This window comes from Plecotus auritus (assembly GCF_963455305.1).
Source record: "Plecotus auritus genome assembly, chromosome: 2".
In the NCBI taxonomy this organism is placed as follows: domain Eukaryota; kingdom Metazoa; phylum Chordata; class Mammalia; order Chiroptera; family Vespertilionidae; genus Plecotus; species Plecotus auritus.
Genome location: NC_137771.1, coordinates 159139971 through 159284149, shown reverse-complemented (window position 1 = coordinate 159284149; position 144179 = coordinate 159139971). Strand labels below are relative to the sequence as shown.

Below are 144179 nucleotides of genomic sequence, written 5' to 3'. Positions count from 1 at the left end.
TATGACTTTTAATTTTGAAAAGTCTTTGTATAGATAAAAGAAGAGCTGTGTATACCACCAGCTTTGTTTGAAGCATGCTTTTCTGTATTCTGTAGGGCTTTTAAAATTATAATCATTTTTAAATGTCATTATAAATTTGTCTGTTTTTCATAATATGCAAAAATAAAAAAAAGAAAGGCAGAATTCATGACCCACCCAACTGCTTGAAGGCCTGGGTTATTCAGCTATTTGAGCAATTGGCACAGTGTGATTTTTGTACATGTTTCTTAACACAATTGTACAATTGTATGTAGGAAACCTTTAAAAACATTAGCTTCTATACATGGTTTTGGCATTGCCAATTATTGTTGTTTGTTACTTCTAAATCTGAGTACTGCAGGAATGAAACAGGGCCTGAGAAGACCTGGTTCTTGTTTAGATTCTGCCTCAAGGAAGCTGTAGGAACTTAGGTAGGAGGCAGGAGGGAGGCTGCTTCATGGGCCTGAGACTGTGGTAGTTGCACAGGGCCCCATGCTCTGGAGGCCCATGCTTGGTTTAATGCTCTGCTGCAGCTGTCTTGAAATTTTTAATAATTTGTGGAAAAGGGGCCTTGTAAATTATGTAGCTGGTCCTGGAGAGAATAGACATTAGTTGAGTGTCTACTCTTTACCTGCTACTTAATTTGACTCCTTAGAACCCTTGTTTTAAAGAGTAAAATTTCTTTATTTTTAAAATTGGAGGATTGGCCCTGGCTTGTGTGGCTCAGTTGGTTGGAACTCGTCCTGTGCACCAATGGGTGGTGGGTTCAGGGCCCTATAGGAAGCAGCCAATTGAGGTTTCTCTCTCACATAGATGTTTCTCTCTTTCTTTCTCTTTCTCTCTCTCTCTTCCTACCTCTCTCTAAAAATCAATTTTTAAATAAGAGGATTAGACTTCATATTCTTTAAGGTCACACACTTGCAAGTCTAAAATTCTCTAATTCTAGGTCATGTAAAATGTTCTTGTGAAGGCAATATTGTTGTACCAATTATTTCTTCTTTTTCAAGATTCATCTTAATTGTTATGTTTTCCTGGAAATCTTCCTTCCGTTATCAGTCTCAGTAACATTTCTTCTGTGTCTACACGTCCCCTTTGCATAACAAGAGTTTTTTTTGTGTGTGTGAACTGTGTATAGAGTAAAACTGGGTTCTGTTTCTCCTTCTGCTCCCTAAAATCAGGTACTTTATAACTTACAAAATGCTATTTTATTTTAGCAGAAACTTTAAACCACACTATTTTAACAGATTTCTGTGAGGAAACTGGCAAGTGCTTCTTAAAATAAGTAAGTAGGATTAAAGAGTTTATTAGCAGAAACAAAAATTCAGATTTGTCAGTGCTTGATGTTATTAAAGATGGGACAATCTAAGGCAAATGCATAGCCCACAACAGAGTCACTGGGATATAGAACTGAAAACATACAATGAGAGAAGGAGTTAGGACATTTTCCCAAGTAACTTCAATTTAAAAGCACTATCCTATCTAATAAAGAGGGAATATGCAAATTGACCATCACACCATCACAAAGATAGCAGTGCCCGTAGCCACAAGATGGCGGTGCCCAGTCCCCTCAGTCCCGCTGGAGTCCCACAGTCCTTTCAGCCCAGCCGGGGGGGCGGCAGGTGCACGGTGCGGCCGGACCCGCCCTCAGCCCCCCAGCTGCCCAGGGCTGGCCTGAGGAGCAGGCAAACCTTGGATGTTGGCTGCCCAGCTGACACCCAAGGCACAGGCAAGCCTCGGATGGCGGCTACCCAGCTGATGCCTGAGGTGCAGGAAGCCTTGAATGTGGCTACCCAGCCGCCTAGGGCCGCCCGAGGCTCAGGTAACCAGGGCCGGCTGAGGCTTGCGCTGCCAGCAGTGGCAGCAGCAGAGGTGTGATGGGGGCATCGCCTTTCCCTGATTGCTGGGTCACCTCCCACCCCTGAGGGCTCCCGGACTGTGAGAGGGGGCAGGCCGGGCTGAGGGACCTGCCCCTCCAGTGCATGAATTTTCATGCATCGGGCCTCTAGTAGCTTTAAAATGATGTATGTATAACAGTATAGAAATCTAAATAAACAAAAAGCAATATCTATTCATGTTGAAAAAATAATCAAAAGGTACAGAAGGGTATAAAATTAAAAATTAAAAGTTCTCTTCACCCTAAACCACACTTTTATTTCCCAAAGATATTCCCCAATAAGAGTTTCTTGAGTGTCCTTCTGGAAATGCTTTATGAATAGTATATTTATAGTCTTGTTTTTGTAAAAATAGGATTCTATTTAGACATAGTTGGTTCTTTGCCTTTTAGTTTAGTAATATTTCTTAGAACTTCTCCCATGTTGGCACCTATACATCCTTTTTATTCTTTTTCAGGAATGTATGTTCTTCTACCACCCAGCTTGAACATTGTTAATTATGTCAACCCTTTCTGAGGAACATTGATGCTATTTTCCATTTGGAAATTATAAAAAAACACAGTGAAGATCTCCACATAGGACTATATCCATAGGATAAATTCACAGCAACGGAACTGCTTGAAGTCTCTGTGATTTATATGAAGGAAAGAACGAATTCAGTACTTAACTTAATGACATAGAGACAACTTCAAATATATTTGTTTATTCTTGTTCTCCAACTGCTTTTAGAAAGATTTTACATTTGGTATGACATTATTTTTCAAAGTAATTACTGGCTCCCAAAAATAGTTTCTAAACAATCAGTCTATACTTTAAAAGACCAACTAAAACTTTCTGCTTCACCAATGTGAACACTTGGAGTAGGATTAATTTTCATTTTTAATAATTTTTTGCAGAGATAAAATCAGAGACTGATATTACTTACATTTATGCTAGAGGCCTATTGCACAAATTTATGCACCAGTGGGGTCCCTTGGCCTGGCCTGCGGGATCGGGCCGAAACTGGCTCTCCGACTCCACTCTAGCTCACCTTTCTGACCCTCATGAGGTCCAGTAAACTCTCCTTTGCATAAAAGTAATTGAGTAAAAGTTTTTTTTTAAAAATATATTTTATTGATTTTTTACAGGGAGGAAGGGAGAGGGATAGAGAGTTAGAAACATCGATGAGGGACAAACATCGATCAGCTGCCTCCTGCACACTCCCTACTGGGTATGTGCCCGCAACCAAGGTACATGCCCTTGACCGGAATCGAACCTGGGACCCTTGAGTCCGCAGGCCAACGCTCTATCCACTGAGCCAAACCAGTTAGGGCTGAGTAAAAGTTTTATAATTGATTTGTATTGGGAACAAAAAATGTCAGATCATAGAATTGTTCAGATATATAATATTTTAAATATAATATAATACGATATTTTAAATAAATGTTTAATTAAGTTTATTGCATAGTTGTGGTCCAGGTAATTTTCACCTACTCTAACTTAGGAAGCAATACAAAAAGTAAATGCAAACAAACCTAGAGCATGTGAAGATTTTCCTGCAAAGAATGATTTGATTTTTAAATGTTTTTAGACCTCACTCCCTTGGTTTCTTCATCTTGATAGTAACAATTAACGTAAAAAAATCCTTTAAAAATCAGAATGCTCTCAGACTTAGAATGTTCCTTTCTTCTTCTCCTCCTCCTCCTCCTCCTCCTCCTCCTCCTCCTCCTTCTTCTTCTTCTTCTTTTTAAATAGAAACATTGAGAGCCAATTATTTGGACCATGCTTTTAAAAGGTCACCTTGCTACCTTGTTTTCCATTCCTCTCTAATTCTGTAATCAGAGTTGAATGGCCTTGGGCAAATCACTTTATCTTGTGGAGCCTTGGTTCTGTCCTATATAAAGCTAAAAGGACCTTGAATGTCCATTTCAGTGCTAAAATGGTATGACTCCTAGGTTATGGTGGGAGTAGAAAGGTGTTACAGGTGTTGCAAAGGAGACATGATAAAAGAGGAAAGATTATGGGATGTGCCTCAGGAGGTTGATTCTTCTTCAAATTCATTAAATAACAAATATCTCTCAGTTTATGCTTACTAGTAGAAGTAAATATCTATTTATTCTTGACATATATTCCTAGTATTTCAGCTTATAAACATATTTGCCAGATTTAAAGAGGTCTCCCAACCATCCAAAAATGCCACATATCAAATGGATATAAAAAGGCACAGATGTAGCAAATATAGAACCAAGAGATTTTTGCCTTTGTCTCAAGATAGACTGTCTCATGGAATCTTTACACATGGATTGAATTGTTTTCAAGTATGGCAGTCAACAATAATATGAAACAGAAATGCTGTGGCAATGGCTGGGCCTCTAGTTACCCAGTGTCTGAGCAGAGAATTAGGAAGGAGTAGGGCTATTCAATAATCCACAATGACTACTGTGCATGTGTGTGCTTGTATGTGTATAAGTATTTGCCTCAATAAAACTTAACCCGTTCAAGTTTCCATATCTTTCTATTTATTCATTAATTTCTGGAGTGTCTGCTATTTGTTAGGCACTAGCGATATGTGGTCAGTAGGGAAAACAGATATTGAATAAATAATCATACCAACACATAGATAACAATGAATTGTGACAATGCTAAGAAGGACAATAAAGGGTATAATGAGAAACAAAAACAGGGTAACATTTAGATTATAGAATCAATAAATGACAACTTTGAGGAGGAAGCAGCTAAGGCATGACGCATGAGCAGGAGGTAGTCAGGAAAGATTTTAGGCAGAGAAATAGACTAAGCTTGACAAAGTGAAAAGCTAGGGAGAGTTTAAAAACAAACAAGCAAACAAACAAAACTGGTTGTGCCAGCACCTGGAGAAGAGCAGGAGAGTATAATGCTGGGAGGCTGGAGGCCTTGTGGATCTTGATAAATTTGAATACCTGATTTTTCTTAATGTTTTGAACCTTACTGGGTAGGGATGTAACCCCATCAGATTTGTGTATTCAAAATCTTCCACTGGCTGCTCTGTGGATAATCCATTAGAAGTGAGCAATTGTGGATTTGGGGAGATTTGTTTAGATTTGCTATATTATAATAGTTCACATGAGGATAGTGGTAGATTGAATTAAGTGACAGCAAAGGACCTGGAGAGAAATGGATAGATTTTTAATATATTTTGAGGGCAAAATCACTAGTACTATGTCTTAACATCTCTGGAATGTTAAAAAAGATATTAGTTTATTTTGTCTACTACTTTAGAAGACTCTGGAAAGGTGGAAAGGTATTTTTCCATTTCCCTTCAAGAAAACAGGTCTTGTGAAAGCAGGGCACAGTGAGGCACACTGAAGGATCATCCCAGACAAGATGGGGAGGAGCTCCAAGGGTGGAGGAGGCAATGTGGGTGGGAAAGAGAGTGGGATTTCCCAAGACTTAAAGATGTGTGAGGGTCGGGGAGCTAGTCTTATTTATACGCCTGCCTGATATTCATGGCACCTTAAACAAAAAGCAGACATTAGTTGTTACTGTTCATGATGACAGTGATAGGTAGCAGGCAGTTTTTAGAATAGCATTGGCAAATAAATTTTGAGAAACTGTTACTGAAAAGAAGACTGTGGCTGGGGTAAACATGGAAACAGCTGGAGAGCATGTGGTTCTCCTCACATCTGGGAGCTATGGAAAGCAATGGTAATAGAGGCATTCCATATGGCTCCACCCTCGACCAAATGCTACATAGCCTATGCTTCATATCCATCTTCCAAAACGGGCAGATCTTCAGCAAAGATGAGAATGGCCTTGTCATTCATGAATCGGGGACAGAGGTTCCTGTTTCATTTTGAATATCATGGCCCAGGTAAATCCAATCCAGTCACTTTACAGAATAATTTAGGGTGTAAGGGAAATAGGAACTCATAAATTGTTCAATCTTTCTTGAAGTCAGATCTGGTGATATCTATAAATATCCTTAAAGTGTGCATTTCCTCCCCTCTCCTCATAGGAAATGAATTAATCATAGCTTTGATTCATTACATACACATGGTCTTCTTTATTTTATTTTATTTTATTTTTTTACTTGCTTGCTTATTTATCTGTAGTAAATCCTTAGAATATCACATTCACCATCTAAAACAAGCAAATGCTCAGATCTTGGTGATAACCGACATCTAACCATAAATGTCTCTGAATTTCATCCTTCTTATTCCCTCCTATCTAAGGTAACCTGACTCTCATATTTATGACCCCATGCTTTCTATTTAATATAGATTTTTGTAGCATTAGTATTTCTAAAAAATTATTTTTGTTTTTGTATACGTATACACACATAGATGTGGCTGTGTGTTTTCATCTTTATGGACTTGTGTTTTTATTTAATAATATATTTTGCTTTAAATTTTATGGACATATATTTTTATTTAATAATATATTACTAAGATACCCATAGTGTTGCATGTTACTCTGATTCACTTATTTTGACTCCTGAATCATATTACATTTTATACATATTTATTCCCTCTTCTTTTCATAGGCACTTGGGCTGTGTTCAGTTTTGCTGGCTTAACCCAAACATCCCAATAGAGTCTGACACCAGGTGTCAGAGGCTGTAGATCCACAGCATCACTTATACATTACTGGGGGAGTTTGGGTTGGTGCAACAACTTTGGAAAACTGTTTTCCATGATCTCTTCAAAGAGAGTATCCATCTACCCTCTGACTAGGATGACAATTCATGTTCTAAACCAAGACATGTCTGAGAATGAAAATTAGCACTAATAGAGTGAGTTCCTGGGTCAGTAGGGATTACTGGAACTGACTTGGGAAAAATAAGTCATATGGTCATATATCCAAAACTCAGGAAGTCCACTCCCAGGAGACTGTTGTATCTGCTCAAAAGGAATCCTGTATAGGAATGTTCAGAGCAACCATCTTTACGTGATCATCTAGGAATTTATTGTAAGGAAATTACACTAGACTAGGGGCCCGGTGCACGAAATTCATGCACGGGGGGAGGAGGTTCCCTCAGCCCAGCATGCACCCTCTCCAATCGGACATCCCTCTTGCAATCTGGGCCTGCTGGCTTCTAACTGCTCACCTGCCTGACTGCCTGATTGTCCCTAACTGCCCTCCCCTGCCAGCTGATCTTACCCCCAATGGCCCTCCCCTGCTGGCCTGATCTCACCCCCAATTGCCCTCCCCTGCCAGCCTGATCCCTTCTAACTGCCTCTGCCTCAGCCCCACCACCATGGCTTTGTCTGGAAGGAAGTCGGATGTCTGGAAGATGGCCAGATGACCCAGTCTAATTAGCATATTACCCTTTGGTAGTATAGATAGATTATATAGGATAGGATTGCTTAAATGCAGGGTGGGGGAGCATTTTTCAGCAGGAGGAAATGTTCTTGGCAGACAAAAACACATAATCCCTATGTCTGGTGACTGATAGCCAGCCATATGCACTATACTACCAAACCAGTCATGAAAAAATTGAACCGCTTTCTTACACCTTACACCAAACAGCTGTTGCCCTTAAAACCCCTCCTCAGCCCCCACCTTAGGTTCTGCCTTTGCAGTTCACCCAGATTAGGTTCTGATTGGTCGGTTTCTATGCTAGTCAGCATCAAAAGCTCCGCCTCCTAGGCAGCCATTGGCTCCTGGCACTTCATCCAGATTTGGTTCTGATTAGTTGGTTTCTATGCCAGTCAGCATCTCCGGCCTATCTCTGGGGCTGATCAGTAGCCCCCAGAGGAGGCCCAGAGAGAAACAGAGGCACAGCTGCTGGCGAAGCCAGGAGAGAAAGAGAGGCAAGGACTGATCAACAGCTGCCACAGAGGCTGGGAATAAGACCCTGCCTCTTTTCTGCAGGCCTCTCCCTGGGCCTGATCTGCAGCCCCCTCAACAGTCAGTGCTGGGTCGCTGCATGGGTACCAGCTGCAGCCCAGCACTGACTTCGGTGTTTGGTTGAGCCTTGGTCTTTAGGGACCCTGGCTCTTTATATATATAGATAAGTAAACATTTATTTACTGTTATTCATCAAAGTATTTTTATAATACTGAAAAATCTGGAAAGTATCTAAATATCGACAATTCAGGCTTGGTTAAATGGTGGTGGCATATTCATAAATGGCTCATTAGGCAGTCAGTTAAGATGCTATTACAGAGGAATCTTTGTGGGAAATGTTCATAATATGCTGAGGAAAAAGCAAATTACAAATCAGTATGCTCATCATGACACTGTTTTAAAAATCAATATTCACATTAAAAAGAGACTAGAAGGATGCATTTTACAGCATTAGCAGAAAATGGTGGATTTCTGAGAAACATTTACTTTTTAATTTGCTTCCCTATATTATTATCTTCCCTATGATAATTTTGCATTTTTTACAAGTAAAAAGAAGCAAACCAAATGAAAAACAAATGCTATTTATTATGCAGTTTGGCTAGAAGCTGTTGTCCCCGTAATATGTCATTTTATGACCAGAGTGCCTGGATAGCAGCTTTCCTATACTATGCTCAACTTACCAAACAAAATGTCCACTGCATTCATGAAAGATTATCTACCTTGTCAAAACACCATGTAGGTGGCCACAAACATTAGTTAGTTCACTGTCATAGTCTGGCTTCTTAATTGCAGTCACTTAGTAACCTATTGAGAGAGTCCTAATGCCTTAAGTGCTGTGAAGAGAGTGTGAAGAGACTACTAATTATAGGATTGGAAACTTCTGGAAGGTAAATACTAAACTTTGGGACTTTGGAGCTTGGTTTCCTATCAGAGGAGAGACATTTACCTGAGGAGTTTGAGTAAATCTGCTTTAGTGGGCAAAAAGGAGGCATTTGGAGCCTTGGAGTCAAAGGGCAACAGAATGAGTACCCATATTCCTACAACAGCAGGAGTCTCTCTCCCGGCCAGTCTTTGAATGGAGAATGGCCTTTATTTCTCATAAGGAAAGCTGAATATTTGAGGCGATATCGTGAGGTCATCAGAATCATGAAAACCAAGGGTATGACTTATTCTGAGTAGGAACAAACATTTTTAGGAGGGGAGGCTTTCACCTACTGGTTGCTGATTGAGCTGAAACACCTCTGAGATGATGGTAAGATCCAGGGCAGTTTGAAGCCTCCTGACCTCCCACCCCATTAAGCGCCTCAAACTCATAGAAACAGTATAAGCAGTTATTCCAGTGATGGAACTCGATTCCAAAGTTCTGAGGTGGCCTTGGACAGACTCAGATTAATCAGATCATGTACTTCACAATATGGTCACTGCTTCCAAGATTTATTTATTTAATTTTTTAAAAATATATTTTTATTAATTTCAGAGAGGAAGGAAGAGGGAGAGAAACATCAATTATGAGAGAGACTCACTGATTGGCTGCCTCCTGCATGCACCCCCCGCACTGGGCATCAAGCCCACAACCCGGCATATGCCCTTGACCGGAATCGAACCTGGAATCGAACCTGGGACCCTTTAGTTTGCTGGTCGACACTCTATCCATTGAGCCAAACCAGGTAGGGCTCAAGATTCTTTAGGAACTTGGTTTTGCATTGTTCAGTTGGCTGAAAGATAAGGATCAACAAAAAATGCTCAAGGCACATAGTGTGGCCAATCTTGGCACAGTTAGTAATCATTACCACTATATTAATCACTGTTTATTGATTTATTGATCCATTACCTATAGAGTCAGACACTATACAAACTAAAAACCATATCTTAGAAAAGTTAAATTTTCCAAGTCCAGAAACCTAGTAAAGAAACTTGAACTCAGGACCATCTGAGCGCAAAGCTATACTTTCATGCACTATAGTATCTGGCTTCCCCCAGGTGTATGACAGAGCATTTGATTCTTTCTCTTTTTTAAATGAAGAATATAATTATATGTACTTATAGCAAAACTCTTTTGTTCTTATAGCCTCTAATATAATCCAGACAGGAAGATATATGATAAATGTATAGCCAAATATGAATGGTGTTTCCTTAATTATTGGTTGACAAAATAACTACTTAGTTCCCATGGAAAGTATATTATTACCCCTTCTAAGAAAAGTTCTACTAAGAAGTTCTATTGAAGACAAGAATCTTTTTTCAAAGGAACTCCTAATCTGATGCTAGGAGTCTGATAGAACCTTGAACTACATGCATAATTTGTTGCTTAGCAGAACCCTCTTTGGGTGTGAGGAGCATTACTTTGTCCAGCGCATTGTTCCAAAACCTGCCGTGATGATTGGGAAGAATAAAGCTCAGTTTGAAAGAGTTATGAAGGGATTTGATGTGTGAGCCGTGCTGTTCCTTTCTTACCAATTTGACTCCAACAAGGGAAAGAACCTAATGTAGTTCTCGTAATGACACTTCTCTGCCCACAGTCTCATAAGGCTTTCCCTCTGCCAACAAGAGAAGGAGGTATTTCTTTTTTTTTTTTTTTAAATATATTTTATTGATATTTTACAGAGAGGAAGGAAGAGGGATAGAGAGCTAGAAACATCGATGAGAGAGAAACATCGATCAGCTGCCTCCTGCACACCCCCCACTGGGGATGTGCCCGCAACCAAGGTACGTGCCCCTGACCGGAATCGAACCCGGGACCCTTCAGTCCGCAGGCCGACGCTCCATCCACTGAGCCAAACCGGTTTCGGCAGGTATTTCTTTATTGAGCAACTTCTATGTGTCTGCTGGGGGCTTTCTCACACATTACCAATTTAATCTTTAAAGCATCTCTTTATGGTAGGTTTATCCATTCCAATTTCCCCACCTCATCACAGTCTTTTTTCAAAGAGAAAGAATGAAAGGTACATAGATTGGAGAAGCAGACACAAGAAGAGTCAAGGAAATGTTTTAGAGGGGCTTTTTCATTTAGGGAGTTTGAAGTTATGACATTTAACATAATATTGGCATATCCATTCCCTTCCTGGACTTTTCTACCTTTAGAAGAAGAAGGTCTTGACATTAAATAGCAGGACCAATGCCCATGAATTCCAGGTTTTACTTCTGACCTGCACTGAGTCCATCACTATGTCCATATTAGTTTCTGTCAGAGGAGGGTGACCATGCCCATCTACCCACTGGCATTAATAAGACACAAAGTAACGCCTATCTGAATTACCACTTTGAAATGACCTTAAAAGGAAAAAAGCATAGTAATTCTTTTCACCTGCTAGTTCCTTTGTCTGAGTTCCTTTCTCTTGTTCTTTAACCATATTTAGGGCTGAAATATCCCTTCAATTCTCTTCCTATAATCTTGTGACCTTCTCAGGTCAGAATGCATAAAGTAATCCTACTGATTAAAGTGAGAAGTCTATTTGTGACCCAGAGTCTTGGCCTTTCATGTTCCCATTTCCCATTCATGTTCCTATTCTAGTCTTTGCCAGAATGAATGATTCTTTACCACCTATTTCTAATATATTTACTGGAAAAATATTGCTTTATTCTCAAAGGTTTATTTTAGGGGGCCTACAAAGTCTATGTTTGTTTAAAGACTAGAAAAAAAGTATTTAGTGCATCTTCAACTTGTTTTTATTTTAGAGAAATATGCAATAGGGTTGGATCCACCCTAGAATAGCCTGGGTGGGCTTCCAGCAGCTCTACCCTAGGGTGTTCCTTTCTTTTTGGCTGTGGCTGTGGAATGTCTCCTTTTTCTCCCATGGGGGCCTATGTCTTCTTTGACATGAGGTGGACCAGAAGGGAAATGGCAGGGTCAGAAGCAGAGCCCCAGAGATCAAGAGAGAGAAAGCTCAGTGTCAGCATGGACCACCAGTCATGGCTTTGGAAATGGATAGAAGCAAATTGAGCACTGCAATTCCAGCTTGAAAGGGCTCTAATCTGTAGCAGGAGTTTGGCCACAGTCATATATCAGAAAAAGTCAGGGAAAAAGTCTGTAGATGACACAATGGAGAGAGCCCTCACTTCCAGCCTTTGAAACCCAAGTGCAAAAAAAAAAATCCTAAGAGGAAGAAGGATCTTTCACTTATGAGGACCATTTGATTTTAAATTAACTCCTCTCTAAAGAAATTCTGATAGCACAGCACACTATAGAGAATTCAATGAATACCCCAAAATGGTGAATTATTGAGCTGCTTAAATAGAGAACACATTCATCTTGAGTAACTTGAAGTCATGAGGATAATAATTATAAGCTGGATGTTCTCAGGTTCTGTAGGGAGCACCTAAAGGCCAAGTAGCTCACCTCCACTAGACATCGTAAATGCACCTCCACCAAATACCCCTCCCCCCCCACACAGAAGAACCAGGATATTCCTGGGGAATGGGAGAAACAGCTGTAGTCAGAAGTATGACACCCTGATGGATGGTGTCCTCGTCTTTCCCGTGCCTATTCACATCAGGTCATTGGTTCCACCTACTGTTGGTGCTATTTAGTTACACCATACTTCAGAGGTCAGTGTTCTCTATTTATCATTTCTTCTGGCTTCAGGGGAACTCCTAATGACATTTATTTCCAAATGTTTATTTATTTCATTTCTGAGAGAACTCTCTAGGGAGACCCTTAGTAGATATAGAGGCCTGGCTTGGCTTGGGAAGTTCTTTGAGATGGGAAAGAATTTGTCAAGTATCAGTTAACTATCTTCTATGGCAGTGGTTCTCAAAGTTTGGTACCAATACCAGCAACAGCATCACCTGGGAACTTGCTAGAAAGACAAATAATGCAATAAAGACAAATAATGCTTAGGTACCACCCCAGACCTACATGAAACAGAAACTCTGAGGTGTGGGCCAGCACTCCATGTTTTAACAGGCCCTCCAGGTGATTCTGAGACCATTAATCTAGGACATACTTTTCTCTCTTGGGCTGCTGCATACCTGGGGATGTGTTTTTATTGAAATCTAATAGTGGGAGAAACAATTACATGTGGCAATGTTCTGCTCTGTCAGCTAATGTATTTTATTTTCCTCTGTTCTTGATAAGGTACTGCCAGGTTATTCCTAATGAAATAAAAGCTAGAGTTTCATAATGTGAGAATCTGAGGGCTTAGTGCTATACAAAGTATAATGTGAGAAACCTGCCCCAATAGTTTACAGGCTGTAAGAGGCAGATCATATAACTAACACTGCAAAGGCCAACTTTATATATTAGATGAATCACCTCCCAGCCATCACTTGGATCAGGACGCCATTACAATCACACACTAAAACATAGTCATTTGTCAATCATCTAGATGTGTCATTGGACCCTTCCCTAAAACAAAATGTGCCTTTATTGAGCAGGTTACTAAAGCATGAGAAGGCTGTCTCCCCTAGTTTCATTTACACCATATACTAGGAAATCTTAGATGAGCCAGAACCATGGAAAATGTACACAGAAGATAATTGTCAAGAGGGATTTGTGAAGGTTATTTGTGGTTTGCTTGATTGAGACTCCAGGGATGTCTTTAATCTTAAACAGGCAGTTGTGACTGAGTCTCTGACTTGAGCCTTGGGGGCTCTACTCAGTATTTGTCTTTATATAACTATTGGTTAACCCTGGTGAAGTGGGTATGGTGGGCTAGTCTCCTCTATTTAGAAACATGTGCAAGATGTAGGGCTGCAAGAGTCTTTAGGTATCATCTGACCTACTGTTTAGAGACTTGAGACTCGGATAGAAGATGCATGTCTCTGAACCTAAAGCAGAGACAACTATGTTATTTTACTAGGCTGTTGTCAATGCAATTATCATGTTAGTTTACTAGGCTGTCTCACTACTAAACTGTGAGATCTTTGAGAGTGCAGACTTCATTTTCATCACCTTAGAATCTCTGGGACCTAGCATAGTGCCTGGTACAAAACAGGTTCTTAAATTTTTAACCTCTGGCTTGGCTTCTAGAGGCTTCAATAAGATAAAGCATTGAAATGATCAGGGTTTATAGACAAACATTAATGCAACATTAATGCAAACCTGCTTATGTAGTTTATTCCACCTATTTATTAAACATAAAACAATAGTATCTTAGACTTTGGTGGTACCCTTAGGTTATTTATAATAATAATATTTTAGTTCACTTCTCTCATTTTAGAATAACAAATTATAGCCTGGGCAAGATAAGTGATTTCCCTAAGGTTCTACTGCTTATTACTGGGTGGTAGGGCCTGGGCTAATGTACTAAGGCCTTAAGTTAGTGCTCCTGCCTGATGCCCTGTCTTATCCTCTTAACTGAAGCCATTTTTCTCAGACCTAAATTTTTAGAAGGTCTATTAATTAGGTCTTTTTCTTCAGGCAGGTCGTACATAGTCCTGAATCATAAAATCTCAGACTTTGGAAGGGGCCTTAGGGATCATTGGTCCAACAGTCCAACCCAGACAAGGATCTCCTGTACAGACTTCCAGACAGAAGGGCATTTTGTCTTTGTTTGAGCTCCTCCAGTAACGGGATTTGTCAATATCTTATTTTTAAACAGTTCTAGTTGACACAAAATTCTTTCCTTTATTTAAATGAAAGAAGCACTACTACACATTTTAATGTACCAAATGTTGACATCTAGAACTACACAGAATGAATATAGTTCTTCATCATGGCGGTTGTTCCTAAATCTAAATATAATTTTCATCATCAACATTAATCTCTTCTCCAAGCAAAACATTCTTTGGATTGTTCTTCAAAAGATAGGATTTTCAGAACCACCACCATTCTGGTTGTCCTTGTTGGACTAGCCTTTATCTTGCCAATATCCCAATTTAGAGGTAAACACAAAACCAAATATTTTAGATGTGGTCTAGTGAATAAAGAATGCAATAGAATTTACTTCCTTTTTCACGGGTCCTAGATTTTTGTTAAGGAAGTTTAAAATTGCATTAATGTTTGTCTGCTCACAGCTGCTTCTTGTATTTTAGGTCAGCTAAACACTCTAGGTCTTTCTTTGAGGGGGAAGAAAAGATTCTTATTATATTCAATATTCATAAGTAAATACATAAATTCCAGGTAAATTAAAATGTATATGTAAAAAAATGAGTACTAGGAGAAATATTATATTTTATTTGGAGATTTGAGAAGATACTCTAAGTATGACATCCAAAAATATGTCACAAAGGAAAGATTGATATAATTTGTTAATTGAAATTTAGAATTTCAGTATGGAAAAAATAATAACATTAGAATTATAAATTTTAAAAATAGAAAACTGAGAAACATGTTTGCAAAATATGTGAAGTTTAATCGCTCTTGTAAATTAACTAAAATAGACCAAAAGAAAAGCCATAAATATTTGAGTGACAAAGAAATAAAATGGCCCACAAAGATGTAATGAAATGTTCAAAAAAACTAGACACCAAAGCTGCTGGCAAAAATAGATTGGTAAGAATGAATATAGTTAATATACGGTGTAGAAAAGTATCTGGCAAAACAGGATTTCTCACACACAACTGATGGGATTATACATATATTTCTATTCCTTGCTTTAGGATAATTTGGAAATATATTTAGAAAGCTCAAGAAAGCAATAATATTTCTTTCTACAATACCACTTTTCTAAATTTATCCTAAGTAAAATATTAAAGATGTGTGCAAAAATTGTCATCATGGCATTAATTATAATAGGAACAATAAAGTCCCAACAATAGAGAATTGGTAGGTTGCATTTATTACTAACTAGAGGCCTGATGCATGACAATCCTGTAAGAGTAGGCCTTCGAAACCACAGTGGCTGCCTCGATCCCACAGCTGCAGTCCCTGCTTCATCTGGTAGGCCATCTGGAAAGACATCTGGTCTAATTAGCATATTATGCTTTTATTATTATAGATTATTATAGGTGATTAACTATTATTATTGTGAATTTATAAAATTGATATAAAATATATTTACTTCACAATATAATGAAGTGAACCATATGTACAAAAGATAGTGGTGACATTTTAATAATTTATGTGTACATGATACACACGTACTAAAAATCTGGGAATTAACACTACACAAACACATTTCTTATCCCTATGTTCAGAAATACTAATTTTACCATTCAAAGTAGGTGAAGTTTTTCTGAAGTAACAAATAATCCACAAATCTCAGTGATTTACTATAACAAAAGATTAGTTCTTGCTTCTGTTACATACCAAGGCAGGCTGCAAGAGAGGGGGCCTCTCCTCACACCCATTCAGAGACACAGACAAATGGTGGCTACAGAAGCTTCCATCATCACTGAGGCAGGAATAAAGGATGGGACAACTTGCACACACTGCATGACACTTCTTTTATTTTGTTGTTAAGAAAAATCACAAGGCCATGTCTCACTTGAAAGGGAGTAAGAAAGTGCAAACATATAATGAGCTTGGAAAGAAAACTGCTATTTCTGTAGACAGTCCTAGTGATGACCTCATTGACAGTTTTATTTTTCTCCTATTTGTTTGTTTGTATTTTCTGCTTTTTCTAAATCAACATATGGAATACTTGATTAATAAAAATTACTGTTAAGATGTGTCCTTAATAATAAACTGGTGGAATGTTGGCTTATATTCATTATCTGTTAAAATATTTCTCAATCCTGATCTTGATTTTATTAAGCTTATTTTTCCTCCTTGTTTGGTGCTTATTGGAAGTTTTGAAAAACATCATCTAAATCATTACCATGATAGCAGGTAGGGTGAACACTACCACATGTAGAGACATTAGTCCTTCCAAAGGACATTGATCCACTAAACAATTCCCTTTAATATGTTTGTTTAAATGACTCAAAATCCATATCCACTGTTTTTATATTGAGCTGTTTGCCATCTGGTTCTTAATAATATTACAACAAACTTTGTCAAGATGCTTACTGAAATCAAGATTGGATTCCTTTTTGGTATTTATCTGATATACTGTTTTAAGTTTGACAAAACTTGATTTTAACAAAGCTTCTTTGGGATGAAAGCAAGATATTCTGACCCAACTGCCCACAAATTGGCTATTTAATGCTTAATTCTAGAATCTTGCTAAGGGTCAACAGCGAATTTATTAATCTTGAAATCAGAAGGTACCTTTATGTCTTGGGAGTGCAGGTACATTTATAGTTACACATGTTTCTCTCAAAGATGCTCCTCTCTCTGGAAGTTCCCTCATTGATCTGGATAATCTGAGCCTGGAGACTTGAATTCACTTAAAAGGAGATATTTTGTCTCATCTCCTAACCTTGCTCATGCTTCAGTTTATTTCTAGCAATGCTTGTTCTTGTTTATTCATTTAAAGAACTTATCACTACTAAGAAAAACAGATGTAAATTCCAAAGGAAAGTGGATATTTTAGATGTAACTGCCTGTTGAGGCACCCATTTCTGAGAGAAGTATTCTAAGCAAAGGTAATCAAGTATTCTAAACAAAGGTAATACTATTACCCAATAGAGGGTTTGCACAGACTCATTGGAGGGCTCCTGGAACCTCCTTCTGAACAGCAAAGATTTTCTCATGACCTTGAGGCTGAAGCCACAGATCTCAGAACTCCTGCAAGCACAGTTTCTAGAAATAAAAATGTAAAGTAAGGCTTTTCAAAATGTTGACGCACAGAGAGGTTTGGAATTTTAGAAAGTGCTGCCTTGGAATAGCCACTGGGGACAGAGGAAGGGAAAACAGATGGGGACTAAGAAGAGAAACAAAATAAAACTGGAAGTAAGACAAAATAATATGTGACATAAGGTTAGTATGTAAAGACTAATTCGAACTGTATAATAATATGCAAAAATATATAGATAACCCTAAAAAGTAGACACTATGTATAGAAATATTAAAAATTCTCTTCTTTCTGCATAGGCTGAGAACAAAAACAAAGCTCTACATAGCACCTCCTATGTGCTAAGCACTTGCTCAAAATAGGGCAGAAAGTAGAGAGTGTCATTGTCTTTACAGGATTTACCATTGGTCAGAAAGATAGACGGTCTCTAAGCAGTAACAGAAGAATGGTAAATAGTCTCCTGGGATCACTACTTACTGCTAAGAAAGCTCTAGCAGGAGTTCACTTAATTTAAAGAGAAGTAGGGATGGTCAGGACAGGCTGTCTGCCATAAATGATGTGTACACCGAAATAAAAAAGATAAGCAAGAATTTGCGACAGTGAAGAGGAGGGTTGAGAGCATTCCAGACTAAAGAATAATAAGAATAATAGGAACAGGGGGAGAAACCAAGATGGCGGTATAGGTAAACACTTAAACTGCTGCCTCGCACAACAATTTCAAAACTACAACTGAAAGACAAAACGGACATCATCCAGAACCACAGGAAGGCTGGCTGAGTGGAAATTCTACAACTAGAAGGAAAGAGAAAAGCACACTAAGACTCAGAGGAGCTGCAGAAGGCAGAGGTAGGGAGACGTGAGCGTGGAGAGGACTGGCGGCTGAGTGCGTGGCTGGCTTTCTCAAGCAGGAGGGAGACGGAAGCTCCCGACTGCGCTGAACTCCAGTTCCGGACGAGACTCTGGGAACGCAGACTCATTCTGGGAGAAACTGGACTGTCTGGCAGCAGGTGAAACTCGAGGGTGGCTTTCTCTCAGAGGTGCTTGTAGCGATTACCGAGGGACACTGAGACCCAGGGGCCTCATAGGGCAAGGCTGATGGGAAGCCAAGGCTGTCTGCTCCGCCTGAGACTCCACCCCATCCAAGCTGAGCACAGAGGCTTTTGCAATTTTGCAAGTCTTGTCTCATAAGGGAGTCTCCAACGCAGAAGTTCTCCCAACATAGACACAGCTGATCCTCACAGCCAATTGGCCTGGAGGTCAATTCCTCCCAGTGATACCAACAACAATCAAGACTTAACTACAACAAGACTGTGCACACAGCCCACAAAGGGGTGCACCAAGAGTGTCCACCTCAGGTAACTGGGGAGGCTGAGTCACTGGGCCCTATAGGACACCTAACACACAAAGCTACTCTACCAACTCAGGGAAGCAATGAAAATGCAGAGACAAAGAAACAGATCACAAATGAAAGAAATGGAGGAAAGCAAACAACTGGATATAGAGTTCAAAACCACGGTTATAAGGTTTTTCAAGAATTTCCTAGAAAAGGCCAATAAATTTAGCGAGATCCTCGAGGATATGAAAAAGGACCAACTAGAAATTAAGCGTACACTGACTGAAATAAAAAATATTATACAGAGACCTAACAGCAGACTAGAGGACTGCAAGAATCAAGTCAAAGATTTGAAATACAAAGAAGCAAAAAACACTCAACTGGAAAAGCAAAAAGACAAAAGAATCCAAAAATTTGAAGATAGTGTAAGGAACCTCTGGGACAACCTCAAGCATACCAACATCAGAATTATGGGGGTGCCAGAAGAAGAGAGAGAGCAAGATACTGAAAACCTATTTGAAGAAATAATGACCGAAACCTTCCCCCACCTGGTGAAAGAAATAGACTTACAAGTCCAGGAAGCACACAGAACCCTAAACAAAAGGAATCCAAAGAGGACCACCAAGACACATCATAATTAAAATGCCAAGAGAAAAGACAAAGAGAGAATATTAAAAGCAGCAAGAGGAAAACAGTTAATTACCTACAAGGGAGAACCCATCAAATTGTCAGTTGATTTCTCAACAGAAACTATGCAGGCCAGACGGGAGTGGCAAGAAATATTCAAAGTGATGAATAGCAAGAACCTACAACCAAAATTACTCTACCCAGCAAAGCTATCATTCAGAATTGAATTGCAGATAAAGAGCTTCACAGATAAGAAAAAGCTAAAGGAGTTCATCAACACCAAACCAGTATTATATGAAATGCTGAAAGGTATTCTTTAAGAAGAGGAGGAAGAAGAAAAAGGTAAAGATAAAAATTATGAACAACAAATACATATCTATCAACAAGTGAATCTAAAAATCAAGTGAATAAAAAATCTGATGAACAGAATAAACTGGTGAATATAATAGAATCAGGGGCATAGAAAAGAGGTGTGGGGGGGCGGGAAGAGACTGGATAAAAATCGTACACCTATGGATGAGGACAGTGGGGGGGGGTAAGGGCAGAGGGTGGGGTGAGAACAGGGTGGAGGGGAGCTATGGGGGGAAAAAAGAGGAACAATTATAATAATCTGAACAATAAAGATTTATTAAATTAAAAAAAAGAAATAAAACTAAAAAAAAAGAATAATAGGAACAAAAATTTAAAGTCAATGAACTATAAAAGCTTAAACTGGAGCTCAAAGAGTGTCAACATTTCTGGGAGTTTGCCAGGCTCAGAGAAGCTCTCTTTTTTCCCATTCTCACTTTACATTTTTCAAGTGGTGAACATGAACTATGAGACAAGTTCAAGGTTTAACCTAGTTGTTGGGAAATTAATGTCCTTCCCAAGACTGACTATTTAACTTGGGATAGGAGTTCCATATTTACCTAAGGTCATTTTCAGTAGAAATCTGAACATTTTCTTTGAATGCAAGGGCAGTTATTGCCTATCATTACATTCTATTATTGTCATTTGTATTCAAATAGTGACAGTTGGTTTTATAGTTTTTCTCTCTCCTTCATATCCTCTCACCATATCTTGACTCTCATCTTTGGATCCTGTCCCATTCCTGAGATACTATATGAGTAAACAGAGTTTTTGCCTGAGGGGTATTGAGCTAAGTCATTCTTTCCTTGCTTGATAAATTCAAAATAGGCAGGTTGACTGGGTACTTTGGTGCTAGAAGCAATGCTGCTTCTGTCTACAGCTGCCACCTCATACTCCAAATACCAAGGACTGTATTTCATTTTCACCAAGGGGAATATGTGAACCTCTTGAGAAAAATTTGCATAGTTCTCTGGATTCTTTTCTAGATTAAAAAACCCACCACTTTTGTGCTTAAGAATTTGAGAGTTGAGAGTGTGGGAGTAAAGAATGCATCTGCATAGCAGAAGGCTGAAGAAAATTCTCGCTTTAAAATTGAACCATATTTGGATAACTAATGATCATTTCTGCCATCCATTTGAGCCCAATCTTTTTATGAATGCACACAAAGGAGACATTCAATTATTATTTGATAAAAATACTTAGAAAGTAGAAGCAAAGGATTCTAGAAGAATGGGCTCTTGGGATGAGGTCATTGTTATTGGGGAGATCCTGATAAGTCCCCTAAACTAAGCTCAGTACTGAAGCACAACTTGAGTATTCCAAACTGTCCTGGAAACCTTGTCTTAGGAGGGCCCTTGATACAGAATTTTTTACTAAAATAGGAGAAAATAGAAAAAAATACAGAAGGATGATAGCATGTGGGCTAGAGCTGTGGGAAAGGAGTTTTTGCAAATGTCAAATATGTTTGAGTATGAGAAAATCAGGTGGAAAGAGGAAAAAATTTTAAAGATGTGATCTTCATTGTCAATAAATCTCGTTTTATAGTTCTTCGGAAGTAAAGAAGTTATATTAGGAAATATTTTTATAAATTAAACTTTTTTTAAATTGTGATATTACTCTGTCACTGGGCCACAAGGATGTCAACTTAAACTATAAAAACTGAAAAATGACTTCAGGGAAAATTCCATACAGTATGATGGTGACAGAGATAATGCCAGTGGAAATATTCTAAGTAACTACACAAATATAAAGGATGATGGCCATTTATTCATTGATCAAATACTTACTCAGCATCCACTATGTGTATAATAGCTCTGCTTGGCCCAGGGGGAAACCCCAAGATTCAGTATGCTGTAAGCAACAGACAATCTACTTGTGAAGACACACAGATAACTCTTAGTAAACGATCAGTATACCCACATGTAAAAACAACTCTCAACATCCGTTTTAGATTTTGTCTCTACTTCTAATGCCATTGCTATAATTGGGTCCACTCCCTGGCCATCAAAGCTACAAGCCTGCCAAGGCCCATCATGATTTTACCTGAAGGATCTCTATGAGATGGGAGTTTCAGCCTGAGTCAGAACTATAAACGTGCTTTCCCCTAGCATGACACTCTTTAATATGATTCATAGATGTTATACTTTTTAATAATGTGTAGTAGGAAGTTAACATTTGAGAACTCACTGCAACAAATATCTGACTTATAAATAAACTTTTGGCACACGTTTTGTAAACTAGACCCATGTCAATGTCCTTGATTCATGGTTCCACCTATAAAATCTACAGAAGGCATTGGGTGATAAGTAGCAAAATGTGGGGCCACATAACCCAATCCTTCATAACCACAGCTAATTTTGGGCTACTGTCAGAGACTTACATAGCTAAGGCAAAAAGAGGATCTGGGTCAGAGCCCTTTAAAAAATATAGGTTTTGGGAATTGGAAAGGTTGTAGATCAGTAATCAGTGAAAACTGAAGTGGAAATGTCATATATACAGTATAACAGTGATTCTCAAAGTGTGGTCTCCAAATGAGCAGTATCAGCACCACCTAGAAACTTGATACTACTCGCCCAGACCTACTACATTTAGAAACTCTGGGAGTAGGGATTAGCAATGTGAATTTTACAAGCCTTCCAGGTAATTCTGATGCTGCTAAAGTTTGAGAACCAGTCTTGTAAGAGTAGACAGAAAGACTGCATCAGTGGCCTAATGGACAATTTGAAAGCTAAAGTGCATCACTAAGGAACTCTGTATGAGCAAAAGAAAATTATAGGTGGAGAGAATGGCTCAGAAGACAGAAAAGAACTGGAGAGAAAACATGATCTTCGTAGATCCCTCAGTTCCAGTTTTTTCCCTGATATGTCTACACAACACTGCCATGTCTTCTTTATGGAGTCAGAATGGATCTTAGTTTTCTTAGGCCCAAATTCGCCTGTCTTCTACTCTAGGGAATAAATAGAGATGCTTGGTACAAGGTACTGTGAGGCCATAGATATTGCAATGATAGCTGAATTACATTTCACATGAGAGCATGAGTTGTCTTCTAATTTCACTGAAACAGTAGACAAGTGCAGTGTTCTAGGAAGGTCAGTTTCAGCCCTGAATCTGGGCTGGACACAACATATTTTCTGTGCTCTTTAATATAGCCCAGTGAGGTGGATCTCCAGTAGATCTGTATTATTTTACTAGAGCTCCCAAGAGCTCCCATAACAAAGTAGCATGAAGTGGGTGGCTTAAACAACAGAAATTTATTCTCTCATAGTTCATAGTATATAGCTAAGGCAAAAAGAGGATCTGGGTCAGAGCCCTTTAAGAATATAGATTTTGGGAATCTGGAAGCTATAAGTATGAAATCAAGGTATTGGAAAAGTTGGTTCCTTCTTAGGGCTGTGAGGGAAGGATCTGTTCCATCTCCCTTGGCTTGCAGGTGGCTATCTTCACATCCATGTGGTGTTTTCTCTGTAGGCATGTCTGTGTTTAAATCTCCCCATTCTGTGAGGATGTCAGTCATATTGACCTCATTTTAACTTGGTTACCTTTGTTAAAATCCTACCTTAAAATAAGGTCACATTCAGAAGTACCGTGCGTTAGGACTTCAACATATGAATTTGGGGTGGGGGAAGGACATAATTCAACCTGTAACAGTATACCTATTTTCAAAATGAGAAGTTATATGACTCCCTCAGGAAGCAGAATGGTTGTGTAATGGCATGCAAGCCCAGAGCTCTCCACAGGATTCTGCTGACTCTTAAGCTTATAAAAAATATTTTTCTAGGTCTTGTCAAGTGGTCTGGTTTGCCAGAAGCCAGTCCATTTACCAGGACAAAAGGAGGGCAATGCTATAGAAGAACATGCAACATCAATATTGGAATAAAACACATTTCACATCTGAAACTAGTTGAAGGATTTAACACCCATGATATATTTGCCTGGTACAATAGTGCCATATATGTGTTTGGAGGGGGATCAGATGAATTCAGCTGATGTGATAGGACTGCTAATTCTTTTCTATTGTGTGAAACAGATGGCATCAAACAACAAGTTGAGAATATGATGCATAAGAGGGTTACGACAAGTCAGCATCCTTTTGAAGGAAAAAATGTGGCACAAAATTGAAGTAAATCACATAAAGATGAACAGAGAATGAAAGAACTGTTTCTACTACTCTGGAACCAAAGTGCCTTTGACCTTTGTGTTCTTCTAAATATTCACATTTGAAAGAGGACGGGTCTGATTTATGATACCATACTAAATGTCCCTTTGTTAGAAAACAAGAGAAAAGAAATACCATAAATTCTGAGCCTAAATTTTAGAACTGGGTATTAATTTCAAATTATATTTTGTATGTTTTATAAATAAATAAATAAATAAATAAGGAAAGGAAGAAAAGAAAGAAAGAAAGAAAGGAGAAAGGAAGGAAAGAGAAAGAAAAAAAACCATAAATCCTTATTTAGGAAATCTTAATAGTTCAAGTTTAATAATTAATTCCTTATTACTGTTGTATAGTGGAGATATTGTTCACTCACAAGAACCACTATCTTTGGAGAGAATTCATTTTCTCAGAACTTCCTGTGGCAAATGATACTGCCTTCCCATCAAAGCCCTTCTGTTTGGCTTCCTGTATCATTGCATGTGACTGCCTCTTGGCTTACCTTCCTGTCTTCTCTCTCTCTCTCTTTTTTTTTTATGCTGTTTGGTGGCTTTTCTTCTTTTGGCTCCTGAACTGCACGCAGTTTCCAAATTTTTGTAAGTTGACCATAAGCTCTTTAAGGCTAGAATCTACCTACTATTTGCTTAGCAATATACTTGAATATCTTCAGCCTAAGAATCTTTGGACAGAATGTATTTCTATGCTCTCTACCTGAGAAAGATTAGAATGGAGCAAGCATAGCAATTACCATTGGCTCCAGGGCCAATTGTCAAATCTCAAGGAAATGCATATTATTAAATTTCCCATGACTAAGGGAAGGGGAGGGGGTGTTATAGGCAACATCAAAGGTGAACTGTGAATACTTTATACTCTTATGCTGGCCTAAATTCTTGAGTTCTACATCCAGGTGTATAAATCATTATTAGTCCCTTCCTTCATATTTTCCAGTTTTCTAAGATAGGGTACAGTTGTTGATTCAGTATTTTGGCAGGGAAAGATTTACCCTCAAGAAGCTGGACTTTCCAGGATGCTTATGGGACATCCCAAAAGAATTAATTTGAAGGATGAGGCATAATTATAGGAATGTGGCCTCAGATAGTAAATTAATATTTGGTTTATAAAATAGATATCAAAGCCCATAAATCATAAATACTTTGGAAATATAAGAGTAGAAAGAGACTTTCCATAAGTTGAAATGTTTCCCTATGTACTATACCCGTGGTCGGCAAACTGCGGCTCGCGAGCCACATGCAGCTCTTTGGCCCCTTGAGTGTGGCTCTTCCACAAAATACCACAGCCTGGGAGAGTCTATTGAAGAAGTGGCATTAGAAGAAGTTTAAGTTTAAAAAATTTGGCTCTCAAAAGAAATTTCAATCGTTGTACTGTTGATATTTGGCTCTGTTGACTAATGAGTTTGCCGACCACTGTACTATACTAAAGAAAGGTTTTACTAGTCCTAATTAATTGACAAAGAGGGACTTAAAATTCAGAAAAGTTTATGTAATAAATGGGATTATTGCCCAGATACATATATACTCCAATTATATAGGTCATTCCCCAGTCCACATTTAAATAAGGTCTGTTCTTCAGAGGGAAGACTGGGGAGGGTGGGTGGGGAGAGATCAACCAATGAACTTGTATGCATATACTAGTATGCATAACCCATGGACACAGACAATGGAGTGGTGAGGGCCTGTAAGGGGGGAGAGGAGGCAGGAGGACGGCAGCAGGCTGGAAGAGGTTAATGGGGAGAAAAGGAGGACCTATGTAATACTTTCAACAATAAAGATAAAAAAATAAAAACAAAAAAGTCACAACAATAGAAATTTTAAAACAAAATAAATAAGATCTGGTCTTCACGAGTGTCTCCTCAAATAGCAGCTATCACTGTTTCTCTTTTTAGTTTTTCATAAGCATCGGCTCAGAAGCTTGCTCTTACACTATTTGTATCTCCTGCCTTTGACATTGCTCTAAGGGAGCTTAATATCTCTGAAAAAAAGCAAAATAGGTTGCAAAGCTTGCACTAACAGCTCTGAGACTTCTTCAGGGCTAATTTCATAGCGAAGCAATGAGGCATATTTAAACCCCTTATTTGAGAAATGAGTGCCCATTTCCATTAAGTCAATGAAAATTCCGGGATCTCATTAATTTAACAAAATATAAACGAGTTCCTAAACCCATTTACATAAATGTAATTGTAGAAAAATATAAGAACTTTGCTTATTTGTTCACTAGAGGAAAACATTTCAAATAATAATTCTTTAGGTCAAATTTCAAGCCAAAATTTCATTATTGACAGTTCTATAATGATTTTTTTTGTCATTCTACTCTTATTTTTATTTAACCTTCAAAAGAAACTGTAATCCATGAACATAAATTGAATGACACTTAAAAATGTATAAGTAGGAGATGGTGTGGAATTGCTGCCACAAATCTGTATTTGCCACTATTGTAAGAGCTTCCAAGCCCCCTTTTTAACACATTTTCTGCTTTTGGAGTGCTTTGGGCTACATCAAATTCAGCACCCATACTCTGCATCTTAACCCACTGGCCTTTCGAAACTATCATCTACATGCCCTTCCACGTTATGTTCTTCCCTGGTTACTCAACTTTTTAATCTATGAGGGAAAATCATCTTGGCTGAATAGATTAGAACTGGATTCTTGAGGTTTGTTTTCTAAGGGTGTGGACACACCATGCATCTGGCAAAGTGATAAGCCAAGTCATCTCCCTTTGCTCTGTCTACTCTTCTGTTTCATTTATGAGTGACGATGATGATAATACTAATAATAGTTTTGGGGAGTGTTAACAGTGTTATATGTGATATAAATTTTAGTTTGGTTCCCCTATTTCTGCCACTCATTCCCTACAGCATGTTTCTCATTTCAGATGCAGGCAGCCGCCAATGCATCAAGAGGATTCTCACATTTCATGGCCATTGTGTTTGGTTTCTCAGCAGCACAGAGGGATGCTGCACTGAGGAGTGAACCACACCCGAGCTGTGGAGTTGATAAAAGAGCTGGATAATAAAAATATTTCTCTTTGGGCTAGGTTTGGCAAAGCCCTCTGTGTAAATTAAAAACACCATGAAGTTTGGACCTAGTAAACTGACATTGTTCTTTGAAATAAAAAGAAGTTAACATGACAAAGAATGTGCCAGAGTTAGGAGATACACGACTGAAATGATTTCAAGTCAGCTCTATTGCAGCTTTTTTAAAAAAGAGAAAAACAGAAAAACCAAACAAAACATGAAAAGCACCCCAAGCCCAGGCGCAGTGCCCTTTCCCAGGGCCCTGCATATCTTCTCCCATTTCTGGTGCTGGCACCTCTTCAGTCAGCACATCTTAAACCAGAGGGGCCAAGCCACTCGGCACTCCTGTCCCTAGCATTTTTCTGTCTGATCACCATCTATTTCCTGGAGACAGAGTGTTCATAGGCACCAGGATTTATGACCAAATTTGTTTGTTTCTTTCTGACTTCATTAATTTTCTAAACCACTAAAACATCACTGAAAGGTCGCTGGTCAAAGGGCAAGTTCCTAGACCGGTAGCCTAAGAGCAAGTTCCAAGAAATAGGGGCTGTGAAATGTCGCCCGCAGCAGGTCACCCGGAGGCTTCTCATGGCCTCTCACAGACCTAACCTGAGGCAGGGAGGGCAGTCAACAAGGAAGCAGCCTAGTGACCACGGATGGACGACTGGATACAGAAGATGTGATATGTAGCTCATACATACATACACACACACTGAGATATTACTCAGCCATATAAATGAAATCCTGCCACTTGAGACAACATGGATGGGCCCGGCAGACGTCCTCAAACTACGGCCCGCGGGCCACATGCGGCCTGCCGAGGACATTTATCCGGCCCGCCGGGTGCCGCTGCCTGTCCTGCTTAGCAGCCGACTCGTCCCGGGCCCGCAGTGCACATAGGAATTTGTTCATAGTTTTTTTGTTTAAACTATGGTCCGGCCCTCCAACAGTCTGAGGGACAGTGAACTGGCCCCCCATTTAAAAAGTTTGAGGACTGTATTATGCTAAGTGAAACAACTCAGATAAAAGACAGACAAATACTGTATGATTTCGTTTATATGTGGGATCTAAAAAAATAATAATAAATGAACAAACAAAACAAAACAGAGAGAAACCTACAGATCCAAAGAACAAAACGATGATTGTCAGATGGAGGGGGAAGCGAGGTGAAAAAAGTACAACTCCCAGCCCTGGCTGGTGTGCTCAGTGATTAGAGTGCCAGCCCACACACTGAAGGGTTTGATTCAAGGGTATGTACTTGGGTTGCGGGGTGCAGGTTCCATCCATGTGCGCGAGGCCACCAATTGCTGTGTCTCTTTCACATTGATGTTTCTCTCTCTCTCTTTCCCTCCCTTCCTTCCTTCCTTCCACTCTCTCTAAAAATCAATGGATCCCTAACCAGTTTGGGTCAGTGGATAGAGCACTGGCCCACGGACTGAAGGGTCACAGGTTCCATTCTGGTCAAGGGCATATACCTTGGTTGCAGGCATGATCCCCTGGTAGGGGGTGTGCAGGAGGCAGCTGTTCAGTGTTTCTCTCTCATTGGTGTTTCTAATTCTCTATCTCTCTCCCTTCTTCTCTGTAAAAAATCCAATAAAAATGTATTTAAAAAATAAATAAAAATAAATGGAAAAAATATCCTAGGTTGAGAACTAACAACAACAACAAAAAAGTACAACTTCCAGTTATAAAATTAGTTACCAGAATGTAATGCAATGATACTGTAATAACTATGTATGGTGACAGATGGTTACTACATTTATCATGGTTATCATTTTGTAAGGTATATAAATGTCTAATCACTATGTTGTACACCTGAAATTAACATAATGTATGTCAACTATAATTAAAGAAAAACAACAACAACAACAACAAAAACAATGAAGGTGCTCTCCCAGGTCTTGGCTTTCTCTTCTCTGTGGAGCCTGTAGGTCCAGTGCACATGGAGCAGTAATATACACAGGGCTGAAACCTCATGACGCCACTGATAAGTGTTCCTAGACTTTGGCTAAATGGAGAGGTCACTTTAGTACTTAATATACTATCAACTAAAGAGCATTTGCAACTTTCTCTCTAATTAGGCCAGTTTGCCTCCTTCCTGTTCCCTGCAGTCAACACAGCTTTTACAATGAGGAGCGAGAACAAGTTTCTAATTCAAAAGATGGTGTGGCAGCATTTGTGATGAAACTCTACTGTTTGGGGGATGTTAGAATAAAGGTAAAGTTCCAACCAGTGTCGTAATTGCAACCTGTGTCTTAATAAGTCTCAATAGTTAATAAGAACAAGCATAAACCCTTGGCTAAGTTCCTGCTGAGTAAAGCAACTATGTTTATTTAACCAGCAACTTTATTAAGCAGGATTCTGCCAGGAATAAGATTTACTAAGACATAATGATATAAGCCATTGTCTCTGCCTGCAACAGAAATTCAGGCCATTGGATCACAATAATCCAATGGCACGGGTGACGTGAAGTTCTAGAGAGATCACAAAAAGGTAGAAAATGAATTTCTATGTCATCAAGGGACCCCCAGTACATGTTGGAATCCATTTCACATAACCCTTGGTTGTCCTACATACATCTGGGTCATGCAGAGACTCTCAGATCTTCATGTGCATTGAAGACATCTGGGAAACTTGATAAAAATGGGACTCCTGAGTCCCCATTCCAAGAATTTCTGATGATATTGGTTGGAGCAGAGCCTGTGAAACATTGTTAATTTTTTTTGAACAAGCTTTCTCAGGTAATTCTGCTAAAAGTGGTTCTCAGACTACACTTGGAGTAACTCTGTCAGAGCATTGAATTTCCTGCTTGTCTCCTTCAAATTCAATCCTAGGAGCAAAAGAGTAGCTACTATCTACTTAGTGGTGTTGTGTGTTTCTATGCTTATACCCAGGAAAGCTATGTGGGAATCAGAGTGTTTTATTTGCATGTGAGTGGGAGTGGATAGAGGAGGGGTTCTCATCTCTCTGTGGAAAAAATCCCAGCTGCATTCCTCAGCTACCTCAGCCTTCTTCAGGCGTGCAGGCCTGCAGGGCCTCTGAAGAAAGCTTGCAGGGAGGTGTTTTCTTTATGAAATCTTGTCTTTCCCTGAGGCCTGGGGACATGCAAGGCAAACAGATAAGCTCTGGGGGATGTTCTCCTGTGGTTACTTTTACCTATGAATTTGAACCAACAAAAATCCTAAGGAAAATAAAAATTTGAGTTTACACTTGGCTGTGTCCCTGACACAAACTGCTTCATAGGAAGCATGTCATTCCCTGTGTCTACCAAGAACAAGATGGATCTAGGCATTTCTGAGTCCAGAGATTCGACAGTGGACAGAACTTATAAAAAGCCTCCCCATCTTTGGGGTGAACCCACAGTCACGGAAACCTGTTGCCTTAGTCATTATATGCTCCACCCTTTCATGGGTTTGCTCTTCTTCATCTTTTCTTCCTTCTTCTTATTCCTTCCTGTTCCGTGTTGTTGATATTTTTAAATCTTTCTCTTACTATAAGAAGTATAAAAATAATGTATTAAAAAACCTAGAAATATAAAATTAAGTCCTTAGAACATACAAATTGTAAAATTTTTCTAATATTGTTTTGGAAAATATTTTTCTCTGAACAGGGTATCCTTTTCAATAATAACAATAATAGATTTTGAACCATTATAACTATACAAGTGGCCTGGTGCACAAAATTTGTGCACAGGGGGCGTTCCTTCAGCCCAGTCAGCACCCTCTTCAATTGGACATCCCTCTCACAATCTGGGACTGCTGGCTCCTAATCGCTCACCTGCCTGCCTGCCTGATCGCTCCTAACTGCCTCTGCCTGCCTGCCTGATCGCCCCTAACCCCTCTGCCTGCATGCCTGATCGCCCCTAACTGCCTCTGCCTGCCTGCCTGCCTGATTGCCCCTAACTGCCCTCCTCTGCAGGCCTGATCTTGCATCCAACTGCTCTCCCCTGCTGGCCTGATCTTGCCCCCAACGGCCCTCCCCTGCTGGCCTGATCTCGCCCCCAATGGCCCTCCCCTGCTGGCCTGATTGTCCCTAACTGCCTCTGCCTGCCTGATCACCCCTAACTGCCCTCCCTGTCAGCCTGATCTTGCCCCCAACTGCCCTCCCCTGTCAGCCAATTTGGTTCTAATTGGTTGGTTTCTATGCCAGTCAGTGTCAAGAGCTCCACCTCCTAGGCAGCCATTGGATCCTCACAGTTCACCCAGATTTGGTTCTGATTGGTCGTTTTCTATGCCAGTCAGTGTCCCCGGGCCTATCTCTGGGCCTGATCAGAGAGGTGGGGCTGATCAGCATCCCCACGGAGGTCTGGAGAGAAACAGAGGCACGATTGCTGGCAAAGCCCCAAGAGAAAGAGAGAGGCAATGGCTGATCAACAGCTGCCACAGAGGCTGAAGATCAGACCCTGCCTCTCTCTCCGGGCCTGATCCTCAGCCTCCTCGGCAGACTTCCAGTCAGTCAAGACTTTGGTAGTTTTGGATGTTACGGACCCTGGGTTTTTATATATTAAGATTTCTTGTTCTTTGTAATGTGAATGCATAGAGGTTCGTAGTTCAAGTAAGAGAGAAGTAATAAATTCTCATAATGATGGTAGCCTTCTATTTTAATAAAAGGATGGGTGAGGGCATTCTGTACTAAATTCAAAGGGTCTTTTGTTAAAATGCAGAAATTAATAAAAATCTAATGGGAAAAATTGACTTTTATTTAAAGAACTAGGATTTTTATCATTGCTTCCCTTTGCTCACCTTTCAAGAGGAGCCTTAGAGCATAGACTGGCAAGTTCCTGGGTTGAGAAGTCAAATTCTTAATTTTGGTTTCTAATTCCATTTTTGTGATGTAAGAACCATGCAATATTGACACAAATCACTTCATGTCTTTGAATAAGTTTTTCCATTTGTGAAATGGTTCAGTAATATGAGCCCTCTCATAGTATTCCTGTAATAACATAAGTGAAAGTGTTTTATATACTGTCAAGAATTTTCTCAAATGTGTTTCTGTACTCTTATAACCTGGTGTGTGTGTGTGTGTGTGTGTGTGTGTGCGTGCGTGTGCATGCCAGGGCAAAAAGAATTATTGTTTTGGAATAAATAGCATAAAGTCACAGATCCTCAGAGGACACCACTTAATATTTGCATTAAAAATAGTAACAAAGGAATTAAATGTCAAACTTAATTCACCAAGTCTTTTGTGAATTGGTAATCTCTAAGAAAAAGGGTAACACATACATACAGGGTAGGGCAAAAGTAGAGTTATAGTTGTGAGTACATGAAACACAGAGTTTATTCTTTTATTATTATTTATTAATTATTGTATTATTTTCCAAATGAACAACTATAAACCTACTTCTGCTCCACCTTGTGTATACACACACCAGGAAAATAGGAGAAAAGGTAATGAGGGAATCAAGTTCTAAATACTTGCTTAGGGATGATAAATGTTTCCCAGACAGAGTTTCTATTTCTCAGGGGAGCCTGGTATCTGGAAAAATATACTGATGATGTAATGAGAACTTTTCCCAGAGGAAGCACCTTCTACGAAGGAAAACATAGGCCTCTGGATGCCGCCGATGGTTTTCAGCTGCGTGGCTCTGGCTGTCTTTCTCATTACCTCAGATCTCTGTTTATGAATTGATGATTCTGCTCCTTTCTCTAAAATACTGTATAGGAACACTGGAAAGTAAAGTAAATTTTGTGAAATTATATAAAAAGCTAAAATTCAACAATAGATTCTCCAGGTTAAATTATCATTATCTTCTAAACTGCTCAGACGCTTGCGGCAATCACTCGTCAAATACATCCAACCCAGGAGGGTTCTTAATCTCTATCTAAACCATATGTGTTCCATCAATTTGTATCCCTCTGCCCAAACACTTAATGAACAGAGAAGCTAAAGATCGTACAGTTTAGAGATGGAACAAATCACAGGGAGTTGACAGAAAAGCCTGGAGATGAGGAAACCCAGTTCTCTAATATCCCTCTCCCTCGAGGCTGAACACACTTATGTACGCTACCAACACCCGAGTCCTATGCTCCATCATTCGGGAATATATTGATGAGACTCCAACAAAAGCTTGATCTAGAGCCACAAAGTATTTAGATTGGGGAAAGGCAGCTGATGAATACTCAGTGGGCAGAGACTTGTGAAATAAAAGAGCCTGTCTTTATAATCTCTGGGAAGTCAACATATGGGGAGAGGATGGTGTCTGACAGTGCTGCTGAGCAAGGGTTTAGACCCAAGAGAACATGTTTATCTAGGCATTGGGCTCCCTCCCAGACCTTTAGGCCCTAATAATTTGGACTGGCTTCCCCATCGTCCTGGGCACCTGGTTCCTGGTAAAATGACACATTTTTTCTCCCTTCTGTAGTCTGAGCCTCATCCAAACACAGGGTTTCATACACAAGATTGAGATCACTTATGTATTAAACACAACTCAAGCCCACAGGATAACTGATGAGTGCTGCTCTTAGGTCATAAATTAAAGTCCCATTAAATGTAGATGTTCACTGACAATATCCATCTGGCAACACTCACGGTCACGTGCCTGGCCACGGGTCAGAGGTGAAAGGGAGGCAGAAGTTCACTAAAAGTATTCTTTTTATTGGCTCATATGTAAAGACTCAAGAAATTGCTTATCTGTGGCCAAAGGGCTCCTTGGGCATTTGTGAATCTCTTCCTCAGGAAAAAATGAGAGTGGGAGTTGGTTTAATGGCATGTATGTTAAAGTATTCCAAACATGAGTCTCAGTGTTTTCTCTGAAGACTTCTGCACAGAGGCCCAGCTAGACAATGCAAAATGAGCTGGCCAGGCAGAGCCCGCTCTGGGAAAGCAGAGGCTTTGGGTGATGAGAGTGCGCAAGAAGACATTTACATCCCTGACAGTGAGTGGGCTTTTACTCAGCGTGCGCCTGTTATTAACATGGCCATGGCAGTGACCCATGCATTTGTGGCCAAATTAGAGGGTGTGGGTGGGGACTGGCTGGCTAGCGGATGGGTGGACATGCAGCTCTCCAGAACTCCCCATCAGTCCCTGAATTCTTGTGGCTGACCACTTCCATTGTTTTCATTCATGGGTTAGGACTTGGTCTAAGAGAGGAAAGGGTTCCCTTTAGGTCATGTATTTAGCACCAAAGCTCTTAACAACTGCCCTCTATCATTCTCTTCCTCTACAAATGCACGGTAACCTTAGTCTGCTGTTTACAGAAAATAATAACCTTACTTCAATGGAAAGACGTTTGTTACAAACTATATATATGTAGGTAACTCAGCCGTGTACTCAGGTTGAATCAACAAAATTTTCTGTTAAATTCTGTTCATTCTCCTGAATATATATCACCACTATCTAATACTGCTTCATGCAGAAATTTTATTTTATTCCTACAACCCAGTTTCCATTAAAAATAAATTAAACCTAAATGAGATAATTGGCCTGAACATAACTCAGATTATCTACACATTTAGTTCCCTAATAGGGGGAAGGGCACCCATTTGCTACTCTTTACTCTGCCTTTTCCTAATTTTCATTTGGCTGCTCCCAATCAAGATCAATCATCTTGCTTTTTGATTCCTCTTCTCTAGTTTATCTTCCAAGCCTCACCCTTAGCACATCCCACTAGCTCCTCCCAAATTCCACCTGCTTCCCCTATACCCGTGGTCGGCAAACTGCGGCTCGCGAGCCACACGCGGCTCTTTGGCCCCTTGAGTGTGGCTCTTCCACAAACATATTTCCTATTGCTGGTAAAATCAGTGGGCCTCTGATAATAGCTAAGTATGTTGCTGCTGAGAATGGAATCAATGATAATTATAATTGTGACCATTTGTTAAGTTTTCACTAAGTGCAGGCACAATTCTGAGCACATATATGTAGTACCTTATTTAATTGCACAGCAACTAAAAGCAGATGTCACGATCATTATCCTCATTTTCAGATAAAGAATATGTGTTTTTATGCTTTCTCAAACTAGAAAGGGGCACAGAGATTTAAATATTGGATTGTAGGAATTAAAAAGAATACACACATGGAAAACACTTCTACTTACAGTAAAAATCATTTTTTTCCAATTCTGATTTATTTTACTAGAAATATTTGATTCCCTAGTTTGGCAGCAACAATCTTCAAGATCTTCTTAGTGGTATGTGGAAGAATGACAAATGCCCTTCCACTGGCATGAGGGGCTCTTAGCGGGAGACCCCAGGCCTGTGAGGAGCTGTGCTTCACCTAAAGCTGAACACAGCTTTCCTCTGCTTGTCTATACACACATCCTTCAGTGTATGAAGCCCTGGAGGAAAGAATGCCTTTGTACACTTGGAAAAAGTCCCTTCACTTTTTGTACACCTGTTTCCTGTCTCAAATCAGAGGTGACCACTCTGCCCTCTATCTGATCAGAGTAACCAGACAGGAACTTTGAGGCCAGATGCCCTAGTGTGGTGGCCTTCTTCGTGCAGAGAACCCAAGGGACTCTTTGCTTTAAAACTCTAAGGTTGTCTGTGCCCCTGTAGCTCTCAGTATCTACTAAGGGCCCAGTAAGGGTTTATTAAATAAATTAACACCTCATCCTAATTTTTGCCAAGTTGTGAAAATTATGTATTCATCCAGGCTGGAATATTCGACATTTGGGAAGCGCTTTTTGAGCAGGTGTTAAGCTGAGGTTTTCAGAAGGTGTGTGAACCTTCTGAAATTATGTGCAAAACTTCATATCCACATGTGGGGAATCTAGGGAGGATCTTTGGCATTCATCAACTTGTTAAGAAGGTTCTTCAACCAAATCATTTAAGAATCACTTTTTTGTGTATGATTTACAGAGCAGCTACACTTCATTATTTTGTTAGATTTGTACAACAACGCTATGTGAAAGATATTATAATGATCCCTTATTTACAGAAGAACAAATATGAAACTGAGAAAGATGGCACAGGTATTAAATAAAAAAGCCTGGTGATCAAAATTACAACTAAATTATAGAACAACCGTACTTGAGAACCAATGAAAACGAGCTGAACAGAACTCTTATAATCAAGTATATGAATAAGAAGCCACATGGAAACTGTTAGGAGGGGTGGAGACACAAAATGGACCAGTCCCACACTCACCTGTCATGGTCAAGAATTGGGGAGGGGTATCTAGGCTGTGGAGGTCCACCCTGAAAAGCAAGGGGTCCCACCCCCACACCCGGCTCCCCAACCAGGACCACCACCGTCAGGAAGAGGAATCTCCACACCTCACGGCTTTGAAAACCAGCAGGGATTCTGTCCAGGTGAGATGAGCCTGCTGGAGTCCTAGCCTTCCTCTTAAAGAGCCTTACCTGCTGAGAGACGCACTTGCTCTGAGCTCCAGTGCTGGGCACAGCTCAATAGGTGCCAGCAACTTACAGAAAGGAAGCCAATCATCTGGCTTCAGGGCAAGGGCTGAAGGAGCAGCTCTCTCTGTCATTTTACTTGTTTTTTAAGCACCACGTGTCCCCCAATATACAAAGATAGCAGGTGCAGGCTGGCATCTTAGATGAGTCTCCAATAACCTGGCAAACAACAATCAGACAAGAAAAAGAAATAAAAGGCATCCAAGTAGAAAATGAAGAAGTAGAAAAGGCATCCAAGTTGGAAAGGAAGCAGTGAAACTGTCATTATTTGCAGATGACATGATACTATATAGAGAGGGACCTAAAGAATCCACTAAAAAACTATTAGAACTGATAAATAAAATCAGTAAAGTAGCAAGGTAAAAAATTTATATTCAGAAATTGGTTGCATTTTTATACACCAATAATGAACTATAATAAAGGTAAACTAAGAAAACAATTCCATTCACAATTGCATAAAATACCTAGGAATAAATTTAACTAAGGAGGTAAAAGACCTGTACTTGGAAAATTATAAGACATTGAAAAAAGAAATTAAAAAGACACTAATAAATGGAAGTATATGCTGTGCTCATGGATAAGCAGAATTAACATTGCTAAATGTCTGTTCTACCCAAAGCAATCTATAGATTCCATGCAATCCTTATCAAAATAACAAAGAATTAGAAAAAATAACTAAAAAATGTATATGTAGCCACAAAAGACCTCAAATAGCCAAAGCAATCTTGAGAAAGAACAATTGAATGTATCAAGCTACCTAATAAAAAACTATACTACAAGGCTATAGTAATCAAAAGAGCAGGGTAGTGGCATAAAATAAACACATAGAACAAAATAGAGAGACCAGAAATAAGCCCATGAATATATGGTTAATCAATTTATGACAAAGGAGACAAGAACAGACAATGGGGTAAAGGTAATCTATTCAATAAATGGTGCTGGGGAAACTAGATAGATACATGCAAAAAAATAAAACTAGACCAATTTCTTATACCATATGCAAAAATAAACTCAAAATTGATTCAAGACTTAAATGTAAGTCTCTTAGAAAAATAACATAGACAGTAAATACTCTGACATTGCTCTTAGTAATATATTTTTGGATATTTCTCCTCAGGCAAGCAAGACAAAATAAAAAATAAACAAACAGGTCTCCATTGTACAAAATAGTATTTGCATAACAAAGGAAAACTATCAACAAAATGAAAAGACACCTACTGAATGGGAGAAGATATTTGCCAATGATACATCCAATAAAGGGTTAATATTCAAAATAAATAAGGAACTCATGCAATTTAACACCAAAAGACAATTTGATTTAAAAAATAGACAGAGGACCTGAACAGACATATCTCCAAAGAAGACATACAGATGGCCAATGAAAAGATGCTCAATATCACTAATCATCAGAGAAGGCAAATTAAAACCACAAATGAGATATCACCTCATACCTTGAGAGTGGCTATCATAAAAAAGACCAACAAACAACAGGTGTTGGTGGGGATGGGGAGAAAGGGTAACCCTGTGGGATTGCAAATTGGTGCAGCTTCTATGGAAACAGTATGGGGGTTCCTCAAAAAATTAAAAATAGAATTGTCATATAACTCAGCAATCCCACTTCTGGGTACTAATCCAAAGAAATCCAGAACACCAATTCAAAAAGATACATGCACCCCACATTTACTGCAGCATTATTTACAATAGCCAAGATATAGAAGCAATCCAGCTGCACAACAACAGACAAGTGGATAAAACAGTGGTGATATATATATATACACTGAGTGGCCAGATTATTATGATCTCTGAATGAATAATAATCTTGCCACTCAGTGTATATCCTATATAATAAAAGGCTAATATGCAAATTGTCCCCTCAATCAGGAGTTCGACCAGCAGGCAGGCCAGCCAACTGCCCATGTCCCCTCCCCCTGGCCAGGCTGGCCAGCGGACTCCACCCATGCATGAATTCATGCACTGGGCCTCTAATATATATACTGAGTGGCCAGATTATTATGATCTCTGAACGCATAATAATCTGGCCACTCAGTGTGTGTGTGTGTGTGTGTGTATATATACACACACACACAATGGAATATTACTCAGCCATGAAAAGAATGAAATTGTACTATCTGCAACAACATGGATGGATCTAGGGTATAAGTGAAATGAGTCAGTCAGAGAAGACAAATATCGTATGATTTCACTTATTTGTGAAACATCAGAAACGAAATTAACAAAACCGAAACAAGCTCATAGATGCAGAGAACAAGCTGATGGTTGCCAGATGGGAGGGGATTGGGGGACTGGGTGAGAAAAGTGAAGGGATTAAGAAGTACAAATTGGTAGTTACAAAATAGTCATGAGGATGTAAAGTACAGCATAGGGACTATCTATAATAATAAAAGCGTAATATGCTAATTAGACCGGACGTCCTTCCAGATGAAGCCAGGGCTGTGAGGGAAGCCCGGGTCCTGGTTGCCAGAGGGAAGCCAGTGCCAGCAGCCGGGGAAGGAAGGCCTACTCTTGCACGAATTTCGTGCATCAGGCCTCTAGTAGTCAATAATATTCTAATAATGATGTATGGGGTCAGGGGTACAAAACTTATCAGGAGATCACCTTTAAGTTATATAAATATCTAACCATTATGCTGTACACCTGAAACTAATATAATATTGAACGTCAACTATAATTGAAAGATAATGTTTTTTTAAAAAAAGCCTGGTGTTCTGTTCTTCTGTTCTTCCCATTTGCAGTGTGTGTGTGTGTGTGTGTGTGTGTGTGTGTGTGTGTGTGTGAGTGTGTTTGCAGAGGAAGAAATGACAACAATGAAATGTTAAAGAGGATTCTTTTTAAAAATTTATTTTATTTTATTTTTTCCATCTATGTGACTGATTGGTGATTGACTTTTTATCCTCCTCAAGACGCATAGAATGGGACCATGTCTTTCATCCACCTATTAGCTTCTATTCTTAGGGAGCTGCTTCATATAAGCTGGCCCTGGCCTTCAGCTCCAACCCTGATCCCTCCATAGATTTTGCCACCCAGCAGAGTAGTATAAGAACTTGGAAGAAGATGCACTGCCATTTACTTTGAACCTTACTTTATTTACCTGTATAACAGAGTTACAAATGCCACTTACTCTGACCTGAATACATTTCTCTCTCTTTTTAAAGGCAGTTGAAAACATACTTGATTTCCGGATCCCTCGTCTTTCCTGGATGCTTGGTAGCACCGAAGATTTGGGACCCATTTCCTCATCTGAAACCTAAGGGCCTTAGGACAAGATAATGTGTGGATGGCTTTAGCTCTAAAGTGCTTTTTATATTGTGGAAGAAAAGTGTGGTGTGGGGAAAGGGACAGTATAAAAGCAAAAGAACAGCCAGTGGGTTATGGTTCTTGGAGTCATTACTTTCCATGATCTTCCTCCACTGGTGTTTGGGTTTATCCATTTTTTGTCACTACACCTTGAGTGCCAGGATCATGCTTTCTCTCCCCTCATCAGGAAACCCACTAGTCATACTACTGCACTTAGAACATCGGTGCTGTAGGAGTGAGCCAAGAGGAAAGGGCGCTTCCTGTCTGCCTGTTTCCTCCCCCTCCTCTGGGAGGACAGGTTGGTGAACTCTAACACTCCTTGCCCAAAGCTATTTTTTGCTCTTGACAAAAGACAAATCGGAACTGCTGGACATGCTCCTCCTAAGGCTCTGGAGAGAGTTGGCCGGATGACCTGTGCAGGTCTTCCAACTCTCAGAATTGGCGACTCAGCAATTTTTCTTCAGGATTATATCATGGGGGGATTAGCACTTTCTCACTCAGCAAGTACAAATTAAGGCTTGGAAGACAGAGTCTGACTCATGCAAAAGAAGGGGGGTTAACGTCCAAGTCTGAGTAAGTGGGCCTTATTTCCTGTGCTTTGGCATCAGAGGTATTCTGTTATACAACTGCACTCCCTGCACTGCCCATTCTATGGCACTCCCTGTTAAAGGCACTGTGGAGCGCAGTTTTAATACAATTGGTTGGAAACAGTGCCGCTGAAATTGAGCAGTGCTGCAGCCTTCCTGACCTCACACTTCATATCATGTGGAGGTTGACCTCTGAAAGTCTGGGGAGGACTTTCATCCTAGTTCCCTTGCGAAACCTGCAAAACACCGTATCAACACGCATATGCGGGGACATAAATGTAATTGATAAGAGAAAGGAGGCTTGGGTGGGGTAGGGAGTTGAGTTATAAATCCAGCCAGCAAACCAGGTTGAGCATGCAAGACAGAAAAATGTACAAACTCTTCACTTTTTGAAAATATGTGTGTGTGTGTGTGTTAAGTGCTTTCAGGAGTTAATGAGTTTATTTGTTCATGTGATCACTTTACCATAGAATAACCACCATTCCCTGGCTGCCACCAAGGGTTGGGTGTTTCCCAAGCATGACTTCATTGGATCCTCCCAGTAACCCTATGAGGTAGTGTTATTATTGCTATAAACAAAAAACTGGATTTCAAGATATTCATAACTTGCCCAAGGTCACACAATTTAAGTAGCAGTGTCAAGGGTCAAACTCAGATCCATCTGATTTCAAGGTCATGACTTTTTACCAGGACTGCTTCCTTTCTATTATAGCATTATGTTTTCTTGAGCAAATATAGCCTTAACTGGTCCTTCTCCTGCACTGGGGTAGAAGTAATTATAATGATCATAGCACATGGAACTGATTATGTGCCAGGAACTGTCCCAAACACTTTATAATGTTTTCAATAATTTATTCCTTGTAACATCTTACACCGAAGGGTTGAGCCCCATTTCTGGTTGAGGGGACTAAGACGTGGTGAGATTGAAAAACTGGCCTGAAGTCACCCAGCGAGGTAGGAAGAGGTGGAACTGAGGGAATCAACACCAGACAACTGGGCTCTGGAGCTTGAAAACCCATTGTACTGCACAGTCTGGTCCTGGCCACATTTGACACAGTTTATGAAGTGTTCACGCTCTAGGGAAGAAGTATCCTAGTGAGTCAAAGAGTTGAACCCTTAAGTCCTTGGTTTCCATTGCCTGACTGGCCAAACACCCAGTTGCAGGCAGGGTCGTAAAGCTGAGGGCAGCCGTGCTCCCAGTCTTTCCTTGGGGTGCCTGTGGGACATGGGAGGCAGGCAGTGTTGGGGAGGGGCTCGAGAAGTGAATGTCCATCCTGCATCACATAGACAGGTAGTTTTAATTTTTCCATTTCTCTTCTCACCTCTTGGCCATTGCTCTCCTTTTTCAGAAAAGTGAAATTGATTCTTTGGATTTCTTAGAAACCCGAGGGGTTTGAATCTGTAATGTTTATAAATTTGCTGAGAGCACTGGGAAAGGAGGCTTCATTATGCACATGAAGTCATATTTTAACCCAAACCAAAAAAGAGAAAAAGAGAGAGAAAGAGACTTGAGAGTCTGTGGGGATCAGAGCTGGGTATTGTGTTACAGAAACTTTCCATTTCAGACACAAAATACATACAGCAGTGAGTGAGCCAAAAAAGGCTGAGAGAGACTCTAGGAGGGCCTGAAGAAATAATACCTCCTCCTTTAATCCCGAGGAGTGCAGCCAGGTTCTGGGGAGGGCTGTCCAGAGGTCTGGATCGGATCACTCAGACGTCTGGGATCAGTATGATGACAATAGCAGCATCACAGGCAAAGCTTCAGAGAGCTCCCTAGGATGCCCTTGGCAAGAATCTTAACTTCTTAGGACCTGAGTTTCCGATATGACGATGAGACAAACATCTCAATATTTGCTGAGAGTAGTAAAAATCTCATACATATGACTATGTGAAATGGTATGATAATGCTAGGTAGATTATTATTAAACGAAACTTATAGCTAGCATTTATTCAAGCCTGACTATTCATGAAGCACTGCCTTGAAGCTTTCTAAACATTACCTCATTTAATCCTCACAACAACTCGATGAGATCAGTGGTATTCTTTTTCGGATTTTATATGTGAGGGAACTGCAGTTTAGAAAAGCTAAGGGACTGGCACAAGTTTATAACCTTAAGTGGTAGACTTGGGTCTCAAATTTTAAGTCTGGTCTGGCATCCATGAGCTGATACCTTACCCTGTCTCCCCAAGGACAAACCGACCTTGGCCCACAGGGCTCTGGTCCTGGGCTGAATCTGCTGGGCGGCAGAGGAGACATCCTTTATCTGACAATGTATGACTTTGACCCTTCATTCATCCTCTCTTTTAGCAGTGCCCCTTTCCAGTTATCAGAGAAGCATCTATTTTAAAGAAATGATGAGCTGGTCTTCCAGGTAAATAAACTGGTCTTGGTCCCCCAGGCTCAATTCTGAAACCGGTATTACCTGGAGCAGTGGTCCCTACAGTTCGGCATCCCTGACCAGCAGCCTCAGCATTTCTCCCAGGGAACGTGGGAGAAGTGCAAGTTCTCTGGTCCCACTCAGATGGACTGAATCAGATACTCTGGGGGGCGCCCAGCCATCCTTATTTCAAAGCAACCCTGGAGCTGATCCGGATGCAGCTCAAGTTTGAGAACGATAGGCTCTGGGGTAGATTTAGGAGAGAGTTAAATCGGGAATCGAGGGCTATGATTCTTAACAGCTGCCAGTGACTCATTTACCCCAGTCATTCCTTTCTGGGTTTCTGTCCTTTTTAGGATGAAGGATTTGCTCATGACCCATCCTGTGTGATAAACTCCACCAACAATGTTGTTCCTTTCTGAATCGATGTGCGCAGGGACTTTGGGCTTTATCCACTCCTGTGTGTGCAGAGCCCACTTCTGTTTTTGGAACCACAGGCTCACAGACAACTACCTTCAAGTTATCCTTCACGCCAGAAGAGAAAAGCAAGGTTTAATAATACCATGGCTCCAAGTTGCATTCAACAATTGCAGAATTGGGGTTAGCTCTCCAAATGGGCTCAGTTGCAAAGGTTCTGAACAGAGCTCTGCAGGAGCAAGGCACCCTGTCTCCCTTCCCCTCCCATCCCCCCTACAATTCATGACAGAGGGTGAAGCCACTAAAGTTGAAAATGGAGAGCTCATTGCTCTAGTTTTTAAAGTGAGATTTGACTTGAACTTTGTCCGCTTCTCGGGCTCACTGGTCCCACATGTCTCTCAGCAGGAAAATAAAAACAACGCACATCTTCTTCCCTCTAGTTCCTTCTCCAGAGACCCATGTAAAGTGGGTTCCCCTTCAACACAAATCTGCCTTTTAATAACCGTGCAGACATAACTTTCAATAATATTTACTCCAGGTTTGCTAGTTTGTTACAAAAGCCTGTCTTCTGAGATGCAGCCTGCTTTTCCTAATTAGAAAATAGTGGGGAATTTTATTTCACTTTGCCAGAAAATGGAAACATTGGTTATTGATGTGAGCCTCATTTAGCATCCTTGGGTAGAAGGACATTTTCTTTCATCTCAACACAGACTCACTGGCATTAAGTTCTGGTTTGAGGGGTCTCTGGAGTGCAACTTACATCTCCAAATAAGGTAAAAGGAGAATTTCAAAAATGTAAACGTGGTTTCTGTTGCTGGAAACCGTATTTGGCTTTCAGAAGAGTTTTGCTCAGCACGTTGTGCTGCTATCTGGTCTTTAACTCACTGCAGACTGACTGGGAGAGAGAGTATCAGTCATGAGCGTGGGTGACAACACCAAAGTGAAGGCAAGCTGTGCTGTGGGTATTGAACCCTGAGCTAGCGGGAGGGGAGGCTCTGTCTGCAATTCTTTCCTGAGATGCTTTGCAGAAGTGCTGTGGCCACAGCGGAAATCCAATAAGGGAGCGTGACGAAACTGGGATTTCATTTGGCCTTCCCTATTGGATAGATACACCAAGTTCTCTGCCCCTAAGACCCTGCCAACAATAAATATTTTATCTCAATGTAAAATATTTTATATACATATATAAATTTATATATATATATATATATATATATATATATATATATATATATATATATATAATTGATTTTTTACAGAGAGGAAAGGAGAGGGATAGAGAGCTAGAAACATCGATCAGCTGCCTCCTGCACACCCGCTACTGGGGATGTACCCACAACCAAGGTACATGCCCTTGACCGGAATCGAACTTGGGACTCTTCAGTCCGCAGGCTGACTGTCTATCCACTGAGCCAAACCGGTCAAGGCTCAATGTAAAATCTTGAATAGAAACTTTGGAAAGAGACAAACCTGAGTCCAAAATCTGACTTTATCTCTTACTAGCTGTGTGCCCTTGGACAAATTACTTAAACTCTCTGAGACCTGTTTCCTCACCTAGAAATTGGGGAATAAAATGATCAACACATAGCGTTGCTATAAACACTGATTTGGGTAATGCCCAATGCTGTCTTTTAGTAACTGTTACTAGTGTGTTTTGGGGGCCATCTTAAAACTCAACTGGTGCAAACAGTAAATTTACATGCTACAGCAAATATTCCCCACTGCCCATATTAGAGATACAATATATGGATATATATAATTACAGCATTTTACTTTAATCAGCTCTGAAAAGCAGTACGTTTTCTCTTTTCTTTCTTTCTTTAAACTTCACAGAGAACTCTACAGACCTATTCCTGGCATCCTGAGTGATGCTCACAGTAAAGATGGCCGGACTCCACATTGATAGGACTTGTTAGCAAAGTACAGCTTGTTGCATCGTTCTGTCCCACGTCTAATAGATTATAAAACCACTTTCATGGTTTCCTCATAGTTGTTGGCTCACCTCTCCCACGGATTCAGTCCTACAAAGAACGTGAAACTACGTATTCTTCAAACTATACCCACAGGAAAAAAATTCATTTGAAACAGTTTGTTAGAAAAGAATCTAATGACAAATTAATGTGTCTAGTGAACTCTTATTCTGGTATTTAAAATAGATATAGAAAAGAAGTCAAGAAATAAACTATTAAGGTCAAAACATTATTATGTCTACCTGTTTTGTAAATCAATTTATTATTAAAGTGCTTCACAAATTCAACATTAAAAAAGTGGGGAGTCTGTGAGAAAAGAGGATGGTAGAATTTTAGAATGTAGTAGGATGAGAGTATAGACATTTCTGTCATAAAAAATGCACGCGTGCACACACACACACACACACACACACACACACTTCGAAACTCCCACTGACTGGAGGAATGCGGAGAGAACCAGGGCGTGGATGGTGGGGGCTGGTGCAGAAACGCATGAGGTCATGGGTTCTACCCTGCCATGGTGAGATTATGCCATATGGCAGTTTATGTTTCTGTGGTTTGCAGAGGGCTTGGGCTAGTTTTAAGTAATTTTCTTCAAGGTCCTCCAAGCCAGTTTAAAATTATTTTGTGAACTATTCATTCCATCACATGCTTTAGCAAAATCTACCACAATCTAATAAGCATCTGGATATGATCTCTGAGAAGCAGTTTAGAGTCCCCTTTTCGTAAATTCCAAATACCTCACTGCAGCAAAATCTCCTTATCTCCTTGGTCTTTAAATTTTCCCCAGTCACTGAGTGAGTGTTTTGACTCAGTCTTGCTACACAATCCACAAGAGAGTCTTTAAGATTCATGGTCTGTGTCTCTAAGAGGTTTACAACATGAATTGAACATAAGATGATAACAAATAGGTCATCAAATGCTTGAGAGTTACAGCTTGTTTTGTTCTTTGCTTTATTTCTAATTCAGTCAGCACGGTATTTCTTGAGAGTCTGTTATGTGAGGGTTAACGGCAATGGCTCTTTGGCCCTGGAGCTTGCTTAAGTTTTCTCGCCTTGCTGTACCCCCAGGTGATTACTATTAAACACACACACACACACACACACACACACACACACACACACACACTCACTCACATACACAATCTTTGTCTCCATCTGCTTTTTTCTTTCTTTCTTTCTTTTTTTTTTTAAACATTTGGTACTTGTTTAATGTTTAAATTTCAGAAATCACAAGGTTGACTCAGAACAGGTTTTCCCAAACTTCCCAGTTGAAAATAATCACCTGGGATTTTAAAAAAATATATTATTTCTTGGGCCTCTAAGTCAGTTGAAAGTTATTTAAATATAAATAAAAGAGGGACCATATATTCCCTGGTGTATATGATTCAATAGGGCTGAGAAAGGGGTAAGGAATTTTATTTTTAGGGGTTTCTTATATGATCCTTTTCCAGAGATAAGTTTAGGAAACATTGGAATAGGAGATGACCTCTGATGTCACTTCCAGAACACTGTAGACAATCCTGCTGACTTTTCTCAGAGGTCTTAACTGATAAATTACATCAACTCTCTGGCCCTGAAGTGTTCCTGATTCCTGAACTTCCATAGCAGCTATCTGTGTTATTCAGCAGTTACCCATGCACAAATTTGCAGAATTTTTTCAATGCTGCAGACTTTTATTTAAATTTTTAATTTTATGTAATGTTTTGAAAGTTTTCATCATGCCTACTGAGTCCCCGAGAGGAGGGGCAAAGTTTTATAGCTTTTTTATTCTTCATTTGTGCTCAATGCTTTCAACTCAGATAAATGAGGTTTTGTTTCTAATTTAATTTTCCCTTTAAATATTAATATTTTTCTGCCTGGATAGAGAATATATCATTTCATCCCATATACCAAGAGGCATACGATTTAGAAACCTTCATTTTATCCTAGCTGGTGCAGCTGTTAGGTACTCAAATAACCCCTAATCCTTTATAAAAACTTAATCGAACAGCTGCCTTGATAATATGCAGTTTCAATAGCAGCCTTTGTTGAGGAAAATAATATCTCATTGTAATAAGTCTCACAGATTGATGATGTTTTTCTGCAAAGAAATGTCTAGTGCCCCAAACTGGAAATCAAAATACACACTGAAAAATTCACCTTTAATTTCTACCATGGGATGGAACTGTATTCTTTGGATTTAGATACTGTTGGTATCTTTGTTATACTCATGGTTTAATTAGACTGTTTCAATGTAGTGGAACAGCTCCTTAAAGTACTGTAACAAGGATACTATTATTCTTTCATTGGAGCCATTAAAATTATAGAAGGGAAAAATGAAAAAAAAAATATCCCTGGCAGCATATTTTCTAATTCAGCTGTGACTTCTCCAGACTAATCACCAAAAAGCCTCTGCAAGGCAGTTCCTGTTTACACAGCAGTTTGATCTGGATTCTTGTAAAATTAAACGTAGTGTTGACAAATTAAATTTAACACCGCCACCCTCCAGGATGTTATAAATGTAAAGGAGACTAAAACAAATATGGAAAACATTATTGTAATAAGGCAGTGTAAAGTCAGATCCAATAAAACATAGTAATCTTGTTTATGAATATAATTTAATGTAAAGAACATCAACCAACAGTTGATATTAATTTTTTAAAATATGTACCCACATCGTCGTTCTTACTGATGTCTTTGTTCCCCCCTCCAGATTATTTTGTTTACCAGAAACATCTATTTTTGAGTTAAGAAGTTCAGTGTTTTTGCATTATCACAGTTTAATATCTCTATCAAGAATTTATGAAATAGACATCTTACATTGTTCGTGGTTAATCACATTAGGACACTCAGTCCCTTTGAACTCATCCTCTAATGCAGTGGTTCTCAACCTTTCTAATGCCTTGACCCTTTAATATAGTTTCTCATGTTGTGGTGACCCCAACCATAAAGTTATTTTCGTTGCTACTTCATAACTGTAATTTTGCTACTGTTATGAATCGTAATGTAAATATCTGTGTTTTCCAATGGTCTTAGGCTACCCTGCTAGCGGTTCTCAACCTGTCGCGACCCACAGGTTGAGAACCGCTGCTGTAGATACAATCCAACAAAATGGAAAAATAAAAGAGGAGAATAGGAGGAAATAAAGGTATTGGTGCACAAGTCAGATTACTAAATGTATTACTTTATAATCAGAAATGGAACTTGGAGGCAAATGAGAATACTCAGTTCAAGGGTCCTGACATCCTTTTCCCTGAAGGAGAGGCTTCCTCAGAAGCCAAACCAGTCAGGAATTCTGTTGTTTTTTTTTTGGGGGGGGGGTGGCGTGATGCATATGGAGTCTTAGCAAAGAAAACTCCACTATCCTCATGTGTGGTCACCAAGTAACAGTCCCTGGGCTCCTCTGCCCAGGCATTGCTATGGTTGATGAGTTTCTGCATTTGGCTTCGCAGTGTCCTTTGACATCTCTTTTGAAAGGTAAATACATTAAATCATTTACTTCAGCAAAGTGTTTCCCAGACTGCAGTCATTTATGTACTAACTTCACAATCTGTTCTATTTCTTTTTTATACCTAAATACTTCCAGTACTTTTGTTCTAAATAATGTACGTGAATGTAAAAACTTGCTATGCTACATATTTTAAATACTTATGGAAATAAAACTCATATTAAAGTAGTTATATATTATCTTACATTCTGCAGAAAGTTTACCAACTGAACTACAATTTTGTTCTTGTTTTAAAAATTATGCATAGAAGTTAATTTTTGGAGTCTTTATCTACCAGAAAATGTCTGTTTTGCTCTAACCCATGATTTATAGTTTGGCTGGGTATAGAATTCTATGTTGAAGTCATGTCTCCTCAGATCTTTGAAGGTGTTTTCCCAATAACTTCTAACATCATACAATCATGTTGATAAGAAGTCAGAAACCAGTTTAATTTACATTCTTCATAGATTCCTTTTTTTCTCTCTTGAAGTTCTTATGTTCTTTTAATCTTTGGCATTCTAAAATATCATAAGATTACCTAGTTGTTTTTCTTTTGAATTTAATTGGCTGGACAGGAGGCATTTTAATCTAAACATTGATTAAATGTTTTTGAATGCTAAGATTCTTTTTGACAACTTCTTCCCTTCAATTTTCTGTGCTGTTCCTGAGACACCTATTAGTTAGATATGGGACTTCCTGAATTGGGTCTCAATGTTTGGAGCCTATATCAGTCTGAGGTTGGTCAGTAAAATAAAAGCCTTTCTGTGTGTTCTCAGTAGGAAGTGTTTTCATACACAGAACAAGCCTTGGGAGGTTTCTTGAACTGTTACTGACTAGCTCAGTCTGCCATCCCAATGTGCATGATTCCTAGATGTGCACCTTGAAGCTGCTTCAGACCTCACATGCACCTCTGCCCATGCCTCTGTCTGAAACGGTCCCCATTATTCTGGAGAATAATGACCTCTTCTCTTCTACCTTCTAAATCAGATATCCAGGCTCTAACCTGAAACCATGTGGGAGAGCACTCTGGAAAATGCAGTTCCTGCTTTTTTGTCCTTTCAGTGTGGTAGAGATGCACAGAGCTACACGGGATGTGTGCATACCCCAAATCTACCACCTACTGGTCATGTGGCCTCAGGAAAATGTCTTAAAGCCTTAACCTTTCCAACTGTAAAGAAGAAAAAAATATTACTAGCTATCTCATAAGTTTGCTGGGAAGACTGATTGAAATAATGCATGTAAAGTATGTAAATCAGCACCTGGCACATATTGAAGTACTTTCTGGTATATGTTGGCTATTCTAATTTTTATTACTACATTTAATTATCTTCTACAATTACATTTGCACCAATGCCATTTTGTTCTAAATTTTGAAGAGGTTCTTCCACATTACTTTCTATTCTATTTTATAATAATAATAATTTTAACCACTTAGGGAACGTTCTTATTTAGACTTTTTTTATAGTGTCCTATTTTCTGTTATAAGTTTATTCCTTTTTAAAATAATACTTTCATCTCAGTAAGGTCTTAGAAAATCAAGAGGCAAAATCTCGGGTCTAGTTTGCCATTTTGCATAGAAGCTGACAGTACTGAATCAAGAGGCTAGGTCCCAACTGTTAAGTTATTCTCTCTTTGTGTCAGGTTGTATGCTTAGAGCTTTACTTTCATACTCTTATCTAATTAATCTCAATATTAAGACATAGATACTAGTATTATTCCATTTTTAAAGATAAGATAACTGAGGCTGACAGGGGTTAAATGACTTACCCCAAATCACGTAGCTAGTCACGTAGAGCTAAAATTTAAACACAGACATATTGTTGACAGAGTTTAAGCTCTGAACCACTACTGCTAGATGGATATCATCATTGTAAATAATTTCACAGTATCCTTGTTTGTGTGTGTGTGTTCATCCAATCCTTCGCTTATGAACACTTAGACTGTATTTAAAATCTGCTGCCATAAACAAACCTTATTTACATATCTGTATACTATGATAAAAATTTAATGCACTCTCTTAAATGTTAAAAATAATTCCTAGAAGTGGATTTTTTTTTTTTTTTTTTTTGCTACTGCGTTTCTGTCCCTCAAAGAGGTTGCAGATAGTCACACAGGAAGGGCTGTGTAAGTGTTTCATCAGAAATAGTATTTTTTTAAGATATATTTTATTGATTTTTTACAGAGAGGAAGGGAGAGGGATAGAGAGTTAGAAACATCGATCAGCTGCCTCCTGCACACCCCCTACTGGGGACATGCCCGCAACCAAGGTACATGCCCTTGACCGGAATTGAACCTGGGACCTTTCAGTCCGCAGGCCGACGCTCTACCACTGAGCCAAACCGGTTTTGGCGGAAGTGGATTTTCTAAGTCAAAAGTTACCTACAATAAAACATTTTGATATGGTTTGACAAATTGCCTTTAGAAAAGAGGTTGCAGCAATTCATGTTTCCATCATCACAGTGTGTGAAAGTGCTTATTTCCCATATGTAAACCAATACCTGCTATTACTTAATTTTTGCCAATCTCATAAAAATGAAATGTTGATATCAAGGATCAAAGATGGTGGTAGAGTAGATGGAAGTTACCCTCACCTCCTCCCTGGACTAAATCAAAATTGTAACTAATTTATAGAACAATGCATTGAAAAACCAATTAAAGACTAAGTGAACAGAGTCTTATAATTAAAGACATACAGAAGAAGCCACATTGAGGTTGGTAGGAAGGGCAGAGATGCAGTAAGGGCTGGCCCTGTACCCATGTTTGGTGGTTGAGAATCTGGAGGGATATATTAAGTGCAAAGGTCTTCCATGAGGAGTGGTAGTTCTTAACCTCATGCTGGACTCCAAGCCTGGAACACAAGAATTGGGAAGAGGAGCCCACATAACATCTGGCTGTAAAAATCAGCACAAATTTCTTTTGTCAGGGAGACATGAGAGTTTGCTAAAAACCCAGGCATCCTCTAAAAGGGTCATTGCACAAAATCATGTTCACAAGCATTCACCCTGGGCTCTGGAAGAGGGACAGTGGCTCAGAGTGGACTAGAGTCATACAAGGAGAGATTGAGTTATGTGGCTTCTGGGAGATGGCTGGAGGGACAACTGTCAATGTTTCTGTGCTGAGGCTCTCTCTCCACACCCACAAGTATCATCTTTCCTGGGTCAAGCACTCCATGTCATACAAAGGTCAGTCTGAGGAGATACACTGTCCCCATCCTCCCAGCTCCCTGAGGTCCTGCCTTGCCAAGCTCCATCCTGCTGAGGAATCATTCAGATGTGGGCAACCTGGGCTCCTGCAGTCTTTCTTAGCAGGCTTTTGGGGAGATCTGGGCAGACTCAGGGGTATGAGACATAGAACGGGAGCCTGAGTTGTGTGGCACTGAGGCAAAGGCCATTTTTCCAACTAGCACCGCAACTCACCTAATTGGCCTGGGGCTATTCACCAGCCTGGTCCTCCCGACTCCCTGTGGTTTCACCCTGCCAAGGAATCAGCTAGCTGCAGGCAGCCTTGGCCCACGGCAGTGTTTCTTGGATGGCTTTTGAGGAGGTCTGGGCAGTCTCAGTGGTAACAGGACTCACTGGGAGGGACTAAGTTGTGTGGGTCTGGAGCAAGGGCCATTTATCCCTGATTGCCCAATGAACACTGTTCCCCAACTGGAGATTCACTGGCCCTACCATTCCAACTCCCTGTGGCCTTGTGCTGCCAAGCTCCTGCACTGCTGAGGAATCGGCTCCACCATTCTTGCGCAGAGCCCTCCCTCCACATGACCAAATCTTAATCTATTTTAGCTGGTGAACTCTGCTGGCCTCATCCTGACAACTCTGTGGGACTGTGTCCAAACACAAAGGTCTGCAGGCCCCAGGTAGCTGGTGGCTGGCCTTGGTGTCCCCTGAGACTTTTGCTGAGTGGCCACAGATACAGCACTGGCACTGAGTTTGAATCTGTATCAACCTGGTGAATACCACAGGCCCCTATCTGATGTCTTAGAACCTGGCTCAAGCAACTCACATACTACTAGAGGCTGTTAGTGGCTGAGACTAACAGGCATCCAGCCAAAAGAATCAGATCTTTGGGTGCCTTTGGCCTTTGGCTGACCTGCTTCAGGCTTAGTACTGGTGGAAATCAACCTTGGTACACAGCTTGGCCCCTCCCACGTGCACCCAGACCCAGCAGAGGCAGCCACCAGCTGTAGATTACTTTGTAGCTCCTAAAAAGTAGCCCAGAGCCAATCACAGGCAGAGTCTGACATTGACCTGCATCAAAGTTCCACCCAAGAGGCCCCAAAACCAACACACCCAGTAGCTGGCTTCAGACCACATCAGAGCATGACCTAATTAGCTCCACAAGCAGCACATCTAAATGGAGATCCTGGAAAGCACCAAATCTTGCTGAGGAAAATTCCAATTCATGGGATCAGTCCCCACATAGCAGCATATACACTATAATTGAGGTCAATTCTCACAGTTAACCACCCTGAGGTCTACCTCTCACCCAAGGAAGATTGAACTCCTAACTAATTGGGAGACAAAACAGATCTACTTAATACACAAAAATAAAAACAGAGAGACAGGCTAAAATGCGAGACAATGAAACATGTTCCAAATAAAAGAACAGGAGAAATCCCCAGAAAAAAAATTAAATAAATGAAATGGAGGCAAGCAATCTACAAGATACAGAGTTCAAAACAATAGTTAATAGGGTGCTCAAAAAGCTTAGTGAGAATTTAAACAGCATAAAAAAGGACATAGAATCCAGAAAAAAAATACTAATCAGAAATGAAAATACTGCATCTGAAATAAAGAATACACCAGAAGGAACAAGAGCAAGTTAGATGAAATAGAGGATGGAATTAGTAATTTGGAAGACAAGGTAGGAGAAAACACCCAATTAGAGGAGCAAAAAGCAAAAAAGAATTTATGAGAATGAGAATAGTTTAAGGGACCTCTGGGAAAATGTCAAGCATAATAACATCAGCTTCATTCAGGTGCCAGAAGGAGAAGAGAGAGAGCAAGGAATTGAGAACATACTTGAAGGTATAATGACTGAAAACTTCCTTAATCTGGTGAAGGAAGAAGACACACAAGTCCAGAAAGTACAGAGTCCCAAACAAGATGAACCCAAAGAGGCCCACACCAAGACACATCATAATTAAAACGGCAAAGGTTAAAGACAACGAGAGATTTTTAAAAGTAGCAAGAGAGAGACAGTTACCTACAAGGGAACTCCCTTAAGACTGTCAGCTTATTTCTCAACAGTTACATTTCAGGCCAGAAGAGATTGGCATGAAATATTCAAAGTGATGAAAATCTAGGATCTACAACCAAGACTAGTCGACCCAGAAAGGCTATCATTTAAAATTGAAGGAGAAATAAAGAGCTTCCTGAACAAGAAAAAGCTATATCAGTTCATTACCACACAACCAACATTATAAACTTCTTTAAGAAGAAGAAATTTAAAAAGTGGAATATAAATATGTATAATAGAATGGCAATAAATATGTACCATTCAATAACCACTTTAAATGTAAATGGATTAAATTCTCTAATCAAAAGATATAAGGTAGCTGAATGGGTAAGAAAACAAGACCCATATGTATGTTGTCTACAAGAGACCTACTTTAGATCAAAAGACACACAGAGACAAAAAGTAAAGGGATGGAAAAAATATTTCATGAAAGTGGAAATGAAAAAGAAATGGGTTAGCAATACTTATATCAGATAAAAGAGACTTTAAAACAAAGATTGTAATAAGAGACAAAAGAGGACATTAGATGATAAAGACATCAATCCAATAAGAGAATATAAACTTTGTAAATTGTTATGCATCCAGTATAGGAGCACCTACATATATAAAGCAAATATTGATGGATATAAAGGAAGAGATTGACAGGGATATTAGGAGATTTTAACAACCCATTAACATCAATGTATAGATCTTCTGGACAGAAAATCAACAAGGAAATGGTAGCCTTAAATGACACACTAGACCAGATTGATTTAATTGCTATCTTCAGAGCACTTCCCCCCAAAGCAGCAGAATAAACATTCTATCTACACATGGAACATTTTCATAGAACTCAACAACCCAAAATCTATGGAACACAGAGAAAACAGTCCTAACAGAAAAATTCATAGCAATACAAGCCTACCTCAAGAAAAAAGAAACTTTTCATATAAACAAAAGTAGGATCTCTTACCCTTTGAGATAACATGGAGGGACCTGGAAAGTATTATGTTAAGTGAAATAATCCAGTCAGAGAAAGACTAATATCACATGATCTCACTTATATGTGGAATCTGATGAACAAAATAAACTGACAAGCAAAATAGATGCAGAGACATGGAAGCATGCAACATACTGAGGATTCTCAGTGGGAAGGTGGTGGGGGGTGGGGGAGGAGGAAGAGATTAACCAAAGAATTTATATGCACATATGCATAACCCATGGACACAGACAGTAGTGAAGGCCTGGGGAGGGGCCGCGAGTGGGGAGGAGGGGGTCAATGGGATGGGAGGGGGGAATGGAACATCTGTAATACTTTCAACAAGAAAGATAAATTTTAAAAAAAAGAAACAAGAAACTCCTCAAATAAACAATCTAACCTTGCACCTAAAGAAGTTAAAAAAAAGAACAACAGACAAAGTCTAAAGGAAATAATAAAGAGCAGAGTGAAAACAAATGAAATAGAATCTTAAAAAATATCAAAATCAATGAGACCAAGAGCTGGTTCTTTGAAAAGATAAACAAGATTGACAGACCTTTAACCAGATTCATCAAGAAAATAAGAGAAAAGACCCAAATGAATAAAATCAAAAATGAAAGAGAAGTAACAACTGACCACAGAAATACAAAGGATTATAAGAATATATTACAAAACTATATGCCAACAAACTGGACAATATAGAAAAATGGATAAATTTCTAGAAACACACAATCTTTATTTCTAAATCAAGACAAAACAGAAAATCTGAACAGATTGATTAGAAACAATGAAATTGAAGCAGTAATAATAATAATAAAAAAAAACTCCCAACAAACAAGAGCCCTACATTGTATAACTTCACAGGTTTTACTAAACATTCAAAGAAATAACAACTATTCATCTCAAATTATTCAAAAAAATTTCAGGAGGAGGAAAGACTCCCAAGCTCTCAAGCTCATTTTACAAAACCAGCCTTATCCTAATTCCAAAACTAGATAAAGACACTACAAAGAAAATTATGGGCCAATATTTCATATAAACATACATGTAAAAATCCTCAACAAAATATTAGAAACAGAATTCAGAAAAACATTGAAAAGATCATACACCATGATCAAATGGAAATTATTCCTGGGATGCAAGATTGGTCCAATAACTGCCGATCAATTAACATGATACACCACAAAAACAAAATGAAGGATAAAAATCATATGATGATATCATAGATGCAGAAAAAGCAGTTGACAAAATCTAGCACCCATTTATAATAAAAACTCTCAGCAAAATGGGAGTAGAGGGAACATACTTCAACATAATAAAGGCCATATATGACAAACTCACAGCTAACATGCCCAGTGGTGAAAAATTAAAAGTATTTACCTTAAGATCAGGAACAAGACAGGGATGTTCACTTTTACCACTTTTATTCAACATTTTACTGGAATTCCTAGCCACACCAATCAGACAAGAAGAAAAAATAAAAGGCATTCAAATTGGAAAGGAAGAAGTAAAACTTTCATTATTTTCAGATGACATGATACTATCTGTATATAGAGAACCCCAATGGTTCTATCAAACACTACTAGAACTGATAAAGGAATTCAGTAAAGTAGCAAGATACAAAATTAATAGTCAGAAATAAGTTGCATTTTTATACATCAATAATGAACTATCAGAGAAGGAAACTAAGAAAACAATCCCATTTACAACTGCATCAAAAAATGAAATCACTAGATTTAAATTTAACCAAAGAAGTAAAAGACTTGTGCTTGAAAAACTATGGGACACTGAAGGAAGATATGAAAAAGATACAAATAAACAGAAGCATATATGTGCTTATAAATAGGAAAGCTTAACATCATTAAAACATCAAAGCAATCTATAGATTCAGCATAATTCTATCAAAATACCAATGACATTTTTCACAGAACTAGAACAAATAATTCTAAAATGTATATTGAACCACAAAAGCCCCCAAAAAGCCAAATAGCCACAACAATCTTGAGAAAAAAAAAAGCAGTTGGAGGAATCACACTACCTGATATCAAACTATATTACTGGGCTATGATAATCAAAACAGCATGGTATTGGGATAAAAACAGACACATAGATCAATGGAACAGAATAGAGAGTCCAGAAATAAACCCATGCCTACATGATCAATTAATATACGACAAGTAGGCGAGCACATACAGTGGTAAAGACAGTCTCTTCAATACATGGTGTTGGGAAAATTGAACAGATACATGAAAAACAAAACAAAACAAAACAAAACTAGACCATCTTCTTACACAATATACTAGAATAAACTAAGAATGGATTAAAGACTTAATGTAAGACTTAAAACCATAAAACTCCTAGAAGAAATAGGCAGTAATCTTTCTGACATTTCACTTAGCAATATTTTTTCTGATATATCTTTTTGGGCAAAGGAAACCAAAGTGAAAATAAACAAATGAGACTACAGCATGCTAACTTATTTTTTGCACAGTAAAGGCAACCATCAACAAAACGAAAAGGCAATTTATTGAATGGGAGAACATATTAGCCAATGATACATCTGATAAGGGGTTAATATTCAAAATTTGTAAGTAACTCATACAACTCAGCACCAAAAAAACAATAATCCAATAGAAAATGTGCAGAGGACTGGAACAGACACTTCTCTAAAGAGAATATACAGGTGGCCAATTGACATGAAAAGATGCTGAACATCAGTAATCATTAGAGAAATGCACATTGAAACCACAATGAGATATTACCTCATATTAGTCAAAATGACTATTGTCAATAAATAAACAAACTACAAGTGTTGGCAAGGATGTGGCGAAAAGGGAATCCTCATGCACTGTTGGTGGGAATGCAGACTGGGGCACACAGTATGGAAAACTCTATGGAGGTTCCTCAAACATTTTTGCATGGAACCGCCTTATTCCTCAGGATTCCACTTTTGGATCTACATTTGAAGAAGTTGCCAGAGAGGTGGGGGATGGAGGGGCTGAGGACCTGGATGAAAAAGATGAAGATACTAAGTACAAATTGGTAGTTATAATAGTGATGTAGAGTACAACATAAGGAATATAGTCAATAACATTGTAATAACTATGTATGGGGTCAGGTGGGCACTGGAAATATTGGGAGAACACTTTGTAAAGTATATAATTGTCTTCTAACCACTATGCTGTATACCTGAAACTAATAAAAATAATACTGAGTGTAAAGTAATTGAAAAATTAAAAAAATGAAGTGTTATCTCACAGTTTAAATCTGCTTTTATTTTCTTTGTGGCTAATCAGCTCTTCATTTGATTATAGGTAATTTAATATTCTTCTTTTCTGAATTTTCAGCTCATTTTCTGCCCAGCTTTCTCCTGGGGTAGTGCCTTTAGCTAGTATGAATTTGTAAATACTCTTCAGGGCTAACAATACTTTTTGTGTTATTCATGTTTAAAATATACTTTCCCAGGTCATTATTTCTATTTTTACCTTTGCTTATAATATTTATAAATGAAGTTTTAAGTATTTATGTAGTCAAATCTATTCAGTTCACTTTCACATATAATTTTTCTTTCAGTGAATGAAAAAAATCAACCCAATATGAAACTTGGCCCATTATGAGTTGAACAATTTTTTGGCCTAACTTCAGGAAACGGGAATTGTTTAAGATGTGACAGTTTCACTTACACAATAAACATTTACCTAAGCCAACTTAAGGAGGATTTCCAACCACACTAGGTCAAAAGCTATTCAGCTTGTCCTTCTGGCTAGCAGCCCACTTGAAATGTGTGGCATTAAAGACGAAGTTGGATTTGGATGTTAATGGAAGCTGTTGGAATGAGTGCTAGGTAGGTCGGCTCTAATCTTTAACCCTGAATTTCCTCAGTGGTATCAGGTACTGACATCAGAACACCTTACTGTCTTTTCTTTAGCATTTTCTTCTTTGTTCTTTATTTCTGTTTAAAGTGGTTCCCTGGATAAATGTAACTCATAACTGAGCAGCCATAAAATTTATAACAAGACTGTCCACCAGGCAAAATTCACCAGGGTTTGGAAGAGCATGTAAGACCTGGACTGGAGAGAATGGCTCCAAACTTAGGCACAGATTCTGATTTGGAGTAAAGTTCTAGTTCTTTCTGTTCTACCTTTAAAATTTTTTAAAATATATTTTTTATTGATTTCAGAGAGAGGAATAGAGAAGAAGAGAGAGAGATAGAAACACCAATGAGAAAGAATCATCAATTGGCTCCCTACTGCACCTCCCTCTCCCCCTCCCTGCCTCCACACACACAGTGGGGATTGAGCCTGCAACCTGGGCATGTGCTGTGACTGGGAATTGAACCAGTGACTTCTTCTTTCATAGGCTGATGCTCAACCAGAGCCGCACCAGGGAAGCTATTTCTACCTTTTAATTAGAAGGATCTCTTTGGCCCTAACCAGTTTGGCTCAGTGGATAGAGCATCGGCCTGCAGACTGAAAGGTCCCAGGTTCGATTCCGGTCAAGGGCATGTACCTTGGTTGTGGGCACATCCCCAGTAGGAGGTGTGCAGGAGGCAGCTGATAGATGTTTCTCTCTCATCGATGTTTCTAACTCTCTATCCCTCTCCCTTACTCTCTGTAAAAAAACAAACAAACAAACAAACAATATATATATATATATATATATATATATATATATATATATATATATATATATGATCTCTTTGGCCCCTCTGTTACTTGCCTTCTCCAGGCAATCAAATAATTCTCAGCCATGCCTACCACTACTGTCTCTACTCTGGTACTTTCACCTCCTTAGGATATTCAGACATATTCCTAAAAGGAAGTGGCTTTCTCTTCAAAGTCTGAATTCTTAAAAAAGGAAGGATGCAAATCCTAATTCCCTTTTTTAAAAAACACCACGTGGATCTCAGCTTCTCTGAAAGTCTTTCTGGGCATCCACCTGAAACTTTTCTATGTTGTGTCTGTCGCCGCTGCCCTTACAGCCTCACACGGTGCTGCCTTGCTCCTTCACTGGTCCATCTGCTCTTAGAGATGTTGGTCTTCCTCTGGGCAGAACTGTGAGTTACTCATCTTTGTAGCACTTAGCACAGTGTCAAGCATATATGAGGCACTCTATAAATGCCCTTTTATTGCTCCCTGTTAGAACAATGGAAAATATTTCATTCCAATATGCTGTTATGACCTTGGCTTGAAGCAAGTGGGAATTGATAGCTTCTGATATAAATGCATGTGAAAAATAGTAGTGTCCCAGTTGGAGGCATATCAGATAGTGGCTCAAAGAGGAAAATGGTGACTCTTAGATAATCCCCTTAGGAGAATAGCCAAAGATTAAACATAACCATATATGGTCAGAGTGGGTGTCTGCAGAATAGGTGAAAAAAGTCAGTTTGGAGAGTGGGCTAACCTCACATTATAACCAAATAATGTCAGGCCTCTGTATCCACTGATCAGTTTACTCGAATTTCTTTGGTTAACCTTACATATACGATTATGTAAAATAAGATGGTAATGGGATGTAAAATTTACCATGCCAAGAGTTACTTGAAGACATCTGAAATTAAGTATCATGAACTAACCCTGAGATTTATTTAGACATATCAAAAGAATTTTTTACATTCCAAAGGTTCTTGTAGTTTGCCTTTTCTAAAAATCATCAAAATGTGCTGTAGCAATTTTAGAGAAAGGGATATACTATCAATAGAAATCTTTAAGGTCTGTGATTTGGAGAGATATTTGCTAAATTAGTTCCAGAAATTAAGCAAGTGTCTAGATTTTGTGTAACTAACACCTAGGAATAATCCAGACAAAAGACTTTTTAAACAAAATTGATCTAATGCCTTTCTCATATAAAAATTATTTCCATGAATTGTACACACACACACAGCTTGTAAATTATTTTAGTTCTGCTGCAATTACAGCAAAACACTCGCCCCAAATCCTGAAGATTTATGGCATAAAAACTCCTCTGTTCAAAATGCTGCCTTTGGCTTAGTGGGCAGCAAAAAGTGGATTTATCAGGGACAGTCCTGCATCTTCTGAAAAGCCTGGACTGATATACCTCTCTTTACGTTCACTGCCTGGCAGTCTTCAGGCACAGATGGATACTTATGGGCTCCAACTCCATTTACTATTAATTGGCAGAGGGAAGACCATGGGGAGTTGTATATGTATGCAGATAGCTTTATGAAAGTAGAAAAACTGAGTTCAGTTTTGCCTCATGCCCTGAGATGCTCTTTTTCCTGCTAGAAAACTGGCAAGCTAAAGAATCCATTCAAATATTAGAAATTCAGTTTAACCCAAGAAACAACGGTGTGCTCACTGAACCCATAGAAGCAGCTATGAAGGAGTCAACTGGTGCTTGGTCATTTGGTCATTAGCATTAGAGTATGTATGATTGTGTCATATCAGCACCTTACCTGTATTTAAAAAAACAGACATTGAGATTGGTATTTGAGTTAAGTTTGACATTGATAATGATTGTTGGAATCATGGGTCATTTTGGTTCTCTGGTCTCATTAAGAGGAATTACATGGTTGAAACATAAGCCTATCCTCATCCTATCCCACCTTAACTGAATATATATGACTAGAGGCCTGGTGCACGAAATTTGTGCACAGGGGGGGGGTGTGTCCCTCAGCCAAGCCTGCACCCTCTCCAATCTGGGACCCCTCAAGGGATGCCTGACTGCCCGTTTAGGCCCAATCTCGGTAGGGCAGTCAGACATCCCTCTCACAATTCAGGACTGTGGTTCCCAACCACTCATTTGCTTGGCTGCCTGATTGCCCCTAACTGCTTCTGCCTGCCAGCCTGATCACCCCCTAACCACTCCCCTGCCAGCCTGATTAATGCCTAACTGCTCCCCTGCTGGCCCGATTGCCCCTAACTGCCCTCCCCTGCAGGCCTGGTTGCTCCCAACTGCCTTCCCCTGCAGGCCTGGTTGCCCCCAACTGCCCTCCCCTGCTGGCCTGGTCACCCCTAACTGCCCTCCCTTGCTGGCCTGATTGCTCCCAACTGCCCTCCCCTGCTGGCCTGATCGGCCACAACTGCCCTCCCCTGATGGCCATCTTGTGGTGGCCATCTTGTGTCCATATGGAGGTGGCCATCTTTGACCACATGGGGGCGGCCATCTTGTATGTTGGAGTGATGGTCAATTTGCATATCACCCTTTTATTAGATTGGATGGGCAACCCAAGGGTGACTTTTGCTGGTTGTTTGTTTTGTGGCTTCTAGAAAGTGAGTATAGCCAATAAAGTTGTGGATAGTATCAACTAGCATTATTTACTGTGTTGTCCATCCCTCTCCAAGAGATTACCTAATACACCTTTTAGATATTAGGAATAAAATCAAAACTGAGAAGTGCAATATTTTTGTTTAGTACAACAGAAAGTTACTTGAGGACCCTGCCGGGAAAGCAGCCTCTTTTGTTGTTGTTGTTAATCCTCACCTAAGGATATTTTTCTTTAGTTTTTAGAGAGAGTGAAAGGGAGGGGAAAAGACAGAGAGAGAAACATCGATGTGAGACTCATCAATTGGTTGCCTTTCCGGACCAGGGCCAGGGATAGAGCCTGCAACCAAGGTTCCTGCCCTTGACCAGTAAAGAACACGGGACCTGTCAATCTGTGGGCTGACACTCTATCCACTGAGCCAAACAGGCCAGGGCACCAGCCTCTTTGTAAAGAATGCATGGCATTCCCCTGTCACCCAGAAAATGACCAGATACCCCTTGGTGACAAAATTAATAATTGTCTTTCTCTCATTGTTAAAAAGGGACAAAAGTGGTCAGTAAGGTAATGCAGTGTTGGAATGCTACTGAGACATAAGACCATTTATGCCCAATTTCATTCACTATTTTTCTTGTTGGATTAGAGATTCCTTGCAGTGACTTGTGAGAGTCACTCTTCAGAGCCCTAGAGTTCCCTTGGCATGGGCCTGGGGTGATAAAGTAAACCAGCATGGGCCACAGTGCTACACTTCTAACTAGAACTTTCCGTCGCGCCTTGATGCTTGGTGCAGCTAGCAGGTTCCTTTGAACAGTATTGCTCTGGGCGGCTTTCTTTCATACAAAGTGAGCGAGCATTGCTCTTCCCTTTTTTATGGGAGAAGTAGAGCAGAGAGGAATAAAATAACTCCAGAGGCATGTGTGTGTGTGTGTGTGTGTGTGTGTGTGTGTGTGTGTGTGTGTGTATATCACTGCTTGGAATGGAACTTCATAATTCTGTCAGTCATCCTGATGACCACTCATTTCAGCAGAATATAAGAGGGCAGTCAGCGGAATCAAACACAGCTGCCCTTTCAGTTCAGGGCCTCAGGGAAGATCCTTGATGCATTCTCCTTCCTCCTTATACCTTCTCTTCACTACAAATAGCTTTCATGAAGCTTACAAGAAAGGACATGAGAACAGGCACCCAATTAGCAACAACCTGGGTGAGTAACCCTGGGTGGGGCAGCTTAGGGGGCTTAGGGAAGAGCAGGAGGATGGGGATGCTCACAGGATCTGAAACACACTTTTACAGTCCTTGACCACTGTTGTGTGAACTTCAGAGCAAGTACGGATCTGTCCCTAATCCTTCCACCTTTTGCTTATGTCACTTAACCCTCCCACCCACCCTCACCCCTCTAAACACACACTGTTCCCTCTGACTCAATGCCGTGCTTCTGTAACCTTGGGCAAGTCACGTCACCTCTAAGGGCTCTGTTTATTTGTAAGGGAGGGTAATAGTCATGACTGCCTGCTCACTGGTGCTCGAATTAGTGACATGCAGGTGTGGCAAAGCTGAGTGTCAGTGCCAGGACTGTAGCTGGAGAGAAATCTGGGAGGCAGTTCCCTGCATTTTCCCAGTTGAGTGGGCTCCTTCCCTAAAAAAGATGGATGCCCAGCATTTCTAGTTTATCACCATCCAAGATTATACTCCTGAGATTGCCTTAGCAGCTTTCTATTCCCCCAAGGTCATTTACCTAAGCAATAGGGATGATGGCTCCAGAGATAAAAACTATTTCTGTGTTTAATTTTTTAAAAATATATTTTATTGATTTTTTTACAGAGAGGAAGGGAGAGGGACAGAGAGTTAGAAACATGGATGAGAGAGAAACATTGATCAGCTGCCTCTTGCACACCCCCCACTGGGGATGTGCCCACAACCAAGGTACATGCCCTTGACTGGAATCGAACCTGGGACCCTTCAGTCCACAGGCCGACGCTCTATCCACTGAGCCAAACCGGTCAGGGCACTGTGTTTAATTTTTAAAAGAACTTCCTGATCTTAACTTTTCTATTTTTTTTTTTTTATGGAAGATAGGATAGGATATTAAAACCAGAGTAGAACTTAAAAATAATGAAGCCACCTCCTCTCCATTTTTAAAAAGAGAAAATTAAGGCCAAGAAAGCAGAAGCGACTCACTCAGTGTTACATGGTTAACATGTAGTGGTAGCAGAATCAAACATGACTGGGATCGCCCATGTGCTGTGCCATTCTGTTACTGATGGCAGAAGAACAAGTAACCCTCATGCATCATTCCTTCTGCATCACAGGTTAAGGCTTCTAGTTCTTTTAGTCATCCATGGCAATTTTTAAAATCACTTTCTCTACTAACTTTATAGTCAAATACCAATTAATACCACCAGTGAATATTTACTGAGAACTCTTAATCTTCAGGATATTCCATAAATAATTAAAAGTACACACACACACACACACACACACACAAGGGACCCCAAAGAGGCTGTGATTTAGTTCACTTGGTAAGCTTAAAACCTTCTAGATTATTTAACACTGTTTCAAAAACAGTGTCTAACAAGTTTTTGGGAAAGAAACATGCAGAACTGAGGATGACCCATCAATAAATGTTTGTGGTCATTCATGGTGAGGATGCATTCTTTCTTGAAACTGAGTCACCACCAAGAATTTTAAAAATTGGCACCAACTCATAGATCAAGACAATGGCAGAGTCAAGACTAGGATGGCTATTTTGGGCTGTGCTTTATGTTTTGTTGTTGTTGTTGTTGTTGGGCTGCAAGTTATCAACACAACTACATTCTATAACAATATTTCTTATCTGGGGCATTTCCATTTTGCGAAGAGAAACAAAATGAGATGAATTTTGGTAGAGAACAGTCAGGTTTTGGGAAGTCTAGCTATTGGCTCTTGCCTCTACTCAAGATTCCTATCTGGGAAGCAGAGCTAACTTTTGTGGAATATATATTTGAACTTGAGTTGGTAGAATCAGATTGAGATACTGCTTTTCCTTGGGTCATGGAGAAGCCTGCCACCTGCTCATTCACCGAACCATCTCTAGTTGGCCTCTGAGTTTTCTCTTCTCTTGCAACCTGCTCAGGTACTAACTACAAGTTTCCAGCCTCTTACCTTGTGAAATCTAATGAGATCACCACAAAGCAGGGTCCCTGGGTGAAAGATGTCATTACACAGAAATGCATAAGACCTCTAACTGGATGCACTTTACAAGGCTTCTCTTGTAGAAATGAACCTTGAAACCTCAGTGCAACAATGACAAAAAAAGAGTTGTCCAGAATTCTCTGCTGGAAGTATTTTTGATATTGTTGTGATTTTACAAAAAAAAAATTACTAAGCTTTATGGAGGTTATCTAAGCCCACAGTGAAACTACAAATTCAGACTGAACCCCGTCCTCCAAATTCAGAGGTCTTATGTAAAAGCAATCTCATTTTCATTTTGCTTCTGGGAACCCCTCCAAGGCACAGTGAATTGCCAGCTTTTTGTGACCTTCAGTTCCTTAACTGCTCCCAAGGGAAGCTTGACCTTGGAACTGTAGAGAGAAGGGGAATAATTTTCAATTTGGTATGGGGCAGGGGCACAGTTTCTTTATTTTTTTTAAAATATATTTTATTTTATTTTTTTTTACAGAGAGAAAGGGAGAGGGATAGAGAGCTAGAAACATCGAAGAGAGAGAAACATCGATCAGCTGCCTCCTGCACGCCTCCTACTGGGGATGTGCCTGCAACCAAGGTACATGCCCTTGACCAGAATCGAACCCGGGACCCTCCAGTCCGCAGGCTGACGCTCTATCCACTGAGCCAAACCAGTTAGGGCAAGGGGCACAATTTCTTTCTCTCTGTTTGCTCATTGCCCAATGCTTATGGTTCTCCTGTACCAAGATCCTTAGAGCCTCTGAGGTCACAGAAATGGGTGCACCCTAAAGTAAGGATGCAGACAACAAGAATGTCAGGTGGGATGGAGATCCAGGCAGCCAGGAGCGGTTCCCAGGGAAGCATTAGGAATAAGATAATACTCAGTGCACTCTAGATGCACAGCTGATGCAGGGCTCCATGACTGCTCAGAGCACTGTCCGTAGGACAGAAATGGGATTCATAGGGCACAAGAATTCCTCCTGTCAGTTTAGTTGGTTTCTACAGGGATTGCACCTATACCCATGATGGATTCCCAACCTGTAGGAGGACTTCCTTAGGTTCTCTACCATTTGGTAACTGCTTGATCCACAAGACATCTGTCTGGTTATAGAGTTAACCAATAGAGGGTTTGTATCTATCAAGAGACTCAATGGGTCTCTTTACTCCACCCCATGTATCCTGTCCCACAGGCATGCAACATATTAGAGGACAGTGGTTTCTCACCTTTCTCCCAGGAAGAATTCCTTTGATATCTTACTTAGCTTGTGGGCACTTGGGTTTGAAAGATTTTTGCCTTTTAAGCAGATTTTATTAAGTAAAAATTAAAGTCTTTATTTTCATTACTCAATGAAAATAGAGTAACACCATTTCCCACAATGACTTGATATAATACCAAAGCAAAGCAATTAATATTTCAGTAGGTCTTTGTAGTCCGAGAACAGACTGTGTAGACATTGGGCATTTTTAATTTCTGAAAATTGCTTTGTGCCCATTCCCACCATTTGCCAGTCTTAGAAATCCAGAGACCTTCTTATGTGTTAGAAAAAAGAGCAAATAATTTGGAGTCCCAAGATATGGGACTTGTTAGCTGAGTGATGTTGAGAAGGGCACTTACCTTTATCGAGTCTCAAGTTCTGAAAAGCTACCATCTGAAAATGACACCCTCCTTACAGGGCTGTTATAAAGATTAAATAGAATCATATGGGAACATTTTGGCATAGTCAGCCTTCTCAAAGATAGAAATTTGACAGCAAAAATAAACTTTTAAAAAATCCTGGTATCTATAATAATAAAAGTGTAATATGCTAATTAGACTGGATGACCTTCCGGAAGAAGCTGGGACTGCGAGGGAAGCCCGGGTCCCAGGTGCCAGAGGGAAGCCGGTGCTGGCAGCCAGGGGAAGGAAGGCCTACTCTTGCACGAATTTTATGCATCAGGCCTCTAGTAATATATAAGATAGTTGTTTCTATGTTGCATTAAAATCAAATAAACAAAACAATGTTTATAAACCAGAAGATAAGAACAATATTCCCTCACAGTTTCAGAAAGGGATCAAATACTGACTTGTGGGGAATTGTTAGTGTTTGTGTGTGTGTGTGTGTGTGTGTGTGTGTGTGTGTTTTGTGGTTCCTTTCCTGGATGAGACAAATATTAGTGTTGAGTTTTATGCTGGTACAGGATCAAGAACACCTGTGGAGGAGCTAAAAAATGTATGTTTTCAGGATCCAAGCAAATAATTTAGAAAGGACTCCTTACTCTTTTACATTTAGAATACAAATAGTATAGCTACTGTTGGGTGGTAAGTTTTCCCAGAAGAGAGTGCTAAAAAACATGGGCTTTGGAGCCCAACAGACTCCAAGTCAAACTTCACCTCTTCTTACTAGCTCATGATTTGGGCAAACTGCATACATTTGTTCTAGGAATTAAATTTTAAAAGTGTAGGTAAAAAGGCAGTGATTCATTTTCTGGTCATAATAAGCACTGGATAAAGGTAGAATGATGTTATGAGTTCTTGTATTTCAGCTTCATTATTTTTCTCTTTATCCTAATGTTTTAGTCAACAGAAAGGATAGCACATGAGCTGAGTTCAGGCAGGGTCAGCAGTATTAGAAAAGGGGACTCTTGGACTTGGTGATGCAACCCCTATTTATCATGCCTTTGCTAGCACACTTTTAGGTATGCATGAGGCATGTCAGTGAAAAAAAAAGGAACCCTTTGTTCAAAAATGTTTAGCCAACCACATTTCATGATGGCATTTCTTTATCTTGGTTTTGTAAATGCTCAGGAATTGTGGCTGCTTTGAAATTTCTGCCAGAAATTTCAGGGATTTTTTTGATGCATCAGAACAAAAATGAAATGGGGGTAGGGAGCAGAGGAAGGCTTGTTTCTGCACATTACTCATTTACCTCTTAGATGGCACCAACAAGCCGATTAGACTCTAAGCTGACATGGGTCTCTTTGGGTTTCAGGTACTGCGAGCTGTGATATGATAGACTGTTGACGGTTCCCATACTTGAAGCCTTGTTCTGCCCAAATCTCTTGGATTTAGTGGAGTCGGTATTAACTGAAGTGAAAGGACATAGCAATTAAATTCTTGAGTTCCCAGATAAGGCTTGGGATGGTGTCATTTCTTTCCCTGGAAATAGTTCAGATGCACTTTAGTTTGGCTCATGGATTTGAGTCTCTGGAATATAAAGAGGCAGGGATGTAGACTGAGAATTGCCTGGGTTTACTTAGAAAAATATTCCTAATTACTTAGGAAGACTCCAGTCACTACCAAGAATATTTCCCTTTGTTCTCCACCTGTTCCTCCCCTTACCTCATCTCAAAGAAGGTAAGTCTAGTCCAATGCTAGCCTTTTGGTTACGGCGGTACCCAATTGGCCTGGGTATGGCACGTTAAGAACCCGTGGAGAACCCCCACCCCGGTGCATGCTCCTGGGTGCGCTTAACTCCACAATCACATGGGAAAGCAGCAGTGAGAGTGAGGGAGAGCTGAGTAGAATCCTGGCTCCGCCTCTAACAGCAAACTTGGGCAAATTAATTGACTTCTGGTTTCTAACTTCCTAACATGTAAAAGGAATAATAATATCTCTGTAGTCTAGTCAAACTAAAAAAATAATCTCCCCTTTCCCCCACTTAATAGCCACTTTGCATGAAATGGGAAAAGAAACTGAATATATTCTCAGGTGCCACCCGTGTTTTGGCCTTGAGCCAGATGCTGCACTGAATGAATAGGTCAGACCTGAGTGTCTGTCTGTCCCTAAGGCAGCCTGCAATATTGTGGGAAACTCTGGCCAATGTATTTGAATGCCCTGGCACCCTTCCCCCTCTTCAAAACCACTTCCATCACTTGCCTTATCTACAAACATTCTCTAGAGACTGGCCAGACAGGACTTAATATCTTCACAGAAATCTACCAGTTTTCCATGATTCTCCACCACATTCCTGGGAGTTAGCCGAGATCTTGCATGGGGTTTATGCCTGCGCCACACTCTGCAGTGGCCTCGCTTCCTGCCTCTAGTTAACTTCCTGCCACAAACCTCCCCAAAGGGGATGCACTTCAGCTTCATAAATGATTGACAAAAATAGTGTCAAACTTTACCTTGGCTAATACACAGGCCAACTCCTTCCCTAAAGGGAGTTCAGAAAATAGGGCCTCCCTACCACCAGGCCTCTAATCATTAAACAAGCCAGAAACCATTGCTTAGACCTGACAAGTATACATGGTGACAATGTGACAATTCTAAAGGAGTTATATGCAGACCTAAGGAAGAATGGACCATGTTCCTTAAAAAATAACATATTTCCAGAAAGTGTAGACTTGAAGGGGAAAGTTCATGTTTTTTTATGATTACTTAATCTTTTCCTTCTTCAAAAATCACTTAGTAACTTATCCATCCGACAGTTAGTCTGTTTCTTCCCATTGACTTCCAATGGCAGAGTAAGCGCCTCCAAAGCCACAGCTCTTATGCCTGAGGCGATAGTAGGTATCTGATTTGTGCATGCATCTCATTCACGCTTGTTTATTGTGGAGATGGGAAGGGCTCTGTGGTATTTACTACTCCTCAGATAAAACTGTGCTCTGGCCAGAAAAGAATATGAGCTATAGCGTCAGAGAAGGGCATCTTCAATCAATGCTGCCTTGTGTCTGTTCTCTAGAGAGACTCTGTCAGGCAAGGCTTTAGTGGTCCTCCATCAAAGGTAGGAAACAGCCCTGCGTCAGTAAATGATTGACCCGGCTGCCCTGGCTGATAAGCTTAGGCAAACAGGCTTGATTCGGCTATAGCAGTTTCAGGATTTTAACTCCCTAGGCTCCAAAGCAGAAAAATGCACATACCTTCCCGAGAGATCCTATCATCTGAGGCTGACAGCCCTGTGCAGGAACAGCTCGTTCCTCAGAATTATGTATAAACTGTCTTTTCTGGTATATATTGAAATTGGAAAAAATTAATACAAGCATAATTCTGGAACAAAACCACGTTTGCAGAACTGAATGATGAAGAATTTCAATAAATAAAAAAACATGCTTTTTTAAATAAAGAATGATAAAAAACTTTCCAAAGTTTCGAACAACAATTTTGTAGAGGAACAATTTTCAAAGAAGAAAGAAGATGGAAGATAACTACAATCCACTTCTAGGACATGTGGTTGAACAAATGACTGAATTCTCCGGACACACCCCCACATCTACCACATCAACCTCAGCGGACCATCATCTGATGCTCTGGCTACAAGGCTGGGAAAAATGCTTGTTCTGTGATCTTGAGAGAAGGGGCTGTGACCACAGATCACCTACCTTGATTGCAGAATTAAATTAGTCTTTTCTCAGCTTCCTTCTTGACTTTGCAGTGATATCACGATTGTTCCAATCCTTGCTGAAGAATTTCAGATGTTGGGAAGAAGCATCTGCATGGGGCTTCCACCTTTCCCCAAAATTGAGGCGTTCTCCTCTGTTTCCTTTCCCAATCTCTCTGGCTCCTGCAGCAGTGGTCACGGGCTGGAACTTGCTTGCAGCCAGGTATGTTGACAGATGTGAAGGAGGGAGGCCGTGCTGGTCTCAGCTGCCTGGTTTAGCCAATCATTACACACCAGGCCAGGCTTAGTCCTGCTCAAACCTGACCAGAGATCTTGGTGACAAAAATAGATAGCAGAACTATGGGAGGGTCTGTTAGCTACGGACTGTCCAGAAAAGCAATTTCCTTGCAATTGGATCTGTGAAGTATACAGGAATACCTTTTATTTCACTCCTTCTTAAAAAAATATATTTTTATTGATTTCAGAAAGGAAGAGTGAAGAAGAGAGAGATAGAAACATCAATGACAAGAGAGAATCATTGATCGGCTGCCTCCTGCATGCCCCATACTGGGGATTGAACTGTTATCTCCTGGTTCATCAACCACTGAGCCACGCTGGCTGGGCTATTTCACTCCTTTTTATGTTAGCAATATCAGAAGGGAATTTGGAGGTCACTTTATCAAATCTCTCATTTAATAATAGAGTTTCTCCTATTGAATTCCTGTCAGGTGAGAATCATCTGGACGTTCCTTGAGCAGATATGGCTGCCATTTACTGATAGGACACTATATATGTTAGGTATTTTACATGGATCACCACAAAGCATCATAATTACCTTGAGATTTTATTCCTATTTTATGGTTAAGGGAACAGAGGCTCAAATGGATAATGGTCATGAAAGGAGTAGGTGCTGAAGCCAAGATTTGAACTCAAGTCTGCTTGAAAATCAGTACCAGTGTCAAAGCACTTTCTATGATTCACTCTGTGGTTGGCTGCATAAAAGCCCCCAAAGATGTCCATGTCCTAATCCCCAGAACATGAGATGTCATCTTACATCATAAAAGGGACTTTGCAAATGTGATTAAGTATTTTGAGATGGGAGACTATCTTGGATTATCCAGGTGGGCCCAGTGTATACTAAAAGGCCTCTTAAGAGGTCAGAGTCAAAGAAGATGTGATAAGAGAAGCAGAGTCAGAGGGAGATTCTAGGTGGCTTCTAGAACTTGAAAAGGCAAGGAAATGGATTTTCTTCTAGAGTCTCCAGGAGAAACATAGTTCTGCCAGCCCAGTGTAGACTTCTGACTTCAGACTTGAAAGGTAATACATTTGTGTTACTGTAAGTCACAAAATTTGCGGTAATTTGTTATATCAGCAACAGCAAACTGATACACACACTCCCAGAAATGCCCTTTGTGATGGTGAGCTCACTCTTTCACTTAGCATCCATTCCACATAAGAATACTCTTTATTAAACCAAGCTCCCCTTTTTGTAATGGCAACTGGTGGGTTCTAGCTCTTTCCTGCACATCAGGCACTCAGGAGACAGCTGGAAATGATGAGAAAAAACACTGGGAATGAACTCAGAGCCCAAATTCTAGTCTCAGCTCTGCATTAGGCACCCTCTCTTGCTTGAGCCCTTATCATGATCCCTTAGGATCCTTTGGACTTAGCTTAGTCAGTTCCCTTTTATCTTACTCTATCCAACCTTGTCTCTTAAAAGAGAGCTCTATAGTCAATAAATAAATGTCTTAATTTAATGTTTGCTTGTAACAAGAAGGACCATGGCTTTCTGGTGCTAGTCTAAATTAGCTCATGTACCAATATTTGAATGGTCATTCTCCAGGCACTTGAAAGGCAGTGGTTCGCAAATTTTAAAGATCATAGATTTCTTTGAGAATCAAATGAAGGTTATGGATCCTTTACCAGAAAAAAAAGTGCACATATATCTAAAATTTTGTGTGTTATTTCAGGGCATTCTGGTCCCCCTGAAATGGTCCACCAACACCTATGATGTGTGGCAAATTAGTTCTACACCCACAAGTTTGTTGGTGAGAGCAGCTTTTGCAAAAGGCAATCCAACGTCTTTGTCCAGATCCCCTTATAATTCATGGAGGCCTAGAGATGATTCCCTGAACCTGGATTGGGCAAATACCCAGTGAGGATCAGGGCAGGAGAGTATTCAGGCCAAAGAGCAGAGACGTTCTCAGGTTAAACAAAGAACAGCTTTCAGTGGCCTCTTTTCCCAATAAGAGTTCTGCTTCTTAGAGCTTTTCTCCATAAAATGAACCCTATTCATTAGAGACCAGGACCCTTAGATTAAAGCCATCTGCTTGCCTAAGGCTTCTTTGGATTGCATGATGTTGCTGGACAGAGGCTAACACTACCCCCCACCCCCATCCTATCCCCAAACAGTACCCAGCTGTGCAAACATGCTGGTCTGACCGGCATGTCTGTTTTACTGGCACTTGTCCAGGCCATCCTGGGTGAGGCTGAGGCACATGGACTTTGGCCACTGTCCCTCTCTGAGAAGGAAAGGTTTCATGTCTTAAAATAATATCACTCCTCTGGTCACAGTGAGCAGATATGCAGAGGTGTAAACAAAGAGACATCCCACTGAGTAAGAAGAATTCCTTGGGGGGGGTGGGGGGGAAAGCAACAACAACAACAACAAAAATCCAGAATAGTCAGGCATCTTCACCTCAGGGATTCACAGAAAAGGAATCACTTTCCAAGTGGAAGAAACAGGGTTTGCTCTCTGTATTCCATGGGAACCTCGAAAACAGTCTATGAGACTGAGCGACTCCACAACTTTTCCCCTCCCCTGTTAAAACTGCAGCACAGGACAATATGGAGAGAGGATGATCTGAGTGTGGACTTCTACAGGAAACACAAAGAAAGTTCCCTTATGAAGAAATAGGTGACTTTCTATCCCGAATAGCAGTTCATGTATTTAGTTAAAGAGCACAGCCAAACCCAATTCTTGGCAAAAGTGTGCAATAGAATCAACTACATTTGTTTTTTCCAGCTTGGAAAGGATCCTACACTTAGGTCACTTCCATAGCTTCTGTAGAATAGACTCTTTGAAAAACTCAAGTTTACTTTGAAAGGAAATTTTATATCACTATTGACAAACCCAGGATCACTTCTACAAAGAGACAGTAACCACAAAATAAACACAATACAAACAATATGATAATAAACGTAGTAGGATACTATTGTCTTTTTTGTATTTGCTAGATAAACAAGGTCTAAAAGGGTTTCATCACTAAGCTAAGGCATGCCTGTTAGATAACCAGAATGAGTAAGTGACCAATGATATTAATGCTATGCAAGGACAGGGCCATCTTCCACCCCACGTCATCTTGTCGAGCACCAGTGGCATGGATCCCACTCTCTGAGCAATGCATACAGTGATTGTGCAACTTTCTCTTTCACCGTCTGAATTTTTCTGCTTTGTTTCACATGACTGTGCTTAATTTTTGCTAAGTCATTCACCAGTTAAACACAATCAACCATGTGGAAGGGACTGTGTTGGGTGATATTTGGCGGGGGTGGGTGTAAAGTTCCCACCCCTACTACTAAGACTAGTAGTTACTTTTAAGTATTTATATGGCCAATAATACAATGTGCATACAAACAAAGGAGAAGTGCCTGCTCCAGTTTTATATTTATTATTAGGTTCAAGCTTATTTAGGTAGTTCAAGTCAAATACAAAGAAAAGACATCATATCAGCATATCGATTGAACTTTTTCACAGTTAAAATGAGGTAATCTGGCTTTACACTTTACAATGTTTTAGTTTGAATTAAGCAGTATAATCCAGGTTACAAGACAGGAGAGGGAGATATTTGAACAATTATTTCTTAGGGAAGAAAAGCCATGTGAAATATGTATGAATAAGATAATTATGCCACAAAATACATTTCGGAGTATCAAGCAGCATATATGTAAAATTTTAATTCTAACCTTAAAATTGGTATAATTTACAATTATTATTTTGCATAATTTAGCTAATGGCATGCACTGTAATATAAAACAAGCACAGAGGACAAAATATAATATCTAATAGAACATTTTCAGATTCATGTATCATCTGAATTGACCAGACTTATTTTCACTTTGACAATATCTGTACAGTAGTCCAACCTTATCCGAGGTTTTGCTTTCCATGGTTTCAGTTACCCATGGTCAGCAGCAGTCCAAATAAATTAAATGTAAAATCCCAGATATTAATAATTCATAAGTTTTAAGTTGTACAGTTCTAAGTAGCGTGATGAAATCTCAGGCCATCCTGCTCCATCCTGCCCAGGATATGATTCATCCCTTAGTCCAGTGTCTCCATTCTGTCCACGCTACCCGCCTATCAGTCACTTCGTAGCCTAAGTTATTAGATTGACTGTCGCAGTATTTGTGTTCAAGTAACCCTTATTTTACTTAATAATGGCCCCAAAGTGTAAGAGTAATCATGCTGGCAATTCTGACATGCCAAAGAAAAGCCATAAAATGCTTCCTTTAAGTGAAAATATATGTATGTGTAGGAAAAAACTCAGCATATATAGTTCATTACTATCTATGGTTTCAGGTATCCACTGTGGATCTTAGAACATATCCTCTGTGGATAAGGGGGAAGGGGACTACTTTATTTTTAAAATGCTGATCAGTGAGGTTAAGTATTACAGTTGGCATATATATTATATATATGCATACACAATACAATAATGCATACACAACCTATATGTAATACTTATTAATTGGTGTATAAATTAGTAAGTATAATAGCAGCAAGGTACCACTGTCTGTAGACTATGTACTAAGATTTATCATGTTGATATTATAGATTTATGACTAAAGTATTATTAGTGTTATAAAATAATAACAAATGTAAAACTGCAAATGTTCAAAGCTACCAAAGTCCTATTTGACTTTTCAAAGTGCTGTGCTTCTCGTTGGGCTCATAGCCTGGGGGCAAGCCCCTGATATCTGAATGAAGTACTGGCCCCAAGTTCTGGGCTCCAATCAGGGACAGTTCTAGTAATTGGGTGGGAGCAGGGAGGGGAGCTGGATAATGCGTCTAAGAGGAAGGAGCTAAAACCACTGTGATAAGAGTGTGTTTGGACATCATTGAGTGTATGTGCCTTTTACTGTAAGTTTTGCCAGTTTCCTGTGATTCACAGTAATCAGCAGATGACAAAGGATGGCCAGAAAACAAGAGGAGAAACTGGTATTCTTTGAAGGGGATAGAAAATGGCTCTAGACCAGCCGTGGGCAAACTACGGCCCGCGGGCCGGAGTTCGGCTGTTCTATCCGGCCCGCGGAGCCGAAAGAGCGGAGGGTTCTCTTGCTCTCCCCTCCGCTCCTTTACTTTGAATTTATATTAGTTCACACAAACACTCCATCCATGCTTTTGTTCCGGCCCTCCGGTCCAGTTTAAGAACCCATTGTGGCCCTCGAGTCAAAAAGTTTGCCCACCCCTGCTCTAGACCATTGATGAAGCTGTCTTAATAGACCATGGGATTGAATTCCCAATGAAGAGAAGAAAAACATTTCATCCAAACGATGTGGCTTAGAAATGAATTTGAAAAGCCCTAAGAATAAGTTTTGTTGGAGCAAAGACTAGAACACTATATCCACTGCAGGACAGAAGGAGTTATCTTAGAGTGCTTCCAGTGTCTATGAATGTGCTAGTTCTACACCATGGCATCATGTGCTGCGTTTCCGGGTTAGGGCCAAGCCAGTGACATAATGACCTTAGCATCATTATTTCTTAGCAGGAAACTGGGGAACCTGGGGGCAGTAAAGAGCTGTTTAGTATCGATTTGAATTAAGGGTAAAGTTTCCAGTTAAATCACTTATCACCCAACCAATTCACCCCTGTGTGTCCCATGATAACATGTGTGAGTGACAAAGCCATGGTGGCAAATAGCAGAGGGCCAAGATGTACTGGAAAATTAGTGGAATTTGGAGGGACAGCCATGTTCTATGCCATACAAACCAAACTTCTTGTCACTGTGGAGTTTGATGTTAGCATTTCTATTCATCTCCTCCTGGCATGCCATGACTACTTGGTGTGCCCTGGGGAAAGCCCAACTCTCACGTGTTCACAAACACGTTGGCAGGTTTCTTTCAGTCCAGCTCATCTCACTGTTCACAACACTAAAGGCACCGCTGTTAGACAATTTCTATCTAACAGTGGCGCCTTTGAGAAATGAACCCCAGTAGCATTTCTCCACATATGCACACAAAGAAGAATCACAACTGTACACCTGCTTAATATATAGCATTTAACCTCATCATTAGAGACCTGATGCTTTGGGAAGCTGCTCGACCAAGATTTGCAAAACAGCACTAAAGTAGCAGACGGCATTGTTATTCCAGATGCAAGAACAAGGCAGATTTAGCATAGGATCATTTCCTTGCTCAGGTCGGGGAGGGGGCCTCATGCCTGTGCCCCATTCATTAGCCGGTTCTGTTTCCCAGAACCTAACAGTAAACATCTTCTGTCAGCCAATAAAGAACGTGACAAAACTTCAACTGCAGCATGAACTAACTCTGTCAGATGGTCTGGATTTGTGCAGCCCTTTTGCTTCCCAGGAAAACAGGTGGCTTCATTGCAGTCTTCATCCCTTCTGTCTCCACCTTTAGCTCTGTGTTAAGTCTTCGAGTTGGGTTGCCACAATGTCTCAATGGGGAGCACTTTCTTATGGCAAGATTCAGAAAAACAGAAATAGAAAATACTGTTTCACCACAAAACTGCATTTAACTCTGGAGTGTTCCACCACGTGGTCTTCTTGAACAGAAACACAAACTTTGTGAAGATGAGGAGATGAAAGAAAACTAGGATTCTGAAGATCGATCATTACTGGGACCCAGATCTTGTGCTTTTCTTTGAGTTTATATAAAATCCTGCTTTAAACTATGACTTAATGATTCTCAAGAATACGGGAGTCTGGGCTCAGCACTAAGGAAAGTAACTAAATTTAATTACTAGAGAGTCTGATACAGCAGGTAGATAATATTTTTTGGCATGACCCTTTAGATCTGCCATTAATTTACAATTTTAATTCTCTATCATTTATCATTTTACCCGTTCTATCTTGACTTATCTCTCCAAACCTAAGAATATTTTCTGTACCCATGAAACCACCGTGGCACCTCTAACAGGCTCCAAGTTCAAGACTTTGAACTCTGCACTAACCTAACTGAAACCTGTAATGGTCCCCTTGGCCATGTGGCAAATGGTCCAGGGAGCGCATAAAAAATTCAGTCTTCTTTTCAGGATAACCATGGCCCTGAATCCTAACACCCTCTTTTGGATCAATCAAGTAGCTTTTTAGCTGACCTTGAAGTTAATTCTGGGTACTAGTAAATAAGATAAACTTATCCGATCAGAAAGGTCCCCAGAGCTTATGAGAATAAGTGATATGTTTGGGTCACCATTATTATTGGTGGCAGTGGCAGAATGAGTCACAGAACTCAAGTCTGTTTTCTGTCTGTCCCATCATGGAGTCTCCTGCTTGGCCTTCTGTCAAGGAGCAGAATGCACACATCCCTTCTTGGGGCAGACATCTTGCTAATTCAAGGGTGTTTATCAAGGGTGAACTGTAAATAATCCTCCTCCTATCTCCCAGAACTTCTGCACAGAATTTCAAAATGCAAGTCAGGCTGCTACCTACAGGAGCATGAAGGAGCGAGCCCCTTCATCGCCATGCAGAGCAGGACTCGATGCACACACCCTTGGTACTGCTGGCTGTGCTCTTTGTCATGCTCGATGACTTTTCTCTTAGCATGCAAACACTGTGGTGCAGTTCAACAGTACAGCCCAAGTGCAACTATATATTTTAAAACTAAAGGAAAAAATCAAGTAAACATTTCACTGAACAGTCAGCAGCCCTTGGGTGTCACTGGTATCCTGTGTAGACACCTGTCACACACCTGGCCTCATAGCACCAAGCACCTGGACAAAGCTGAGGCTCAAATAAAACAGAGAAGAATAATTCTCCTCTTGCCTCCTTATCTCTTTGCCAAGTAACAAAGGGTTAAAGAGGGGAACTGATCTAGCCCCTAACAATTGACCATGAATTAAAAACAAGACCCAAATGAAACAATAACAACAAATAAAACCCTGAGGGTGGGCCAGGGATTTCAGAGCTCATCACTGGAGTTTAATATAAGAATTGAAGGGAAATTGAGAAAGTGAGGGCACTCACTTCCTTACTCCTTTCCATAGAAGGCCCTAAAGAATTTGACAATAAAATCTCAGAAACCTCCTTGGAGATGAGCTCCAATGTAAGAAAAGTTAATGCCCAGAGGCATTTGTGTTATGACCTCCTCAAGCTGTGGAAGCTAAAGGTCAGGGCTTAAATTCCTTTACAGGGAGTAAAGGTTGGAAGACCAAGAATTGGGGGTGTGCATGTGCTTTTAGTAGCAACTCTAGGATACCCCCCACTGCAGGCAGCATGCAAATCCAGCCATGAGCATCGAAAAGTAGGAATGGGAAACTACTGGGAGGTGGTCCAACGATCTGTATACATGCACACAGCCACCCAGGATTGCATGCTTATCTTTTCTCCTTTAGAACCCAGAAGCTAACACTTCCTTAGAGGTTCTCGGCCAGTTCTTAGGAGCATCGAAGTGCACACATTCCCATGCCCAGTTTTCTTTCTAGCTGCTTTCTTTTCAACCCTCTTCTGGAGGGTCTTCCTCAAGAACTGAGAGTTCTTCACTACCCTTTTCATCATCTGCCCCAGTGCGTGGATTGGGAGTGGCTTCTCAGATCTGAACCACACCCACACACGAGCCCCGCCCGCCTTCATGACTGAGGAGCCAGTACATCTACAGCAGAGTCGCAGATCACTCACAGTCCTGAGATGCGTGGTCCTGCTAAGGAAGAAGACCATGGCAGCATTGGGCCTGGGTGAGAAAGTTCAGGAAGCTCCTTGGTGAGTGCTCATGAGGTAAGAAGCACTGAAGATACTTAATCTATAAATAAATAAGTGAATAAATAAATAAATAAAACACAAGAGGGCTTTTTATGGATAAGCACCTCTCATCAATAAAAAAAAATCCCCTTGTGAGTTTCAAAGCCCTCATGCAGTGGTGATTACTAGGCTCAGAACAAGGAAGACACGAACTGGAAATGTTCCAACACTGGGTATTTCTCACTTGATGACACCCAAGTCATCCTAAATGTCCCCCGAGGTAGTCTTGTTTTCAAGGAGTTACGGAATGGCTCCAAACCCACTTGGCTTGTCCTCCTTAAATCCATTGCACTTTCCATGCATCCTGTGTCTGCCGCCACGGTGCCACAGACAAGCTACCTTCCATTAGCGTTGTGTCCCATGGCATAGACCTGAGTCCAAGGCAGACAACAAAGAAATGCAATTCCAAGATCTGGCTTGAAGATCCTACTCCAAAGAGGATTTTGACCAAATGATGCAGGTGCTTACCTGGCAGCCGTTTTGGGAAAAGCTGCAGAATTAAATAAAAAAAAAAAATCTGGCGTGCAACAAACATGCATGTCTGTCTATTGTTGGGCCCCACAATGAAAAGATCTCTGGTCCTTGTTCTTTTCACTTTTAAGAAGAGGCCAAAAGAAAGAGAAAGGAATCAATGCTTTAAAACTGGGAAACACAGTTCTGACACCAAGGGCAGTCTGCACTGTTTATCAGAAGAATGAAGTTGACCAATTACCAAGTATAAGCTATGCAAGAACAGCTTGGAGCTGAAATACTTTGGTGATAAATGTCTTACTCTCTCAGGGATGAAGTGGTGACATTCAACATGTCTAGAGAGAACTGGTGCTTGGCCCTTTCTCCCCTCAAAGCCCAAGCTTGATATTAAGCCACCGCACAGGGCAGTCTACACCTGCAAGGAGTCATTCTTTTGACCAGGAATGTTTTTCTGGTTCAGTTTTCTCACTGACTCAAACACAACATCCTGGAAGACAATAGGGAACTAGGCCTAGTAGGAGGACACACAATACCCCAATGTATCTTGGAGACTCCATTTCCATATTACATTCAACATCATAAACCATTGAGGAGATCTTAGCCTCGATCTCATGAAACATGCTTTCTTCCCTTGGACTTAAGTTTTTCAAAAGTCTCATGGGGAAAAATGCAATGAAAAGATCTTGAATTTTATCCGAATGGCCCTGTGAGGAGGGGAAAAAGAAAAAACACCCTCCTTCTCCTTCTATTCACTTCACTATCACTGCCCAGGAGCCATCCTAACAGAAAACCCTTCAGAACTCTAGCCTGGATGAAAAGATTCAATATTAAAATAAATAAAAATTGAATCAGCATTTGGCCAAAGCTCTATCCTCCTGTAGGAGGTCGTTCAATTCAATGACAGTCGTGGCAAAGTCCACCAGGTCCACGAAGTCAGAAGTGATGATGTTGACACCCATGGTTCCAGGCTTCTGAGTTTTTACCCAGTCCAGGATGACAGGAAGGTTCCTACACAGAGGAGAGTGTTGCGGGGAGAGAAGAGAGAGTAGAGTTTAGAAGGACTCCTCCGGAAACAGAAACAAAACTTTTCCCTTAATGTAACAAGAGTATGCCAATAAAAGCTTGAGCACCCAGAATTTGTCCATTTAAGCTTCATATCTCTTTCAGGGACAAAGTGATGTCTACTCCACTAGAGAATTGTACTTTCAGGGTTTCTGTGCTGGAAGAGGATATTAACCCCAAAGAGATCCATGTGAAAAGGACCTTAAAAACTAATAGGTTATTTTTTTATCATAAAACTTTTTATCATAGATCACTGAAAGAAATTTACAATAAGTATATCCACCATCTAGGTTTCACTAGTAACATTTTACTATACTTGCTTATCACATATCTATCCATTAATCTGTCACTCTATCTTTCCATCTATCTATCTTATATTTTTGACAAATTCCAACTGCTAACAGCTATACCCATCCCTTAAACACCTCAGTATGCATATCATTAACTAGGGTTCCATACTTGTTTTTAAGTTTTCTTTTGACATAAAATTTATATCCAGCCCTAGCTGGTTTGGCTCAGTGGGTAGAACGTCAGCCTGCAGACTGAAGGGTCCCAGGTTCAATTCCAGTCAAGGGCACGTGCCTGGGTTGCGGGCTTGATCCCCATTAAGGGACATGCAGGAGGCAGCCAATCAATGATTCTCTCTCATCACTGATGTTTCTATCTCTCTTTCCCTCTCCCTTCCTCTCTGAAATCAATAAAGATATATTAAAAAATAAATAAAATTTATATCCAGTAAAAGTGCACAAGTCTTAAGTGTATACCAGTTGAGTTTTGACAAATGTATACACAGAACCCATACCCATATCAAGGTTTAGAACCCAGAAAGTTCCTGCATGTGCTTTCCCCTTCAATCCCTGCCTCCCAGTCCTCCTAGAGGCAACAATTACATTGATTTTCTTTCTACCACAGATTAAATTTGGCTGTTCTAGAACTTCTTATAAGGCATGCAACATGTATTCTTGTGTGTGAGGTTCTTTCATTCAACAAATGATTTTGAAATTCATCCAAGATGATGAATGCATCAGTACCTTGTTCTTTTTAAACTTAACTGTATAGTATACCATTGTATGAATATACTGTAAATTTTTTTATCCTTTTTCCTATCAGTGGATAAATAGGCTGTTTCCAGTTTTTGGATTTTATGAATAAAATTTTATGTATGGGCATTCTTATACAAGTCTTTTAGCGGACATTTATTTTCACATCTCTTGGGTAAATAACAAGGAGTGAAACTGCTCTATTATATGGTAGATTTACATTTAGGTTTATAAGAAACTTCCAAATCTGTTCCCAAAGAGGTGGTTCCATTGTACATTCCCATCAATAAAGTATGAGAGTCTGGTTGCTTCACATTCTCTCCAAAATTTGATGCTATCAGTCTTTTTAACTTTTTCCATTTAGTAGGTGTGTAAAGATATCTCATAGGGTTTTAATTGGCATTTTTCTCATCATTACTGATGTTGAGCTGCTTGTCATGTACTTATTGGCCATTTGTGTATCTTCTGTCCATTTTTTTTTATTCTTTCTCTTTTCTTTTTCTTTTAGTTATTAAGTTATAAGTTATTTATATATTCTGGATACAAGTCTTTTGTCAGATATATTTTATGATATTATATCCCTGCCTGAACTTGCCTATTGATTATTTTACTGGAATATTTCGGTGAGCTGAATTCCTTAATGTGGATGAAGTCTAACATCATTTTTTTTTAAATGGTTTCTGTGACCAACCTAAGAAATTTTTGCCTATTCCCAAGTCACAAAGATATTTTCCTGTTTTCTTCTAAAAACTTACGGTTTTAGCCTTTATGTTTAGATCTAAGATCTGTCTCAGGTTAATTTTCCTATATGGTATGAATAGGGGTCAAGGTCCGCCTTTTCCATATGCATATACAGTCTTTCCAGCAGTATGTGTGCCTTCTTAATAGACAATTGCTTACTCAGTGTTTCACAAAAAACATTCTGTCAGTCTCATTTTATAATTTGAGGGCTTTCTATGCGATAGAATGTTTTGCCAAAGAAACTCATAATCTAGTGACATAAACAATGATGACAATTTAATGTGATACTTTCTATAGTAGTGATGAGTGTAAAATACCATGGCGGGTAGAGAGGAGGGAGCTATGAAGTGTCACCATAGTTTTGCATCATGGTAAAAATAGCTCGCTACATACTTGATACGTTGAAAATGGTTTAAGGAAGACACAGACTAGGGCTTATATTTTGGTTAAGGAATAAGAGACTAATTAGGAAGAATTTGCTCTAGGCAAAAATTGAAAATAAGTGAAGTTTATTGTCTTAATGGGCCCCTTTCTCTTCTGTGGGGACACTCTCCTGGGTTGTCATTTCCTGTCCTTTGCTCCCTCAAAGCTGCCCTCCCTTCTTTGAGTACACACCATGACTTCTCATTCTTCTAGGAGACCCTATCAAGGCCGTGGCAGCATTCTGTCCCTCTCCTCTTTATTTCCCTCTTGTCATGACAGCTAGAAACAGTCCAGGTTTCTTCCCTCACTCAATGGATGCTACAGTTGGCCATGGGCAAACACACATTTCATAAATTGATTTATATTTTTATATTCATCGCTGATTATGATTTAATAGACTACCATCATAGGGGTACTTCCATTTTTAACTGGGACTCCTGACAATATAATAACCTCAATTTGACCTTAACTTATTCAATTTCTCTGTGCCTCAGTTTCTCCCCCTATACTTCATATCGTTTTGAGAATTAAATGCATGTAAAGTGGTTAGAACTGTGTTGGGGACATAGTTAAGCTCTACGTAAGTGTTCGATAAAAAAGAAGGAATCATAGATGGTAGAGTGTGAGGCAGAGGCATTTGGGTGCTGGGGTAAGAAACTTTCCTAATGTGATTGCCACATCCTGTCACCTACGTGACAAGATGTTGTGGCCTGAGATTGAAGGGCCCCAAATCCAGTCTGCTCTTAGAGACAAAGACCTGGAACACACCATGGTTCATATGAGGGCCACAGAAGTACTGACTCGTTAAAGACTTTTTAAGTTAGTCGATGTTTAAGTATGAAATGCAGGCGCCATCTTCTGGTTATCCTGGGGAAATGAGAATTAAAGGCTTGGTGGCAATTCCAGCCAGAGCCAAACCTCTGGGGATCCCTGGAGCCTGGGCAGAGAAATAGGGGAAAGGCATGCACCTGCAGTCTCAGGTGACAAAGAGCTCTGTGTCAGCTTCAGGTTGCAGGTGTCAACCAAGGCCAGGGTCAAATAACCAGGGTTATGTACAACAAGAGGGAATTGTAGAATCCACTGTGAGGAAGAGCCACTTTATTTTCTTAACTCCTGACATTTACTAAGATGAGAGATCAGTGGAGAGGGCTGAGTCAGGCACTGCTGACTATGGGCACCAAAGGGAGGTTAGGAACTTCCCTTTGACTTTGAGGCCCACTGCACCGTGTTTCTGGGTCTCCTTAGACAGGGAGACATCTGCCTGCCAATAGGATGGCGTACCTATTTTGTGCCAGGTACTGTAGTAGGCATTTTCATATTAAGACTCTACAATATTATATGGTATTATTAACCCCATTTAACTGGTGAAGAAACCTCAGAAAACCTGTCAAAACCCTCTCTGTTGTTAAGGGACTGCATTAGTTTGCTAGGGCTGCCATAAGAAAATGCCACAGACTGGGTGGCATTAAACAACAGAAATTCATGTTCTCATAGTCTGGGGGCTGGAAGTCCAAGGTCAAAGTGCTGGCAGGTTTGGTTTCTTCGGAGGCCTCTCTCCCTGGCTTGCAGATGGCTCCCTTCTCTCTGTGTCCTCACATGGCCTTTTCTCTCTGCCCACATCCCTGATGTCTGTGTGTCCAAATTTCCCCTTCTTGTAAAAGCAGCAGTCAGATTGAATTAGATCCCACTCTAACTGGCCTCATTTTAACTTAATCACCTCTTTAAAGGCCTGTCTCCAAATATAGTCACATCGTAGCTATTGGGGCTTCAGCACTGACTTTTCAGGGAACATGATTCAGGGCATACAGGGACCAAGTCAGGCTTGAACCTCAGGCCTCTGCTTTCAGCCCTTGTTCCCATCCACAGTCCCATGGCTATTCTGTCCTCAGGCATAGGCAAGATTTCCTTTCAGTTCATTTTGGTGGAAGTGCAAGGTGTCTAATAATCTAGGGAAAACTATCATAGAAATTCAGTTGGAATTCTATTCTTAGCTTCCTTTTAGAGTAATGAACCAAGGAAATGGGATCTTAGGTCTGAAATTCACTTAACAGTCTGGGGTGGGGAGACAGTTAACTCTCTGCTGAGAATACCACGTCTACATTTGTAGGACAATATGCCTTGTCATCTTTCTCTTGGCTAAGCTGATGGCCAGAGCCCAGGACCAGTCTGACATACTCCTGTGTGCCTTAGTTAGGACTGACTTTCCAGTGTTGCACTCAGGGGCAGGCTCCGGGCCAACTGCTTCTTTCCTAGGCTTGTCCAAGAGCCCAGAGGAAATGCCAGCCACAGGTCGTGCTGGTGTTAGGGGACAAATACTTGACCACAGCTGAATTTCTTCCTTCAGATGATGTGGAGCCTAGGAATGCAGGGTGTATCCCTGCAATATTCTTGTGACCAGATGGAGTCGAGATGCCCAAGTATGTTTCCGCCTTGGAGACATCTGCTTGCAACCAGCAGGCAAGGGCTCTGGCATGCTAGGGTGCCTTGGCTTTGGGCACAGGCCGCCATCATTAGCACTAAGTCACAGAGCCGTGTGCTTCATTTGCAGCCAGATTATAATTCTAGGAATTTATGAGTATGAAAAGCATTGTGACTCTGTGGGTTGGTAGTGGTAACCGGTAAGATCTGACCAGATTTAGGTGCTAGTAAGACAATCACAGGCCAGTGGAGCAGAAAAGAACAACGGGACTCTGAAACATCTACATCAAGTCAATGCTGAACACTGAAAAGGGCTACAGTCCAACAATACAAAGTCCCCATTTGAGACGTATCATTGCCTCTTACCAGCTACGTGGGTCCTGGCCATGGAACGTTACTGAGCCCCATCTGAAATGGGGACGATCGTGTGCCCCAGACAATGTGCCCTCCTAGAGGCTGGTCAGATTTAATAATGAAACCAAGTCTTCTGCAAGAGGGTACTGTACATTCAGACCACAGTATACAAATGTAATTTGTCCTTATTTTTAAATATATGCCCTCTCCTCATTAATACAGCTTTCTGCACAGATGGTTATAATAGTGATTTTCATGTTGTTTGATAGAAATTTGTATGTTTATTTGTTCTGATGGACTGTAAGTTCTGCGAGGGCAGAGACTGCGTTATTCATCTGGTATCTGTGGACCTAGCTGCTCCTAGGTTCTCCGTCATTGTTAAACGAATAAATAAATAATGTTAGTCTACAAATTTACCAAAGGCATGGGGAAAATGGTATGGATAAGTGAAAATATATTATAGAAAAAGAAAGTTCATAGTTCTGGATCTTTCAGAGATATATCGCTGGTTTATGAAATGCTCTTTTCCAAAGTCAGCACAAGTAATTCAGTCCAGACTCAGTAGAGCCCCACAAAAAGAGGTTTCTGGTATTGTTCATGGCCATGTCCCCAGGAGCTGCCAGCGAGAAAGAGAAGTCCAGGTGTTCCTAGCTAACCACACTCCTGCCAGGTGAACTCCTGCTACCTGAAGGCATGCTACCCAGACTCAGAGCCAAACAGACAAATAGGAACATGCTTCAGGATGAATCTTTCACTGTCTGAATTCTGATGCTCACCACCTGGAACTCAAGAACCAAAGTGATTTTTGCAAATATCCCTTGTAACCCAAGCAAGTTAGCTTCCTCAGCTTGGATTGAAAAAAATACCCTATATCCAAATATATTTATAACAGTGCCTTCATACATACACATATACATGTACATAGACATACACATATGCATATATGATCCTTTTTTCCCCCTTACAAATATATTTTTATTGATTTCAGGGAGGAAGAGAAGAGGGAGAGACAGAATCATCATTGATGAGAGAGAATCATTGTTCGGCTGCTTCCTGCATGCCCCCTACTGGGAATTGTGTCCGAAATCCAGGGATGTGCCCTGACTGGGAATTGAACCATGACCTCCTGGTTCATAGGTGGATGCCCAACCACTGAGCAACACCAGCCAGACAGCATATTTTTTCTTGACAACACTTATCATCTATTGGTGTCCAGCATAAAGAACATAATTTAATACAAAATATCTGGAGCTTCTCCTGCCTAATTGCACAGTCAGGATTGAGTCTGCTCTGTGGAAGTATTTAAAGCTATAGCATTGTGGGTGGCACCCTAAGCTGCTTTTTAGGACTCATTGTCACTGTGGAAGGGGAAGGACATCCCAAATCTTGGAAGGGTTATCTTTGGATCCCTAGCACCTGGCACAGAGTCACATTTAATGCTTCATAAGTTAGTACTTGGGACAGCTAAGAGGACAGGGGCCAGCACAGGACGCACCCCGTGCCAGAAGTGAACAGGCTGGTGTTGGCTTCAAGGGCTATACTTTAGCATCAAAATTTAGAGCGTATTTATGGTGTAATATGTACATTTTAATAAAGATTTAGAGATCCTTTGGACTCAGTTAATGCAAGCTACCTCAAATGAACAGCTTTTTCAAATAAGATATTTTTTCTTGCAGTATTTTAAATCTTTAAACTGTATGGTTTTACTGCTATTTATTCAGAAGAGAATAAAAATACATTAAAAAAAATAACTTTACTCTGGGGATGGAAGCCAATTCTTACCTGTGAACTAGTGTGTTCTTGAGGCCACCGACCAGGCCCCGGGCGATGGTCTTTGCTCTGGGGGTGAGAATCGCTTGAGAGACATGAAAGGCGCCACGTGGGGCCCGCTCACTCAGAGTGGTCTCCAAGAAGAGGATTAGTTTGCGCACACTGGTAGTATTTGCCCAGGGCGCTGGGATCTTCTTTCCAGGCCACAAAAAGGGGTATTGCTTGTAGAAGGGGCAGTGATAGAAAATTAGAACCTGAGATGTCCAAAACAGAAAAAGCAAAGCAAGTCATGAACAAACTGAATTATCAACTCCTTGGCTTAACGTGGATTGCTAGGAGGAAAGGCAAACAAATATAAACACATGGAAATTCAAGAATTGTTATATATATATATATATTTTAGAAAAGTTAATAAGCAAGGATTTAAGCATTTGCATAAGTCTGAGTTAAAGATTCTTAACTTTATTTTTGTCAGCATTTTGAAAGTATGGTAAAACCCTGAACCCCTTCTCAGGCTATGATTTAAATGAACGCATAAAATAGACAGGATTACCAAAGAAATCAATAAGATGGAAATAAAGCTATGAATATATTAATTGAATTTGTATAAACTGATGTATGTGTTTCATAATTAATAAAAATATTTTATGGTAAGTACAAGGTCCATAATTTTGAATTAATGATGAGTATAATGATATTTCAAAATATTTGTAATAACTGATGTGTGATATGGAGATGTATGTGATTTCTATAGGGATAAAGTCATAGTTACAGGGCCAATACTTCTGAGGGTGACTGCATCCATAATCTATGGGTGGGTATATACTTTTCAGTTAAATTCACAGACTTCTTATATTCCTCAGACCCCAGGTGGAGAAGCCCTGAAACTAAAAGTTATGACTCAGATGCTCATGAAATTGGCACTGAGCTCTTGGAGTTGAAATCCACACAATGAACTTGTGTGCTGACTTTCAACGGTGTGTGCTGATTCTGAATGAAATAACCCTTCCCAGGGGGGAGCAGGAGCATAGTCAAGGCAGGGAAGAAAACTTCTGGGAGGCGTGGGTCTCCAGTGGGACCTCTCAGGATGGTGGTGATTTTGAAATAATTAGCAAGCCACATCGACAGCATTAATTAGTTTCTGAGATGCAGCTGAGGGACAGGGAGTTGCTCTTTTGGTTGTCCCAATTCAGAGCTCTGCTGCTTAGGTTTCTAGAAATAACATATTTCCCCCCTCAGGGCACAGTGATCTCTACCTGGGGGAATGATAGCAGGCCGTTTACACTCCTTGGTCGCGGGCCCTGGCCGGAGAGCATAATCCTCCAGGCATCCACAAAGGACTCTGAATGTGTATTTTGTTTCCTGTGAGCCTTTATCTCTTAACCATGGTGCCTGGCTAACTGCTCCTAGGGGCCTACAGTAGGAGTGCCAGGTCCAGAGCACTGAACGGGCTAAATGGTTGTTCTTGTTTGTAATGGTTTTGAGTAATGTCTGACTGACTGCTAATGCTGTCTGTGGTAAACACGTGTGCTAATGAGGTTAATCACAGGCTCACTGTAAGCAGATTGTCTGGGAGATCGGGGAGGATTTCCTGCTGGCCGGGTAATTAGCTGTTTTGGAAGGCTGGGGTCTCCAGTGTCCCTGAGTGAGGAAAGCTGGCCCTTGGGATGGGCTGCGGGAGAGGCGGGCTGTGTGACCCTTGGACAGGGCCCTTCCGATCACTGACCAGGCTGCCTGCCCCTCGAAGAAATGTCAGGGAATGAGAGGACAGTGCTGCTCTTTCCTTAACCTTAGAAAAGATGCAAAAAGTACAAACTACACGAAAGAGATTTTATGCCTTTCTTCAAGAATCTTCTTGAGTGATTTGATCCTAAAGGTTCAAGGAGAATTTCTTTTTTTTTTTTTAAATTTCTTTATTGATTAAGGTCTTACATATGTATCCTTATCTTCCCATTAACCCCCCCAACCCTCCCTCACTCATGCCCTCACTCCCCTGTTGTCTGTGTCCATTGGTTAGGCTTATATGCATGCATACAAGTTCTTTGGTTGATCTCTTCCCCATACCCCCACCCTCCCCTACCTTCCCTCTGAGGTTTGACAGTCTGATTGAAGCTTCTCTGTCTCTGGATCTGTTTTTGTCCATCAGTTTATGTTGTTCATTATATTCCATAAATGAGTGAGATCATGTGATAATTATCTTTCCCCGACTGGCTTATTTCACTTAGCATAATGCTCTCCAGTTCCTATTTACAGTAGGAGGTGGGACTAGCAAATCAACTTTTATTCTACAGATTTTCAGGGGCAGTAACTCTTGTCCAGGACCTGTGTTTGCATCAGCCTCCCCACCTCACTCTGAGGTATTTTTCTCTGAGATACTCTCCCCATCCAGCTCAGCAGTTATATTCAGTTTTTCTCTTGAGATTCAGATTTAAAAATCTCATTTTCTTTAAGAATTATTCCTTCATTGACCTCCTCTTATTCTGATGGGTCCTTTCTGAGGCCCCTGGGATATGGATTTATATTATGTACTATTTTTCAATTGATTGATTACAAAAACCCCCATTCTTCGCATAGTACATTTGAGACCATTTTATCCTGTAATTGTATATAGGTTGTTTTGTATTTTGCTAGTGTTATGTATTCTTACTTTCTCAGTAAGATTCTAAATACTGCCAATCTGTAGATTAAATTTTCTAATTCATTATACCCTGAAAACCCATAGCCACTCATGTACAAATATATATCTGTGAGCGGTGATGTAACTGCTTTTGAGTAGATGAAATGTGACTGAATGGTGATACACTTCTTGCTATTACATTGTAGTAATGAAATACTCAGGGGCTTACATGCAAGGCAGCTCATTACGTAATGAATATTTAAAGTTTAACCACCAGTAGGGTACTGCCCAGCAGGGAGGGATGACTGATGGCTCTGCTATCTTGTTTTGCTTTCAAGGAGAGACCTGTCAGGGAAAACTTTGGAAAGGAAGGGGGACAGGGACAGCCTAGAATTCAAACTGATGACACTCTCCCTTTTCCTGAGATGTCATCACAGGGTCTTTATAATTTTAGGCATATCTGTAGTGGAGGATACAGATTAGCCCATACTTAACAACTCTGATAGATCATCACTGTGTTGCTAGACAGTCACTGTCCACACCATTCATTATTCCTGAAGACACCTGTTCCTCCTACAGATTCCATAACGATTTAGTGTGTGTAGTGTGGCAACCCATCCAGAACACTATCTGTATTCAAAATTTTAAAACTATACTTATAACAGATGTCTGTTTATAAACCTAGCTGTACTCAAATTTAACCTTACCTGAATCCCAGGACTCAAAACTTGCTTACCCATCTCCTTCCCTTCCTCCCATTCTGCTAACTCTAGACCAGCGGTTGCCAACTGGTGGTCCCTGGACCACTGGTGGTCCGTGAGGTCCGAAAGGTTGGCAACCGCTGCTCTAGACCTCCTGATAACAGGGACTCATGAATAAAAGGAGTGTTTAATTAGCATAGCCTATGACACCAGTTGTGAAAATCACCAAGGTGTGTGCGCAGCCCTGGGAGCCTGATAAGCTGTGGGAACTCTGGGGAGCCTGTGGTGGAATCCTGGCTCCTGTCTCTCACTAACATGTTCTCCTGGGCAACTTGCTTAATCTCACTGTGCCTCAGTTTTATCACCTGTAAAGAGAGAATAATAACAAAATACCTATCTCATAGTGTAGTTCCGTGGTCGGCAAACTGTGGCTCGCAAGCTACATGCGGCTCTTTGGCCCCTTGAGTGTGGCTCTTCCACAAAATACCACGGCCTGGGTGAGTCTATTTTGAAGAAGTGGCGTTAGAAGAAGTTTAAGTTTAAAAAATCTGGCTCTCAAAAGAAATTTCAATCATTGTACTGTTGATATTTGGCTCTGTTGACTAATGAGTTTGCCGACCACTGGTGTAGTTGAAAGGATAAACGAGTTAATGTATGTACTTTGCACATTGTAAAAGCTCACTAAACGTTAGCTGTTCCTGTTGTTGCTATTCCTATCTATATATATAAAAGGCTAAGTGACTGTCCGACCAGTAGCTATGACATGCACTGACCACCAGGGGGCAGATGCTCAACACAGGAGCTGCAGAGCTGCGGTGACTTGGCAGCGGCAGTTCTCAGGTGACGCACCTGGAACCAGAGAGGAGGGAGCCCGATTCTGGGGTGCGTCACCTGAGAACCACCCTCTCACAATCCGGGACCCCTCGGGGGATATCAGAGAGCCTGTTTTGGCCTGATATCCGCAGGCCAGGCCAAGGGACCCCACCTGCTGGAGGAACCCGGCTCACTCCGCAGAAGACCTTCAAGCCGCGGCCCTGCCCCAAGTGCAGCTGGCTAGAGAGGGACCATGAAATGTTGGCTCCAGGGCGTGTCCAGCCTGTCTCTCCCAGTCCTGTCCTGCTGGCTACTTTCTAATTAATTTTCTTTCAATGTGCACGAATCCATGCACCAGGGCACTAGTTATTTAATATTGTAAGAGAGAGACTCCACAGGGGTAAAAAATCTCTCCTAATGAGACCTGTGAGTCTAAATGTATATAAACTCAGGTTTGGAGGAAGGGGTATGGTAAATATTTGGCAAACCATCACTTACAAATGTTTTTGTGAGGAAAAATAGCTTAAATTTTAACAGATACTAAGACTTAACTCATTAGCCTCTGTAAGTCTAAGGACTTAAGCACTTTTATGAGTGTACTAGAGGCCCAGTGCATGAAATTCAGCCCAGCCTGCACCCACTCCAATTGGGGACCCCTTGGGTGATGTCTGACTGCCAGTTTAGGCTCGATCCCTAAATCAGCAGTTGGACATCCCTCTCGCGATCTGGAACTGCTGGCTCCTAACTGCTCACCTGCCTGCCTGCCTTATCACCCCTAAGCTCTCTGCCTGCCTGCCTGATCACCCCTAACTGCCTCTGCCTGCCTGCCTGATCACCCCTAACTGCTCTCCCCTGCCAGCCTGATCACCCCTAACTCCTCTCCCCTGCCTGCCTGATATCCCTAACTGCTCTCCCCTGCTTGCCTGATCGCCCCTAACTGCCCTCCCCTGCTGGCCTGATTGCCCCTAACCCCCTGCCAGCCTGATCTCACCCCCAACTGCCCTCCCTTGCTGGCCTGATCACCCCTAACTGCCTCTGCCTTGGCCCCCACCACCATGGCTTTGTCTGGAAGGAAGTCGGACATCCAGAAGATGGCTGGTTGACCCAGTCTAATTAGCATATTACCCTTTTATTAGTATAGATAGATTATATAGGATAGGGTTGCTTAAATCGGGGGGAGCCTTTTTCAGCAGGGGGAGATGTTCTTTGCAGACAAAAATACATAATCCTTATATCTGGACTGATAGCCATCCATATGTACTATACTACCAAACCAGTTATTAAAAAATTGAACCACTTTCTTACATCTTACACCAAACAGCTATTCCCCTTAAAACCCCTCCTCAGCCCCCACCTTAGGTTCTGCCTTTGCAGTTCACCCAGATTAGGTTCTGATTGGTTGGTTTCTATGCCAGTCAGCGTCAAAAGCTCTGCCTCCTAGGCAGCCATTGGCTCTTCTGGGAAATCCAGAATGGCCCTGCTGACAGCTGCCTTTCTCTCTGGGCCTATCTCTGGGCCTGATCCGCAGCCTCCGCAGCAGCTGCTGATCAGGCCCCACCTCTCTCTCTCTCCGGGCCTTACCAGCAGCTGAGGAGGCTGCTGATCAGGCCCTGCCTCTCTCTCCAGGCCTCTGTCTAGGACTAATCTGTAGCCACTGCGCCCACCTCACCCCGCCCACCACCCCACCGCCCTGCCTGCCCACCTGCTGCCAGCCTTGCTGTGATAGGAGCCTGTGGGCCATGGGGGAGGGACCAAGAGGTGCTCCATGCACTTCCTGGTGACCGGTCATCCATCTGGTCATTTAGGTCGTGACAGCCATAGTCTATTATTAGTATAGATAAAACAATCCAGTGTTTCCAATTACTCAGGTCAAACCTGGGAGTTATCCTAGAACAGGGGTGGGCAAACTTTTTGACTCGAGGGCCACAATGGGTTCTTAAACTGGACCGGAGGGCCAGAACAAAAGCATGGATGGAGTGTTTGTGTGAACTAATATAAATTCAAAGTAAAGGAGCAGAGGGGAGAGCAAGAGAACCCTCTGCTCTTTTGGCTCCGCGGGCCGGATAGAACAGCCGAACGGGCCGGATCCGGCCTGCGGGCCGTAGTTTGCCCACGGCTGTCCTAGAACCTCATTTCCTTTCACACCCTAAACCTCAACCATTAGGCAACCCTGTTGGCTCCCCCTTCTGACAGGTTCAGAATCTGACCACTTCCCAACAACAGTCTCCTTCCTGGTTTCCCCTCTCCTTCCCCTCCCCCTATTCCTGGTCTCTTCCTGGTAACCAGAGGGAGACCATTACCACTAAGCCAGGTCCTAGCACCCTGTGCTCAGAACCCTTCACCCAGAGTACAAGCCCAGTCCTTACAATGCCACAGGCCCACATAGTCAGCCACTCTTCCTCTGACCTCCTCCATGGCTGGCTCTGCTCTCCAGTACCCCCTGCTTTTCCTCAAAGATGTCTGGCACACTCCTGATGAGGGTTCTGCCATGGCTGCTCCTCTCCTGGGAAAGCTCTTCCCCCAAGGTCCATGTGATTAACTCCTTCCCATGCCATCTTGCAACGAGGACTGCCCTGACAGACCTATTTAAAAACTGTGACCAACTCTCCGGCCCACGAACCCTGGCTCCCCTCACCAGCTTAACTTTCTTCTTCATGGCTCTTACCACTCTCTGGCATTATATGGAACGTATTTATTATGTTTACTATCGATGCACTGTCTCCCTCCACCTGAATGAAAGTTCCATTAAGGGGCAAAGATCTTTGTTTCATTTACTAATTTATCCCAAGTGCTTAGAATGGTGCTCACGTAGCACATACTTTGTGTTCAAAAAGTGTTTGCAAGTGAATAACCTTTAATTGATTTTTAATTAAAAGCTCTTCCATAAGTTAAAAAATAACTGCCTCTTTAAGATATTTTGGTTAATGTATCTCTGAGCAAGTGAGCAATTATGAATCAAAAGTACTTTTTTTCTTTTTCTTTTTAAAGAGAGTCTAAATTGGAAGCTGACCATTCCTGGAGCTCTTGTTTCCCACTATCTACTATTTTTGGGGATAAGAGCAGAATATATCTGAGGCCCACATTCCTTTTCTTGGGTACATCCCTCCTGGGTCTAGGTTTGGGGACTCTTCTCAGCATAAACAACCTGGGGATTAGCCTTCAAGCCTGGATCCCTCAGATGGGCTCTTCCTTTCTTAGTTCTTTCCCACTGTGACCCAAATTCTGTGAATATGGCCTTTTAAAATATTAACACACCTGAAATGATCACTTTACATGCCTCTGTCAGCTGATGCTTTTACTTATCAATCAGTACTTGGCAGGGATGACCTGACATTGGGTTGAAGGCAGGATGGAATGGACTGCCCCTGAAGGGAAGCAGGGGGGTTAAAAGTGGACTTTATGGGAGAAAGTAAAATGGTATGACCAACTGGTCCATTTCACAACTTTGCTTGGGCTAGTTCTGGCCAGGTCATTCAAAGTCAATTTAGATGCCAAACAGGTTGCCAAAAAGTTTTAAAAACTTGGCAGGTGTTCATCCAGGTTAAGGGCATCCAGGGAAGCCTTGAAGCTGTCCTGGAGCCCAGGAGCTTGTGTGAGTATGTTTAATATTCCAAACCATCTATGCCTTCTAGACTAAGAGCCCCGGAATGAGCCATCTTACAGCTGGCGATACAGAAGAGGCAGAAACAGTCTTGTTCTCTCATCTCAGTTCTCCTACCTGGCACTTCTTCTCCCACAGGATCTGCAGGGTCAGACTCTCCACATTGCAGGCCAAACACAGCTTGTTTCCAAAGGCCTCCTGTATCCGGTGAACCAGATGTTTGTGATGGGCCTCATCCATGGCATAGAAGTGGTTGAAATCCAGGAAGACAATCTCTCGAGGGTGCTGTGTAAGGAATGAGTCAATCTCCATCAGCCCATCCCAGACCTTGATGCCAAAAAGTCCGTGGATGAAGTAGATCTCCTGGTCGGTATCCCCTGGCTTGGAGGACACACGCAGGTCAAAGTAGCGGATCCCAGCTTCGAGCTGCTCTCGGAAGGTCAGGTTCTGAGTCACAGACCATTTCTTCATTAGCTTCTTCACCAAGGATATCCTGGCAAGGCGCATGATAGCTGGGGTTTGGTCAGGCCCCACTGGGGATTTCTCATCTACCCAGTAGCTGAATGAATCATGGGAGCCTACACAAAGGAATAAAGGTGAGGAAAACAGTTGAGACTGGACCTGGCAAAAAATATGCCAATTGGTAGAAAAACAAACAAAAATTAGGAGACAAATACACACCAAAAAATTGTAAACCAATATCTGCAAAAATTTTCATGCTTGCTAGGAATGAAATAAGCACAAATAAAAGTCATGTTGCTTTAGCAGCTTGTTAAGCCTGGGGTAAAACTATAATCCTATCTAATAAAAGAGTAATATGCAAATTGACCGCCACTCCAAGACACAAGATGGCCACCCCCATGTGGTCAAAGATGGCTGCCCCCATGTGGACACAAGATGGCCGCTATAAGATGGCCTGCAGGGGAGGGCAGTTGTGGGCAGTTAGGAGTGACCAGGCCAGCAGAGGAGGGCAGTTGGGGGTTACCAGGCCAGCAGATGAGGGCAGTTGGGGGGGAACCAGGCCTGCAGGGGAGGGCAGTTGTGGGTGATCAGGCAAGCAGGGAGGGCAGTTAGGGGTGACCAGGCTGGCAGGGGAGGGCAGTTGGGGGAGGGCAGGCCTGCAGGGGAGAGCAGCTGGGGAGGGACCAGGCCTGCAGTGGAGGACAGTTGGGCAGGACCCAGGCCTGCAGGGGGGGTGGCAGTTGGGAGGACCAGGCCTGCAGGGGAGGGCAGTTGGGGGGGGACCAGGCCTGCAGGGGAGGGCAGTTGTGGGCGATCAGGCCAGCAGGGAGGGCAGTTAGGGGTGACCAGGCCAGCAGAGGAGGGCAGTTGGGGGGGACCAGGCCAGCAGGGGAGGGCAGTTGGGAAGGACCAGGTATGCAGGGGAGGGCAGTTGTAGGCAATCAGGCCAGCAGGGAGGGCAGTTAGGGGTGACCAGGCCAGCAGAGGAGGGCAGTTGGGGGGGACCAGGCCAGCAGGGGAGGGCAGTTGGGGAGGACCAGGTCTGCAGGGGAGGGCAGTTGTAGGCAATCAGGCCAGCAGGGGAGGGCAGTTAGGGGCAATCGGGCCAGCCAGAGAGCTGTTAGGCATCGATCAGGCTGTCAGGGGAGTGGTTAGGGGGTGATCAGGCTGGCAGGCAGAAGTGGTTAGGGGCAATCAGGCAGAGGCAGGCGATCAGTTGGGAGACAGAAGTCCTGGATTGTGAGAGAGATGTTTGACCACCCATTTAGGCCCAATCCCACCGGTCGGACAACCCTCAAGGGGTCCCAGATTGGAGAGGGTGCAAGCTGGGCTGAGGGACACCCCGCAACCCCCAATGCACGAATTTCATGCACAGGGCCTCTAGTCCTCATATATTGCTAGTGTAAGGTAAATTAATAAATATTCTTTTGGAAAGCTATTTAGAAATATGCTTAGAAAGAGGAGCTTGAAAATAATCATAGTATTTGATCTAGTAATTTCATTTCAGGAGAGCTATTTTGAGGAAATACAATAATTTTGGAAAAACAAATGTGTGCTGGAGAATATTCATAACAGAGACAAACTGGAGGTGGTTTGAGGTGTCTCTCACAGAGGAGTGCTTAATGGTGGCATACTGACTTTATTCAGACAGCCATTGAAACAGAGGGTATGAAAACTCGATGTCCATCTCAGTAATGCTGGGATAGGCATCTAAATTCTAGGAAAGGCAGAATTTTTTAAAAATTCTGACTATTTTTTATGCTTTTGTAAAAACTATTTTACTATTGTAAAATGAGTTCATAGGGGACATCTTATCGAGGCTGCAGTAGTAGCAGCTGCTCTTCAAGTTCACTATGCCACTCAAGGACAACAACACGAAGAAAGATAATTGAAAAGTTGTCAAAGAAGGACGAAGGCCCAGTGAACAAATCTGGGGGCAAGAACAAAAGAAGACGTGGTCCTAAGGCAAAGTTCGGGACAAGCTCAATAACCTAGTCTTGTTTGACAAAGCAACATATGACAAACTCTGTAAGGAAGTTCCCAACTATAAGCTTATAACCAGCTGCTGTCTCTGAGAGACTGCATATCTGTGGTGCCTTGGCCAGGGCAGCCCTTCAGGAGCTCCATAGTAAATGACTTATTAAACTACTTGCAAAGCACAGAGCTCAAGTAATTTACACCAGAAACACCAAGGGTGGGAATGTCCTAGCTGTTGGTGAAGATGCATGAACAACAGGTCCCACTAGCTATACATTTTGAGAAATAAAACTTTATTAAATCAAAAAGTCCATAGGAATGATTTCTTGACAGATGAGATAAACATTCTGCAAAGTTCAACATGGGTTAGTTATATGGCTTCATTTCAACTCATCTATTAATGAGCTGAATCTGCTATTAAATGATCAAAAGCATGTCCCCATCCTCTGCCTGAGATAATCTTATTGTTATAAAGTATAAGTGACCATGATAGACACATTTCTAACTTTAGTGAGGAAATATTTCTAAGGTGAAAATTATCTTTAACAAATTAAAATGCTTACTTCACACTTATGTTATTGGTTTTACTAAACTTCAAAGTATGCATTTCATATACAGTATGTAGAACTTGCCCTGGCCACTTTTGCTCAGTGGTTAGAGTGTCAGCCTGTGGACCGAACGGTAGTAGTTCAATTCCTGGTCCCAGTTGAGGTGCGTATGGGAGGCAACCAATTGATGTGTCTCTCTTACATCGATGTTTCCCTCTCTTCCTCTTTCCCCCTTCTCTCTTCCCTCCCCCCCCCCCCAAAAAAAGAAAAAATATATATAGAGAGAACTTTACAAAACTTTACTGTTTTCTGCTTTATTATTTCCATTTTTTTTTTTTAAATAAACCATTCTGGGATGGCTTTATCTTCTACTATTTTATCTTCTCAGAAATAAAGTGAAAAAGGAAAAAGAAAGGTGATAAGCAATGCTTTATTTTTATGTAGTCTCTAGAACATGGAAAATATCCAGTAACCATTAAGAAAAAATATATTTACCAATCATTAGGCAAAACCAATTTTGCAAGCAACAAAATTACTAGCATATTTCAGGTAAAAAAAAAATTCTGTTACTACTAGAAATGTGGAGCAAGCCCCCCTGGATTTCCGATATTGGTTGTTTCTGTTAATGATACTCGCTGGATACCTGCCTAATGCTGTGCTTCCTTTGACTGTTCTTTGGCTGTATAAAAACAGGAAATCTTTATACCTCCTCATTGAGAGATTTATTATGAATACATTACATACACATGGTGAACAGCCCACTCTCTCTTCTCTAAATCATCTTAGCAGCCCAGCTGTTCAGGACTGTGTGCAATGCAGTGCGAGGGAGGGTATCAGGGAACAGCCATTATCCAAGTGAGGGAGGAGAGACAGATCCCCTCTGGAATTGTCTTGTTGCTGCTGAGCCCAGTTTTGTTTCCAGAGGGAGATGTGCTAACAACCTCCAACACTGTTCTCCTAAGCTGAGGATTGTGCAGCAACGTGACAGCGATGGGGCCTCAGGGACCACTTCTGTATACACAGGGATACACACGGTGCCCAGACTGTCCCACAGAAGAGGGAGGGCCTGCATATGCACTGGGAATACAGAGTCTCTCTTTATTTCTCTGCTCCCTTTTCCATTTCCTCTCTTCCTTTCTGACATCCTGTGTTCAGAGCCACCCGCTCCCTCCCCTTGACAGGAAAGGACAGGACAATGGAGCAGATTGTTCGCTGCATGTTTTACGGTAGTTGTCCGACCCAGGCCCACAGCCGACAAAACCAGCCATCCACTTTAACTACTGCCAATGCTTTTGCCTTTCTACTTATTTTTTCCCCTCAAGTAGCTTTTTGCCTCACATAGAGTGAGTGAAATAAATTGGTACTTAACTCTATTTAACTATTTCTTTTTTTGAAAAACAGGATAAAAATGTCTTCCCCCCTCCTGCACATAGAATATTTACAAGGTATGCAAATATGCAGATCAAAGTGATAAAAAAGCTAAGAACCATATGATTTCACTCATATGTGGGATATAAAACTGAAACTGTGAACACAAACAGCAGTGTGGTAGTTGCCAGAGGAAATGGGGTGGGTAGTGAAGGGGGTTCTAACATATGGTGATGATAAAAGATCTGACTTTGGGTGGTGGGCACACAGTGCAACATGCAGATCTTGTAACATAGACATCCATACCTGAAACATAGCTATACATATAAAAGCCAAGCTACCAGAACGATGGAACCACCAAAACGATGAGAGCAACCGGTGGCTATGACGTGCACTGCGGTGGCCACCAGCCTGATCGGGGCCCCGAATGCCCCCCCCAAAACCTCTCTCGGCCCCTCCCCCGGCCGGCCTGGCCCCCGATTGGCCTCCCCACCCTGATTGCGGGTGGGGCTGGTGGTCAACTGCCCGAAGCCCCTCCCCCGCCTCCGCCAGCCCAGCCTGATAGAATTCGTGTACAGGGCCTCTAGTATGATCATATTAACCAATGTCACCCCAATAAATTTAACAAAAAAAGAATGTCTATAGCAAGGGTTCCTTTTCTCTCTGTCTGTAATGTATGGATTCAATTCATGCAATCCCCCAGAGAGGAAAAGAAAAAAGCCCGCTCCACTGGTCTTCCTTTATTCTCTAAGAGAATGGCTGCCTGGGTTGTTAGAGGGGCAGCTTCATGATTTCTCATTTGTTTTCTGATAAGGTTAGAAAACAGCTAAGGACCTCTTCCTGCTGTGATTTCTGCAACAGGGATGCCTGTCCATCTTCACTCCTCCCTCTCTATGAATCCTTTATCTCTGTCTAAAATAGATTTATGTGGTGCCCTTCATCTTAAGAACAGAACAAAGCACTTTCCCATACATGCCTTACACCTTCAGGTGACTGTCTTCTCTTCCTCACTGTCAGATTCTTGAAAGCCAATCCTGCTGTTTGGTCGCCTATTATCTACTCCCTTCTTCCCATAGAAGGATAGGCCACCCCTTATCCTTCTATTGCTACCTTTGATCCCTATAACCTTCAAATCAACAACTGCAAATAAGCTTTATTCTTGCTGGCTTCTCTGAGAATTTGCTAAGTCAGCTTTTTTCTGCAAGCTTCAATTCCCTTGTCTTCCATGATGCCTAATTTAAGGCATTCCCATCCTCCTGTCATCACTCTCTTTCTGTCTCCTTTGCTGGCTCCTCATCTTCCTTCTTGTCCCCAAATTTAAATGCGTTCAAGGATCCCTATTATCTGCCTTTCCCCACCTTTTCATTCACTCCCCAAGTTTACACAGTTCCATTGTACAAATGACACCAAAAGCCTCATCTCTAGCCTAGCTTCTTCTAAGTTTCACATTTGCTTCCAACTTCCTGCTGTGGTCTTCCACCTGATGGCCTCCTCACACAATAAGTTACATATTTTGAAAGCCCAGTCAATTAGGCTGTCCCTCCCTTCGCCACCAAGTGCCTCTCTTGAATTTCTGCCAATACTTCACTCAGTTACTCAGATTGAAATGTTGGATTCAATTTAAATTCTTCCTTCTCTCTCACCCACTGCATCCAATCAGTTACCAAAACTTTGCATTTTACTCTTACACAATATGTCAAACCTGTCTCTTCCTTTAAACTTCAATTACCACCCTCTTGTTCACACATTCATTACCATGATATAATCAGGACCGAAAGAACCCTGATTTTATCTTTTCACTCCAGCCTCAATTCATTCATATCCAAAAGTTACATCATCTCAAGATACTTCTGATTATGTCATTTTCCTCCTCCCCTCTCCCTCCCAAACTAATTTAGGACTCTCTTCAATGTGCATTGTTTCAGACTCCTTTCTCTCAAGACCCGTACACGGAGCCAGGCATATGTTGGTGTGCAATGTATACTGATAGGTAGGCCACTTCCTGGACTCTGTCCACTTTCTTTTACTGACTTCCATAAATATTCTCCTATCCCAACTATGTCCACATCTTCTCCCCAGGATTTATAACACATATCAAGTAAGTTGCTTACTGCGCCTCAGTTTTCTCATCTGTAAAATGAGCTCGATAGTGCCTACTCAAAAATTGTGAGTATTAGAATGTATGCAAAGTGCTTGGGACAATACTGACACATAGTAAGCACTGAACTATTGTTACTGTTATTGTTGGTCATCTGTTAGTTAGAAACTAGAAGGAGGAAGGGTGATTGACTGAAATCCTTATCTTAAATACTTAGGGTCTGGAGGATTTTCTCTCCTGAAGTACTGTTCCTCTCCATCTTATTGGTTGATAAGACATGGGAATGACAGCTTAGCCTCTACCTTGTTGACTGTAGCTGCCACTCACTCTCTTGATCATAGCTTGACCTTTATCATCACCCACTTCTAAAATCTTAACATTCAATATTCTACTTTCTGATCACAACTTACTTTTCTTCTGCCTCATTGTGACTTGATGCCTATTTCCCCCTGATCTGAGAGCCTAGATTGTTGTCATTTGCCACTTTTAGCTACATAATTACCAATATTATACCTATCTGAAAACTGTTAGGATCACTGTTGAGGTCTGTTGTCTGTCTATACATTCAGGCATGGACACAGCCCCAAAATGTACATGGAAATATTAACATGATACTTTCAACAGACTTTGTGACTAACAACAAATGTTTTCTCTTCTCCATTATTTCTCATTTGTAGAGTGGACTCAACAGGCACATACCTCGGTTGCAGGCTCCCAGCACTGGTCAGGGGAATGCAGGAGGCAACCAATCGATGTGTCTCTCTCACATCACTGTTTCTCTCTGTCTCCCTCTCTTTCTTCCACTCTCTCTAAAAATCAATGGAAAAATATGCTTGGGTGAGGATTAAAAATAAATAGACAATAAATAAATAAAACAAAAATAATTCAAACCACATGCCCTGAAATAATAGATTACATTACCATACAATAGCATGTCAGATTATGTGGTGATCATACTTATAGCTATGGAGGGAAGAATGAAACAAGAGTTAAGTGAAGAATAAATATGAGGAAGTGAGAGAAACTTCACACCTCTGGGTGGCATCAGGAAGGCTGGGATGATGACCCTAAGTCAAAGAACCCTTGATCCCACATATTTAAGAAAATCTCTCTTTCACCTCCCTTAGGTACTACTCTGTTTTGGGGGGAGCCCTTCTAACTCTGAAGCCCATTAGCCCCCTTGAAGTCCATTCACTTAAGTCCACCTCCAACCCTGTGTTTATTCAACCACTCAAACATTCAAAGGCTCACTGCCTCTAGGTTATGTATTCTCAATGAGGTGACAAAAATTGGTTCTTGGGGGATGAAAAAAAATCTTATTCTTTTTATGTATAAAACGCACACACATATACATATACAGATATATACACACAAGGTGGGACAAAAGTAAGTTTATAGTTGTTCCTATGGAAAATAATACAATAATAAGTAATACAAGAATAAACTCTTGAGTTTCACATACTCAGAACTGTAAACCTACTTTTGTACCACCCACATAGTAAACTGGCTAAAAAAGATTCCCTAGTGAGGTGATAAAGAACAAAATACTGAGAATATTGCTCTAGACCAGGGGTGGGCAAACTTTTTGACTCGAGGGCCACAATGGGTTCTTAAACTGGACCGGAGGGCCGGAACAAAAGCATGGATGGAGTGTTTGTGTGAATTAATATAAATTCAAAGTAAAGGAGCGGAGGGGAGAGCAAGAGAACCGGATAGAACAGCCGGATCCGGCCCGCGGGCCGTAGTTTGCCCAAGGCTGCTCTAGACTGAGCTCCCTGGTAGCCAAATGGACGTCTGATTTGTCAACTCAGGTAAGCATCTGGAACAGTTCCTGGCCAACAGAGTGAGCTCAAGCATATTGCTATTAATATTATTTCATTATTAAAAATGTACCATCTACTTGGATGCTACTATCTAAGAAACAAATAATTCTGTTTTTTTTTAATAATGTTGTGAAACCTCAAATATTTATATTCAGGTATCTGCTGTGGCAGTTAATAGGAAAAAATGAAGTCTGCAATTTAAATGACTTATTTTAGGTTACTACCAGAATTAATATCAAAAGGAGGAAATTCAGACCATAGTATTATACAATTTGTATAAATTAGCATTAAAAGTAAAATTATAAATTACCTCTAGTCTGCACCTATATCAATAATTTAGGAGTAAATAAATATAGTAATTATATGATTTGAAAGGATAAGAAAGAAAGTTCCAAAAATGTCCTTACTTTTTTATTTTTTACATCAAAGAATTAGACATCTTCATGTGATTTATAAGAAAATCAAATGCACAAAAATAAATCCAATCTACTGCTAAAAGCATGTTGCATATTTTTGGAAACTGAAAAGCTATTATCCATTATTTAAAATAGAAAAAAAAAAAAACAACCCACAGTAATGCCTTCCCAACCCATCAAAAACCCCTATTGGTTTTCATAAATATCACTAAAGCACTCAAACCCACTACGAAACTTTCCAAAATTATAAAGTATTTTAAACACCAAACCCAGAATCAACAATATTTTCAGAAGTTTTTTCTATATTTTCTTACATGTTAAAAATACTAATGCATAGTTCTTAGGGATATAAACATGGCCAGGTTTGTGTTAGTTCACCTCTCTCAACCTGTGGAGGCAGGCAAAGACAGATCTCAGGGCACCTTGGGACTTGTGATTACCTGCCCTTGAACCTGGTGCTTGTGAAAGCCAGCCTTCGTGTGCAGTTTAGTCCTTCCTGCACACACCCAGGTCCAGCAGAGTCAGCCACAAACTGTGGCTCACTTTGAAACTCCAAAGAGGTTCCCTAGGGCCAGTAACAGGCAGCATCTGATATTGGCCTGTATCAGAGTACCTCTCAAGGGGCCCCAGAACCAAGATACCTAGTGGCCAGCTTCAGACAACATCAGAGCATGATCCAGTTAGCTCCACAAGCAACATATCCAAAGGGAGATCTTGGAAGGCACCAGGAACTACTGAGGCAAATTCAGCTTTGTGTGGTCAGTATCTGCATAGCAACTTGTACACTGTGGTCAGTGTTGATGCTCATAGTCAGCCTGAGAGTTGACCCCACACACGAATGGGCCAATAGCAATAAAGACTCAATTACAACAGGAAGGCCCACATAACACACACAAGGGATATTCCTGGAGCACCCAGATGAGGTGTTCAAGGAGACAACATCACTGGCTCCCACAGGACACCTACCCCGTAAGGCCACTATACTAAGACTGGGAGTCATGGTAGATCTACCTAATACATAAAAACAACACAAAGAGGTAGCCAAAATAAAGAGACAAAGAAACATGCCTTAAATAAAGAAAAACAACAACAACAACAATAACAACAACAACAAAAACACAAATCTTCAGGAGATATCTTCAGAAAAAGAGCTAAATGAAATGGAGGCAAGCAATTAGCCAGATATAGAGTTAAAAAAAATGGTTATAGTAATGCTCAAGAAACTTTGTGAGAACTTCAACAAAGACATAACAAGCATAAAAAAGAACATAGAAATATAAAAAGAATCAGTCAGAAATGAAGACTATAATATCTGAAATGAAAAATACACTAGAAAGAATAAACAGTAGTTTGAAGCAGGATCAAATCAGCTATTTGGAAGGCAAGATAACAGAAAATACCTAGTCAGAGTAGTAAAAAGAAAAAAAGAATTTAAAAAAATTAGAAGAGTTTAAGGGACCTTTGGGACAACATGAAACATAACTACATCTGCATCATAAGGGTACCAGAAGGAGAAGAGAGAAAGCAAAGGATCAAGAACCTATTTGAAGAAATAATGACTAAAAACTTCCTTAACCTGTTCAAAGAAAAAGGCACACAAATTCAGGAAGCACAGAGTCCCAAATAGGATGAATCCATCCTGGCTGGGTTTGCTCAGTGGTTAGAGTGTTAGCTCACAGACTGAAGGGTTGTGGGTTAGATTCCAGGTCAAGGGTACATACCTTGGTTGCAATTTCATTCCCTGGCCTCAGTCAGGGTGCATGCGGGAGGCAACCAGTTGATGTGTCTTTCTCATATCGATGTTTCTCTCCCCCCACTTCTTCCTCCCTTCCACTCTCTCTCTAAAGATCAATGGAAAAAATATCCTCGGGTGAGAATTAAAAAAAAAAAAAAAGAGGATGAACCCAAAGAGGCCCATACCAAGACACATCATAACTAAAATGGCAAAGGTTAAGGACAAAGAGAGAATCTTAAAAGCAGCAAGAGAAAGACAGTTACCTAAAAGAAAGTTCCCTAAGACTGTCAGCTGATTTCTCAACAGAAACATTCCAACCCAGAAAGAATTAGCATGAAATAGTCAAAGTGATGAAAACCAAGGACCTACAACCAAGATTAATCTACCCAGCAAGACTATCATTTAAAAAGCCTCCCAGACAAAAAAGAGCTAAAGTAGTTCATTATCATACAACCACTATTACAAAAAATGTTAAAGGGCCTTCTTAAAGAAGAAGAAGAAAAAAACTTAAGGAACATAATTATAAAGAATAAAATGTCAATAAATACATACCTATCAATAATCACTTTAAAAGGAAATCACTTAAATGCTCCAGTCAAAAGATATAGGGTAGCAGAATGGGTAAGAAAACAAGACCCACATATATGCTGCTTACACCTCAGATCGAAAGATACACATAGACAAATAGTAAAGGGATGGAAAATGGTATTTCATGCAAATAAAAATGAATAAAAAGCTGGTGTAGCAGTACTTATATCTTACAAAAGAGACTTAAAACAATGACTATAATAAGAGACAAAGGATACTACATAATGCAAAAGGGATCAGTCCAACAAGAGGATATAACCCTTTTAAACATTTATTCACCCAACATAGAAGCACCTAAATATATAAAGCAAAATTTGGTGGACATAAAGGGAGAGATCAACAGTAATACCATCATTGTAGGGGATTTTAACACCCCATTGATATCAATGGATAGACCTTCCAGGCAGAAAAATCAACAAGGAAACAGCTGCCTTAAATGATACACTAAATCAGATGTATTTCATTAATATCTTAAAAGCATTTCACTGAAAAGCAACAGAATATCATTATTTTCAAGTGTACATGGAACATTTTCTAAGATAGTCCACATGTTAGGACACAAAACAAGTCTCAGTAAATTTTCTTAACATGTTTTTGTTGATTTTTAGAGAAAGAGGAAGAGAGAGGGAAATATTGATGAATCATAATCTAGAGAGGTAGAAATATCTGATGAGAATCATCATTTATCAGCTGCCTCTTCACATCCCCTACTGAGGATTGAGCCCACAACCTGGGCATATGCTCTGACCAGGAATCGAACTGGTGACTTCTTGGGTTCTGGGTTGATGCTCAACCATTGAGCCATTCTAGCCAGGCAAGTCTCAGTAAATTTAAGAGGATTGGAATCATATCAAGTATCTTCTCCAACCACAATGGTATGAAACTAGAAATCAATTACAAGAAAAAACAAAACTAAACTAAAAAACACACAAGGGTAAATAACATGTTACTAAACAATGAATGGGTTAACAATGAGATCAAGGAAGAAATAAAAAGATATTTAATGAGACAAATGAAAATGAGAACGCAACAACCCCAAATCTATGGGACACAGCAAATGCAGTCCTAAGAGGAAAATTCATAGTATTACAGGCATACCTAAATAAATAAGAAAAATCTCAAATAAACAATCTAACTTTACACTTAAAGTACCTAGTAAAAGAACAGCAAAAAATGCCCAAAGTGAGTAGAAGGAAGAAAATACCATATTTTTCTGTGTATAAGATGCTATTTTTTTTCTATAACTGTTAGACTGAAAATCAAGGGATGTCTTATACACGGAAGTCAGCTGAGGAGGGAGCCACAGGTGCATAGCTGCCCATACCTTGTCAAACAGGCTTCCTCCAATCACAAGCCTTATTGTTACTGATGTCAGCTGATGCTGTAATTGGAGGTGGAGGTGGAGAGTGCGCAGGTGCTCAGAACTGAGCATTCTGAGCCCATAAAGATGTCAAAAAATAAAAAGATAAATACCGGTAAGTGATTATCTTACTCTGTAAAATTCAAACTAAATGTAATCAGCTATGCAAAAGAGCATGGGAATAGAGCTGCAGAGAGACAATTTGGACCTCCTCCCACTGAGTGTATGATCACACAGTAGAGAAAACAGGAAGAACAACTCCTTAAGATGCCAAAAAAGAAGGCCTTAAGAGGAAAACCAGCAAAACGTTTAAAATATTGATTTCTTAATTTTGGGTTGGAAAAGTGGGGGGCGTCTTATACACGGAAAAATACAGTAATAAGGAGTAGAGCAGAAATAAGTGAAATAGTGGCTAAAAAATAATACAAATGATTGATGAAACCAAGAGTTGGTTCTTTGAAAAGATAAACAAGATTGAAAAACCTTTAACCAGACTCATCTAGAAGAAAAGAGAGAAAACCCAAATGAATAAAATAATGAAAGAGAAGAAGTAACAACTGATAGCACAGAAAAACAAAGGATTTATCCTAAACTAGAGGCCTGGTGCATGAAATTTGTGCACAGGGGGTGTGTATGTGTGTGTCCCTCAGCCCAGCCTGCACCCTCTCCAATCTGGGACCCCTTGAGGGATATCTGACTGCCCGTGTAGGCCTGATCCCGGTGGGCCTACCTGCCTGACTGATTGGCCCTTACCACTTCTGCCTGCCAGCCTGATCACCCCCTAACCACTCCCCTGCCAGCCTGATCAATGCCTAACTGCTCCCCTGCCATCCCAATTGCCCCTAACTGCCCACACCTGCCGGCCTGGTCACCCCTAACTGCCCTCCCTTGCCAGTCTTGTCACGCCTAACTGCCTTCCCCTGCTGGCCCGATTGCCCCCAAATGCCCTCTCCTGCAGGCCTGGTCCCCCCAACTGCCCTCCCCTGCAGGCTTGGTCCCCCCAACTGCCCTCCCCTGAAGGCCTGGATCCTCCCCAACTATCCTCCCCTGCAGGCCTGGTTGACCCCAACTGCCCGCCTCTGCTGGCCCAGTCACCCCTAACTGCCCTCCCCTGCAGGCCTGGCTTCCCCCACAACTGCCCTCCCCTGCAGGCCTGGTCCCCCCAGCTGCCCTCCCCTGCAGGCCTGGCTTCCCCCGCAACTGTCCTCCCCTGCAGGCCTGGTCCCCCCAAACTGCCCTCCTCTGCTGGCCTAGTCACCTCTAACTGCCCTCCCCTGCTGGCCTGATCTCCCACAACTGCCCTCCCCTGCTGGCCTGGTTGCCCACAACTGCTCTCCCCTGCTGGCCTGGTCGCCCCCAACTGCCCTCCCTGCAGGCCTGGACCCCCCAACTTTCCTCCCCTGCAGGCCTGGTCACCTCTAACTGCCCTCCCCTGCTGGCCATCTTGTGGCAGGCATCTTGCGTCCACATGGTGGCGGCCATGTTTGATCACATGGGGGTGGCCATCTTGTGTGTTGGAGTGATGTCAATTTGCATATTACCTTTTTATTATATAGGATAATAGAAGGCTAATATGCAAATCAATCGAACTGTGGAACAACCGGTTCCTATGATGAGTCACAGTTTGCCGACCACTGCTCTAACCAACTGAGCTGCCTGACCAGGGCCACTATCTTCTTTTCTGAATCAAGAAGAAACAGAAAATCTGAACATACTGATTAGAATGAATGAAATTGAAGCAATAATAAAATAAAAAAATTTCCAACTAATAAAAGTCCTGGTCTAGATGGCTTCACAGGTGAGTTTTACTAAACATTCAAAGAACTAACAACACCTATCCTCTTCATACTATTCCAAAAAATTCAAGAGGAGGGAAAACTCCGAAGTTCATTTTATGAGGCTAGCATTATCCAAATTCCAAAACTAGATAAGAAACGAAAAGGAAGAAAATTATAGGCCAATATACCTGTTGAACACAGATGCTAAAATCTTCAACAAAATATTAGGAAACCAGACCCAGTAATGCACTGAAAAGATTATAGACCATGATCAAGTGGGCTTCTATCCAACGATGTAAGGTTAGTATATCTGCAAATCAATAACCATGATACACCACATGAAAAAATGAAGAAAAATCACATGATCAAATCAATAGATGCAGAAAAAGCATTTGATAAAATCCAGCCCCCATTTATGATAAAAACTCTCAATGGACAAAAAAATAAGTGAAGGTCAGGAACAAGACAGGGATGTTCATTTTCATCACTCTTATTCAACATAGTACTGGAAGTCCTAGCCACTGCAATTAGACAAAAAGAAGAAATAAAAGGCATAAAAAACCCACCTTGCAATAAATTCAATTAAGTATGTAAAAGGCCTGTACTCAGAAAAGTACAAGAAACTGAAGAAAGAAATTGAAGATACAAGTAAGTGGAAGCATATACCGTGTTCATGGATAGGATGAATTAACATCAGTAAAATGTCCATACTACCCAAAGCAATCTATAGATTCAATGCAATTCCTATCTAGATACCAATAGTGTATTTCACAGAACTAGCATAAATATTCCAAAAATTTATAAGGAACCACAAAAGACCCTGAAATAGGCACACCAATTTTGAGCAGGAAGAACAAAATTGGAGGAATCAAAGTATACTACAAGGCCATAGTAATCAAAACATCATGGTACTGGCCTAAAAACAGACATGTAGATCAATGGAACAGAATAGAGAGCCCAGAAATAAACCCACACCCTTCTGCTCAATTAATATTGGACAAAGGAAGCAAAAACATACAATTGGGTAAAGATTCAATAAATGGTGTTGGGAAAATTGGACAGATACTTGCAAAAAATGAAATTAGACCACCTTCTTACACTATACACAATAATAAACTCAGAATGGATTAAAGACAAATATAAGACTAGAAGAAAACAAAGGAAGTAAAATCTGAAAGGGCTGGTTGAAAAAGGTGAAAGGATTAAGCACAAAATAAAAACCCCTAACAGACACAGACAGCAGTATGGTGATTACCAGAGGGAAGGTGGGGTGGGGGGAAGGTAGAAGAGGGTAACCCGAGAGGATAAATAGTGAGGGAAGGAGACTTGATTTGGGGTGGTGAACACATAACACAATATTCATATAATGTATTAAAGAATTGTACACCTGAAACCTATATAAATGTATTAACCAATGCCACCCTAATAAATTCAATACAAATCTAAAAAACAATCTCTGGATATTTTTCCAAGGTTTTGAGACACCACGACTTGATTTTAGAAATGACCAAAAACATATGTCTAAACATGCCTAGGGGGCTTCTCAACAAGGCCACATTTCTGGAAGAAGAGCCATTCAGGAGATGCTTATTTACTCAGCACCAGTGTCCACTCTCAGACTCAGACAGTGACGAGGAATATCCAGGGACACCTCCCTGGCCCTTCAGAGAGCCATGGGCTTCAGATCCCCTACTGGTCAGCTCTCACTTCCTATGGAGGCCATCACCAGCTCATCTTCCTCCCTGGCTCATGCCAACCTGCTCCGGCAGGACTGTGTGCTCCCAGGGCCAGCCATGCTGAGGGGCCCACCAGCAGAGTAGCAGCTGAGGGACCAGTTTAAAAGGGATGTTACAGCACTGTTGGGCTAAACTGCATGTTTGGTGTCAACTGATTCCAGCTTTCACCAGGGTCTCCTTACAAAATGGGCAGGATAGGAAAAAAAAAAAAAGCTCCCTTTAGAGCACACAGTAAACTCTTTATATTGAATACTAGAGTCCTGGTGCACGAAATTCGTGCATGGGGGGGCGGTCCCTCAGCCCGCCTGCACCCTCTCCAACCTGGGACCCCTCAGGGGATGTTTGACTGCTGGTTTAGGCCCGAACTGGCAGTCAGACATCCCTCTCGCAATCCGGGACCACTGGCTCCTAACAGCTCACCTGCCTGCCTGCCTGATTGCCCCTAACTGCCTCTGCCTGCTGGCCTGATTGCCCCTACCTTGCCCCCCTCCCAGCCTGATCACCCTAACCACCTCTGCCTTGGCTTCCGGCCTAAGCCTCAGTCTGGCCTCCCTCTGTGGGAGACGATCTGGCAGATCAGGGGAAGGCACCGCCCCCGTTACCCCTCTGCTGCCGCCACTGCCAGCCCGAGCCTGGGCCCTTCGAAGCTGCCTCAGCCTGGGCCTTTCACAGCCGCACCTCGGCCCTCACAGCCACTGCAGCTTTGTCCGGAAGGTCATCCAGAAGACGTCCACCTAATTAGCATGTTACCCTTTTATTAGTATAGATAAACACATGGTAAGAAAAAAAAATTATTTTAAGTCCACATCATCCTCTAAGCAGAGTGGATCCTGATAACTGTGATACCTTTTGTTTGCTAAGCACAACTGAAATATTCATTTTTGGCATTAATGGCTTTCAACATACTTGAAGCAGTATTAAGCAGTGGGTGGGGTTGTGCAAGTCTGGACAGAGAAGCTTGGAAAAACCCAAGGAAAGGGCGAGAGGTGGGGAATTTGAAGGGGAAAGAAAGGGAACCACAGGGCCTGCAGGGCTGAGGAGAGACCTGGGAGAGGAGACAAACCAAGTGGGGAATTTTCAAAGAGGTGGCCCAATTTCACTTCTGTGATTCTCTCTAAATCATGCACAACTATTTTTAAAGTGACAGTTTGAAGCGATGCCATAATATTAACCTGTCCAAAGCCAACAGGTGTCTGGGTCCAACCCTGTTTTCAGGCTCCACCACACCAGGGGTCTCCTCCGCTGGACTCCCCACCTCCTTGTCTCTCCTCACCCAGTGACTGGACCAGAGTCTGAGGCCGGGGCAGACCTAGCTGGAAATGGGATGGTGGGAGTGTAGTGGCACCACATAAAGGAGGAGAAGGTGGAAAGGTACGAGAGGAGGCTTCTCTCTGGTGGAGGTGGACTTTATAAAGATCTCTTTATGTAAAAATTTTTTCTTGGTTTGCTGGAATTTAAACTCCACCACAGGGCTAGTAATATAAGCACCAATAAGCAAGATAGATAGGTTTTATTACGGTCATTCTAAGGAAAAAAAAAAAAGATTATAAAGGGACAAAAGCATAAAGCAGAAAATGAGACAAACACCAAGAATAGAGCGTTTCACAACCCATAGAGGTAGCTACAGCAGCCAGAACATGTCTGGTTCGGTTAAGCCGCACAAATAGGAGACTTCCGAATATCAGGCAGGGAATATCTTTTCATTAGTTGACTTGAGACTTAAGGCCACAAAGAGTCCAGTTCAAGCCTCACATGAACGGACAGCCTTGCCATGTGTCGGATGCAGCCTTCTACTCTACACCTGGTCCATCACTGCGGCCCACGCTGCGTGTGTGGCCCTGCTGTGCTCAGAAGCTCCAGCTCTGCTCCTCTACAACCCTCGATGGGGCTGACAATGAACTTTCCATAAATAACAAATGCCTGGGCTGCATGTGCTGCATGTGCCGAATTTAAAGGTCACACAAGGATTCCCAGAAAGGGTGAGCGACCCCAGGAGCTAGGCTTGCAAACTCAAGGGCTTTTTCTCTGCTCTAGCAATTCCATAATCGACACAAACCTTCCAGTGACTGTGGTATCTGGTATCGAGAATATGTACTTAGACAACAGAATCCAGCCCAATCTTCCATTTCCTTTACCCTGGTTGCATACAAACAACAAAAAAAAAGGCATAGGTAATGCGCTCCCCGTTCCCCAGTTGCGTACTATTGGGCTATTTCCCTCAACTCTCCAATAAGCTAGTGGAAGAAGCAGACAGAATCGCCAGACTCCACGCTTCCACTGACATTTAAAGGTCAAGTCTCCTTGTATTGTACATAATGATATTGCCCTCCCCACACGTCTGAAAAGGCTGCTGTGAGGATGACTGGGGGGAGGAGAGAACCTTTGAAAGTTCACTGGGGCAACCGGCCTTGATTTACTGCAATTCTGCTGAACACTTAATTTGAGAGAGCTTGTTTCATAAAATAATTAAAGACTTAAAGAAAGTTAAAATCAAAGAATGAGTTCATCCAGGTATTGTTTTCCACCTGTTCCCTGTTCTTTATTGACTTTGATATGGGTACCCTCTCAATAAATAACGACTATTAAAGAGATGGATGAATGGCACAGATAGGATCAAGTTTTCAAACATTCTCTTTCTTAGTAGAGGCTTTTTTCTTGGCTGCTGGCCCCTCAGTGCCAGAGACCAGGTGTTACCTGTGAAAGAGACATGGGGGAGGGAGCGGGGGAGAGGGAAGCCATGTGCCCTAGCTCCATTTCAACTTCCCCACCTGAAGAAAGAACTTATTTTGTCAGAATCACATATTCAGTACATATTTCTTTTAAAACTTTCTCATTTCCCTCTGTCCCCAGACCTCATGGAAACCTCCTCAGCCAAGACCTAACAGCGTCCCAAAGACAGGCTGCTTACCTCCCTGCCTCTGGCCCTGGCTCTTTCATCATGAACCCGCTGGTGAGCCCTGGCGGGGGCTTCCTGTCAGAAAATAACTAGGAGCGGTATCGGTGAAGATATTGCTTCGGCATATGTCTGAGATTTTGCTGCCTGTGGATTCCTCTAAAATTTTTATGGTTTCCCATATTATATTTAAGTCCTTTATCCATTTTGAGTTTATTTTTATGTATGGTGTAAGTTGGTGGTCTAGTTTCATTTTTTTGCATGTATCTGTCCAATTTTCCCAACACCATTAATTGAAGAGACTGTCTTGACTCCATTGTATGTTCTTGCCTCCTTTGTCAAATATTAATTGAGCATAGTGGTTTGGGTCGATTTCTGGGTTCTCTATTCTATTCCATTGGTCTATATGTGTGTTCTTGTGCCAGTACCAGGCTGTTTTGAGACCTGTGGCTTTGTACTACAGCTTGATAACTGGTATTGAGATCCCTCCTACATTTTTCTTCTTAAGATTGCTGCAGCAACATAAACTGATGAACAAAAACAGATCCAGAGACAGAGAAGCATTACTCATACCGTCAAACCTCAGAGGGAAGGCAGGGGAGGGTGGGGGTAAGGGAGAGAGATCAACCAAAGGACTTGTATGCATGCATATAAGCCTAACCAATGGACACAGACACCAGGGGTTGAGGGCATGAGTGGAGGTTGGGGGGTAATGGAGGGGGGTAAGGACACATATATAATACCTTAATCAATAAAGAGAGAGAGAAAAAGAAAATAACTAGTAACAACTTCAATTTATTGACTGTTTATTACACATCAAACGCCAGGCTTGGTTACAGGTTCTCATTTGATGTCTGCCACAATCCTGCAAGACAGTGATTACCTGCATTTTACAGATGAGGAAACTGAGGTTCAGACTGTTCTCACAACTACTTCAGGGTTACAACGATTGCAAGTGGCCACCCCATATAGAAATCTAGGTCTGTCTGACCCAAATCCACACAAACCTACTCTAGGAATATTACTGCTTCCCTATCCCTACTGAAAAACAAATCATAATAATTTTGCAAATAATAAATGCATTGCGCATTTATTTCTGATAACATGGCGCAGTGTTTGCTTTGAGCGTTAAATGCCTAAAAACACACCAATGCAGGAAAATTAATGAAGAGATTAAAGTGATTTTAAATTTTGTAAAGCCAGGAAAAAGTCCCCTGTAGGAACACATGAGGGCACTCTAACCTTCTCTCAATTGAGGAAATAATTTCTGTTGCATTTCCGCAGCTCAGAGCCTTGCTTCTGCCCTGATTACTTGCCTGAGCTTATAAATTCATACTGGAGCTCAGTTTCTCCACTTGCATTTGAAGGTGAGTGAAATAAGCCTTAGGAGCTCTTCTATCTTAATAATAGATGGTTCCAACCTATTAACAGCTAGTTAAAGGAGTTTATGACCCTATTTTAAAATGGGTTATGAACCACTACAAAGAAAAAAGATGTTTCCTTCATACTTACTATACTTAAACAAAAAACACGCTTATAGATTAACTCATTATATTTGCAAACAGCAAATCATTTCCCAGCCTGAGGCTGGTGCTTATTTATTTTTGGCTCATCTGAGAATTTTGTCAAATTGCTGGAGATGCTTTCCCCTCATGCAGATTCAGGCTCTCACTTTCCTAACAATGATCTGCTGGTTGACTAGCATTGGGCATGCATGTGGATTGAATGCATGGGCCAGTACTTCACTTGTTGTTTAGTGTCTCTGTGGCAGCTCCCTTCACTTCAAAGGTTAATGTTTCAGTGCTTTGTGGGATGATTTTATGATATTTGTTGTGGGGCCCTTGAGAAAACCGTCTTCATAGTCACCTGGCTTGGTTGAAATTCTTCATGGGGAAGGGTTATTTTAAGATTCATTTGACAATCTGCAGAATGGCAGGGATCGGGGGAGTTACTTGGCTAAATCCCCTCAAGGACAATGAGGGTTTTTCCTCTTTCCTGCAAATGAAGAACTAAGCCAGGTGCTCCAACAGAGGAAAGGGATAAAGGGGGGGAAATCCAACAAGTGGGAGTCTAGGTTATAGAAAATGATGGGTTTAAAGGTAATTTGTACATTATACTCAGCAGGGAAAGTGAATGAAAACACACCCTGCCTGGAAGGCAAGTGTTCTGATAAGACTGCACACCTGCTACCTTAAAAGCCTCTATGGCTCTCTCCCTATAGTGGCAAAAAGGTTTTTTCTCTGTTGAAGCCTTGCTGGGTAATTGCTACAGAGACCACTTAAACCACTGGGCTGCTTTTGTTCCGGAAATAAAAAAAATCAAAAGTTTCCTAAATATCTGGTCTGGAAAAACAAAAAGTGACTTGTTCAGTCAGAACAGGTTAGCAGCCAGTCCCTCAAAAACAGCCTTCCTTATGGGTGTCCCTGCCTCAGAGTCCAGGCATTGGATGAAAAGAAAACTAACTCTATTACAACCAACAAAAAGAATTAAAGTGACATACCAACATTGGGTCCATCTCCAGCCCTATAAATGTGTGGGTTTTTTTAAAATTTAAATGTAATTGAATTTAGCAAGACCTAGTTTTTACAATTCTAGACTTGTTACCAGGATTTTTGTTGCAATTTGCTTCACTTCCCTCTACCTCAATTTCCTCATCTGTAAAATGGAGATAATAATAGCACTTGCATCACTGGGTTGTAAAGATTAACTGGGTTTACATAAATCAAATACAGCAATATCAGGCACCTAGTAAATGCTTCAGAATTTTTTTTTAACCCTTACCTGAGGAATTATTTTTTTCTTAGAGAGAGAAAGGAAGGGAAAGGGAGAGAGAGAGGAAGACAGAAACTTCGAAGTGAGAGAGAAACATCTATTGGTTGCCTCCTGTACGCGACCAGAACCTGGTTGGGTTTGTGCCCTGACCTGGAATTGAGCCCATGACCCTTCAGTGCATGGGATGACACTCCAACCAACTGAGCCACACTGGCCAGGGCATCCTAGAAAGTGCTTTATTTATTTTTTAAATATATTTTTACTAGAGGCCCATTGCATAAAATTCGTGCACTCAGGGGAGGGGTCCCTCAGCCCGGCCTGTGCCCTCTCACAGTCTGGGAGCCCTCGGGGGATGTCCCACTGCCGCTGAGATGGGAGAGGCTCCCGCCACCACCACTGCGCTTGCCAGCCCAAGCCTGGCTTCTGGCTGAGTGGCGCTCCCCCTGTGGGGGTGCACTGACCACCAGGGTCAGCTCCTGTGTTGAGCGTCTGCCCCCTGGTTGTCAGTCATCATAGCGACTAGTCCTTCAGCGGTTTGGTCGATTTGCATATTAGCCTTTTATTATATAGGATTGATTTCAGAGAGGAAAGGAGCAGGAGAGATAGAAGCATCAATGATGAGAATCACTGATTGGCAACCTCCTGCATGCCCCCAACTGGGGATTGAGCCTGCAACCCAGGCACGTGTCCTGACCGGAATCGAACCTGAAACCCTTCAGTCCGCAGGCCGACACTCTATCCACTGAGCCAAATCAGCTAGGGGGCAATAAGTGCTTTATAAGTGCTATATAAGTAAGCTCTTCTTCTTTTGCCACTATTATTATTGCTATTATTTTTTATTACTATTAAAGCCTTGAGTACATCTTGAAAAGACTGTGTTATAAGCAATGCAGTTATAAGATTTTGTCTAACCCTAGAAACTATTACTTTCTCTCTGTGTGTCCTAGAAGTGTCAGCTCTTTGTACTTAAATTCTTTGTAGATATTTCAGGATCCCATGTCTCTTTTTTTCCCATAAGATACTTATTCTTAACCAGTATACAGATACCAAGTATAGAGATGAGAAACACAATTGTGTACAGCAGAAAGACAGGTGAACTGACCCAATGGTGTGCAATGTGTCCCATCTGGAGTTGTGCACAGAAGTTGGACCTGAGCTGTTTCTTGCAAGATGAATTATAATTGGTCTAGTAGAATGTGGGAAATTGAGGGGTAGGGGGCAGGGGATATGGTAGAAGAAAGAGCATGAGAAGACTGGAGTCATAAAAAGAGACAGTGTACTTCCTTTTGAAGTTTTCTTTGGACCCTGAATTGTCACTGGCTCCCTATAGGCTACTAGACAAAGCATGAAGTGTTCAGCACCTCACTGAAAACTTCTCTTGATCTGGCTGAAGTCTTGTTAGGGGCAAAAATAGAATATTGGGGACTAGCTATGGTTATGGGAAATATTAATCATGCACCATGATTGCCTTGTGTTGGTTAAAGAAAGGACATTCTAACCTGGCTGGGAGTTGTATGTCCCTGGGACCTGGGAGTCAACCTTGGAATGTGGTCCAGTCTTATTCAAGAAATGCTTATTATCATGGAAAGAATAACAACCTTGTTGCCCAAACAATGGAGTCCCACCCCAGCCCTCATTGCCTACTTCCCTGTGCCTGTAATCCCTACTTCCCCATGTAATTTTTATCCTACCCTATATAAACAGCTGGTTTATGGGGGTCTGCAGAGCAGATTTTTGTGGATGACTTGCTGCTCTCCCATCATGCCTGCAGCATTGGGATAAACGCTCATATATGATTCAACCCTGTCTCTGCTGAATTGGCTCAAGTAGTGACAGGCAGCATGGACCCATTGGTTGTCCAATTTCAAGATTACAAACGACACCTTGTTAATTGTTTAAAAATTTCCTATGGTATCTAGTATGATGCTAGGTACATATTAGGCAATCAAAAAGAATTGTTAATAATAATAGCTGCATATCCAAAATTTATGCTTGTTTTGTGCTAGGCAATGTGGACCCTGAGAAAGAATTTATTTGCTGAAATGGACTTTCTATAGTCAACAAAGGGCCCAAATTTTATAAATAATAAGCTGAGCACCCACTTGCTGACAGGGGCTCCTCATGTCCTCTGTATACCGGAAAGAACCACAGGCTGAACTCCTGGCTTCAAGGACTGTGCCCCACTTGTTAACTCTTTGAGTCAACCACTACAGAGAAACCCTGGTTTCCTTTCTACCAACAAACTGAGACCTGCCATGTCCAATCAGAACTCAACAATGTGAATACCTCATTTACATAAAGTGGATCAACTGAGAACCTGGGTGGAAACTTTAGCTATAAAAGGTGGCCTCCCTTTTGTCTCAGTGGAAAACAACTTAGGTTGCTACTTAAACTTGTCTCTCAGGCCAAAGCCCCTTTTTGCTCAAATAAATGCTTTTTCTTCTTGACTATGGTCTAAAATTAATTGTGGTTTACAGTAATATTCTAAGCACATTATGTATATTATTTATTTAACTAGTGTCTTGGTGCATGGATTCGTGCACATTGAAAGGAAATTAATTAGTTCCTCGGGTACAGGGACTAATGCAGGTGGTCCCGGGTGGTGGCTGGTGGGGCGGGACTGGGCGAAGCAGGCCGGACATGCCCTGGAGCCAACCTCCCTTGGTCCCTCCCTGGCCGGCCGCACCTGGGCTGGCACCGTGGTTCTAAGGGCATCTGGGGAGTGAGCAGGGTTCCTCCGGTAGGTGGGGTCCATAGGCCTGGCCTGAGGGGATCAGGCTGAAACAAGCTTCCCAACATCTTCCAAGAGGTTCCGGAGTGTGAGAGGAATTGCAAGGAATCAGGCTCCCTCCTCTCTGGTTCTGGGTGTGTCACCCGAGAACCGCCGCTGCCAAGCGACCCCAGCTCGGCAGTTCCTGCATTGAGCATCTGCCCCCTGGTGGCCAGTGCATGTCATACCTACTGGCTGGTCAGATGGTTGGTCAGTTGGACAATCGCTTAACCTTTAATCTATATACTAGTGGCCTGGTACACGAATTCATGCACATTGAAAGGAAATTAATTAGAAGAAATATTTTAATATCGCTATTTGCCCTTTCTCTATAATAGAAGTGTCAACCAAATTCACGATTGACAATGACAGGTTGAAACACAGATATTTACATTATGATTCATTAACAGTAGCAAAATTACAGTTATGAAGTAGCAACGAAAATAATTTTATGGTTGGGGGTCACCACAACATGAGGAACTGTATTAAAGGGTCGCGGCATTAAAAAGGTTGAGAACTACTGACCTAGATGGTTGGACACTTAGCATATTAGCCATATATATATATATATGGCTAAGTGACCGTCCATCCGTCTGTCTGACTGACCGGCCGGTACATATGACGTGCACTAGCAATTTATTTTTTATTTTTTTAATTTAATAAATCTTTATTGTTCAGAGTATTACAATTGTTCCTCTTTTTCCCCCCATAGCTCCCCTCCACCCGGTTCCCACCCCACCCTCTGCCCTTACCTCCCCCCCACTGTCCTCATCCATAGGTGTACGATTTTTGTCCAGTCTCTCTTCTCGCACCCCCACACTCCTTTCCCCCCGAGAATTGTCAGTCCACTCCCTTTCTATGCCCCTGATTCTATTATATTCACCAGTTTATTCTGTTCATCAGATTTTTTTTTATTCACTTGATTTTTAGATTCACTTGTTGATAGATATGTATTTGTTGTTCATAATTTTTATCTTTACCTTTTTCTTCTTCTTCCTCTTCTTAAAGAATACGTTTCAGCATTTCATATAATACTGGTTTGGTGGTGAGGAACTCCTTTAGCTTTTTCTTATCTATGAAGCTCTTTATCTGCCCTTCAATTCTGAATGATAGCTTTGCTGGGTAGAGTAATTTTGGTTGTAGGTTCTTGCTATTCATAACTTTGAATATTTCTTGCCACTCCTGTCTGGCCTGCATAGTTTCTGTTGAGAAATCAGCTGACAGTCGTATGGGTGCTCCCTTATAGGTAACTGTTTTTCTCTTACTGCTTTTAATATTCTCTCTTTGTCTTTTCCTCTTGGCATTTTAATTATGATGTTTCTTGGTGTGGTCCTCTTTGGATTCCTTTTGTTTGGGGTTCTCTGTGCTTCCTGGACTTGTAAGTCTATTTCTTTCACCAGGTGGGGTAAGTTTTCGGTCATTATTTCTTCAAACAGGTTTTCAGTATCTTGCTCTCTCTGTCTGGCACTCCCATAATTCTGATGTTAGTACGCTTGAAGTTGTCCCAGAGGCTCCTTACACTATCTTCATATTTTTGGATTCTTTTGTCTTTTTGCTTTTCCAGTTGAGTGTTTTTTGCTTCTTTGTAATTCAAATCTTTGACTTGATTCTTGCGATCCTCTAGTCTGCTGTTAGATCTCTGCACAGTATTTTTTATTTCAGTCAGTGTATGCTTAATTTCTAGTTGGTCCTTTTTCATATCCTCGAGGGTCTCACTAAATTTATTGGCCTTTTCTAGAAAATTCTTGAAAAACCTTATAACCGTGGTTTTGAACTCTATATCCAGTCGTTTGCTTTCCTCCATTTCATTTGTAATCTGTTTCTTTGTCTCTGCATTTTGGCTGCTTCCCTGAGTTGATAGAGTGGCTTTGTGTGCTAGGTGTCCTATAGGGCCCAGTGGCTTAGCCTCCCCAGTTACCTGAGGTGGACACTCTTGGTGCACCCCTTTGTTGGCTGTGTGCACAGTCTTGTTGTAGTTAAGCCTTGATTGTTGTTGATATCACTGGGAGGAACTGACCTCCAGGCCAATTGGCTGTGAGGATTATCTGTGTCTACACTGGGAGAACTTCTGTGCTGGAGACACCCTTATGAGACAAGACTTGCAAGAGCCTCTGTGCTCAGCTTGGATGGGGTGGAGTCTCAGGGAGGAGCAGACAGTATTGGTTTCCCGTCAGCCCTGCCCTAATAGGCCCGTGTCTCAGTGTCCTGTGGTAATCGCTTCAAGCACCTCTGAGAGAAAGCTGCCCTCAAGTTCCGCCCGCTGCCAGACAGTCTAGTTTCACCCCATATGAGTCTGGGTCCCCAGAGTCTCACACAGAACTGGAGTTCAGTTCAGTCGGGAACTTTTGTCTCCCTCCCACTTGAGAAAGCCAGTTGCGCACTCAGTTGCCAGTCCTCTCCGCGTGTGCACGTCTCAGTACCTCTGCCTCCTGCAGCTCCTCTGAGTCTCAATGTGCTTTTCTCTTTCCTTCTAGTTGTAGAATTTCCACTCAGCTAGCCTTCCTGTGGTTCTGGATGATGTCCGTTTTGTCTTTTAGTTGTAGTTTTGAAATTGTTGTGCGAGGCAGCAGTTTAGGTGTTTACCTACGCCGTCATCTTGGTTTCTCCTGCACTAGCAATTTAAAAATAAACGTTGACTCGTGCATGCATGATACATATAAAGCTCTCACTGGCGCCAATCGCATACATGTTTTAATTTTATAATTCTATATTATATATACTATTTTGACAAGTAATTTTTTGCAGTGACATAATTACTGCATGAATCTTTCTTCTAATTAATTTCCTTTTAATGTGCACAAATCTGTGCACTGGGCTACTAGTATATATTGATTCTTAAACAACTTTGTTGTGTAGCGAAGACTTGAACCTTACCCACAGAGAGTTCTGGTCTTTGTCCTTGGCCCTGGGAGGGAGGTAATCTCTTAAGGACTGGAATATCCTGCCTAATAAGAGAATCTTTATAAGGGGGGCTTTGGGACCACATCAAAAAAAGTCTAAGAATGTAATTTATGGTGGTGGCTTTAGGTCACATGGGTACAGGCTTACCCTCTGGAGGGGCTGGATACTGAGGTTGACCACGTGGAGTCTCAATAAAGACTCTGGACACCAAGGCTTGGTGAGCAACCCTGGGTAGCAGTACTTTGTGCATATTGCAACATCAATACCAGGAAAAGAGCTCTGTCCCTGAGATCAGAGGAGAGGAACTTGGCTGGATTCTGCCCTACATATCTTTTCACTTGGCTAATTTTAATCTGTACCTTTCTCTGTAATCCAAGTACCAGTTTTCACCTGGCTGGTGTGGCTCAATTGGTTGAGTGTTGTCCCATGCACCAAGAATTCACCAGTTCAATTTTTGGTCAGAGCACATGCCTGGGTTTGGGGCTTGATCTCCAGTGGGGGATGTGCAAGAGGTAGCCAATCAATGTTTTTCTCTCTCTCTCTCCTGCTCTCTTCCTCTCTCTCTAAAAATCAATAAATAATTTTTTTTTAAGTACCAGCTTTCAGTGAATTCTGTCAGTCCTTGTAGCAGATATCAGACCTAAAGGTGATCTTGAAGACCCCCGAACTGGCAACTGATGTCAGACTGAGGTTTGTCTTGTGGACTGTGCTTCCTCTAACCTTACACTTGTGACAGAGATACTATAATTATATCCATTCTACAGATGAGAAACCTAAGGAACAGAAATGTTCAACTTTTATTCAAGGTACATAATTAGTAACTAGGATTTGAACTTATTTATGCTAAAATAAAAGCACTTCTACATACTTCTCTATTTTTTTTTAAATATATTTTATTGATTTTTTTACAGAGAGGAAAGGAGAGGTATAGAATGTTAGAAACATCAATGAGAGAGAAACATCAATTCAGCTGCTTCCTGCACACTCCCCACTGGGGATGTGCCCGCAACCAAGGTACATGCCCTTGACTGAAATCGAACCTGGGACCCTTCAGTCCGCAGGCTGACGCTCTATCCACTGAGCCAAACCGGTTAGGGCATACATACTTCTCTATACTGCATTTCATTTGAATGAAAATTAAAGGTAGATATAAGATAAAAATATCAGGAACAGACATGAAAATGAGCACATGTTCTTAAATACTGAAAATGTTTAAGGGCAATTTTGTAGAAAAACATCTTGTATTACAATCATGTATTTAATCTTTAAATCTTAAAGAGATTAAGTACCCGACTGTAATTTATGAACACTGAAATAAATTTGATATGAACAGATTATAATTTTGCATGTTAAAATATTTCTGTGGCCTGAACTAAGAATATAGTCATTTACAATGTTATGTATGAGAAGTGGGCCTTATGGTTACTGAATAAAGCAAAAGATTTGTTGACAGAAATCTTTTACAGTCCTTGGGAACAATCTCATGGTCCCTTGCCTTCCCATTTTAATTACTGGGATGCGACCCTGTCATTCCCTATGAGTTCACATGACTCCGCCAAGCAGATTTAACTGATCTTTGCCCTGTGCTTCCACGGCATTTTGTATACACTTGATGAACTTGGGATGATGTGCGGTAACTATCTCCCTATCACTGGCACCTGAGTGAGTTTTGAGGCTAGGACAGGGGTGGGCAAACTTTTTGATTCGAGGGCCACAATGGGTTCTTAAACTGAACCAGAGGGCCAGAATAAAAGCATGGATGGAGTGTTTGTGTGAACTAATATAAATTCAAAGTAAATGAGTGGAGGGGAGAGCAAGAGAACCGGATAGAACAGCCGGATCCGGCCCGTGGGCCGTAGTTTGCCCACGGCTGGGCTAGGAGCATGTCTAATTCATACTCATATCTCTATCTTTAGTTTCTAAGTTTCTGGCATATGGCAGGTACTGAATACATGTATATAGAATAAATGCAAGTATGATTACTTGAATGCACAGCCATTTAGAGTTGTCTAAGATAAGTTAGCCTAGGTGTCCTGATCTTTTCCCAAAATTCACTTTGGTTCATCCATCTCTTTAAACAGGCAGAATTTTCACTGCACCAGTTCACCACCAGCACCTGTACACCCCCAAATCCATTTATCTCCATTGGACCTTCTAGCTTGAGTTATCTGGGCCAATGAAGAAGTATGTGTCAGAAGACACAGAGGACAAAAATAAACTAGAAAGGACGGCTAAAGGAGTAGCTATAATAAAATATAGCACTCAACAATTTAAAAGGAATAGTCCCAGAGAGTAGATTTCTTGCAACTTATGCTGTGTAAATTACCTTCTAATAACATCTCCTGGGGCCTCCCATCTCACACACCTGAATAGGCCCTTGGGGGAAATGCAGCATTTGTAGAGAACTTGACTCCATATTGACAAATGCAGATAGGCTGGCATCTTTAGGACATATAAAACACAGCTAAAAGGAGCCAAAGGTTCACAATCAGGGGACAATTTAGCAGTTTCTTAAATCAAATAATAATATCTTTAAGCCTTGCCAACCTAAAGGGATAAACTTCACCTATCAGACTTGATTATTTTCCATGGGGCATGTGGGAGAGTGTTAATAAGCACCAAAGGGCCAACAAAATCTGAGAGTGCCATGTGGCCAATTTAATTTTTAATCAGGTGCCTACTGAATTCGTAATTATTCGCAATGCAACAAAGCAACTGCAACACTTGGAAGCAGAGGATGTAGATCGACTTATTTTTTATGTGCTGAAAGCCAAGAGGCATCCCGCTGTCTGAAGATAGATATCTGCTTGGAAATCCAGAGAGCCCGTCCTGGTCTAATCCCAAGTGGCTGGAGGAGGCAGAGGATTAGAATAAATCAGAGGTTTTCAGGGCACTTTCAGACCTGGAGCATTGTCAAATAAAGTATCTACAGGAAAACAAATACAAGTAGAGCTTCTCTGGTGAAAGGCCTGTTGGGACAGTCCCCACTCCTGACCTTGATGTGTCCTTAGGGGCACCCCCTAAGACTCTATAGGGCACTGGGGAATTTCATTGCCCTGGATCAGTGGTCGGCAAACTCATTAGTCAACAGAGCGGCAAACCGCGGCTCGCGAGCCGCATGTGGCTCGCGAGCCACAGTTTGCCAACCACTGCCCTAGATAGTCTCCAAATCTTACCCAACCTCCTATGATTTATGTGAGTTAAAGTATTTTCAATTCCATGTGTGGGAGGCATTTTTAAGCCCTCTACATATGGATGGGTATCTATTTTCCTTTGAAAAACTTTCTCTTCTTCAAATGTCCAAGAGACCCCAACCGTCACCCCCAAATAAGGTACTGTATAGGTGGTTCATTAATAAGAAATTCTTCCTCTACTTTGCTAATTAGCACCCTGCTCTGTCCCTGAACAGATGGCCTCATCTGTGGTAAAGTAATACCACACAAAGGGCACTGGGTCATCCCCTGCAGAGCCTTCTCAGTTCTGAGATAATCTTATTTCCTTTAACAACCTTTCAGTTTTTAATGCAAGAGAAAAGGTAATGTGAGGGTTTAGGGGAAAACAAGAAAATGTTTAGGGTAGATAGGAGAAAAAGTTAAATTAAATCTTCTACTACAAAATTCTCCTGCTTTTATTCAGCCTCTTGGTGAAACCCTCGATGTCAGTTTATGAAGTAAATGCTGCTTGATGAAGTGGTAAAGTAACTGAAAGTTTCTACTTCACATCTGGGTTGTGGTGTAGAGCACACAGCTAACCTCACCTCACCCCAAGCTGTCAATATCTTGGGGAAACAGTTAAACAAGAAATGACAGAATTCATGCAGAACGAGCTGACACCGCTACCACCCCTCCCCCCGCCCCTCTGCCTTGGGAGGGTCGCTTATCTGGGACTAAAAGTTCAAGACAGATTTCCTGAAAGAAGTAAACTTTTAGTTAAAATCTTAATATATATATATATATATATATATATATATATATATATATATATGTGTGTGTGTGTGTGTGTGTGTGTGTGTGTGTGTGTGTATATATACATACACACACACACACATATATATATATATATATATATATATATATACACACTAATTCCCAATTGAAATATTTTATATTGAATATAAGAGTAGCTGTAAATGAGGGTGGGGGGGGTGGGTAAATGGTGAAATGTAAGATTGAGCTCTAAAATCATTTCCACTGGATGCTAACTACATCCTTCTCCCAATTCTGAAATGTCCCAAGGGTACTTCAAACTCTGAGTATCTGCCCCGAATCAAGTCTATCTCCCTCCCTCCACTACTCCTATATCTGCTCCTCCTCTGTCCCTATTTCTGGGAATGCCATCACCCTCCTCCCAGTTACCCAAGACAGCTTTGCCTTCTCTCTTACCCTCCAATTAATCGCCAAGTCCTATTTATACCTCTTCCTATATATCTCCTGTGTCTGTCCCTTTTCCTTCATGCACACTGTCACTCTCCTTCTCAGGTCAGTATCACCTCCCACTTGGATGACCTCATCAGCATCCTAAGTGGTTTCCCTAGTTATAGCATTTCTGGATTCAGTATGTTTTGGGGACTGCAGCCCAAATGATCTTTCCAAAACACAAAGCTGATCTTGCCATTCACCTGCTTAACACTCTTCCCAGGCCTATTAAGGTAAAGCTAAATTACTTTAACATGGATTATTAGACATCTCAGTGTCCTGCCACTCTCTTCCTTGCAACCTATGGTAAGCTATAATGAACCATTTCTGTTTCTTACATGGGCCATATTCTCTCTTGAAGGTCTTCACCTTGTTCCTCTTATCCTGAGGCTAATTCCTATGTATCCTTTAGATTGTAGTTTGTTCATCACTTCCTCCAGGAGGCCTCCCCAGGCTCCCATCCCATCTTGTTAAGATGCCCCTGCTGCCCGACCAGAGTGGCTCAAACCAGGAGGTCATGGTCTGATTTCCAGTCAGGGCACATACCCAGGTTGTGGGGGGTGTTCAGGAGACAGCCGATCAATGATTCTCTCTCATCACTGATGTTTCTATCTCTCTCCCCTCCTCCCTGAAATATGTATACAGGCAGTTCTCGGGTTACGTTGGACTTGACATACGTCGTTTTGTGGTTATATCACCATCTCTCATTTATTTATAAAAAAAAAAGTTCCGTCATTTCAACGTATACACATATGTGCTTTATGTTTCTTATTATTTATTTACCACAAGTAAAGGTCAGGAATTATTATCTTTCTTTTAAATTTTTTTTACTGTTTCACTTCATTACTGCTGTGTATGTGCTCCATGTGAGTGACGTAGGTGCTTATGTAGGTGGGTTCCGACTTACGGCAAAAAGCTGAGGAGTCATTTTGTTTTTCTTCACCCTTATGCAGTTATTTTAGGACTTTTTATCCATTCCCGAACAAGTTTTTCAATGGTTACTTTTTGCCTCAGGGTAACATTTAACGTTTAATCTTCGCATGATACACAAGGCTCATTAGCCTACTTTCCCAACCTCATCTCCATTCCTTTCTTTAAATGAAATCTATGCTTGGGATTCCTCAAGGTCGCTATAACCTCTGGCTCCTTGGTACCTCTGCATTGTGACACTCATATTTCTTCCTGTAACACCTGGATATTTCCTACTTGCTCTTTATGACTCAACCCAAGGGCCATCTCCTCTCAGAAGCCTAATCTACCAACCTTTCCTTCTCCTACCAGTAATGGAATTGGGTACTGGTTTTCTGAGTGTCTGAGTGGTATAGTCCCCTCTGCACTCTTCCCCATAGTGTTTGAATGTTGGCTTTCTTCTATTACAAAATCCTAACTTCCTGAACAGCAGAGAGAAGAATCTTATTCATCTGCATATTCAACTCATCTAACTCAGTACCTGGCACAAAAGGGTACTCAACAAATATCCTTTGAATAAATGATTGTCCTTTAAATGAATACATTTAAAAACATAGACAATGAGAATCAAAAGAAACATAAGGAATAAGCAAGCATCAATATTTTTTTAGCCAAGTTGACACAAGGTGCTCATACAATTTTTATGATGATCCATATGGGTACCTCCTGCCAGGATGATAACCTAAACTCAACCCAGGGAGAAGGGCAGGACACTGTCTTCACCTTTATCTGCTTTAAATTGTATTTTAAGAATATTGCTTTCAGCATATAAGCTTTCAAATCATACATGTTCATAAAATATTCATCTCAGTCTGACAGAGTCTAGAAAATTTTCAATTCTACCATTACCACACACTGTGGCTGCTCGGCAAGACATTTGCATTACAGAGTACAAATGCTGCCTATAGAATATTATCTGAGAAGATATGACACCTTACAGCCATTAGTTCTAGAATAATTGGAAATTTAAAAAAAATAACCTTCTCTGGCTGGTGTGGCTCAGTTGGTTGGGCGCTGTCCCATGCACCAAAAGGAACATGAAAGGTTGCTGGTTCGAGTCCCAGTCAGGGCACATGCCTGGGTTGTGGGGTCGATTCCTGGTAGGGGGCATGTAGGAGGCAGCTAATCGATGTTCAGCTCTCACATAGATGTTTCTGTCTCCCTTTCCCTTCCTCTCTCTCTAAAAATCAATAAAAAAAATCTTTAAAAAGACAACCCTGTGATTCTCTTAGAAAATGTCAGCTTAGTAGACAATCTAAGACTGCCAATGCTTCGTAGATAACACAACTAGACATCTTCAGTAGAGCAATTCAGGCTTCTGTGGCCAAAACTATTTTATCTTGGAGCAACAAGAGATCTACTAATGGAACCCTCCTGAGTACTGATTGATCCTCATGGGTGTTTAGCAATATAATCCAAATTCCTATGGACTTGAGAAAGTGAAAGGGATCCTGCTCAACCACGTGTGTTGATATTCAACCAGATTTAGTCATAATTCTCTGCCTATATTGGATTCTCGACATGTGTTCAAATTCTTTTCACACAAACACACCCACCTATTATGATGTTTATAAATAATCCCTCCTCTGCAGCCTGGCTTGAAACTCTAATTAGGGTTAATTGGCATTTATGCTTTTCCCAAAAGCAACTGCAGGATGCTAAAGCGTTTATTTCACTAACATCGCCTCCAGTGTGCCTGTTCTAAGAAGCTCTTAGAGGCTGAAGAGAGATGTGGAGCCAACCTGTCCCATGCAGTGGAGGTCAGGACAGATTATGTGCTAGAAACCAAAACCTCAAAAGCCTGTTTGAACCAGCAGCGTGCAGGTGAAAGCAGCAGGCTCCTAGGATCTGAAATGTGGGTGGGCGTGTTTTGCAGGATCTTTCTAAAGGCTAAACTATAACAGGCATTAGAATTGGGGTTCTCTTGAAGGTGAGGCTAAGGTCATGGCTCAGTGTGTGTGCATGTGTGTGTGTTGAGTAGTATGTGTGTATTCGTGTATGGGGGTTGTAATCCATATGTTGGGAGAGATCATAAAGCTATTCCAATGGCTGAGGAAGGAGGTATAAAATCTGTATAAAGATGTGTTCAATCTAGCTGATGTGGCTCAGCAGTTGAGCGCTGACCCAAGAACCAAGAGGTCACTGGTTTGATCCTAGTCAGGGCACATGCCCAGGTTGCAGATTCCATCCCAGTGGGGGGCGTGCAAAAGGCAGCTGATCGATGATGTTTCTCATTAATGTTTCTATATCTCTATCCCTCTCCCTTTCTTTCTCAAAATCAATCAAAACATAATACATAAAAATAAGATGTGTTCATAGGAAAGCATTTTGTAATGTCACTACTCTTGAGATGGGAACAAAATGACTGGGTTAGGAGGGCAAATAATGAAGACATGAGGAAAAGAGGTCATAGAGGGTTGAATTTTTCCAAAGGCTTTGGTTGGCTGGAGATGACAGAGTTTGACAGCTGAACTTGGAATGAGAGCATAGAGTAAGTAGTTAATGAAGATTTTTCTGGCTCTCTTGATCAGCTTCCCTCATATTGCATTTAAGACTCCCTTGGTACTCACACCCTGGACAACCCTCCATGTATCCTTTCCTTAACCCTAAATCTCCTCGAGGGGATGATATTCAAGCTAGCCTGATCTGATCAGACAGAGAACACTGAGCCACATGCTTAATTGGAAGGTCAGCTCCTTAACTGGATTGTAAATTACCAGAGGGTATGGGCTGCAGCTTATACCACTTTTTTGTTGATCATTACAGGTGCAGGCTTTCAATAAATGAATGTCATAATTAATGCAAAAATGACAATTATTATATAGTGCTCATTTTGTGGCAGAAACTGTTCTAAATGTGCTATGTGAATTAATTCATTTAATTTTCACACTGACTGAATGACATAGTGCCATTGTTATCTCTATTTTACAGAGGACACTGGGGCACAGAAAGGTTAAGTAACTTGCCCAAGGTCACAGAGACTGTGACTCCAGCATTAATACTTTTAACCAACCCAGGATTCTGCTTCTTAACAGATGTGTGATTCCTAAATTCCTTGTGGCTTTTGTGTGATTGGGGGTGCAGATGAGGAAATCTAGGGAAGTGATGAGCCTTCTTAGGAGGGAAATCTACTAATGGGAACAACAAAGTCATAGTGTCTTTTTTTTCTTACCATGACCACCCAGAAGGAAAAACAAAGAAAAACAAAAAAGCCTATTCCCACTAAAGAAACCATTTTGGTCCCATGATTGGTTTTTCTTGATTGGGTCAGCCTTGGTAGCTTCAGTTGGGTCCTTGGTTTTCCACAGCCTCAATTCCAGGAGGAGGATGGGTTTGTTTTAGGACCAATTCATGGCTTATGTTATCCTCAAAGTGAAGCTACCTAAGTGTCTTGTTCTATAACGCATTTTACACCCTTTTGAGTGCGCAAATCTCTTTTACTAGTAGATGCACCAGACCTAGTCCAACTTCCAGAAGGATAGAAGTAATGGCCTCTTCATCCTGCTCCCTGTAGTGATTTTTGTCACCATGTCACACATGTGGGAAGTGAATGTGGGACCACAGAAAAACAGCAGTGGCCAAAGGCAGAACTGCAGAGGAAAAAGATAGGACTTCAGAAGGGTATGCTCATCTGCAAGATGAGAACAGAGAAGCATCTGGGAATTGGAGAGCAGTGAGGAGCACCTGAGCAAAGGTTGACACAGGTCAGTGGAAGGGAGGTGAAGACTGGGACAAGAAATGAGAGCAGTCTGAGGCTGCAGCCAGAAAGGAAACATGATAAGCTCACATTTGACAAGGGGTGAAGGAAGGCTGAAAGCATGTGTGGGGGAAATTGTTCCTAGGGTAGAAGTTACTAGTACATCAGAGTTCTGCTTCTGACTCCTCCATTTCACTCTGCCTCAGAAATCTCATTTCTAATGGGGCTCCGTGATAAGCCTTATCATGAAATACAGGAATATTATGCAAAATAACAATAAATTGATTGGAAAATGTTCCAATTACTTCACATGGCTATTTACACAAGGTGAACCTAACCAATATATCCAGTTTATATTTGGTTACAATTGAAAATTATGGTGGCTACAAGCTTCTTTTCCAACACTTGTTTTCTGGTCAACAATGACCAAGCTGCTACCCTGTACTAAGATTTAGGATTATAAAGATAAATAAATCATATTCTCTGTGTGTAAGTTGTTCACAAACGATCTGGAAGACAGATACCTAAAAATAGCAATCAGTTGAGAAGTGCTCTGATACAAATATTAACAAAGCGTTACTGAGGGGCAGGAGAGGAAGTCCTCCAGCCCTTTCCCAAATATACTACCATCATTTCCTTAATTAGCTTATTTCACCTGGAAAGCCCCTTTCCCAATCCTGACCCTCAAGCCACATTCCTTGAAATTTTGACCATTCTTCAAATCCCAGGTCAAATGCCATTTTTTTCAACAAATTAGTTCCTAATCTTACAATTTGGAATTAATCTTTCCATTCTGTGTACTTCTATAGCTTGATTTATATTTCTGTTTACCCCAATTCGTGTGTTTTTTTAATTATGTATGGTATCTACCATTAGATTATAAGCTCTTTTGAGGCCTAATTCATTTTTTAGTCTCCCACAGACCTGAGCCTGGAGGCTTTTTTGTTTTTTAATATTAATTGATTTTAGAGAGAAAGGGAGAGAGACAGATAGAAACATCAGTGATGAGAGAGAATCATTGATTGGCTGCCTCCTGCACACACACCCCACTAGGGATGGAGGCTGAGCGAGAATCGAACCCAGTTATGTGCCCTGAGCAGTAATAGAACCGTCACCTCCTGGTTCATAGGTCAGCACTCACCCACTGAGCCACGCTGGCTGGGCTCTGGAGGCTTCTTAAAATGTACTCAGAGCCTGTTCATTCAGAACAACTAATGGACAGTCCCTTTTAGGATGCCAAAGTGAGAGGACCCTTCTTCCTTCTGGCAATTGTGATTCCCTGTTTGCACATGCCAAAAATGCTTGTTTTAAAGAGGCATAAAAGAAATGGTCTTTGACCTAAAATGACCCAATCATATTTCCCATCTCTTTCTACATGTGGACAAAAAATAAACCAAAAACCCCCACCAAACCTTCAAATTAATCAAAGACTATTCAATGTGAAAATGACTCTATATTTCATCTAATCCAACATCTTAATTACAAACGAGGAAACTCAGTCCCATCTGCTTAAGATGCCATTCTGTTTGATAGTACTTTGATATCCCACAGACAGAATCATCAATATCAAATTTTGAAAGCCTTAAGTTCAAAGCTCTTTCTAATAGTTTACCTTTAATAAAAAGAAGGGGGAAAGCATGGCAAACAAACAAGCAAACAAAAACAACCAACACTAAAATATAAAAAGAAAAGCAATTCATTGAAAAGCTGTATGAATTATAGAAACAAATGTCCCTATCAGTCCATTTGTCCATAAAGAATATCATGCTTTCACTAACATCAGAAAAAATATTTGTAGAGTTTAAAGCTGGAATTTAGAAATCTGACTATTGCAATTTCCAGATCCTTTACCCTTAGGGTCTCTAAGTCACACTGTGCAGTTGGCAATGAAATTTTTTCTGAAGTTCTTCTCCAAGATATTTGAATATGTTTGGGTAATACCAGTCACTAACAGGTGTTCTTAACAGTTGTGGAAGTAAAATAATACATCAAGGCTTTGTGGAGAGGTGCACACTCACACATGCTCTCTCCCATCATGACTTAGGCAAATACAACAGATGCAGTCAAATCTGACATAGTTTACTTGGACCCAGGTCTGTTATTACTGCCAGACCACCTGCTCTTTCCCTGACCATTCCCATGTCACTGATGCCTCAGTCCCATCCTGATAGATCTGACACTATCTTACAGATGTCCTAGGTCAGCACATGCAAGCACACACTCGTGTAAGTGCACACACGTGCACACGCACATAAAACAGGTCTAGGGCACTAAGTTTGAAACTTACTGGGTTCCAATTCTAAAATTCTATCTACTATTACAATTGTAAATAAGGAAATGTATATGTATATGTATATACAGGGGTGGGCCAAAGTAGGTTTACAGTAGTAATATATATAAATAGTACAATAAATAATAGTACAATGATAAACTCTGTGTTTCACACACTCACAACTGTAAATTTACTTTTGTCCACCCCTGTATTACTCAGATATATAACATATACATGCATATATGTATCAATTTATCTCTTCACCGTGATTCATAATGAGTTAGATAAAAACCACTTACTTTTGGGGGGTGGAGGGAGGTAGAAGAAGGCATAGGGGGGATAAATGGTGATGATGGAAGGAAACTTGGCTTTGGTTGTAAACACACAATACAGTGTACAGATGATGTATTATAGAATTGTATACCTGAAACCTACATAATTTTATTAACCAATGTCACCCCAATAAATCTAAAAAAAAATGTAGAAAATAAAAAAAAAACAACCTACTTAGTTTGAAAAATTCTTTCATTTGCTGCAGAGGATGGTCTGTGAAAACTGGTTTTCAATTAGAAACTGCCCCCCACCCCCCTATACACCGCTGCTCTGCACTTCTCAAGGTCCCTTTAAGGACACAGGGACAGTGCATGGATTTTGGAGCTAGCTACACAGAGGTTTAAGTATTAGTTCTGCTATTTACTATTTGAGAAAATTACTTAACCTCACTGAACAATAATTTTCTTATTTCCAAAATGAGGATATCAATACCTATCTCAGAGGTGTAAGGATTTGAGCTAATGTGTGTGTTGCATGGTAGTGCTCAGGAAATAATAGCTACAATGATGGTGATGAAGAGGAGGAAGAGGAAGAGAGGGAGGGGGAGGAAGATGGTAGCCTCCATTTCCTGAATGCCTTCTGTATTTCCTAGCAAGGCTTGGCAGAACTTAACTGCTAGCATTTAGCCAGGGAATATTAAGCATGAAGTAGGGGAAAGGGAACTACTGATGGGGCAGGAGTGTGAAAGGGGTGGCTCGCACTTAATATGTGACTTTCCTGTCTTGAGCTTATATGTACATACATACTAGTATACTTTCACTGCTAGGAAAAGGGCATTCACAGTAGTGAATTCAGCATCTTTTGAAGAGTCAAGGCCATTTTGTTGTTGTTGTTGTTGTTGTTTTTATTTAAAAGAACCAGACTTTACTAAGCAGGGTGAATACATTCCTGTGTCCTACATCGTGGCTAATCATTGAATTTCCAGTCACCACAGCAGGTCCCGGCAGTTAGCAATCCCTGGTAACTCTAGTTACTGTGAGATAATCTATAGCTTGCAGAACAAATGCCCAGCTCCTTCCCAGAGACCTGGAGTCAGAGTGTACTGCCAAGCCACAGGCAGAGCTGCTGCTGTGGTCTGAATTGTCCCAAGTACAACAGGAAGGAGGAAGCCTCAACCTACTTTGGACATGCCCTGAATGATAGAGCCACTTAGGGCCTGCTTAAGATGCCATTCTGTTTGCAAACACACACAACCTATCTGCAGTACCACTTGACAAAATAATCCTTCAGAATGCCTGCTGGCAAATGACTAATGTTAAAAGAGGCCTGTGTATCATTTCAGTGATGACTCCACAGGCATCAATTAAACAAGGAGAAGACCTGTTCTGAAGCACAACCATCTGGCATTTCCCAAGAAGCAGTAGTCAAAGGCAGATAAAACATAAGTGATCATGACTATAAAGACATTTAGCAGCCCTCTCCTTGCTCAAAAGCAGCAAGAGCCCATGAGGACAATGAACCTGGAAGACCTCCTATATTAGAGGTGATTAAGAAAAGGGTGCAGCTGAGGCCAGCACTGCTCTTCCTCATGCATGGAAAGCAAAAATCTGGGGGCTGCATGAGGTCATCTTTTAGCCACCCAAAAGGCAGACTGTTCCCAGGAATGCTTGTCTGGTAGTCTAGGGGTGAAGTCAATTGTTATGTCTCCAGGTGAGAGAAAGGATTGGCAGTAGTCCATCTTCTGCTTCTAGGAGTGCTTTCCAAGTACCAGCATCTAGGATTTTGTCCAGCACAGGAGGCCAAAATCACTGTGGTCCAAATGTCCTTCCCTAGAAACCATGATTTTACTAGCTTTTGAGTAGATGGAGGAGGGCCCATTTAATAAATCTGATGAGAGTGATGTCAAGTTATAAAATCCCAAGAAGAGAGACAGTAACTGGAGAAGAAATGCTTTTCAAGACTGCAGTTCAAGATCAGTCAGGCAGACACCTGTATATATAGACAAAGCTTCAAACACCACTGCCTCATCACACCTAATGACTGCCTGTGACAAGCACTTGCATTCTCTATTTCTGGCTTTTCCAACAACAAAAATATGTGTCCTTATTCTCAGTCCTGGTTCTGAACCTATTCTTTAATGATAATTAATGATAATTAATTTAATGATAATATGCAAGGTCAGAGAAGTTAGAAAGGAAATACTTTTCAGTTTTAATTTTGATCTAGATCTAAAATTGTTAATGATTTTTTATTCCTTACCCTTTTTCTGTGGTTAGAGTAAATATGCACCCTTCACATATCCTGACCCCAATATTAAGAAGGTAATCTTAGGATAAGGCTATCAAGTAAAAACAAGCAAACAAACAAACAAAAATACAAAAAGTCACAAACAATTTTAAAACCCCCACAAAACAAACAAACCAACAAACAAAAATAGGGTGCTTCCATTCTCCTGAGTCCCTTTTGCAAACCATGCAATGTACTTAAATCTCTTTACAGCAGTTGCCTCAGTGTTAAGTTTTTGGTTTGGAAATAAAAAGAGATTTAGTTAAGGTCACTGACAATTATTTTCTCAGCACAATAGAAAAGCAACCCAACCCATTAATAGCACTATAATGGCAGAAGCAAACACAGTGGGAACAAGTAGGAACAGAAGAATACCTGGGATTGCCAGATTGGAAAGGGGGACGTTGTGGAGGTGAGGGGGCAGCGAGGCCATCCAGTCGGCATTGCAGACGTCCGATGATGTCTTTGTCCCGCTGGGGATGGGGGAACAGATGGTCCCCATCCTGAGTTTCCTCCCTAGCATGCCTCTCTTGTCAGTCAACAAACCGCCCAGGCTCAGTCCAGTGCCAGTCACTCAGTTATCATCATTGTCTGGGCTTTCTAGACATTTCAGGGCCACTTTGGTCATGCCAGTCTTGCCAAAAGGCCCTAGGGCCGGACGACGGGGCAAATAGGTGGTTTCCTGCCCCCTGGCGCCCGCAGTTCCCACCCTCTCCGGCCCAGCCGCTGTTCCACTCTTAATCTGCTCAGTCCCGGCTCCGTTAAACTTCTCACATTCCCCTCCGGAGCTCGGGGAAGGTAGGCCCCTAGAGGTAAATCTTCAGAAACTGAACGTCCGAAGAGCAGCCACGCCCGGAGCCACTCACAAGTCAGGTGCCTCCACAGCATATAGACCAGCCGGTGTGTCTATCCACACGTGAGCGCCAGAACGCACCATCATCACCCTGATTTAGGCTTCTAGGTATGTCACTGGGCTGGCACAGGAGCTGGGCCGGCCTCCTATACCCCCGCTCTGGGTACACACTCCCCTGCCCTGTGCTTCCCGAAGCCGCTCAGAAGTGTAACGCGGCGCCCGGACTCGCGGCAGCCCCGCCCCGCACTGCGGGGCAGATTTGCCGGGCGAGGCGGCCGCTGATTGGCCGCCGGCGGAGCGCGCTCCGATTGGCCCGCGCCCTCCCCGGCAGTCCCTCCGAGCGATTTCTACCTCTCCGCGCCCCAGTCTCCTCCCTTGGTTACGCCTGCCTTCCTGGACGCAGACAGACTCGGCTGCAGGGACTGCAGGCAGGAAAACTTGCAGGCTGGGATCAGTCTGACCTCAGACAGGTCTTTCATGATGGTAAACTATAGGATCTCTAATGATATGAGAACTTTGCCCACCGATAATCATGGGAACATGTTGGAAAATTGGCAAATCAGGAAAAACCCTGGCCTTGATGGTGGGGTCCTGGAGGGCTTCAGGCCAGGCTGCTCCATGGAGACGCAGGAGACTGAAGGCCCATATAGAGATCCTTGGGTCAGCTGACCTTTAATCACCAAGTGGCCCCACCTCATCTCCAAGGTAACTCCAACTGCAGGCCCCCACCACCTTTCCATAGGAGAAACTGCATATGTTCCTTTGGACATCCTTATTAAAATTTCATTTTCCAGGCTATTTTTAACATTCATGTAAGACTGCTTTTCAGCCTTTTGAGCTACATAATATTACTAACAGGTTTTTTTTTTTTTCTTTCTAGAGGAGTATCCCTTAATAAAAAGTGTACACTATTCGTAATGTATCTTCTGATGCTTAAAGGGCACTTCTACAGAGCACTCTTTTTTCAAGTATATCACAGGATATTTGGGGATATGTCACCCAGTTGTCTGAGTCTACCAATTTTTTTCCCCATGGAAAATTACTCTGAAGGAATATCCCAAGATTTACCTTTGAAACTTTCTGGGCTTCCCTTGAACTTGAATTCCCTAACACAAAACTTCCCAGAAGCTGTCCAAGGCAAACAAAATGTGTTCTTTAAGCTTTACTGTGGAATGTTCATTTCAGTGCTCTCCCCCCTCTTCTCAGCTTTTGATGGAAGGAGTGAGCATATTGCAAAAAGCATTAAGCTCTAGACTTATAAACATCACTGTATGCGAACTTGAAAATGAGTAGTAGAACCACTTTAGAATGAGATGTTCTGTACTCTGGCAGCTATTGCAATCAAAATGAGTTCATTTGCCCAAGAAAACAGCTCAAAAGAAGATAACACTTTCTTCCTATATTCTTGTGTCAGTCCTAGAAGAAATCTTACAAATAGAAACAGACTTTAGTACAGTACATGGCATATAACAGTTGCTCCATAAATATTTGTTAGAAGGAGGGAGAAGCTTGGTAAACATGCTCTGCTGGGTTCTAGGTAGTACCTTAGGTCAGTGCTTTTCACATCTTAAGTGCATATCAATTCTGATTGAGTTGGTTTGAGATGGGCCTGAGACTCTGCATTCTAGCAAGCTTCTGGCCTTGTTAGATGCTGATACTGCTGGTTCAGACCACATTTGAGTAGAAAGGCCTTTGAAAGCAGGCTCATGTTTGATAGAATGGACTTTGCTTTGCTTTTTTCTCTGTTATCCAAGGTTTTATAATATTTTATATCACTTTTATAATTTAAAAATTTTGCATTAAAATTCTAGCTAAGAATCTCTAAATATTAGAGATTAATTTTTCTGTCATAAAATGTGGTAGAAACTAAATTATCAGTGGAATTTTTATACTATGCCACAGATATTTAGGGAATAAATGATTATAAAATAAAATTCAATATTTAGAATTTAAATAGTTAATATTTTCTTACATACTTAATTATGAATTTATCAAAGGGAGAGGAGACTAAATTAATAGGAGGATTGAAATTTTAAAGGAAGTCAATTTTAAGTAAGAATTACAAACAGAGTGCTTATTACTTTAAAATCATTCTGATAGGTGCTAGAAATAGAAGAAAGGTTAAATAAAAGTTGATATATGATGAACCTTAGATAATATATAGTCCAGAAAAGAGAGTCAAAGTTGTGAATTACAAATTGAAATGGGAAACTAAATGAAGGAAAAATAGAGGTACATGTGGAGGATAATGAAGACACATACATTTTGATGGGGGACGGGTTAAGAATGCATTATTAGAGGAAGTGGCATTCAAGCCAGGTCTGGAAAACTTTCTGCAAATGGAAGATGAGTGCAGGTTCTTAGAGATGGAAAGAGATGTGTAGCTGAGATAACATAAGCAAAGCTATGACAGTGAGTGGGAAATGTGAAAAACAGCACGTGAAATAGTGGGAAGTATAACTCATTTACTCTCATTGAACCTTCACAAGAGCCCAATGACTTAGGTACTATTCCCATCCCCATTTTACAAAGGACACTGAAGCTTATAGGCTACAAAGCTCTGCCCAAGATTCCAAAGCTAGTTAGTGGAAGAGCTGTGACTACAAATCTCTTGATCACTGTGCCAGTGGCATCCCATTACCTGTTATGCAGTATTATTGCAAGCCTGATAAGACTGTTTATGACCGAAGTATATAAAGAGTTTGGACTTTGTATTTCCGTAGACAAAATGGGCCATTGTAGGTTTTTGAGAAGGAGAGTAAACTGATTCACCTTGTACTTCAGGAAGATAACTCTAGCATGCTGAAGAATGGCCAGAGAAATACCGTCTTTGAGGTAAGTCACTGAAATCCATCATAGAAGCAAGAGAGAAGTGAGAAGGTCTGCAGAAGGCCTGACACACAGACTAAATGCATGGCCTTTCTTAACTGTGGTGCTTGCCTCCTCATCCTCACTTCTCATCTCCAAGGACCTATAATTCTAGGGCTTGAGTGGACAGCCTAATTGTCTCTGAATTAATTTTTCATCACTTGAAAGTCTCAGCAATTTGGTCATCTATTTTGTTACCTGTAACCATACATGCTTATATGAATACCTCTACAACTTTTGTTTTCTTTTCTGGAAATTTTGTCTTCATTATTTGATCATGGGCCCCTCCGAATTGCTGAGGAGTTTAATGCAGCTTGTGCCCTCTCTTGGAGGCTACTTTATATTTTGAAAGTGTCTATGGCTCATTTTCTTTGGAATCTTGTAAGGTTCCCAGAGTAAGCATCTAAATAGCTTGCTATTTGGGCATGTCTGGTTGGCAAGGCAAATGGCCTGGATTTTACCTGATTGAAGACAACCTAAAAGCCTCAGAGGAAACTTACTGACTTAATGAGACTGTGGTGGGGCAGTCTCTGGCCCTCACATCTATTACCCTGTGCTGCCTTACCTCCCATTCTGTGTGCTCAAGGAGGGGAGGGGGTAAAGGACAGACCTCAAAGAGAATCAGAACCCAGGCATGTGTTTGGTGCAGGGACATTGCCTGGAGGTGAGTGTGGTTATATGATGCTTAGAGTTTCACAGTGATGTGTCATTCACATATTTTTTCCCCCCTTGGGTGGAGGTTATGGGAGGGTGAAGGACTGAAAGGAGGATCCAGGTAAATGAAAGATGGCTGGAGTATAAGGCTGCTTTGGTTTGTGCCTCATATCAGCAGAGTTTATTTCTCCCTAGCCATCCCCAACCTTGTTTCTCCAAGAAATAAAAAACTATGTGATAAGGATCAAAGTAGGATGAAGAAAGGTCACCACTGTGGGTGGTGCTGTAGACATGATGACAGCAGAAGCAATTACCTCCAGGAAGAGCGGCATCACTCGCGAGGCTCCAAGGAAAGGGAGATAAGGAAGTACAGGGACTCATTCCTCAAACATCCTTAATATCGAAGGCAGAGTCAAGAGCCAGGGATCCAGTTATTGGCTGGATAGAGCTAGAGCTGGAGGCCATGATATTGGAACCCATTTCCTGATTGTACCCAGGTGACTGTCTTTGAGAAACTGAGTAAGAGAGCAGCAGCAATGTAAGCAGGAAGTCATCATATGTGGCATCACCTTATGCATGCCTGGTCTTTGTGGCCCACAGCGGGGATTCTGTAGGGAGATGAATGAGTAGCAGCAGCAATTAACTGTCCATAGGATTGTTTCTCCCAGATTTGAAAGCTTGATGTTCAGAAAGATCTTGAGAGCCTCTCTCGCTTTTATATTTATTGGACATCAAATTTTCTGGTATATTTTAAGGAAAATTTATTTTAATAACAACATAATGTTACTATGACACTTTTGAGAGGTGCTAATAACAAGTGATGACTATAAAGTTAGTTTAATGTCCATTTAGAGTCATGTGCCACTTAAAGACTGGGTAAGTTTGAGAAATGCGTTGATAGGCAATTTTATCATTGTGTGAACATCACAGAGTGCATTTACACAAACCTAGATGGTTTAGCCTATTAGACACCTGGACTATTTGGTATAGCCTATTGCTCCCAGGCTACAAACATGTACAGTGCTGAATACTGTATGCCTTTGTAATAGAAGGGTAAGTATTTGTACTGCTGAATATAGAAAAGGTACAGTAAAAAAAAAAAAGATAAAAAATGGTAATATTGTAGAGGGCACTTACCATGAGTGGAGCTTGCAGGGCTGGGAGTTGCTCTGGGCCAGTCAGTGAGTGAGTAGTGAGTGAATGTGAAGGCATAGGACATTGCTGTACATTAATGTACACTTTACAAACACTGTAAACTTAAGCTACACTAAATTTGTAAAACAACGCAAGTTTAAATCAAACACCAGAGAAATGATGCAATCAAGAGGCATGGTAAACACATGTATAAGGCTGCTGCTAGCATAACAGCTTACTGTTTTACAGCAAACTTTTTTTTATAACTAGGAAGCACACACTCTATAATATTGATAAGTAGTATAATATAGTGAAAACATAAATCAGTAACATAATAGTCATTTATTGTCATTATCAAGTATTATGTGCTGTACTTAATTGTATGTGCTGTACTTACTAGTAAATGACTGGTAGCATAGTAGGTTTGTTTACACCAGCGTCACGACAAACACATGAGTAATGTATTTACACTATGATGTTATGAGGGCTGTGATATCACTAGGTGATAGGGATTTTTTTAATTGTTTTTTTTTCCTCTCTCTTTCTTTTAAATATTTTTATTATTGATTAAGGTATTACATATGTGTTCTTATCCCCCTATTGCCCCCTCACCCCCCCAAATCATGCCGTCACCCCGCTGGTGTCTGTGTCCATTGGTTAGGCTTATATGCATGCATACAAGTCCTTTGGTTGATCTCTCCCCCTTACCCCTACCCTCCCCTACCTTCCCTCTGAGGTTTGACGGTCTGATTGATGCTTCTCTGTCTCTGGATCTGTTTTTGTTCATCAGTTTATGTTGTTCATTATTTTCCATAAATGAGTGAGATCATGTGATATTTATCTTTCTCTGACTGGCTTATTTCACTTAGCATAATGCTGTCTAGTTCTATCCATGCTGTTGCAAATGGTTAAGATGAGTGGATTAAAAAACTGTGGTGATAGGCATTTTTCAGCTCTTTTATAATCGTATGGGACCGTGTCCCCTTGCATATGTGGTCCGTCATTGACCTAATTGTCGTTATGCAGCACAGGACTGTATTCCTGTTACCACACAACATTCCTGCACCTTCTTCCATTCCCCCTACCGCCAAAATAAGTAATTGAGAGAATATAAAGGCCTCAGAGCTTTTATTTTCCAGCTAGTTAGTTGCAATGTACCTGATTTAATATGTTATGGAGCCATCTTCTGGTACTAAAGGCACACTTCATGCACGTGGTAAATTTCCTTTCACTTTCAATCATCCTACAAATGTCTCCACTCACCAGCACCAGTAGGAACAACTGTGAGCTTATGCAAAAATACAGTTTCCTGGGTCCCACGCCAACCCTACTGCATCAGATTCCCTGGGGGTAACACCCTTTTCCTTCCCTTTAAATAAGTTCCCTGAGGATTTTTATGTCTCAAATGCTTTAGATCAAGACTTTAAAATGTCAATTTCTCTTTTAAAAAATAGAAGAGGTAGAATGGCAGAGTAATCAGTTTTTATCCATGTTGTATATAATTTTATGCAATCAGAGAAGAATATATTGGCTCAACTGGCGGGAAACCCAACTGTTCTCCCTCCTTATCCATCCCACGTTTCCTGGAATTATGAGAATGACATCAGCTATTAGGGGAATACTGGTGTCTATATTAGTAATCAGTTGACCTTCAGTCACAATCAAAATGCCCTCTATACATTTGTTATTAATTTAGCAAATTTAACCATAAAAAAGAAATGTGTTCTTTTTAATGACCTGACTTTACATTTTGGGTTGCTGACAGCAGTTGGAAATAGCATGATGTCACATCATCAGTGGGGTAAATAGGGTAAATGAGAGCAGATATATACATACATATATATATATTGTAAAATTATATATATATAGTAAAATTATTATAAAAATAATAGCATTAATAATATAATTTTAATGTTATTAAAATTGCAAGTTTGTGCAAACAACTTTAATCACCAAAGATGATGCTTTTTAAAAAAACAAAGTCAATTTTAGTGTAAATACAGACAATGAATCTTTAGTGTTTTTCCCTTATCAACTCTCTCTGAATGTTAGGTTACAGTCAAAAGCCCTTAGTATGTGTCTTGGCCTTTTGAGGATTAGTTTCAAAGGATTCTGGTCTGCTTAAGTCTCTGCAGCTAATCCCCCAACTTAACCACATGTTTTGTTCCACCCTTCCCAAACTGCTGAAATTGGTCTTGGAGGAAGTTGTATTTTGTCTTAATCTATCTGTGCCCACAGCTTCTGCTTCCTTTTAGTAGCAGAAGTAAAAGAAAAAGTAAAGTTTATCCCACATATCTTTCTGTTTCATCTGAGTGTAAAGAAGAAAGTCCTAGAAGTCAGTTGGCAATATAGCGAAGTAGGGGAAGAAGTGATTTCAGTCCTGTGACTGAAAGCATCCAAGCCAAGTTTGGCAACA

The 144179-nt window shown here is 41.0% G+C and overlaps 1 protein-coding gene and 1 pseudogene across 4 annotated transcripts; one reads left to right on the top strand and one right to left on the bottom strand.

Annotated features, from left to right (window-relative positions):
- Nucleotides 1–73776: 73776 nt before the first annotated feature.
- Nucleotides 73777–137328, bottom strand: PLCXD2 (phosphatidylinositol specific phospholipase C X domain containing 2). 3 transcript variants are annotated; one of them, XR_013959991.1, is made up of 5 exons: nt 136630–137328; nt 95235–95695; nt 87398–87639; nt 78987–80585; nt 73777–76825 (listed from the first exon to the last, which is right to left on the bottom strand). XR_013959991.1 is itself a non-coding variant. In XM_080657320.1 (4 exons), the coding sequence occupies exons 1-4, from the start codon at nt 136775–136777 to the stop codon at nt 80426–80428; spliced, it is 1011 nt and encodes a 336-aa protein (XP_080513446.1). In that variant the 5' UTR covers nt 136778–137328; the 3' UTR covers nt 73777–80425. The 3 variants fall into 3 exon arrangements, 1 of the variants encoding a protein (XP_080513446.1); XR_013959992.1 differs by having other exon boundaries at nt 73777–79477; nt 79575–80585; XM_080657320.1 differs by having other exon boundaries at nt 73777–80585.
- LOC308241704 (small ribosomal subunit protein eS25-like) lies at nt 97433–97808 on the top strand (annotated as a pseudogene). Its single transcript has one exon. The product of its transcript is annotated as a small ribosomal subunit protein eS25-like (transcript).
- Nucleotides 137329–144179: the final 6851 nt, after the last annotated feature.

Bases quoted from the DNA above. Each gene is read 5' to 3' on its own strand.
- PLCXD2 (XM_080657320.1), bottom strand. From the start codon at position 136,777: ATGCTAGGGAGGAAACTCAGGATGGGGACCATCTGTTCCCCCATCCCC. The intron at 95,696-136,629 runs GTATTCTTCTGT...TCCTTTGTGTAG, and splicing joins TTCCAATCTGGCAATCCCAG to GCTCCCATGATTCATTCAGC. The intron at 87,640-95,234 runs GTAGGAGAACTG...TGGACATCTCAG, and splicing joins TGTGGGAGAAGAAGTGCCAG to GTTCTAATTTTCTATCACTG.